Here is a 141,201-nt window from a genome sequence, read left to right as displayed (position 1 = left end):
ACAACACAATATCCAGTGACAGGAGAATTGAGAAATCAACCACAGCTCCCACAGCAACACGGATGAATCCTAAACTATAATGCGGAGGGAAGAAAACAAATTACAGGAGATCCATATTCCATCTAAAGCCATTTTTATAAAGCACCCCCCCCCACCAAAGTAAAACTAAACAATATTGTTTTGGCATTCATAAGTATATGATAGAACCATTTACAAAAGGCCGAGAAGTCATAAACCATGATTCTTGATACACTGACGGGGAGGGCAGGAGTTGGGTAGAGGTGGAACATGGGGAGATTCCACCAATGAACATCTATCACCGGCCCATGGGGTGCCAGATGCTATTCATGGTACTGGGGGCGATGCAGGCATGAGCAAAACAGACATGAATCCCAGGCCTCACGAGGCAGATTTCGTTCCTGTTCTTGCGCTGTGTGGTAGGTCACCAGTGTCCATTATATCATTATGCAATTATTTATGGATATTCTCTTGTATCAATCAAATATTATAGTTAAATGTTAAATAAGGAATAAATACAAAGTTAATTGACCTCTTCAAAACAAAAAGATCTGGGGCCAGCCCAGTGGCACATCAGTTAAGTTTGCATGTTCCTCTTCAGCAGCCCAGGGTTCACCGGTTCAGATCCCAGGTGCAGACCTACACAGAGCTTGTCAAGCTATGCTGTGGCAGGCATCTCACATATAAAGTAGAGGAAGATGGGCACGGATGTTATCTCAGGGCCAGTCTTCCTCAGCAAAAAAGAGGAGGACTGGCAGCAGATGTTAGCTCAGGGCTAATCTTCCTCAAAAAAAAAAATCTCACCCAAGTAAGTGAGCTCTGGATGCTGAGCTCCTCTTCCCAGCTCCTCTTATTGATATTCCATCACATTCATCCAGGAGAGCCCCAACTCCTGGACCTCCTGGACCCCTCCAATCTCCAATCTCCGCTGAATGCTCCACAAGGTCATTCTCTCACTCATCATCAGGCAAGGGTCAAATTTGGCTTGTAGTGCTAGATTGGTAGGTGTGGCAGGGTACCCAACCTGGGGAGAGTCAGAGCTAGTTGGGGAGATAAAATGCAATGAAGAGAAGTGCAGAGCCTAGGAAAGGTCATTCCCTTTGCCCAGGGCTCTTGCATTACATTAATAGCGGGAAAGGGTACAGAAGATGAGTTGTAGCAGGTCTACTCTTTCTCAAGCTCTTCATCTCCACTTGGGGGACTCAGTCTGCCATCCATCCACTCATCCATCCATCCATCTCTCTGTCCGTCTGTCTGTCCATCCATCCATCCACCCAACCATCCATCCATCCATCCATCCCTCCACCCATTCATCCAGCCACTCATCCATACATCTATCCATCTATCCTTACATCTATATGTCCATCCAACCAACCATCTACCTATCTATTGTAGGCAGAATAATGGCCCTCTAAGATGTCTCTATTCTAATCTCTAGAACCTGTGAATATGTTACTTACCATCGCAAACGGGAATTAAGGTTACAGATGGAATTAAGGTTGCTAATCAGCTCACTTTAAAATAGGGAGATTATCCTGGATTATCTGGGTAGACCCAATGTGATCACAAGGATCTTTAAGACTGGAAGAGGGAATCAAAAGAGAGAACATGATGGTAGCACTAGAAGGACTCATTCTGACATTGCTGGCTCTGAAGATAAAGGAATGCGACCACAAGACAAGGAAAGTAGGCAGCCTCTAGAAGCTGGCAAGGTGAGGAAGTGGTGTGTCCCCTAGAGCCTTCAGTAGGAACACAGCCTGGTCAATACCTTGATTTTAGTCTAGTGAGAACCATTTCAGATTTCTGACCTCCAGAACTGTAAGATAATAGACTTGTGTTGATTTAAGCCACTAAGTTTGTGGCAATTTGTTACAGCAGCCATAGGAAATTAACGCACCATCTAACCACCCAATCCATCGTGCAACCATCTAACCATCTACCCATCCATTTATCCATCTATCCATCCATCCAACCAATCATCCATTCATTTAACAAATATTCATTGAGTGTCTCCTTTGCATGAGCTGCCAAACTGTGAAAGAGAACAGTTGCCACCTTCCTGGAGCTCCCCATCCACTGGCCCCAGACCTCCCCTCCTCCCAGGGTTGCTCAGGTCACAGGGAGCCTCATTCTGGGACACCAGTGTGCCTGGGAAGTGCCTGTGTGTGCAAGGAGTGGGGGAGAAGAAGGAGTGTGAATTCTGCCAGGATGGGAGCAATCCAGGGCCCTCAGTTACTACCGTGGTGGAACACGAGGCATTTGGGAATGATTATGGGAGGACTCATGGCTTGATGACTCTTGGTAGCAGGAACAGGACAGGGAACAGTGCAAGACAATTGTGAGTCTACAGGGTTGTGTGCGTGTGTGTGTGTGTGTGTTATGACACTCTAACTCTCTGGGGAGCAGTTGGCAGGAGCCTGGAGGCCTCACATCCCTACAATAATCACCACACAGCAAATGAATGTGTTTAGCAGGAAATACCTGGGTAGCCGTGGCAATTAGTGTTGTGGAGCACAGGGTGGCTACACCAGTGATTGTCAGCAAGCCCAGCAAGTGGAAAGGAGTGAAGAGGAGGGGGCTTCAGCCACTCTGCCCCCCAGACTATGCTTCAGCTTCTGACCTCCAGCCACACTGAGTCTCAGGGTCCAGCAATCACAGTAAAGGAAGCTGGCTGAGGCTCCATTGCTGCTTCTGTAAAGTGGGATGATTGCACAGGTTCCCAGGAGGACTCTGCATGTGTATAAACACCCAGCCCAGCACCACACCGTCCGTGCTGTTGTCATCACAACTATACACAATCTTCTGCTCCCTTAGCACCCCCACCCTGCTACCTGTCTACCCTCCTCTCCCCAGATCCCCAGCCCACCTTTGGTTGGGTGACAGCCAGGAGACTTTCCAGTCAGCTGTGGCACGGTCAGCTTCATTCCTCCCTTCCTGATTCTGCTCACAGAGGTTCCTTCCAGGAATGCCCTTCCTCTCTCCCCTGCTGGTCCAAGTCCCCTTTGCTTTCAGAAAGTGCCCTCCTCCTCTCCTAGCTGTCACTGACCTCCCACTCCTGTCTGCTTCTCTGACCCCAAGTCACACACACACACATGCACACACACACACAACTGCTCCATGTCTCTCCCCACTCCACTCTACCCTGCTTCCCTCACTGCCACCACAACCAGCCTCTGTTAAACCACCAATCTGTGACGCCCCAGGCCTCACTGGAGTCTTTGCTGCATTCCTGGATGCGGTGCTGCCTCGGAGTTGCCATTTGGAAGCCCAGGGTCTGGAACTTCTGGCACATTTCAATGATGCTTGAGGATAGAAAGACAGAACATTAGAAATCAGGATTGCCTCTGCTTTTCTGGACTGTGGGCCCATTTCACAGATGGAGAGACAGAAGGATTTGAGAGCAGCTACTCACAGCTGACCTCCAGTGATGTATTTCGTCTCATCTTATTCCCCCAGTAACTTGCAAGGTAGGCTCTCTTCCTACCCCCATTTCATAGATGAGGAAACTGAGGGTCTGAGAGATGAAGCTCACATAGCTAATAGGGGGAGGAGTCGCTTAAACAACACCTAGCGACCCTCTACTTTACAAAAATAGCAACAGCAGGAACTTCTGGATGATTTCTGTCGACAGAGGAATACTTGGACATTCTGAGCCTCTCAGGCTGTCTGTCTTCAGGCCTTTCTGAGGGCCTCTCCATGGGCCTGTTCTAATCTCATAGCTGCCCTGTGAGGCAAGCCCCACTGAGTCCTATTCCGCTTTGCTGGAATCACTCAGGGTCAGGGTCTCTTTGGAATTCTGGTCTTACTACCTTCCTCTGCTTTCTTCTCAGGGATGGTTTGGGGGAAGGAGCTGGCTGGAGGCAGGGCGTGCAGAGGGCTACCCTGGGCTTAGGCTGGGGGGCAAGTTTGGCATGACTTTGGCAGCCATGGAAATGAGCTTCCAAATGCTGGGGTCCGGCCTCCCGGTGCAGTCATCTCCTTCCCACCTCTCTACTATCCTGCTACCATGGCTCTTCCCCTGGCCGGGCCAGGATCTCCACAGGCAGACCAGGGTGGCTGCCTCTCTGAGGCCCACTCCAGCCAGCCAGCTAGGTGACCTCAGCTCAGCCTCTTGACCTCTCTGAACTGGAGTGTCCCTCTGAGCAGTGGGCAACTTTGGGCCTCCAAATCCCACAGGGAAATGAGGGAAGAGACTTCAATCACAGCACAGAAACCAGGAAAGGAACTAGGTCAGGGAGGGGGCGGCCCAGGTACTTCCTGCAAGTTGGCTTAGTGCTACCAAGGACATTCATGAGAGGAGGACCCACAGCCCCAGATCAGACTTTCTCAGGCCTCCTGGGGCAGGGCCAGTCTACCTGTTTCCACTGACTGCCTGGTGCGTGGTAGGTGCTTGCTGAGAGCACCTGCCTCTCTGTCACTGTTTCAGCAGAGGAGGATCCACCTCCAGGCCCTCACATGTGCTATTCCCTCCGCCTGGAGCAGTGCACCCCCACCTGGCTCAGGCTAAAGGTCATCACCTCCGGGAGGCCTTCCAGACCATCCCAGCCAGGCCAGGCCTCTCTCTCTGCACCTCTCCCAAAACCATAGTCTGTACTCTGGTTGTGCTCTATCCAGGTCCATCTCCCCTTCTGAGTGGGGCGACTTAGGCCCCCAGCATCCCCTGGGCTGGGCCAGGGCCCATGGGAGAGTTCTCTGCTTCCTCTTCTCTACCATTCCTACTCCTGAACACGGCTTGGCATTTTTTTCCCTAGAGGAGCCAGGAAGGGGAAGTCAGCCACTTCATCACCCTCCACACCTCTTGGACTTCCTTTTCTGGGTCTCTGCCCCTCCCCCTAGCAGCCTACCCATCTTCTCTGAGGGCTACCAGTCATCCATCTCTTCTCTTCTGGAGCGACCCTCAGAAGGAGAGATAGTGGGTAGGAAGGGTCAGGGCTGGAAAAGGGGGGTTACAGGAGGATCCCTGAGAGATGCCTCCCCCACAGCTCTCTGTGTCCACAGCTTGTGATGGATGGAGGGTGGGGGATGGGGGAGATGGCGGTAGCTGGTCCTCGGTCCAAATCCAGGTCACTCCCGGCCTGCTCAGCAGCCGTTGGCAATTAGGGGCCAGCAGGACGTGGGCAGGCGGGTGGTAGGAGGCCTAATTGTCTGATTTTTCAGGTAATTAACGGGAGGCTGTCTGGCCCGTCCCCATGGGGCCCAGCATCCGCCACCCCATCCCCCGGGCAGCCCCAGCCACCTAATGAGGCCAATTACTGAGCAGTGCTGAGGCCCTCATTAGCCACTTGGAAAGGTCGTATGGGAATGGCACTGGGCATGGGGTTCTGCCAGCCATGGTGGAGGCTGGGCCACCTGCCCCCAGGGAGCAGGGTACAGGAGGTGCTGGCTGTAGGTCTCTGCTGCTGCCCACTGAGGGATAGCCTGCCCCACATCTGGGACCCCCTTCTTGCCTCTCCTCTCAGGACGGCAGCTTTAAGTCAAATCCTCCCCTTGCCACTTCCCAGCTATGTGCCCTTAAGTGTGTCACTCCCCCTGTTTGATCCTCTGTTTCCTGAATCAGAGATGAGGGACACCGACACCTGGTGGACAGTAGGTTCCCAGCACGTGAGCATTCACCCTGCCGGACAGTGCCAACTCCTTTACTTCACTCACGAGGAAAGAGAGGCCCAGAGAGGGGAGGGCCTGAGGTCACCAGTGTGTCCAGAGCCCACTGTGCAGGGCCTCTGGAGGCTGAAGGGAGCAGGGCTGGCCCCATGGGATTCACTCCAAGGGCCCCCAGCAGCTGGGTGAGGAGTGGTGAGGAGTCTTGGGAGCAGTGAGTAGAGGCGACCGGGTGGGGGAGGGATGGATCTAGGAGCAGCTGGACCTCCTGGGCACCTGAGCCGAGTGGCTGTGAAGAAGCGGGAAATCCCCAGAAAATGTGAGGTTTTGGAGATGGTGGTGGAGCTGGAGGGCCCTCCCCTTCCCTGGATGCTCCAGAACATGCAGGGAAAAGCCGGCTGGCACGTGCCAGTGCCCCAGCCTGCTCTCTGACGCAGGAATCCATCCTTTCTTGGTTGGTCCACACGGTTCTTGGCCCAGGAGAACACTCTACCTTCAGGTGTTGAGTTTTTTTGGCTTCTATGGCTCCTGATTTAAGAAATTTGTGACCTAATTCCATGCTGACAAATTCCATGCTGTTCCAGCTCCTGTAACCATCAGCTAATGCTGCCTTTGGTCCTACTGCCAGCCTGGAATCTAGGTCAAGGGTTCCAAACTATGTCCCTCAGGAGCCCTCAGGTGGGAGTGGAAGGGGAAGGCTACTGACCTTCCAACCCGAGCAGTGGGACTTGGGTTCTGATAATATATTAGTAGCTGCTCCTTTGTGAGCTCTTGCCATGTGCCAGATGTGAACAGGGCCCACCCCCTCCCCAACTATATTTCATCCTCATAAAACTCTGAGAGGAAGGTAGCATCACATCCCCATTTTATAGAAGAGGATGCTAACTTTTGGAAGCTGAGGCTGAGCAGGATGCCCCAAGTCTCACAGCTGGTGGGAGGGAGAGCAGGGACCGGACCCAGTTTCCATTCTGAGCCAGGAATAAAGTTTCCACAGCTATAAAGAAAACTAGGTGCCGGAGTTGGGAAGGAGTGTCACATTTATTTTATCATAATTTGTTTCCTCCAGGTCGGGGGTGTGTGGGCATGCCTGCCTCTCTGCCCCAGGGGAGCATGGTCCCAGACCCAGGTTCCCCAGGGCCCCTGCACCCCAGCACATGGCTCTGAGTGCATGGGGGTCCATCTGCCTGTCTATGTTTCCCTTCCCTCTGCTGTGGGCTCTGCTTCCCCCATGGTCCAAACCAATAAGATCCAGCCTAGAAATAGCATATGTTTCCAGCCTCTGCTCGTCCAAGTTATAAATCGCCTGGTGCGATGTGCTCCTTGTGTCAGCTTGCTTCAAAACTCAGGGTGGGGGTGGCTGAGTGAGTGTGAGGAGCTCACAGAGCCTCCTCCAGGCTGAGAAACTGAGAGCTGGGAGCCAGGGTGAGCCTAGGACAGAGGCTCAGGAAGGGAAGTAGGGATCTGTCCTTGCTAGGCCTGGGGCTGGCTTGGGGCTCCGCCTGTGGTGGGAGTCAGGGAGTGGCAGCCCAGATTCACCCTGGGCCTAAGGACTGAGACTTAAACTGGAGCTGAGGTCAAAGATCGGAGGGCTGGGATTCAATCTTGTCCAGTGGTCCAGACTTAGCTTGGAGTCAGGGGTCAGAGGGCAGGGGTCACTGCTCAGAACTTGATGAGGATGGAGAGCCAAACATGGTCTGGGGTCAAGGTCAGGACTCAGGCTGAGGTAGGTCAGAGGTCAGAGGTCAGAATCAGCCTGGTGCTGAAGGCCATAGCTGACTGAGGAGGAGGTCCCCAAAGACCCAGACGCCTTTCTATTTCCTGAAAATGACCTGGGGCAGGACCGGTGACAGAGGGATGCCTACAATAAGCAGGACTTAGGGAATGAAGATGACTATGAAAAGGACTGGGAGCAGATCTTATGTCCAAAGCTGCTAGAGCAGTGCCATGGGGCCTGGCCTCCAGCCCCAGCTTCCTAGTCTGGGGATAAGAGCCTCAGTTGCTCATCTCTGAAGCGTGAATGATCGTGGCACCCACCTGCATGTTGATCACGCTCCCTCAGTGTTGCCTGGAGACTGTGGGCCCTGGGGTGGGGGTAGATGAGCTAACACAGTGAGGATGAGTGGTTGAGGCCAGTGTGTGAGACGCTTGGTGTGGGCTCATGTTCCTTCCCAGCCTCTGTGGCGTGGGGGTCCTCTGGGGCAGAACTGCACCAAGGCTCTAGGTGCCCAGTCACCGCCCAGGGCCCCGTCACTTCCCAAGTTGCTGAAAGATGTCCCCACAGCCTGTGCAGGCCTCAGCTGTCCCACCTGGGCAGTGTGCAGGCAGCACTGACCTGGGCACCTTTTCCAGGCCTCCATTTTACCAGCTGGGTTTTCCTGTCTCTTCTCTGTTCTGGACCCAGCATGGATAGATATTTGGGGACAAGCCCACGCAGCAGCCAGTGGGGGAGCTGCGGGTGGAGTAGGCAAGCAGGAATGAGAGGCCAGCGGGCAGAGGAGAAGGGTGCCAGGGAGGAAGCCTTATCACAGGCCTCTCTGTTCTCATCTCCCACGGGGCCTGGTCACAGCCAGCCTCAGGCCATTCACCCACCACTGGGGCCCTGACCCAAAGTCTCCCCCTCCCTAGGGGACCACAGGGAGATTCAACTAAAGGGGGAACCAGGCGTGTGTGAGGGGATGGGGGCTGGAGGGAGCTGAGAGAACCCCTGGAGGACAGGAATGGTGGAGAGCAGCAGAGGACATGCAGACAACGAGAGGGCTGCCTGCCTGCCAGGATGCGAGGCCTCCTGGGTTTGGCTGTGGACGTCCTGGTCACCTCCTCCAGCTGAGCTATTAATACCCAGCTACAACCCACGCACCCTTGCTGGGAGGACGCCGAGTTCCTCGGGGGCTAAAAACGGTCTGAGAAGGGGGTGAGCCAGGCCTTCTCCCTCTCGTCTTGTTGGAGGAGCTGGGGCCAAAGGCCAGGCTGGCCTGGAAGGGGGCTGGAGCCAGGGTGGGGGTGCAGAGGGTGACTGAGCCCCGGGGGTGGCCTGAGGATTCCAGGTTGGAGAAGGAGGGCATTTGGCCAGTCCAATCCTCGCTGCTCAGAGACCTGAGGGGGTGCTTGCCGGTGGTCCCACCCAGAAGGGGACCACCACCAACCTCTTCTGGCTGCTTGCCCCCACCCAGGCCTTTTCCTTCCCCTCGGCCCTCAGCTTGGTCTGCCACAGGCTGAAGTGGGGCTGGAGGCTAGAGGCTGGGGGCTGCCGATCTCCCCCTGCCAAGAGGGGCCCAGGGGGAAGGGGGCTCCAGGAGGAAGTTTGGAGCCTCTGGTGGGAGCTGGGCTGCCTAAAGCATAGCCATTCATGTTTCAGCTTCATGCGTGAAATCTCGATTATTCACAGCATTCTCTGAGGAGGGAATTACCGGCAGCCCGAGTTTACAGATGAAAAAACTGAGGCTTGGTCATCTTCCCAGAGCCTGAGCTGGATAGACTCCGTGTGTCAAACACAAAACATCACCCTGTGTTGCCTCCTGTTCCATCTTTACAAAAGGAGGCTTCTTGGTTTGCTTTGGGGATCCGTGAAACAAGTGTTTCCACCAAAATGCCCCAGGCCCACAGGGGTGGCTGGACCAAGAATGAGGTACCTGCACAGGCATCCTTCTCCTGCGTTGGTGAAATCCCCTCCCAGGGATCAGCAGCCACCTCTTCCCCATTCCTGGAGCTCAAGGGCACATTCTGGGGGCCTGTGCTGATCTTCTGGGCTCAAGGCCACCCAAGGCCACCTGCTCCCTATTATGTCCCTCTCCCTTCCCATGACAGATGCTCCAAGATCCAGACGCAGACCCCAGAAGAGTACAGACTTGGCCAGAGAGAGTCTAGAGGAGAAAGCGGCTGAGAGGTGTCAGCCCCAGAGGCCCCCTGTGCCGGAAATCCCGACAGCTGTCTGGCTCACAGGTCCTGGGCACTGGGCCCTGACCCAGGGCAGGCGGCAGCCGTGTCAGGTGGCCAGAGGAGTCGGGGGTGGTGATGGCTGGAGCCAGGGGCAGTCCGTGTGTGGTTAGTAAGGCTGTCCACACCTCATGGCCTGCCAAGACAGAGCAGGGCCAAGGGAGGGGTCCTGCCCTGGCCTAAAGGGTCTGGGGGAAGAGGCAGGCCCTGTCCTGAGGGTCTGGGGAAGGAAGCACAGTCCTGTCCCAGGCTGAGAGAGACCTGGCCCTGCCTAAGAGAAATCTGAGGAAGGGGATAGACCTCTAGCCTTGGGGGCTGGTAGAGGGGGTATATTTCCTAATGGCTGGTGGGGAATGGGGTAGGAGGGTTGTCCCCGCCTGACAGCAGGGAAGGCTGCCCATCTGCTGGGCTCGTGGGGGAGCCCTGGACCTGCCTCCCCCATTCACTCAGCAGCCAGGCAGGTAGCTCTGTAGAACAAGACAGGAGCCCTCTGGCCTCAGGCTGACCATACAAACAGCCCCAGGGCTTCCCTTCCCACCCAGGAAAGATGATGGCCTAGTTCTGCCTCAATTCCTCAGCCCCTGGGGACGGTCCTTGCCTCTCTGCTGCTGGAGGGGGCAGGGGACAGGCCAGCCTCAGAGAGCTGGTTCCAGGGGAGCCTCTCCCAGGATGGGCCCCACCTGCTCACTCACCCCATGCACCCTTAGCTCTCCTAATGCCCATGTACTCACCCCCTGTGGGGCCACCTCCCCAGGCAGTCTTCCTAGATTGATAGGGATGAGGAGGCACCATGTTCCGAACTCCTACACCAGGCCTGGAGTGCCCATACCCTCCCTATCTCCTTGGAGTCCCCACCAGCAGAGCCTGACCTTATGAATGTTTTGGGCCTCCATCTCTCTTCTCCCATTTTCCTCTTAACACTCCCTCCCTCCTGGCTCTCTCCTAGACCCATGGCCCTCTGGTTCTCCGGTCAAACCAGCCTCTCCACCACACCAGGTCTGTGGTCCTCTCCCATCTCAGCTCCCCTGCTACTCAGTCTGGGGCTCCAGCTGCTCCCACTTCACTCAGCCCCCTGCCCTGTGTCTCTGTCTCTTCTCTTTGTCCTTTGGTCTCTGACTCAGACCTGACTCTGTCTCTCTGTTTTAGTCTCCATCTCTGCCCCTGTCTATTTCCATCTGGCTCTCTGTGATCCAGTCTCAGATATCTCAGCCTTTCTATCACTGTTACTCTGCGACCCTGTCCTGGTAGCTTCTTCTCTCCTCACCTGGCCAGGATGCCAGCTCAGACATCTGCTCCAATGTCCGCTCACTGGGCCCCATGAAGAGCTCAGACACTTGTGGTGTCAACTCTGGCCCAGTTCCAGGGGGATCTGCTGTGATTCTCAGAAGGCAAGTGTGGGAGAGACAGGCCGGAGGGCCATGTACTTGCCTATCCCTTGGAGGTCCTAATGGCCCTGGGCTGCCCTCTGCTCAGGCCACTGGCCATGGTCCCCACCCAGTCTCCCCACTCCCAGCACCACAGGCATCATATTTCTCCCCACCAGTTATGGCTGTGTGACCCTGGGCAAGTTTGGAGCTTCAGTTTCCTCTTCTGCAGAGTGTGGCCAATGGGGCCTGCTTCAGCAGGTGTCAGAGGATGAAATGGCAACGCACTTCGTAGGCTCTTGGCACCATGCCTATCACATAGCAGTGCTCAATAGAGTCCCCATTACTGTTACTGTAATTCCCCAGGGTCCCCAGAGCCATGATGGGTGGACGGGGGGATGGGCTAGGCCTCTGTTGTTTAAAGTGTCCCACGTCCACCCTGCATCCCACACTTGTCCCTTCCTCTGTCGGACAGAAGATATCCCCCAACACTTGCGACCTTCCTATCCTCAGAGTCTGTCTGAATTGCACACTGTGGTGCTCACCAAATTAATTACTGCTGGCTTGGGGATATCTTTTTTTAAGAAGACATTTTTCCAGGGGGAAAAACACGCAGGAGCTATAATTAGTTTGGAAGAGGAAAGAAGAGTGGAGCTTGTGAATCACCAGCCCCAGTGACAGACGGTTCGCGCCGCGTAGAGTTTTGGGAGAAGCTGCTGGGTGTGGGTGAGTTGGGGACAGAGTGCAGCCCCCAGGCAGGCTGGGGTCCTTGAACATGAGGCATGTTCAGGGACGAGGACTTTATCTGTCACCCTGAAGTCTTTATACCCTCCCCCCTAGACTCTGTCACCCATCAGCCTGTCAAGACGCCCAACTTCTTAGCCACCCTGCAGCTCCTGCCTGCCCTGACCGTCCCCGGGGCTTCTGCCCCCATCACCCCAAGGCCAATGCCAGGTCTGCTGACACATGCCTGGGCAGAGAGACTTGCAGCTTGGACGAGGAGGGAGAAACCGTAGAGGGTTTGAGTTACCAGAGATTTGGAGATCGTCTAGTCCAACTTCTCATTCATTCATTCACTTGTTCCTCAAATGCTGAAATACTGCTGTGGGCCTGGTCCACAGACAAGCAAACTAAGGCCCAGAGAAGTGCCATGCCTGGTCCAAGGCTGCACACCTGTGACTGGAGCAGCCTCTCTCCTTGACCTGTCATACCAATTATGCCAAGCCAGACCCTGGGCAGGGCTCTGGGCCACTGAGGTGACCGTGACCAGGCCCCACTCTCACTGAGCCCAAATCCCTATAGCGGAGAAGGTCAGGGGCTTGAAGTGGGAGGCACAGGGCTGTGGAGCCAGGAAGTGGCTCTTGATCCAGCCCAGTGGTCACAGAGGGCTTCACAGGGGAGGAGGCGAAAGACGTTCAAAGGCTGGAAACAGTACAATGGCCCATCATGCCAGGAGGGACCCTAAATGACTCTGTTGCTGGGCTCAGGGAGCAGCAGGAGTGGGGGCTTGCTGGGGAGTGTGGCTCCTGGGCCAGGTCATTACAGTACCCATTTCCCCAGTGTTTCTCCTACTCAGCTCAAAGGGCATGATCTGCTGGCTGTGGCACTGTTTGCCACATGGCCCTGGTCCTTGGGGATACTTTGCTGGTTCTTTCTGATGTCTGCGGCCCACTGACCCGAGGTAACCCCTGTCTGGGCAGGCAGGGGCCAAGGATGCTGGACCCCAGGTTTCTCCCTTCCTCCCTATCCCCTGGCTGAGGGTTGGCTAATGAATTTTCTATGGGCCTCAGCCCAGGTCTTAGGGGGTACACTGGAGCAGTGTGGTTTGTGCCTGGGAGCAGAGGCCCCATGTCCCAAGGGAGAAGACACTTCCTCCTCTGGGAAAGTATGGCATCATTTAGCACACAGAGAGCTCCCTCCTAACCCCAGACCAAATTAGCCCTCCAAATTACAGGCTGCATGTCTTCCAAACTGAGGACTGGGTGGGAGACCAGAGGCCCAGCTCTCTGTCCTGCTTCCTGCTCAAGGAGGGCTTGTTGGCACATCCCCAAATAACAAGACCATGTTAGGAAAAAATTGGGGGCACACACACCCTCTCGCCCCAGGGTGAAGGGATCCCCAGGTCCTAGGCCCCACACGAGCATCCAGGCTCAGGGCAAAGCTGTGCCCTCCGAGGGTTTGACAATGAACTTGGAACCAGGACATCTAGTTAAGGCAAGCCCAGAGTTCTGAGGGCATTTGGGGGGTCATTCATTCATTCAACAAACACTTGCTGGGCACATTCTCTTTGCCAGGCATTGTGCTGGATCATTAGTCATTGAGTAACAATGGAGGTGACAGACATGTGACCAGGCAGGTACAGGACTAATGAGCAGGCTTGTGGCAGAGGGTGTATAAGTGGCTGTGGGAACCCCTGATGAGGTCAGGGAGAGCTTCCTGGAGGAAGGGATATATAAGCTGAGTCCCAAAGGATGAGTGTGCCCTTAGCCGGGAGAAAGGAGGGGAAGATAGTTCTGGGAAGAAAGAACATCAAATGCAAAGGCCAGGAGCAGAGAGTGAGGGGTGGGCACCAAGAAGTGGGTGGAGGCACTGGTTTATTCAGATGCCTGGTGAAGGGGGCGGGGAGTGGCTGGGGAGGGTGGCTTCTCAGCTATGTTGGGGGAATTGGATTTCATCAGGAGCAGAAGGGAGGAGGAGGTCCATGAGCAAGGGAATGGAGGAGGATGGGGGGCGGGGGTGTGCAGAAACACAGCTGGACCCATAGCCCCAACCCGAGAGCTCTTGGTAAGTGACAAGGGGAGTAGGGGGCAGAAGAGGGGGTGCCTGGGACCTCTCACATTGACCTCCCTCAGACCCCTTCCAGATGACCTCAGGCCTTTGGAGAAATAATCCAGTTTACTGCAAGGAAAACATGGGAGCATGATTGTATTTCTTTGTGTCCTGAAATTAAGGTGGCTTCCTATGTTTTTGCTAATTGGTTTTGGACTTTTCATGTTTTTGTTGTAGAAGAAAATTATTATAGATGTTGAGAATAAATGCAATTATTGTGTGGTGCTGAGTGCAGACAATGAAAGGAAAACACCTCCCTGAGCTGGCTCACTCTTGTGTCACAGAAGAGGCAAGTGAGGTGGGGAGGGAGGGACAGCGCAACGAGGCCACACAGCTGGCACAGACGCAGCCATTGTCCCCCAGGAGCAGGAGGGAGTGGTTTTCAGGGCTCAATGGAGCAAAGGATGCTTGGTGGGGGATTCTTACAGTGGAGTAGAGGAGAGGACCTGGGAGTTCCTCCAGCTTCTGGTCTTGCTTGCATACCTCCTGGGATGGAGAGCTCACTGCTTCCTGACTGCCTGTGGTGAATTTGCCCAGCTGCAGCTGTTGAGTGGTTCTTCCTGAGTAGGAGGAGGGGCTGCTCCCCTCCACCTCCCACCAAGGTTCTCTGCATCCTAACGTCTATCCCACCCTTGACCTCTTTCTTCACCTCCTTTGCCTGAGGTGAGGCTGGGGCCAGGGTGGACTCTGTGGGCAGGGCCCTGTGCTTCTGCAGGCTTAGTGGCACAGGATCTGATCTGTCCTGAGTGGATGGTACCTGCAATTCTGGGCCTGATGCCAGGGAGGGTTTCCAGGCCAGAGCTTCCCAGCTGGGGGCCAGCGTGGGAGCGTGAGGAGAGGCACACGGTCTGCTTCCGGGATACCTGGCCTGTTGTCCAGCATGTCCTGCATGGCCGAGCCCAGCTCAGCTGGGGACATGAGCCAGTGGGTAAAGGCGGGGCCTGAAAGCCAGTTCCATGGGCACGGAGGAACAGATGGGTGTGGCACCAGCTTACTGTGCTCTCTCACTCAGCAGGCTTACATTTGCCCCTGCCATGTGTCTGGCCCTGTGATGGCCACTGGGTCCTCAGAAAGGAATTAGACACAGACCTGATCCCTGCCCTTGTGAGCCCACAGTCTGGATGGGCATGAGGGAGACAAGAGAGAACAATAAAAAATCTGCATCCCTGACTATACCAGCAAAATCAGCTCCAGACTTTTGGGAACAAAATCCTACATAATCCGCCTTCCACCCGGCAGCTAGAGAGGGGCCTCTCGGAGTCAACCTCTGGCCTCCAGCTCCTTCTGTTTGACCTGCCATGGCTCCCAATTGCTGGGCCCACAAGGCCCTGTGTCCTCTCTCGTCCCGCCCACCCTCCGGCCTCTCCGTGGAGCTTAACTCCCTCCACCACTCAAGTGCACTGAACACTCAGGTTTTCATGATCCCTCCGGCCATAGGGCGTTTTTGCCCAGGTTGTTCTCTCTGCCTGGAAAATGTCCTCTTCCTTTTCGCTTGCTAATTTCTATTCACTCTTCAGAGTCAGCTTCCCAGTCCTCTCCCTGGGCGGCTTTCCCGGCCTCCAGACTGTGACGGCCCCTGGTACCTGTGCCCGGAGCCCCTTACACTGCTCCTCAGAGCATTCGTGGAGCCTGTACTTAGTTCTTTAGCTGTGGGCTTATTCGGTTGACATCCGCCCCCACTATGGAGAGCAGAGAGTGGGCCGGGTTTCTCTTGGTCACTGCTGTATCCCATTGTCTCACTCCCAGAAGTGAGTGCTTAATCAATGTATGCTGAGTAAAGAGTAAATGAATGTAAAAACCACAGTGTCTCTTTTAATAGAAATTTAAGTTCAGGCACATTGGGCTGGTAAGATTGAAAATACACATTCAAACCCACATCCCAAAGGCGTTGCAAAGATGGTTACACTGGCTCCTAAGATGTAACCAGCTCCGAGCTTGCCGCAGTGTCACTGGCAGTGGCTGGTTCGGGGCAGCCTTGAAGTTAACAGCAACAGCAGTGACACTGGTTGTGTGTTGGCAGCCACTTCGGCACCAAATAAGTGCAGAATATTTTTTTCAATGAAACATATTTCGATGCAAGAACCTAGGGTATCAGAGATTCATGTGGAGCCAAGATTCATTCAACAACAGGTATTTCTTCAGCACCAACTACGTGCCAGGGGTTGGCTGAGCACTGAGGATTTGGCTGTGGACAGATAGACCTGCCTTTGCCTGTATCAGCGTCAGGCTGAAGCCGGGAGGAAAAGCAAGATCAATGGATCTGACCCTCGGCCCTTTGACCAAACGGGAGGGTAGCTGTTTCCTCCTGTGGGATGTGTGATCTCTGACCACAGCTGCTGTCTGCAAAGAGGCACAGACTCTCCCTGTCCTGTGGGGCCCTGAAAGGCCCAGGACAGCCTGGGGCTCTGGAGACTCGCGTCCTGCTGGGGCCTGGGGCAGGTCACCCTCACTCTCTGGGGCCAGTGTTCAAGCACCTGTTAGAGTTGTTAGACCTGGGATGGGCCAAAGGACCCCACAGACACAGGCTCACCACCTTCCCTGCTCATGCCTTTCCTTTCCACAGGATGCCACTCCACGGCCTGCACATGGGATCCAGCCCCTAACCAGCTTCTGCCCAGGGTCACATAAGTGCCATGCACATGTCACACTCAAAGCAGCCCCTCCCTGCTGCCAGGTCACAATTTAGTGTGTCCTGCTGTGTGCATGTTTCCAGGTTGGGGGTGTGCAGGAGATGGGGGCTCTGGGAGAACAAAGCCTTGCATTCCCCTCAGACTCCCCAAGACAGGGCCTTGTCTCCTTTTGTCTCAGACCGGAGTCCCCAACGGCCTTCACTAGGCAGATGACCAGCAATGAGACAGCCAGCCTCCCTGGGGCCAGAGCCCTGGTCCCCACCTGGCAAGACTCTTAGGTCCGTGGCCTGGCATCTTCAGCCACCATTGTGCTGACGTGCTGAGGCCCAAGTCCTCACCCAGCTGGGCCCCCGCCCAGGCAGTGAGGGTTCTGAAGGACACAGACAGCTCTTCCTCTGTCAGGACAGTGGGGCCATTTATCAGGGAGATAAGCAGTAGCCAGAGGGCAGAGCTGGCGGAAGGAGCTGTCTGGAGGAGATAACCTGGGGTCACTCAGAGGGCACAGAAGGCCTCTTGTCCCCCGCCTTGAGCCACCCAGGCCGTGTTTCAGACTCTGCTCAGACCCCCTGCCCCTACACCTGCTGACTTCAGACTTCTGGCTATCTTACCTCATGGAAACCCATGCTCTCTGAGAACAAGGAGCTTATACTTTGGTGGGGCATGGAGTGCATTTCCTCTTCATGTTCTGGGCCATGGCAGTGCCCTTGTGATTCTGCCACATCTATTTACAGATGGGGAAACTGAGGCCCAAGGTACTGGCTTTGGTCTGCTCTTGTCAGAGGGAGGGAGCACAGCATCCTGACCTGCCCTCAGCCCTCCTGCACGGGGAGGAGAGGAAGCCACACAGCACTGCAGCAATGGGCACTGGGCACTTACTATGTCTCAGGGGCCTGTGTGTGTGGCCTCCATCCTGTCCCCTCTTCCCTTTGGATCAGGCATTGCTTGTCTTCCTTTTCCAGATGGAGGCAATTCCCAGCGAGGTGAGGCCACCAGCCCAAGGCTGAACCACTGGGAAGTGGCTCAACTAGGGTTTGAACTCGGGGCTCTCAGTTGCGCCCAGAGCCTGAGCTGACCATTGACCAGCACTGTCTGCCCAGAGGGGCCTTGGGAGCCCAGCAGAGGCCAGAACAAACCTGGGGAGAGAACAGCTCTGGGATCCCTCTGCCCAGCTAAAGCTGACACCGCAAAACTGTCAGAATACCCTCAGGCTGCTCTGCTCGCCCCACCTCCCTATGATTGCACTCAATAGGGCTCAATAAACATTTATAAACAAATGAGCCAGTCAATAATGAGCCAACACATGAGCATAACTGATGATGTTTCACCTTTAGGAGCCCCTGGAGTTGGCCAGGCCCTTACTTGGGGCTGTACACACTGGTCTCATCTCCCTGGTTGGACACATCTGTCCACCACCTGCTGGGTCCTCATGGTGATCCCATCAGAAAAGATGGTGCCACTTTTGGGGGCCAAGAAGCCCAGGTCTTGGATTGCAGAGATGGGGAAGACGAGGAGGAAGGAGTGAGGAGACTGTCCTCCTGGACTGAGAGCCAGACTCATCAGTGCCCGTGCTGGAGACTTTTGCAGCCCTGCAGCCCTCACCGTCGGGGGCTGTAAGGGCTGCTGTGTTCAGCGTGTTGGAGGGACCAGGGGCTGGTCTTGGGGATGAACTCTGGCTCTCCTTTCTCTGCCCCAATGTCCAGGGCAGTGGATTTGACCCAGAACCATCCAGAGGCTTTTCTGGAAAGTATTTTTACATGAAGGTTAGAGGGGGAACCCTGGGGAGACTTGGAATTCATCTGGCAGGCATGCGGGGCCCTTCTGCCCAGGATCTCCTTCCAGGGCTCCGGGTGCTCTAGCCTAAGCCAGGCCATGCAGGGGGAGGGATCAGATTGTGCAGGGAAGTGTCCAGGGCCTGGGGAGGGAGCTGGTGACCATGACAGTCATGTAGAAAGGAGCCCACAGGGGCCGTGTCGGGAAAGGGAGGACAGAGAGGCAAGCCAGCCAGCCCTACCCTCCCAGTCCCCTGGGAGTCCCCCACACCCAGAGGGCCCTTCCTTAAATCTGGCTGGGGGCATCTGCTCAAGGCTGGATTCATCGGAACCTCAGATGTGGAAGATTTTTAATCCCACAACACTGATTAAGTCAAGTCATGTCAACCCAAGAGGAGATACAGACCACCAGTCCTCGGGAGATAAGCACCTGGCTGCCTCCTGAACCAACAGAGCCCAGCTCTGGGCAGGCTTCTCCAGAGAAATTACCCACCTCAGGAAGTGGCCCTGGTGGTTGTGGGGGAGGCAGTCAGTATTGTCAGCAGTGGGACCCCACATGGAGCTGGTCCATCCCCTCAGGGGACAGGCCAGGCATATAACAATAATATCGACAATAAAGCAAGCCAGGGAGTAGCACCACCGAGCTCTTTCTGTGCTCCAAACACGGCCGAGCTCGACCCAGCTGCTCTCCCGTTTCATTGAATTCTCATGACCCTGTGAGGTTTGCACAGTCAGTCATCCCTGTTTTACAGCTGAGGAGCCAAGGCCCAGAGGAGAGTCACAGAGCATCAAAAATCCTCCTGGCACATGTGCACGCACTCACAGAGGGGCCGAGAGGCTCTCCCACGGCAGGTCCCACTGCTCACAAGCACACTCCTTGCAAGTGCAACTGTGACAGCAGAATCCTTAATGGGGGCGTGGGAGTGACCTGAAATGCCCACCAGTTAGGTCCATGCGCAAGACCCCAGCGAGGCAGACATGGAAGCTGGCACAGAAAGTGGTCCACGTCTATTGTGGTGGGGAGGTAGTTGCAGCTGTACAGATGGATCCTATTTGTGTCACACATGTGTTATAGATATGAAACCCGGGTGGCTCTGGGGCAGATGGAATACCTTGTACACACATGCTGGAGGTCACCTAGACAGCCCAAGGACCGCAGCTCCCCCTGCTTCGGCACACCTGCACACACACTGGCCCGCTCACAGGGGACCTGCCAAATCTCTCTTGCACTCTCTCTCTCTGTCTACCTGGGCCTCTCTGCCCACCTGGCTGGGGATGAAGGGGCCAGAGGCGGGCTGGGCCCAGGTCCAGGGTGCAGAGTCGGGGCTGGGCCTCCAGAGCTAGCTCAGACAGTGGAGGGTGGGGAGCCATGGCTTTGCCTCTCCTCAGCAGTCCCACTCCTCCCTCTGTTCTGTTCTCCTTTCTCTGACTTGCTCCCACCTCCCTCTCACCTCTGAGAGGTTCTGAGGAGTCCAGACACCCAGGTGATGTGTCATATTGCCTCAGTCACATACAGTACCCTCCCTCCTGCCCCGGAGTCCCATGCTGCCTCTGGGCATCCGTCTGAAGTCAGGCTGACCTGCGGTGACTATAGCCTCACTCAAGACATGCTCCAAGCCTGGTTTGGGCTGAACTTGAGCTGGATGGAATAAAGGAGCTGCTGGTCTTGATGTCCCCATGCCCCTGCAGCAGCCCTGGGCCCAGTGGAGTTGTGGGAGGATAGAGGCTTCCAGAGCAGTGATAGTGCCCAGGGTGGTGCCAGAGAACAGAAGGGGTGTGACAATGGAGGGGTGAAATGGAGGATGGGGTGAAGCAGGGGCAGGGCTGCACCCTCACAGACAGGCCTCCTTGGGGCAGGTCATGGTCCTCTGTGCTTCCCCATCTCTGCCCCTAGCCCCATGACTGCTTGGCTGTTCCCTGTGGCCTCAGGACACAGAGGGGCAGGAAGCTAGGCAGCTTCTGGTGCAGACTTTCTGTGGTCTTGGGCCAGCCAGGGCATCGTGTCGGGCTCAGTTTCCCCATCTGTTAAATGGGGCAAAGTGGTGGCAGACTGAGGGGAAGGTGCAGGCCCTGGGGATGCCCCCCAGGAACCAGAGAGACAGCTACCAATGACTGCAGGTTCATCCGCTGCCAGGCCCTTCTCATGGCTGTCTCCAGCGCGCAGAGTCATCCCTCCACTTAAGGACTATTGCTCTCCTTGGCTGACAGACGTGGAAACTGACTTGCCCAAGGCCACACAGCTAGAGAATGCTGGTGCCAGGATTTGAACCAGTTGCCTCTCTCAGGCAACCTATCATCTGAGTGGAGCAAGGGCCTGACAGACACTGGCCCAGGATCGGGGCTGCCTAAACCCTGTGCTGACCAGAGGGGCCCCATGTGTCCAACCTGCATGTTCACTCAGCCCACCCTACTCTGAGCTGTTCTGTGAATCTCAGCTTGACGATGTGTGGAGAAATCAACCTCTCACGGAGCCTGCTGAGAACTGGCTAAGAGTCCAGTCACCTCACTGTCCCAGCATCAAGCCCCAAAGCTTGAGGCCCAATCCCCCAGGCATGTCCCTCTCTTTGCCTTTCACAGGCTGTGCTGCCCTCCTGCCTCTCTTCTCTAATTGAAGCTGGTTACCTCCTTCCAGGCTCTCCTCCTAGAAGCTCTCCGTGACTCCCTACTCTGCAGGAGGTCTAGACTTTGTTCTCACGCCCAGAATTCCACCACCTGGCATACAGGGGCCTCGCAGGTGCCTGGCATACAGGGGCCTCGCAGGTGCCTGGCGCCAGGCCTGGTACAGCTCCAGACTGCAGTTGGCTGAGGGACCAAAGAGGACATCACCCAGTGAGAAGAGCAGAAGGGCTAGAGGCAGGAGACCACTGTGGGCGTCCTCTGAGTCTTAACTCAGGACACTTGCCCGGCAGGGTTTGGGGAAGAAAAAGCAAGGCTGGCCCTTGGCCTGGAATCTCCAGGCTGGAATTGGTGCTTGTTCTGTGGCAGCTGCTGGGTTAATCACGGTGCCACCCAGGAGGAGGTCCCCAGTGTTGGCTCTTTCTCTGCTTGCTGGGGGGTGGGGCAAGGAGTCCATTCATGCTTCATGACTTCCATGGGAGCCTGGCCAGCTCTGCTGTGCAGGTTGGAGAGAAGTTGCTGTTCCTCCTGGGCTGAGACTCGGGGGTGAGGCAGGGGCTGCAATGGTGCCCCAGGGGCAGCCTGGGTCTGGAAAAGGCCCCATCCCTGACCTCCTGGGGTCTGCCTGCCTCCTCCTGTGCTCTGATAGTGTCTGTCTTGTGCCTGGCCAGGCTGAGCTGCACTAATAAGCAGTGAGGATCAGGGTCTCGACAGTAGGGGCAGGAGGCCTTAGGAGAAGCATCTGCTAAGAAAAGACCTGGGACCTCAGCTCTTGCCTGCACGACTTCCCTTCCTACTAGTTGGGAGGTTGTCAAGAACCAGCCCCACTCTGGGCTCTCAACAAGCTAGTCCAGCACCTGCCCCTGCTTGGTCTGTCTCCTTCCTGCTCCCATAACCTGGACAGGCCCCGTGCCCCTTACTCCCACCTCATTCCTGCCCCCAGCCTGTAATTGTAACTGGCTGTGCCCTCAAGACAGCACTGCCTCACATTCCCCACTGCCACCACTCCTTCCTGAAAACAGGGTGTGCCTCAGCCTCGCTGAGGCTCAGTTTCTTCATCTGTAAGATGGGGAGAATGACTCCTATTTCGTGAGATTTTTGTGAAGATGCAATGAGACCGTGCATACACAATCCCTGGGGCAGGAGTGTAGGGAGCAAGGCTGCATTCGGTGGGAGTGTTCGGATCACGCTGGGCCCTGCTCTGACATTCCCCGTTTTCCCGACGAGGAATCTGGGGCTTCTCAGGGTTAGCGATGTGCCCAAGGACACACAGAGCTGTGGGTGGCAGAACTAGGGCTCAAAGGAGAGTTGTCCTGCAAGCACAACTCCGTTACAATGACCTGCTCAGCCTGCACACAGAGAGCATCCATGGCCCTCAGCAGAGGGCAGCCTCTTTTGCACAAGGTTTTCTGCGCTGCATCTCAGGACGTCTGAGTGCACGGGACACCAAGCACGTCTGTGTGGCTCTGTGTAGCCCTCCAGAGTGGGTGAGCCCAGGTGGGTGAGCTGGGCTCTGCAGGAGCCCCTCTGCCCCCAGCACCTCTCTCTCAGGTGGGGTAGGAGCAGATGGCCGCAGCTGAATTTATTCCTCTTCTCTCCACGTGGGGATTCCTGAGGTTGGAGCAGATGCTGCGGCAGCACGTGCTGGGCTGAGAGGCACAACCGGCCTGGCCTGGAGCCGGGCGGGCACTGGGCAAGTAGACTCTGCAGCTCCACTTTGGAATTCCAGGCACATCCTGAGGCTGCAGCAGAGGCTGCAGGGGTGAAGCCAGGGCCTAGGCTGTGCAGCTAGGAGAGGCCAGAGCAGACACTTCCCCAGCACTTGCCACAGCACCATCAGGAGAGCAGCACTGGGGGTGCCTAACAGACCCCCGCTGGCCCACATACCCTCCCTGCTGTCACGCCTCTGAGGGCTCCCTCCCCACTGCCTGCAGGATCATAGCTCAGTTCCTTGGCTTGGTGCCTTAGCCTCCTCATATAAGCCTCCATTCTGTTGCCCAAAAGATGGGGAGAAGAAGCCCTTCCCATGAGGATGAAATAAGGTGATATGTGCCTAGAAGAGAACCTGGCACACAGGAGGGTGAATCCTGTTCCTTTGCTCCGTTGGCCTGTGAGCTCCTGGGAAGCAGTATTGTGTCTTAAACTTCCTGCTGCGGCCTATGGTGCTGATGAATTAATTACCAATCACTGTGTTGTGCTCCTTGCCCAGCAGCTTGTGTCTCTGTCTCTTGGACTCCCATGGAGCACACAGGCCAGAAGTTCCACTTGCTTCCTATTGGAAAAACAAAAGGGTTTGTGGGCAGCAGGTCCTTGAGACAGGGGAGGGACAAATGACCCCCTGAGGGCCTGTCCAGCCCTAAGCTCCCTAAGGCCGAGACAGGTAGGGGAAGAGGTGGGCCTCCCTGTGTCCAGGCAGCCCCAGTCTAATGCCATGTTGAGGCTGGGGAATGGCCAAAGAGGGGGAACATGAGGATGACCTCGTTACATGGTCCCAGTGGGGTGTACTGTCAAGGTACCCCTTAGCCCGTCCTGGAGAAGGACATCAGCTTCACATCTTCCCAGAGACTCTTGGAATTTAGCAGGGAGTAGAAAAACAAAACTATGGAGAGGAGAGCCAACCCCAGCCCCAGCCCTAATCAAGATCCACAGAGAGGGTAGAGCCTCCAATGACCTCGACTTAGGAGGACAACATGGCGTAGGACTCCCAGGGGTGAAATCTAAGCAGACTTCCTGGAGAAGGGGGCTCTGAGAGCCCCATGGTTGAGGAGAGAGAAGGCATGAGTCCTAGAGAGGAGAGAGGGAGGACAGGGAAGGGATATGGATGTGGGACACAGGTCTGAGCAGTGGCCTGGGCTCAGGGGGCAGAGTCCTTTGTGGGAGGATGGTGGGCATGACAAGAGCCTTGCTTCCTGTGGGAGGGGACAGCACCATTGGAGGAGGCTGAACACCAGCTTCTGGGACTGATGTGAGCCAGGGGCGGGTGGCTTTAGGGTCCTGCTTGACTGATGTGACCCAAGTCCTGCCTTTAGACATGGCAACTCTGACACCCCCTACCCTAAGCATGAGAGGGGCAGCTTCTGGAAAAACAGTTTTCTTCTCACAGCTTGCAGAGCTGCTGTGCCCCACCCACCTCTAGCCCCAGAGAGGGCCTGGTCTGCTGAGCCCCCACAAAGGCTTGTAGACCCCATCAGGTCCCCCAGCTGGAGGGCACTAGAGGGACCATCCTGAATAAAGGGAGGATTCTGTTCCATTGGTAGAGGTCATCTGCAGCACATTGGAAGTGAATCCTGGATTCAGACCACTGAAAGATTCTGTGATCAATTAGCCATGTCTGCCATGGGTGGAACATAGGACAGATGAGGTGTGACGGCTATATGATTGCAGCCCTTCATTGTACAGATAGGGAAACTGAGGTCCAAAGAGTAACTTTCTTAAGATCACAGAGCAAGTTAGAGACTAATGCTTCTCCTTTCCTTCAAGTGGTGATTTCCTTAGGGCAGATTCTCAGGACTGCTGGGTTAAAGGGTATGCGTGTTGTTAAGCCTTTTGACTCAAGTTGCCAAATGGCCTTGAGAAAGCATCTCCTGGTGCAGCGCCCTTGGTGGGTTGTGAGGCAGTTATGAGGGGGAGAAGCCCCGCCATCCCCACTCTGGAAGCTCCCTTAGACCCGCAGGCCTGGGATAGGCTGGGCTCCCCCGTGGTAGAGGGACTCACCTACACAGACACCAAGGCCCATGGCCTCACTGGGCCCTTCCCTGGAGGGGGACACAGCAGTGTGTAAGCCAGCCCTGCCCTCCTGGAGTCTCACGGGGGCCCCACAGGTAGACAAGCCCTCACAGGGTGGGCTGGGCAGTGGGCACAACAAAGGCACTCAGTCGGAGGCCGGGGAAGCTTCCCGGAAGAGGCAGTGCCAGCTCAAGTAGGAGGCAGCTGGCTGGGGACAGAAGGGAGAGTCAGCGTAGCCAGGCTGTGGGGCAGCCTTGTCCCTACACCTCTCTGGGGCTGGGCCTGACTCCAGGACGAAGCACGCCTGTCCATCCTCCTGCCCAGCCAAGGGCTGGGGTTTGGGCAGCCCCTCCCACACACCCCAAGTTGCTGAACTTCTCTGGGCCTCAGTTTCCACACTCATATAGTAAAATGGGTCAAGGTCCAGGCGAGGAGTGTGGGGAGCTTGTGTGAAGTCCAGCTTTGAGAAAAGGTTGCTGCTGGCCCCAGATACGTGGGAGGCAGAATTCTCCTGGGAAAGTGGGCATGACTGAGGCCCCAGGATCCCCCCAACTGAGAGGTCAGCCTCAGATAAGCACTCAGAGTCCTGCTGTCGAGGCGATGCTGAGACCACCTTCCTCAAGGACTGGACCGCTTCTCCTCTCTCTGCCCTCTGTCCCCTGAGACCTGTTCCCAGGGCAGAGTGGCCCAGCACCCTGCTCCTCCCCTCCCAGCCTCCTGCAGGGACACCAGACTGTGTCCCCCACCTTCAAGGCAGTGTTTCCACCCCCTCAGTCCTCTAGCTGGGACACACTCCACTGTGTGGCTGCTTGGACGTGCCTGAAGGTGCCTCCCAGGCCCTTCCCCAGTGAGGTGAGGCTCCTGGAATCCACCTCCAGCCCAGGGCCAGCAGGCACTGAGGGGTGTCTGGGAGCTCCTGCCCCCGGCCCCACAGCAGCCACACCCAATAACAGCTGCTCCTTTCCTCCCGAGGCCTGGTGGCTCAGACAAGTCACTCCCACACCTGATGAGACAGGTATCTTTATTATCCCCATTGAGTGAGGCTCAGAGAAGTGAAGGGTCACACAGCTGATACCTTCTGAAGGTGGGACTGCAAACCAGTCTGACTGCAAAGCCAGACTCTCAGCTGTGCCACCGAGCTCACCCACTGGGACACGGCCGTATAGGATACTCACTTGGCTCAGCTGTTTCCAGAGCTTCTGTTCACCAGAGATCTCTGATCCTGACCACAGCCCCAGAGGAGGGCATGGACTTACTGCATAGAGGTGGCAGCTGAGGCCCAGAGAGGACAGGGCTGGCCCTGGCTCACACAGCCTGGAGCTGCTTGCCAAGCCCAGGGCCCAGTGGGGTGCACACCTACACAGCGAAGGCTCTTAGGGTCTCGGGGCTGAGGGAAGGGGCCATGAGAGCGTCGTTGTGTCTTCCTCAGAGAGACCCTTCATGGAAGGACATGGGCTGAGGGCAGAGTGGGGTCCCCTTCAGAACCCTCAAGACAGATGGGGTGACCATTTGGGACCCGTTGGCTAATAGACAGACTCTAGTGTGTTTGGCCTAGCAGTATTCTACAAGAACTTGGAGTGTCTGAACTGGGAGCAGCCCTTCATGAGTCCAGCCAGGGTGCAGTTGGGGAGATCGAGGTCCAGAGAGGGCAAGGACCTAGCTGCAGACCCACAGCCCTTCAAGGGCAGAGCTGGAGCCAGAATCCAGAGCCTCAGCTCCTGGCCCTGCTGAGGAACACTTGGGCAGCTGCACCTCCCCCTCCGGCCCCAGTAGGCTCCTCTGCTTAGTACAAGCCCAGCTCAGCAGGTGCTGATTGCTGCTGGGGCCTGAGCCTGGGGCAGAGCCTGGAGACTGGGGGCTGTGTTGGAGTTGTGGCCCCACCTGGATCGGGAAGTTGCCTGAAGCCCCATCCCTCTGACCCCTACCTCACCCTGACGGCTGCTGCAGCAGATCATCCTGAAGACCCAGTGTCAGCAGGCCAGGCTCTCCCGAGGCATCTTGAGGCAGCCTCATCTTCTCTGTTCCCTGGAGGGACACAGTCGAGGAGCTGCCTTGGAATGGAAGGTCAAAACTGTGCTCAGGGCCCAGCTCTTGGCCTTCCGCAGCTGGAGTTATAGCAGGGGCTCAGCCCTTCTCCTAGGGTAATGGCTGGGTGAGGCCCAGGCACCAAACATTCTGAGACTGGTGGTCAGTAAGACTGGCAGCCAGGACAGAAGGGGCCCTCGGCCAGGTTTGGGTGGGAAAGCACCCACATCTACTCCAGACTGCCTGACGTTGGCCCAGGCTGAACCCAGCTCCCTCCAACCGGGCAGCGGCCCCACCCCCACCATGTGCTTCTGGGAGCCCTGATGACGGGGGTGCCGGGGCAGGCAGCTTCTGGGGAGGGATGGGCCGGCATTTCCTGCGGATGGGTGCCAGTCTCCAGTTCCCTGGAGTCTTAGTCAGAGGAAGTGATGCTGGGCAAATGTGCAAGGCATGTGCAGTGCCACAGGGCCTGGTGGGGCAGGGTGGGGAGGCGGGCAGCCGTAGGAACCAGGGAGCGGCCCTGGCCCTGCAGGTCCTCGCAGCCATGCACACCGGGTCTGCTCTCAGCAGCCAGGCTATTGCCCAGCACCCAGAGGCATCACTCCCAGACCAGGCCCTAGTGGTAAGCAGCCCAGAGACTTCGGCTCCCTCCTGACCCAGTTGCTGGGCCTCTGCTCTGCCACTCACCTGCTGTGGCTTAGACTGGTCACTTCACCTCCTGAGCCTCAGGGTTCTCATCTGTGAGTGGGAGAAACTGGAACCCACGTACCCCTTGCTTTCTCTTGCCCCAACATCAGGAGCTCACCCTCCCAGTTTAGCCCACTCTCAGGGTGCTGGGGATAGAGCTCACCAGGGCAGAGTCTATGCCCTCCTCTCACAGAGGGGGCAATCCAGGCCCAGAGTGGGGGCCCTCTAAAGAGATGACTGCTTGAATGGTTTAAGTCGTGCAGATTGCCCAGTGGTAGCCCCCAGCCCCTTGGCCTTGCTGAGCTATCTGCATCTCCACCCTCTTGTGAGACCCAGCAGATGGAGCCTCTCTGCCTCCACTGGGTGGTGAGTTGTCAACACCATGGCTGTCTGCAGGCCCCAGGCTGTGGGCATCTGCCACAAGACCACCACTCTGTCCCACAGTCCCTGCTTCTGAGGGTGTGCCTTGGGCCCTGATGTCTGGATTCTTAGGCTTCTCTCTGATCCAGCTCTGACCACAGTGGGTAGGAGGCACAGTTTTTGTCTTGGTCCCCAGACTGAGACGTCTTCCCCAAGAGGTCTTGGGATGCCCCCGCAAACCCTGGCCAAATGGAGAAAGGAGGAAGTGTGGGGGTTCAGGGCTCCAACCCTCAGCCCCTAACAAAAGGAGGCAGGAGGTGGGGCTGTGTGTGCAGAGTCTGCCCTGGGTAGAGTCCTGGCCTTCTTGAACTCTATACAGCCAGGTGTTCACAGACGACTGAGGCTAGCCCAAGGATGAGCAAAGGCGGCCTTGAGCTAGCTCATACTGGGAGCACGTGCTAGGCAGGGGCCTGGTGAGGACTTGGACTGAGAGGCCTCCTCTGCTTTCCCCACCGCATGGGCCAGGGGCCCCTCCCTTAGAGTATTGCCCTTCTCACGTCAGTGCTCTCACTGGGGCCAGCGCCAGCTGGGGGCAGGAGCATACCTGGAAAGCTTTACCCCCCAGAGTAGCAGACCAGGATGGAGACCCCTGGCAGGATCTTACCTAGCCTGCTTCCCGCAGATAGGAGACCCAGGCTCACTGAGGGGAAGGACCAGGGGCAGAGCCTGGTGTCCTCATAGCGGCTCTGACCCAGGTCTGACTGAGCCCAAGGGAAAGGTAAGGAGGGCAAGGAGGGTCTCCGGGAGGGACGTGGCTGGGCCAGATGGGGAGAAGGTGCGGGGCTCTGGCCAGGCTGGGCAGTCGGCCTCCCTGCCCTGGCCTGGGCTGGGTAGGGGCAGCAGGGCTCAGGCGGGCGGGCTGTTGATCCAGCCCAACAATGATGAAACAGCCCCTTTGTCCTGTGGCGCCAAAGTTGCTGTGACTGGAGGAGGCGTGACGTGAAAGGGTCATTGTTCCCACTTGGGCAGCCACTCAGGGAGCTGGAGGACCGACCCAGAGCAGGCTTCATGCCAAGGCTGAGCCCTGCCTGCTGCCTGCGGCAGTCAGAGTGTCTTGGGCTCTCGGCCTCCTACCCATGGCCAGCTTCCCCTGGAGCCGGCCTGAGCACAGGTACCCGCCCAGCCTGGTGTCTCCCGCTCTCCCCTGAGCTTTCCAGTCTGGAATCATGATGTCTCACACAGACCATGAGTGGGGTGCCCCCAGTGTTGGAGGCTGGGCTCTGCTCTTTAGCTACATGTGAACCATATGAGGCAGGATGTTTGGGGAGTAAAGAAGGTGCTTCATCCTGGGGCAAGGAAATATGCCAGTGATATTCACATCCCGAGGCTGTGGCTTCAGGGAACCCCTCCCGCCATCTTGCAGATGAGAAGAGAGAGGCCCAGAGAAGGGAATTGGGTGGCCCCAGGCCACAGAGCACTAGCTGGTCTGCTGACACCCAGGCTAGACCTCCTTCCCCTCAAGTCCCCATACCTGAGGACCTCCATTGTCTCTGGACGCCTGAAGACCCCTCCTTCCCAGCTCCCACCCCTCTCCTGCCCCTCCAATCCATTCTTCCCTGAGAAGCTGCCCCCTTAGATCTTTCCAAAACCCAAACCTGATCAGGTCCTTCCTCGCCTTCAAACTTGCCGCACCCTCCCAAACCCAGAGAAAGTTCCAGTTCTTGTGCAGGCATTCAAGGTCCTCACTGCACTGTAGCAGCCAGGGGTGAGAGGCCTTGTCTAGAGTCTGGAGGCCCCCTCCACCTGTGTGCGAGAATGCCGACCACAGCAAAAACTGTTTTATCATTCCAGGTCCAGCCTCCATTCCTCTGCTCCCACAGGTCCTGTCCCCTCTTCCTCCCCTGCCAGGTCCAACTGCCTCTGGGCCCTGGAGCTCAGCTGAAGAGCCAGGAGGCCAGGCAGAGGTGATCAGGAGTGGCTGGTCCAGGCTGAAGCTGGAGGCCCCTTCTCCCCACCCCAGGTGGCCTGGCTGGCTCCAGTACCCAGAACGACTCTCCTCGCGGGCACTCCACTGCCCCCCAGCAGCTGGCAGGAGGCGCAGCCTGACTCGGGCTAATTAAACCCTCCCCCAGCCCAGAGGAGGCTCTGGCTCCAGCTTAGACTTTTTTCCCTGGAGGGATGGAGCTAATTAACCGAGAGGGTTTAATTAATCAATTAGCGTGGCCTCCAGACCCCTCCACTTAGCTGTGGCAGTGGCAGATATTTATAAACAGGAGCTGCCAGACCCTTCTCTGGCTGGAAACAAAAGGGAAGGCGGCCGATCCCGGTGGGCACAGAGGCAGTGAGGATAGGGGCTGCAGAGGCAGGAGAGCCAGGCCGTCAGGCAGAGGTGCCCAGTCCCACCTCCTGGACACCACCAAAGGCCTGAACAGGCATAGAATCAGCAACACCTGGACATGTGAGGATACACAGTGGGACGTGTCCTCCGAGGACACACGTAACAACTCCATGAGCACAGGTCACACAGGCCTGACAGCCAGAGCTGGTCAAGTTCCCAGAGGTGCCCCAGACAGTGGCCAGAGGGCCGATGATGCCCAGCACCTGGCCAGAAAGACCTCCAGGAGATGGGGCTGCACAGGGGCCATGGGAGCCAGAAGAGGGACCAGAACCTCAGCTGGGTGAGGAGGTTAGGAAGCCTTCTTGGAGGAGAAGGCATTTGAGCTAAGCTCAGGGTAAGAGTAGATAGAGGTAGCCAACTGAAGGGGGTGCTGGGTGATGCAGCGTTTTCTAGGGAAGGAAATAGCATGTGCAAAGGTCTGGAGGCAGGAACAGTAGGAGGTTCTACACCACAAGCTGTCCCTTCTCTGGGAAGCCTCCCAGACCCCACTGCCTGTTGGAGCTGGGTATCCCTGAGGCTCTGCCCCTCCAGCCTGCTCCCTTCAGGACAGCCCAGACTCAGCACTCCCTCCCAAGCCGTTGCCAGCTCTCCTTCTCTACCTCCCCTGGCTGGTCCCAGGGAACCCACAGATGCATCCCAATCCCTTCAGAAAGGGGGCTGCAGACCCCTCCCTCGAGACGCTGCTTTCCTGGAGTTGGCATGGGTGGGAGCCTAGTTGGTGTTAGGACTGGGAGAGGTCAAAGGCCCAAGGCCACCCTCGACCTCTCAGGCCTGGGATAGTTAAGAGCAGTCACTCCTGAGTCAGCCAAACCTGCACCCAGACCCCAGCGTAGCCCCTTCCCAGCTTTGCCCATCGGGGCTAACGCAGCACATCCCTCTGAGGATTAAATGAGTTCATCAGGTAAAGCTAGCAGGACCCGCCGGTCCAGAGCAAGAGACATACAATTGTGTTATTATTATTACTCTTACTGCAATTAGAGTTGTCAGAGGGTCAGATATGTCAGCAGAACTCCCAGGCAAGGCAGCCTTGAGGGGCAGCTGGAGCCCCTGGCCCCAGGCAGGGGTTCCAGCTGAGGAACGATTCAGGCCCCGGTGCTTTGCTGGGCCCCTGCTGGGTGCCTGGCACTGCCGACACACAGCTTCTCTAAATCAGCTACAATAGCCGAACGCAAAAGACAAATGATCCTGCTTTCCTTTCGGAAACCAATTGGAAAAATGGAACACAGGTGTTTGCCCCGGAAATGCCACTTCTGGGCACGAGGCCCAGGGAAAGAGCCTGAAATGCTGAAAGCACTATACTCAAAGTCCCAGCCCAGAGGTACTGATGGGACAATAAAGAACTGAGATAACCTGAGAGCCTAGCGGCCAGGGAGGGGCAGTGGTGTCCAGCTTTCCTCTTTCCCAGGGGCAGGGGAAAGGGCTGCAGGGGCCTGGCTCCAGGGATGAGGAAAAGTGTGAGCCAGGCCTTTGCTTCTGCCGTTCCCCCACCAGGAGCACCATCCCAAGGCCCCATGTTAGGCTCTTGGGGGAGAGAAGAGAAGCAGCTCCAGGTGAGCCTAGGTTTCAGACGTGTGCGTCAGGGGCCGGAGGCAGGCTCACATGGGTGCGGTGTCAAGGATGGGCAGGACTGGGGAATTCAGGGAGTTGGTGAAGAGGGTCTTTGGGCAAGCAATGTAGGAAAGAGGTCAAGCAAAGAAACGGAATAAGAGGGAGTGGATTGAGATCAAGGCCCTTTCTGACAGCCCCAGGAAGAGACCTAGAATCCATCATCAAACCATCCCCAGACATAGGCTGGGAGCAGGGAGGGGTGGACCGTGAAGCTGTGACGAGGGACCAGGGCTCACCTGGGGACCCCCTTGCTTAGCAGCACTTTAAATTTCTATGGGCCTCAAGACCAGGGGACACTGTGGGGTAGCCCCCTGGGCAAGGAGGAGGAGCAGGTAGATGGAAGGACCAAGTGCTCTCAAGGGGCTACAGCAAACAGGTCTGCTGGGGCAGAGAGAGTCCTGGCCTGGTCCACTCCTCCCCAGCCAGGCACCCTGCCCAAGCCCCCCATCCCAGCCAAGGGCCCCCAGCCCTGGACTCCAGCCTTCTCCTCTCAGGCTGGGCACTGGCTCCTAGGCTATTCCTGATGCCAGGCTGTCGAGCCCCTGGGACAGAGATGAGGGCCTGGGCCATAATTTCTGAGTCCTAAATCTGAGGGCCCGGTCCCTCAGGGTCATTATTCTCATTTCTCGCCTGTAGAAACAGGGAACCTGAATAGAGGAGGAGGAACTGCATGGGGAGGAGGCTTGTCCAAGATCACACCAATCAGCAAATCAGCCACGGCCAGCCCTGGGACGTGCCCCTCTGCAGGGGGTGGTCACAGTTAAATTAACATCACCACAATTCACAATCCCAAGGCCCTGCTTTCTCCTCTTAGATCCACAGTTCTTATCCCCACTGTACAGATGAGGAAACCAAGGCTCCACAAGGGGCCGTCAGGGCTGTGTTGTCCTGGGAAACAGTCTCCAGTATGAGGGAGGATCTTGGCGACCCCTCTTCTCTCTGGGTGTTTGGCATGTGCACAGTGAGGGGTGGGGGCAGGTGAGTGGGGACTCAAACTCCAGCGACCAAGGTTCCACCACAAACCCACGCATGCCCAGGCTAAGACCCATCCTTCTACATGGCATGACAGCTGGCATTCAGGCCATGGACAGGGAGTCAGACAGGCTGGGACCCTCTGTTCACACCATGGATCCTGCTTCCCACGAGGATCAAGTCGTGCTGATCCTGCAGCAGTGTCCTTCTCATACCCCCTCCCTTGCCACAGTGGTCCAGCCCCCATCACCCACCCTGAATGACCGTGCCAGCCTCCCCACTGTCCCCTGTCCTGTACACTTGCCCCTCAGGCTATTTTCCACTTAGCAACCAGGGGATCTTTCTAGTGACAACCAGACCCTGTCAGCCCTGGAGAAGGGGCTGCAGCTTCTCCTTTGCCTGCAGCAGGGGTGGAAAGGCCCTGGGGCCAGAGGAGGAGGTGTGGATGTGGACAGGGCTAGAAAGAAATCCTACAGATGCACAGAAGCCACAAGGAGATGAAGATCCCCTGAGGTGCGCCACGGGGCAGCCCTGGGAAGGGGGCTGGCTGACTGAGCAATGGGGTTCCGGCAGGTCACCTGTCAGGACTCATCTGACCCAGCCAGAGACAAAGGGGCTGAGGCCTCATCTTACCTCTGGAGAGTTGCTAATGAGGTTCTTTAATGGCCAAGACTGGGAAGGGATGACCTCACCCAGGCCACGCCCTGATGAGAGGAGGCTGGAGTCAGAGGCAGGTGGCTGTTCATTGACTATGGGAGCTGCTTGGGCTTGTCTTGTCTGAGAAATGAGGGGGCCGTGTGTGTGCACACATGCATGTGTGCCTGCTCCTTCACAAGGCCAGAGGGCAAAGGCTCCCAGCCTGAAGTGGGAGGCAGGACCTGGGGAAAAGACTCAGGGCAGCAGGATAGGGAGGCTTCACTTCAACTCTGACTCACTCTACAATGCCCCATCTGAGCCTCACCGTCCCCATCTGCATGGGCTTGGGGGAACAGGACAATTCTGAACCCTCCCCAGGCTCTCAGGTCTGCTGGGTATCAGGAGTCAGATGGGACCTAGCCCAGGAGACCTCAGGAAGGAGACAAGAGGGCTGTGCCCAGGTGGGGCCCAGAACAAGAAGGGGAAATGTGTCAAAGATCAGGACCCAGACACCCCCCATGCAACCCAGGCTCCAGGGGCACCCACAGGTTAACATTTGAGCGTGCTCCCTCTAGAGACACCTGGCTCCTGGATCAGGTTCCCTGGCTTCTGTCAGGGTTTGGGTGTAGGTGCTGGTGTTTCTGGCCACGTCCATACTGACGCAGAGGGCAGGCCCAACACAGACGCAGCATCCAGGGGCAGACCTGCATGTGCCAGGCAGCGGCAGCAGCAGAAGAGGGGGCAGGTTCCAGCATGAGCTTGCTGCCCGCCCCCTCTCTGCCCCACTCACAAGGATGAGCATGTTCTGTAAACTCAGGGCGGGGTCCTGGGGAGCTTGCTCCTCTCCAGAGGGCTGCTGGCCCTCTCCCAGGCTCAGAGCAGGACCACCCCAGGGAAATGTTCATCTCTTGTGGTCTCCTTCAGACCCCCTGCAAGGTGACTGCTCCACAGTGTTACAAGTTCTTTCTCGTGTCCAGCATTAGTCACTCCTGCTCTTGTACCTGATTCATTAAGTTGAAGGCCCCATTATCCTGCCACCCAGCCTGACATCACTGAAGTTTCCCCAGGCATGTTCCCACTCCTGGGACAGCCCAGCCGGCACAGGAAATGGCTGCGGGATGAATGTGCCAGTGAGTGACTGAGTGACTGAGTGAGTGAGCAAGTGGCTCAGATCCTCCTCTCATGAGAACGCTAAGTGACTAAGAAGCAGATGAGGGGGTCCTGGGGCCTGGGCTGAGATGGAAACAGAAACAGGAACCTAAAGGGAGGCAGAGAAGGTCAGCAGGAAAGAGATGAGGGCACAGAGACAGAGCAGATACAGCTCCAGAAAGCCAGTGTCCAGGAGCTCAAGGGACACCAGCATCAAGGGCCTCAGCCAAAGATGACCTGAGACGGACAGGGCCCGTGTGAGGAGAGCATGGCAGAAACAGGGTAGAATAACAGGAGCTCAGAGTGGACCATGAGGGGGCGACCTAGGACCCAGAGTGGAGACAGCAGTCGAAAGTAAGCATGGCATAGCCCAAGGTCACAAAGCAAGGACCCAGGGCCCCAGTCACCCAGCGATGACCTGGCCCTCTACCCCTACCAGAGGGAAGCTGAAGGGAACCACAGCTAGGCACGGTGCCAAGGTGTGAATTTCTGCAGATGAGGACACTGAGGGTCAAGGAGGCCACCTGGCCTGACGTTGCACAGGAGGTAAAGCCCCCCAGTCCTTGGTTTGAGGAGCTGGCTCAGGAGGCAACTGCTACTCCCACCCCCCATCCTGTGCTTGGGCACACTGGCACTGCCAGGCACTTACTCGGCCTATCGAGGGCCCAGCCCCCAGCCCAGCACCCGCGGGCTTCCCCAGCCCTGGCCAAGGGCAGCAAGAGGGAACAAAGGCCCAGTCTCTGCCTGTTCAGGCCCCCACCCCCTTGCCCGCCCCTGGCACAGAAGGACCAGGGCCCTGAGGGAGCCCAAGAGCAAAGGCAGCACTGCCCCTTTGCCAACACTGCGAGAACCTTCCCCTCTCCAGGGCTGCTGACTGCACAGCAGTGTTCCCATTCTAAAGATGGGAAAGCTGAGTGAGAGGGCTGAGGAGGTGGGAGCCACACAGCTAGGATTTGGACCCAGGTCCCTCTGCTTGCAGAATTTGCTCTCTGCCCCTCATCATATGCATGAAAGTGTGACATGCTCTGGTCAAACATAACACAGGAGCAGAGAAGGGGCAGGGACATAGAAGGTAGAGCCTGGACAGCCCAAAGGGGAGAGGCCTGGGAAAGGAGATGAGTTGCCCTCATCCTGCCGGCCCTGCCCACCTATCCACCCGGGGCCAGTCCAGTGACGGTCACAGTGAAAGGGATAAAGTCAGGTGAGAGGCAGAGATGAGGAAACTGAGTCAGCACTCAGGCCTCCTAGTTCCTGACCGAGGTTTACTCCATCCAGCCAGATGCGAAGGAGCCATAAGCCCCTCTGAAGCTTCCATTCCCATCTGTAACAGGGGCCGTCACTCACTGGGTGCCTCAAAGCCTCAGGCCATGGCCACCATCCTTCTCTAGACCCCCTTCCTGCTTCCGGCTCCCACCCAGGACTTGGCCTTGACCCCAAAGAGGGGCCTGTGTGCAGGGCCAATACTCACCTGCTCCTGAGAAGGCGGCATGGCCGATTCCTCCCGCAGGCCCAGACCCAGACAGGGAAGTGAACATACTGTGCTCAGCATGCCCCCAAAGCACTGGGTATCTGGGTGTGCTTGGCCCCACTTTACAGAGATGGAAACTGAGGCCACCTAGCTCCTGGGGAGAAGAACGGGGCTGACCTATCTTTGACCAGGTTTCACATCCCACTGGTGCCCCAGGGACTGTGGGAGCAGGGAGGGTGATAAATGCACTCTCCCTGTCCCACCCACAAGAGGAGCAAGAGAAAGGTCCAGGAGCCCAGAGCCCTGGGGCAGTCTGGGCAAGGTCTAAGCAGGTAGCCTGGGGTGATTCTGGGTGAGCAGGGGCTCAGTTGTGTGGCCTTGGTCCATGAAACCTCCTCCAGGTCCCCATCTCCTGTCAACCAATCAGCAAAAGCCACAGAGAAAGCCCTGATGCCCCTGCCTGCCAGTGCCTGCAGGGCTGGGGAAATGCCCAGACTCCAGCTGCACCCAGAGGCCTGGCTGCTTCTCCCGGCTGTGGGCCCCTTTGACTGGTCAAAGCAAGTGCCCAGCAGGCCCTGGACCAGACCAGGCCACCACCTTACGCAGAGCAGGCGCTGCGATGGCAGCCACAATGCCTCTCCTTGCACACCCCTCCCCACCGGCCCCAGGCCCTTATTGGACACCACAACTCACTTTAAAGAAAAAATAATATTTATTTGCAATATAAACAAAGTCCCGCTGTTGGTTCGGGATATATATATGTATGTGTGTGTGTATATATATATATATATATGTAGGGTCACAAATTTTCCTTCATAAGATCATAAAGCAAAACTGGCCACCCTCTTGGCATACCCTCATTTACACAAATCTGATGCATCTTTCTGGGTTTTTCTTTTTAAAAGTAAAAAAGAGAAAGAACCATGTACAGCATGGAAGCTTTTTGTCAATTTCTCAACTGTGGCAAGATTTTAATCTGCTGCCTTAAAGAATCCCTGAAAACAACCCCTGTGAGGTAAGATGCAGTGGGGGCAGAGTTTCCGTGGCCTTGCTTGCATGCCGAGTGCTGGCTCGCTCAGGGACCCCTGCCCGACCACTCACCCCTCCCCGGCCCCCATGCAGTCCTGACACCTGGCAGAACTGAGGTTGGAGAAGGAACAAAACAGGAGGAGGATAACGGAATCCGTGGCTTTGTTCTGTGGATACTAGGGGTGGGGTGGGGTAGGAGTGGACAGAGTCTCACATCCCTTCACTTGCCCAGCCTTGCTGCCAACCCCCATCACCTCCCCGCTACCCCTGCCCTGGAACTGAAATGAATGCGAGTTTCCTGGTAGTAGATGGGCAAGATGAGCACAGGGCAGGCTTCCAGGGGACAGAGGGGCTGGGAGCGGCAGCTGAACCAAAGCAACAGCCAGGGTGAGGGACAGAAACCTGGGAGGCAGTGCTGGGCCTAAGCTTCCCCAGCCACTGGGCCTCCACTCTCAGTTACAGACAGAGAGAGAGAGAAAGAGACAGAAGTAGTGGGTACATACAGAAAAGGGCCCGGGGCCCAGGCCCTGTGAAGGGCCGAGCCCAGAGGGCTAATGCTACTGCCTGGCAGTCTCCCGTGGCCCCACTGGAGGGGCAGGTGGGACGGCAGAGAATGAAAAGGCCACCCGTCCAGCCCACCAACCACAACTTGCAGCAGTCATTGCCGGCAAATGCAGAGCTAAGTCGGGCTGTGCCAAGGTGGGAGATGTGGGCACAACTGGGGGTCCGACGCTGAAAGAGCTGCAAGCCACCCCTTCAAGAAGGGCCCGCTGCAGAAACGGAGGCTTCACACATGTGCAAAACGCATTTGGTCAAGATCAACACGGGGTTTGTCTTTTCCGTTAAAAAATAAAAACCAAAAAACCAATAATTGCTTTTTGAAATAGAAAGAAAAACAAAACGGAGAACACTTCTCTCTCGCAGGATCAAGAAAGGGATGAAATACTGGTTTATACAATCCACCGTTGCATGTAGCCTGAAAATAACACTTTTCATTAAAAAAAGAAAAATCAAGAAGAGCTTGAACACTCTCTGTGCTCCAAGGAGCTCGGATTTACCTGCCAAAAGTAAAAAGTAAACTCAGGTCCGTGGATGTGTCTTTAAAAAACAGCCAGACTGGCTGGGCCATCAACAGAAAGGAGTGCCCTAGGCCAAGGATGAGGCCCTGTTGGACTCCCAAAGCCATGTGTCTGAGAGCCAAGGGCCTCAGACTTCGAGTGGACTCTCCAGAAAGTTCTGCAGAGAGCGGGCTTGCTGTGGGCTCCGCCCTCCCCAGGATGGTGAGGGAAGTTTGGCCAGCCATCAGCCTGGGCCTCTGGGCACAGGCGATGTCCAGGTTCCTCAGGCCAGATGCAGCAGGCATGGGCCCTCCCACCTGGCCCTGTGGAGGATCAGGGAGGGGCTGGCACCCGGCCCGCCTGTGCCCCCGGCCTCACGTGGACTCCAGCGTGTTGAGTGGGAACAGGTTGTGGTTGGTGGGCGTGGAGAAGTAGAGCTGCTCGCTGGGCGTGTGGTTGTCGCATGGGCTGCTCAGCCCCAGCGTCCGCTCGAAGTCCAGCAGCTGACCCATAAAGTTGAAGTTGGGCGAGATGTTGGACTTTTTCCTCTTGACAAAGTCGTAGGCGTCATTGAGTGACAGGTTCATCTTCTGCATCAGGTAGGCCACAGTGACCGTCACTGAGCGGCTGATGCCTGCCAGGCAGTGCACCAGGACACCACACTTCTTGGAGCGGGCCTCGTCTGAAACACACAGGAATGGGTCAGGGAGGCCCTCCTCCAAGAAGCCACAGCAGGTGGGGCTGGAGCACAGATGGTGACTTGGTCCCTGGTTGGTGTTGCCTGACTCTTGAAGTCCTATGCAGGGAGGACAGCAACTTGGGGCAGAGGTCAAGAGCACGACTGTGGAGCGGGCTCTACCGCATGTTAACTCCAAGTCACTGGGATCCCTGCGCCTCAGTTTTCTCGTCTATACAATGGGCCCCATACTCACAGTGCTCTCATAAGGACCTGAGCCAAGTGAGGGCTCCACAAACATGAGCGACTGTGACAATTATAATCATTGCCAGTCCTACTGTGGCTACAACTGTGTGCTACGTCTGCGCCGAGTGTCACCTCATCCTCTCAGGTCTTCCGTACCACGGCTAGGAAGCGAATTTTATAAATGAGGAAACAAAGTGATGAGCCCAAGGCCACACAGGCTCCTCCTAACTCGTGGCACCTGCCAGTGTCAGCCCATGATGCGGGGGCAGAGGTGGGGGTTGCACTTGTTCTCATGGTGCAGTTCCCATAGGCACCCCCAAGAGCCTCCTGGAAAATAGGCCCGAGGGAGGCCCCTCCTCAAGGGAATAAGGGGCTCAGCTAGTCCCCAGGGCCTTAGCCCTGTTCCTGAATAGGCAGGGTCTGGGACCAGGGCCATGCCTGAGATTTCACAAGTGGAGTTTGCTTAAGTGGGGCCCACCCCACTTACTAGACTTCCCCCAAGAGGCCCATGTGTCAGTGCCATCTCCCACCACAGCCAACTAGGTTCTGCCAACCCTCCCCTCCACCCTTCACCCTCCCAGCTTCCCCCAGCTTCCCTCAGACTCCTCTGCCTAACACACAGGAGGAGCTCAATAAATACTGGTTGAGCCACTAAACAACTCAGTCTTGTAATCTCTCCTCTGCTGGACCCTAGGGCAGCTGCCTCAGTGCCATAGCTGTGCCAGGGACAGAGACTAACAAGAGGCAGCCCTGAGCCCTCAAGGTCCCCATCTCCCTGCTTCTGAGTCTACTGTGAGCCAGGCACACAGTCAGCACTCAATCAGCGCACTCCCACAAGATGACGCACAGGTTCATAAATTGTTCCTCATCTGGTGCTCATCGCCTCTGGCCTGGCAGGGCTTCCCTTCCCTGCCCCCACAGAGGGAACCCAGGGCTAAGCATGCAGTAGGTGTTTAATCCAGGGTTGGGGACTGACTAGGGGCAAGACTAGCAGGGAAAGAGACAGATGTTGTGGCTTCGTGTGGAGCCGTGTAGTCTGACCTTGAGATTTGAGGCAGGAGAAGGGGGTGGTGGAGAGGAGACTCCAGTGGTGACACACCAGGATATGGGGAACGTCTGGCCCCCAAACCCATTCATGGGTGATCCAAAGTGAACCCAATTCTGCTGGCTTTATTTTTAGCCCTCTCAGGGTGTGGCTGGCTGGTGGGGGGGCAGGAAGGGGAGCGTGTGGGGGGCCTGAAGCTTGATCCTGTCCCACTGAATCCTACGGGATGCCTGGGCCTCAATTCCTTCACTTGTCAAATGGGGAACAAGGTGCCCCCCAACCCCTGCATCCTTTTCCATCCCCCTCCCCAGATGTAGAGAGGACTTCAAGAAGGATAAAGGCCCCCACAAGCCAGGCTCAGCCCTGGGGAATCTGGGGTCCCCTCTCCTCTCTCCTTGAGGGACAGCAGGAATGCTGAAACAGCACCCCCAGCCCTCTCGGCCATGTCCTCCAGGGCAGAGCTGGGACACTCCGGACAGCCCCAGTGACAGCCCCTCCCCCAGGCCTCAGCTTCCTTCCTTCCTCCCAGCCAGGCACCTAGTTTTGGTTCCCAGTAAGCGGATGAGGCGGGGAAGCCTCCCACTTCCTGTTATTAAAGCGAGCCCAGCCCAGCTGACACTAAAACGCCCTCCACTGGACACGGCCGCCAGCGGGAGAGGATTGCCCAGGCCATCCCCTCCCTGCCACTAGAGGCTGGGCAGAAACACTGGGCCACCAGGCTCAGAGAATCCAGAGTTTACAATCACCCTGATCTTGTGTCCCTTCCCCACACCCTGGGTGAGAGCAGGGGCCAGGGAAGATGACCTGCAGTTTAACAGCCTCCAGCTGGCCAAGGAGGAACCAGGGTGGGGAGGTCAGAGATAAGGCTCAAGTCAGCTGAGGCTGGGGATGTAGGAGGCTCAGAGGGCTCCAAGCCAGGCAGCAGAACACAGTGCTCTGGGGGAGGCCTTCCTCTGCCTCCCCCAACATTCTCTGTACACCCCCTAGACTCCAAGCAAGCCCCACAGGCTGCCAGGGGCATCTGGGACACCACCAAGGCACTCTGGGTAACCCCATTCCAATAGGTGCCTGTTGGGGGTAGGCCTTTGGCTCTATGGCTATCCTTCAGCTCCCTCAGGTACACAGTAGAGCCCAAAGAGGCACCGTGACGGCCCCAGCCTGGAGAGACACATGTGCTGAGGTGTGATGCAGACAGCAAGACCTGCAGGGGCTCTGTGAGCTGTGACGTTTCAGCTTGCTAAGCCTGAAACAGCGGGGCCAGAAAAACACAAACCAGACAGTAGAGTCCACAAGGTACTGACAGCTGCAGGGAGCCCAGGACTCAGGGGACTGCTCAGGCCCTGAGGGCCTCAGTGATTCACAGCAGGCCCAGGTACACCCATGGGCACACGCTGGCACATGCAGGGCACACACAGGTCTCAACAGGCCCAGAGATACTCAGTCAGGCGCGGGCAACACCCAGAGTTCTGTACACACCTTGATGCGCCTGCTCACCCACCCTGCCCAGAGCACAGCAACACCTACCAATGAAGCTGATGGCCTCAGGGAAGAACTGGGAGAGGTTCTGGCTCCAGTGGTCAGAGATGGGGATCTGCTTGTAGGTGAACTCGCCACCGTGCTCGAAGGCATTGGGCAGGTTGGGCGTGACGTTGAGGATATACTTGATGCCGTACTTGCCGAGCACGTCCAGGTTGGTGGAGTCCTTGGCGCAGCCGAGGTAGAGGTAGGGCAGGATCTGGACGGGGAAGGCCGGTTGGCTGGATGGCACAGGGCTGCCGTCCGACTCGGTGGCACTGCTGGGCAACTCTCGGTCTGACTCACCGTCCGAGCAGTCAGAGCTGATGCGCAGGCCCCCCAGGCCTAGCACTGAGGTGGGTGGCGAGCCACTTGGGGAGGACGAGCTGTCCACATTGGTCTCGCAGTGCTCCGAGTACTCTGTCTGGAACTTGTTGAAACCACCTGTAGCCAGGGTGAGACAGGGCCTGGGTGAGAGACTGCTGATGCCACCAGCCCAAACAGTCTGCACAAGACCAACCATGGCCAGGGCTCCCCATGTAAAGCGCCATAACACCAACGGCTAACATGGGCTGTGCCAAGCATGTTACACATGTACTGTCTTCTGTTTTCTCCATATCTATTCTACGACCCTCTTCACAGATGAGGAAACTGAGGCCCCAGGACGTGAAGGAACATGCCTGAGCTCCATATCCTCACCCTTAGGCTTCAGGGCCCCAGCCATACTACCAGTTTTAGGGGTACTTGAGGACAAGCCCCAGCTTATTCCTCTTCCACAGCTCCCATGCACACCTGGGCACCCAAGGGTGCTCAATAACTGCTAAGCGATAAAGGAAAGCAGACAACCCCATCATAGGCCAGCACCGGTGGGTTTGCAAACCCCTCTTATAGATAAGGCCTCATAGATAGAGGCCAGAGCTGCACCTGGGTCAGTTTGAGGCCGAGGGGCCTGGGCCTCCTGACTGGGAGTCCAGTGCTTGGCCACCACCCCCAACCACAGTCAGGGTAGTGTGAAAGTATTGGCTGGCCCCTTCTGCCAACAGAGACAGGTTCATAAAAAGGGTCCCAACTCCACCTCTCCAGAACTCCCCTTAGAACACAAGACCCCCCAGCCTTGGACCCAAAGGCGGGGAGGACCGCTGGGGGCTTTACGGAGACAAGAAATGGGGAGCGCCTTGCAACTAGGCATGAGCCCTGCACCCGAGGGTGCCGCAGGCCTCCCCTCCCCCCCCCCCCCCCCCCCCCCCCCCCCCCCCCGCGGGGGGCCCTTTTTGAATTTTAATTGGGAACCCCCGCCGCCCCCCCCTGGGCCCCCCCCCCCCCCCCCCCAACCGGCGCTGCCTCCCTCTTCTACAAGCTCTGGGGAGGCAGGATTTGAGGGACCGGGAAAACCAGGGCTGGGGCAAGGGACACTGCCTACAGCCCCGCCCCAAGCGCCTCCCAGAGGCCGTGATCCCCAAGTGGTGAGACCCAAACTAGGATGCCCGGAGTCCCCCAACCCAAACGGTCCCTCTGCCCTGGGAGCCGGGATGATGCTGTGAAAGGCTCCTGTCCTGACCCTGGCCTTCCAGGGACACACATTCCAGGCTGGAGGAGCTAGACTTGAGTGCCCTGTTGCCTTCGGGGTGCCAGGTGGGGTCCCTCACTCCTTTAAGGGGCTCAGCTGGAACTTGGGCGCTGCCATGGCTCCAGCAACAGGGAAAAAGGAAAGCCTAGGCGGGGAAAAGTTTGCTCAGCCCACTCGAATCGTCCCAATAAAGGGGTGCAGAGGGGGCCCCCGCGCTAGCCTAAAGCCGCATCGCGGGGACCGGGCTCCCGGGAGGGGCAGACGCGGGCCGGGGGGCGACGTGGCGCCGGGCCGGGCAGGCTCAGCGCGTGCAGAGAAAGCAGCCTCCGGCAGAGGCGTCAGCGAATCGCGGGAGAGGCTCAATCCCAGCCAGGGGTCTCGGTACTGCCCTCACCTTGGAGGTAGTAGGCCTGGCAGCCGTCGTCGCGCAGCTTTTGCAGAAGCAGACCAAGCACCGAGGCGGGAGCGCCAGGCTCTGGCTGCCACTCGGCCGTGGCCTCGTCGTAGAGCAGCACGGTGGCCGCCTTGCAGCGCGTGGCGAAGCGCTCCTTGTCGGCGTGGTTGGGGATGATGGAGCGGATGGGCAGGTTGCCCTTGCGCAGGCGGCGCAGCATGAGACCCGGGATGGCCAGGTTGATGGCCGTCTCGATATGCGACGACTCGAACAGCTCGTGCGGCCGGCAGTCGAGCAGCAGCAGGGACGCGCCGCCGCGCGCCTCCAGCTCCTCCTGCAGCCACTCGGCGCTCTTGCAGGGCATGGCCCCCGCACCCGTCGCCGCGCCCGCCCCAGTGCCGGCGCCAGACCCGGACCCTGCACCGGGCTCCGACCCCGCCCCGGTGCCCCCAGCCGCCGACGCCCCCGAGGCCGACATGTGCGCCCGCGCTGGGGGGCCGCGGAGCTGGTTTTTCATGGGGAGCGCGGGCGGCCCGGGGCCGGGGCCGGGCAGCTCTGCCCTGGGACGGCGCCCCGGCCGCGCGGGCCACAGCCGCGTCTCCGGGCGCCCGCCTCCCGCCGAGCTGCGCGCCCGCCGCCCCGGCCTCCCGGCCTCCCGGCCTCCGTCCCGCCCGGCCCTCCGCGCGCGCCGCGGCCTGACAGCCCCAATTAAACGGCGGCTCCGGCGGCCGCGCGCCGAGGCGTCCTCCGGGGGGCGGGGCCGCGGGGCCGGCACCCGGGCTTAAAGGCGCCGCGCCTCCGCCACCCCTCCCCACGGGGTACGCGGACGCGCTCGCGGACCCGTGCGCCTGGAGATCTGCGCCCCGGCCTTCTCCCCGCCTCAGCGGCGCCGCCGTCTCGCCTTGCCCGGAACTGGCTATGACCCGCCTAGGGGACCCGGCCAAGACGCCCTCCGGAGTCCTTTATGCCTGTGCTCCCAGCTCATCTGTGCCCCACCGTGAAGGGCTCCCCTGGGGACGTCCTGTTCCTAGCATCTTCTCTCTACATTCACAGAAGCAGAGTTTCTCCAGGGACGGGGCGGAGGGAGGGGCGGTCACGCTGGCCCAACCTCCCCTCCTCCTGTCTGTCAACCCCATTCATTCATTCTCTCAGCTAGTTCATTCAACAAATGGAAATTGAACGCCTACTACGTGCCAGACACCGTGCTTAGGCAGTAACCGCTTTAGGCGACTGCCTAGTCCCTATGATGGCCACAGGCTCTGGGACCTGGGGTTGAGTCTCATCCCAGTAGGCCTGGTTGGGAATAAGCACTTAAGAGCCTGGAGAAGTAGGACGGCCCAGGGCGGTGCCACTCTCCGCGGGCAGGGGTGGACAGATCCTAGAAAGGACTAGCCCTGGGAAGAGAGAGCGAGCCCCTTAAGAAAGCTTTACAAGCAGGGTGGTGACAGGCGCCGAGTGAAGTGCCACGTGACTTCTCCAAGGGGCGGGTGGGAGGGGGTAAGCGCTCCTTTATAAGCGGCTCTTCTTCTCCTACCTCCTTCCCAATGCACCAACAAAACCTTGCGGTAGGCGGGAGTGAGCCGCGCAAATGGCCAATCGCGACCGAAGGAGACAGTGATGGGGAGGCGGGGCCCGCAGCCGGCTCCACCCAGCGCGGGAAGTGGGCGGGGCCTCCGCGAGCGCTCTGTGTCAGCTCGCTGGCGGGCGGGGCGGAGGAGGTGAATGAATTCGCAGGTAGCGTTGGAACAAAGCGGCTCGGCGCGAGCGGCGCGCGTGCGCAGGGCCTGCCGCGCTTTCCCTACGGAACCAGGCCTGTCTGCCCCGGAGTGGGAGCTCGCGGCTGGGCCCTACCGTCCGCCTGGTCCATTTCCTGTCGGGCGGAGTGCCCCCGCCTCCTTGGGGCTCGCCCGCCCCGCCTCTGCCCGAGGCTGGTCGGCTGTGAGCCACCTTGCCTTTACCCCCAGCTGGAGAGAGTGGGGTGAGAGGAAGGAGGCGGTGGTGTTCGAGACTACCCGGAGGATTTGAGCTTGCCGCTGACGGGAAGGCACCAAGAGGGGAGACCGTGGAGCAGTCCCGCTCCCCCCAGTCTTCCATGCGAAGGGTCTACCCCTGTAGGAGCAAGGGTCGCTCCCACAGTCACACTTCCAGAAGGGCCACAGCATTGCAGCCAGAGATGGTTTTATCCCTCAGGATTCAATCCCCCGAGAAGTGATAGGAGAATCACATCTCTGGCCTCCCCCAGGGCTGTCTTTGGGTTGCTCGGAGAGCCTCCTTCCCTGGGGTCCTAGGACCTATGGAAAGAGCTTCCAGGGCCTAGACCCAGATTCTGCCCTATCACTTGCTGTCGTGTTTTGTAACTGGAGTGTGGTTCTCACCTCTCTGGGCCTCAGTTTTCCCGCTGTGGGAGTGTGCTGCTCTCGATAGTGCCTAGCCAGCCCATCACAAATCTGTCCAGCTGGGAGGGTGTTTCTCTGGGGTCAGACCCCTGGCTGGCAGTCCAGGAGCTGGTTGTCAGGGATGGAAGCAGCACTCAAAAAAGAGACGGGAGCAGACCCACAGGGGAGGGGACCTGCTGGCCACTGACTCATGTATCAGGCGGCTTAGCTTCAGCAACAGCAGTGCCTCATGAGGAATTGGCTGCTGCTCTCACTAGGAGTACAGCTGAAGTGGGAAACTCCACTGTGCCCCACAGTCCCGTCCCCCATGCATGAGGAAAGAGCCTTCCTAGAGAGAGGAAAGGAGGCCCTGCCACCCCTCAAATTAGTTCACGATGTCCCCCTTGTCTCTCTCAATCTGCACTCCTCTGGGGGGACACACACCCTGGGGGAGAGACTGGTGAGGATGTGTGGAATTGGGAAAAAAACCCTGGGTGGTGGAGGGCATCCTCCAGCAGGGATGTAAAGAAAGGCAGGGTTTGGATGAGTTCAGAAGGGAGAGCTCATGGGGAAGGGTGACAGTGGAAGCAAAGGGGTGGAGGAGAATTAGCCTGGCCATGTGAGGTGGCAGCCGGGCCCTGGGCCTCCATCACCATGGTTGGATGAGAGGCCCAAAGCCTTGGTTTCTGAGTGGAAGCCCTGCCTCCAGTCTTGAACAGTTAGATACAATGCATAACATGGATCATAGCAGGGCTGCCCTTGCGGGGCGGGGTGGGGGGACAACACAGAACCCTCTGACTTATAAGGCTAGAGCACAGCAGGAACTTGCCAGTGGTCAGACAGCCAGAGGTCAGAGCGGCCCCTGCCCAGGACCGCAATTGCCCAGTAACTGTGAGCCTCCCTGATGGTGCTGGGAGAGGGAACCTGGTGCCCTGGGCGAGGCCTTGGGATCAAAGACATTCCTCTTCAGGAATGTGGCCTTTCCTGCCCTTCAGGGTTCAGACCCTCCTTCACCTGCAGCCCCAAGGAGGGGTGCCCCCCCCCCCTCACCAGGGTCTCCTGAGGGGCAGAGTGGGGGCCGCCAGAACAGATCTGGGTCCCTGGGGGTGAGCTGGTCTCAGGAAGGGAACTGCAGGTGGGGTATGCTTGAGCTCTCTGAGGGTTATGCCCTCCCACACACCTCCAGGCCTTTGCACATGCTATCCCCTCAGCCTGGACTGTTTTTGTCCTTACCCTTTGCCTGCCTTTTAGAAGATCCCAGCTCAGGTGTCACCCTCAGGGAGGCCTCCTCTGATCCTCCAGGCTAGAGTAGCTCCCTGCTCTGTGCTCCCAGGACCCTTGTCCCTCATCTTTGCTCGAGAATCTATCACAGTCACTGTTCAACACCCCCTACCAGACTGTCTCCATTCGGATGCCCAATGGCATGTCTACCTCCCCTCAAACCCGTTCCTCCTCCTGTGTCTGTCTCATCCCTGTTCACCCAGGTGCCAGGCCCAAACCCAAGAGGCATGTTTGGAGCTGCCTTCCCTCTCCGCACATATCACGCCCCAGAACCACAGAGTGAAGGGGGTTTTCTAGCAGGGCAAGGCTTGGCCATGATAGAGGGACATTTGATACGAACTGAGCAGATATGAACTGGTGTGCACACCCATATACACATCCACATAGTTGGTGACTCAGGAACTGGGTCACCAAGAATACTTTAAGCATCTTGGAAGCAGACTTCCTTTTCCCACTGGTGCCCATGGATTTCTTAGAGATGGGCCACCGTGTTTCGAATGACATGTGCCAGCGAGGGAAGAGGGGAAGAAGGTCAGTTCCTTGCTCTCCTATCCTAAGGAGGCTAGCACAGATTTAGGGTGAGCTCCTGCTTGCTTCCAGGAGGGCAGCTTTCTAACATGGGTCTACTTCACATCCCTCTATGAGAGCTGAGCAGGGGCCAGGAACCCCAACTCATGATGCTTGCTACTGGTGACAAGCCAGCCTCTCCCCAGTGCAGCTCCACCAGGCTGCAGGAGGTGTGCCATCAGAGCCCTGCCTGAGACCCAGAATGGGGGTCACTCTGCTTGCCCCTGAACCTTGGGACAGCTTCCTTCTCATCCCTTGGTGAGGTGCCTGCCTGGTTGCAGTCGGAACAGATAAAGTCTAAGTGAGGCCGGGGGTGGACTGTGAAAGGCCTGGTACCTCTCCAACCCTACACATACACACACATAAGGACACACAAACACACATAGACTTACCTATATATCCACATATGCTCACAGGCACATATGTGTGTGTGCAGAAATACATAAATAAGACCTATGCATGGGTGCAAAAATACCTAATACATGTGTGCACACACACCCACGGTTATATGCACACACATATACAGACTGTGTATGTCTGGGCACTTGCCACTCTTGTTGAAGAGTGCCCACAGACAGGTACCCCAGAGGGGTTGTTACAGGCTGTTGGAATCCATGCTTCCCTCCCCCAGCCCTCCAGTCCCCTGAGCTCACCCTACTCTATTGGCTGTTGCTAGGATCTCCATGGTGACAAGTTCTGGATGGGAGGAAGCCCACCACTGCCTTCTTCCCAGCTGGGGGCTGCCAGGGCCTGGGTGATGGCAGTACCCCATGGGGAAGTTGTTACCTGGAACAGCTCTGGTGCTGGGGAGCCACATGCCTGTTGTTCATCCTCCACTTGTCCTGCCCAGGTGTGTGGGGCAGAGAGGGTAGGAGGACAGGACCCTGGGGAGCAGGTGGGAAAGAGGGTCACGCCCAGGAAAATCAAGAACAAGACCTGGCAGGATGGAAGCCAGGGCCTGGGAGATCTGGGAACTCCCCGAAGCTGCCTGGCAAGGCAAAGGGGAAGGAGTGAACGGAGCCAGGCTGTTGTGGAAGCCCCTGCCGTTTGTGCTCAAATATTTTCTGCGCACCTGCTCTGAGCCAGGGAGTGTGCAGGGCAGCGAAGTAGGACTTCTAAGGTGGATGGGAGGAGACTAACATAATTCCTTCCTCTCCCAGCTCTCTCCCTAGCGGTGACAGAGCAGACCCTGGCCAACCTCCCCTTGTGGATTCCCCATGGCCACTTGCTTGAGATTGTGCCTCTCCCAGCCACAAACCCAGCCAACTGGGGCCAGCCTGAGGATGGAAAATAGAGGACAAATGTTCATCACTCTCCATGCTTTGTCCCTGGCAGATATTACTAGTCAATCATAGCACTTTCTCTTGCTGAGCCGTTCCCTGGCCTCAAAAGCCTTCCAAGCAGTCACGACCAGTTGATTGATTGTGGTAGACAAGGGACATAAAACCTATTTGCTAAGGCCCCAATTCATAGCCAGACCAGCTATGGCCTCTCTGTCCCCACCCTCCTCACTTCACCTGACCTCCTCCTGCTCCCTACTGTGTGCCCCAGACACAGTGCCCCTGCCTCCACATGCTTCCTCATTCCATCCTCTGAATCCATCTCTAGCTTCTGAGGGGCCACCATGGCCTCAGGAAGCCTGCCCTCCTGACCTCAACAGAATCTGCTCCTTTTCCTAATCCTCCCCTATGGGGCCCAGTGTTTTTCACCGTCTACCCAGTTAGGGGCAGTTCAGCCTCCAGGAGTCTGGAGTGGAGCAGGTCGGGATCTCACCCCTGTGACTTCACCTATGTAAGCCCCCCTTTCATCATTGGAATCCCCCACAAGGTCACCTAGAGTCCTGGGGCCCGGTCAGGCCTTCCTCATGTCCCCACCTGCCCTCCATTCCAAGCTCCCCTCGGCAAATGGGGTTCCCCTAAGAGGAGGGGGTTTGCGGGGCTTGTTGGCCTCGGCAAGTGAGCACTTCAAGCTCTGCTCAGGGCTGACTTGGGATTGGTATCAAGCAGCCCTGGCATCTGTCCCGGCATGAAGGCCACACCCTGAGTTACTCTCATCCCATTGCGGCTTTCACCTTCTTGGCCCTGCATTCACCCCAGATTCCCCAGTGAGGGGAGCAGAGCAGGGCTTGTCTGTCCATTCTACAGATGGGAAAGCTGAGGCTAGGAAGGGAAGTGTCTTGCCCAAGGGCCTGGCTCCAGCCCCAGCCAGTTACTCACCCAGTGGTCCTAGGTGAGTCATGGTGGCCAGGTGATGGGAAGGAAACATATAAACACGAGCAGTGGGAAGGGCACTCCAGGAGCTGGGCAGATGTGCCTGCATGGGGCTCCCAGCTCTGAACTCCCCCACACAGGCACCTATGGGCTTACTGGGCAGGTGAAACCCTGACTGTCTCAAATTGTGTTCCCATCTGGCCCTATGTCTCGGCTTGGCATCAGCCTTGGGAGGGCTGTCAACCCACATGACAGATGGGGAAACTGAGGCCCATGGTTAGAAATCAAGCTGTGGCAGGGGACTGTGCCTCAGACTAAGAACCCAGAGCTCCTTCCCCCCAGCCTGGGGTTCCCAACTGGCTCTTACTATGGTTCCAGGCTCCTGCAGGAAGAGACCCAAGCATAGGCCACAGGAAGCCCCTTGCACTAGCAGCTCTTTCCTATCTCTGGGGTGGCAGGAGGCCAACGCTGGCAGAGTAGGGGACAGACTGGGGGCACGGGCAGTCACTCACCCCATAAGGAGAAGGGGCTGTATCCTTCCTGCATGTAGTATGTGTGCTATCAAATGCTCTCTCCACTTCCATGGCATACATGGCTGATCCTGCCCAGGACCCAGCTTCAGAACCTCTGCCCTCCACTGTCTCTACACAGTCCAGACCTCTGACTTCTCCCCTAGACCATCTCACTAGGCTTCCAGCCCCTGCTCCATCCCCACAGTCTATTTCCCACACAGCAGCCAGAGAAATCTTTTGAGAATGGAATCATACCCGGCCCTCCCCTGCTCTGAAGCCTCCCATTGTTGCAGAGAACTCCACTGGGTGGCCACGTGGCCCTTGGTGATCCGGCCCTGCCCCTCCCCCCCACCTCCTCAAGTCCCTCAGGGTCCAGGATTCTCTGGGTCCCTTCTCCTCTCTCTCACTCGCCTAGCCCAGGCCCCACATCCTCCTGCCTGTTCTTTCTTCAGGGCCTTTGCTCTCATTGGCCCCTCTGCTGGAAACTTCCTCCCCAGCTCTTTCCTTTGACTAGTTTCTTATCCTTCTCCCCAAACCCACTTGTCCTCCAGAGCCAGAGAGGGCACCTGGGAAGTGGCTGAGCCAGAACTGGAACCCTAGCCTCCTTTTAGACTCTGTGTTGTCAGCCATGAGCACATGGTCCTGGGATTTAAAATGCTTTTGGCTTTCCCTTGCCACACTGGAGGATTCCAGAAGCCTCTCACTTCCATTCCCCACTTGGGCCTTAGCCCGTCCTGCATGACCTGCCCAGAGTCACTCAGTGAGATTCCCTGGAGCCAGGAGGCTCCTGGTCATGAAGGGATGGATCCCTGCTCTCACCGGCCTCGTCCATGGCCTCAGGCTATAGGCCTCAATTTCCCTCTTTCAGAGAGGGTGCTCCCTCTCCCAGCCAGGTGCAGCTCATCCTTCCTCTGCAGATTGAGCCAAAACACTCACTTCTAGGGGACTCTGGGGTCCCAAGCCTGGGTTCCAGTCCTGCAACCCACCAGCGGTGAGCGTGGAGGAGGGGCTGGGCTGGTGAGGGAGCCCCATCTGCTGACACTGAGATCATCCCTAGAGAGCCAGGAGAAGCAGCTCACCAGCCCTGGGAAACCAGGCAGGCTGGGTCTGATTTCCCTGGGGCTCAGAGGAAGGCAGAGGAGAGAGGGAAAGGATTCAGGGAAGACTAGCTGGGCCAGTTCCTTGCCCCAAGGCCAGTGAAGGCCAGAGCCCTTTCCTCTTGCATCCCCCTCCCCAGAATCTTTGCCCTGGGCTGATCCCCCTCCCTCTTACAACACTCCAGGGCTTGTGGGCAGCACCTCATGAGTCCACCTGGGGCTCTGAGGGATAGAAACCAGGGATTTGGGGGAGCAGGGGTCCTTCTGATCCTTCTGAGGCCACCTCTGCCAGGAAGGGCCTGGAGCCCTGATGGTTTGAGCAGGGGTAGGAGGCAGGAAGGCATCTCTGGCAGGCATTCCCAGACAGAGCAAAGGCAAAGAGCTGTGATAGAGTCAGGTGTGGTGCCCTGGTGCTGTCTTTGCCAAACCAGCCTATGGTTTTTTGATTAGGAGAGCCAGCAGTGGCAGGCTCCTGACAGTAAAGCTAGCCCAAGCTTTGAAGCTGAGAGGGTGGAGGAAGCTGGGAATTCCCAGGGCACCTGGCAGGCGGATGTGCCAGGGGCCTGGGCTGGGTCTGCTTCAGGTGGGCCAAGGGGCGGGGCCGGTAGGTCTCTCTGTAGCTGCCAGGCTTAATTGTATCATTAGCATCTGCCTGCTGCCAGCCTGGGCCTGTCTGGTCCCCTCCCTGTCAGCCCACACAGCCCTGTTTTTCAGGAATCCCTCCTATGAGGCATTGATGGTGACAGTGACAGTGACCATGATGAGGCTGGGGAAATGGCCTGGGAGCCAGCTGGCCTGGTCCAGGCGTGAGGTTGCTGGGTTGAGGCCTCACCACCCAGTCACATCCGAGATTTCACACCCAGCGCCATCCCACATCCCAGCTGCCTGCCTGGGACTGGATGTACAGTGTTCCCACATAGGTAGGCACTGGTGGCAGGACCAGGAAACACTCTGGGGGACTCCCTTTCCTGGCCTGGCCCCACCCAGCCCAACTCCTGCCACAAGGGCACATGCCCCAAGACCTGGGAGCCTCCCTCCCTCCAAAGACTAGGGTCCACTGGGAGAGAGAAGGGGTCCAATGAACTCTGACTCTCAGGGCTCCTAGGGGGCCCTAGGCAGGGACAGGGTAGACCAGGGGCCAGCTCTGCCTGAAGCCCCTGCCCACAGCCATGGCTTATGCAGTCTCCCATCAGAAGACAGGATTGCCTTGACCCTCACCTTCAGATGGGACAACCTTCTGGCCTGAGCTCTAGGGGCAGCTCAGAGACTAGGGTTGGTAGGAGTGAGGTACTGAGAGGGCGCTTTGGCTGGGACTAGAGCTGGAACCCTCCACAGAAACCTCCCCACAACCACCAAGCCTGGCCCAAAGAACTCAGGCTGGGGAGTAGCTAGGTTCCGCAGGCCATGGGCATTATTGGGACATGGAGCCCCCAGGCAGGAGGGAGCTGGAGCCTGCAAAGCTGAGGAGCTGCTGTGGACTGGGTGGCCCCTGGATATGCCCCAGCCTCTCCATCTATGAAGCGGGGCAATACCTTCTGCCTACCCTAACTCCCAGGGGTGTGGGGCAGCCAGGCAGGTTCTCCATTGGATCTGTCAGAGGGAGGGGCCTCTTTAGCCAAAGGGGCTGAGCACAGACTCCAACTACCCCTGCACTGCAGGAGCAAGAGTGGGCTTGGCATGGCACCTGGAGTAGACAAGGTCAAGTGCTGACCACCTGCTAGGCCCTGCTCTGGACATGGCGGGACAGCCCTATGTGGCCCTCAGACAACCAAGGTGTGAATGTGCCACGTGTGCTGGGACAGGGCATGGGTGAGAGGGGGGCAGGGGATTGGGGAGGCTGACCAAGAGACTTGGTTCTAATCCTGACTTCACCGCCAGCCTCCCCTCTCTGGGCCTCAGTTCCCTCCTCTATAAAATGGGGGTGCAGTTTACTGTGCAGGACTGCTATGAGGCAGGGGGAAACACATCGTGTGAAGGGCCCAGACCAGGGCTGAGCACAAGTCCCCCTGCTCAGGCCCCTTGTTCCTAGAGAGTGGGGAGAGGGCCCTGGGAGGAAGCAATGACCCCCTGTGGGAAGGCCTCCTGCGGGGAGGAATGGGAACGGGGCCTGTAAGCAGCTGTGCCAGCGTGTATGGACAGAATGGGTTCTAAGCAGAGAGGCTGGACCCAACAGGGAGGGAAACAGGGACAGAGCAACTCTTCTGAACCTCAAGCTGGTGGCTGCCCCGTCCTGAGCCTGATGTGGTGGTGGGGGTGGTAGCATGGGCATTCCCAACACCTGAAGCGTGCCTGTGCAGATCCCATCGCATGGGCCAAGGCCCTGCCCACCAGCCTCATGCCTCTGACTCTGTGCCCACGCCTGCCCACCCACCTCCTGCCCTCCCATAAGGAAGGGTAGGGAGGGCATCAGAGTCACCAGGGCCCTGGCACAGCTCAAGCATGGTCCTACCTCCAAGTCTTGGCCACATCAGCACCCTGCTGCCTTCTGCTTACCCTTCCTTAGCTGTCACCCACATTCGATTCCCACCCTTTGCTCAGACCCAGAAGACAACACCCTTATCCTGACCCTCAGGGAGCCTTTCCCACCAGGGGACTTTGGCCCATGCCTCCTGCCTCCTCAGGGCTCTTCTTGCAGCATTGTCCACAGAACACCAGGTCTGCCAGGTATACCTCAATAAAAAGCCATGTGGTCAATGTCTGGGAAACACTGTGAACTCTGTGACCCCAGCTGTATAGCACAGAAGTGTGTCAAAGGCTCTGACAAGCCCTGCAGGGATGTAGCTGGCTTTGTTTTGTTCATCTGGCATTCCCCAAACTCTGGTGACCACAGCATCAGTTTTTTGCATAACCTCCACTGCTAGTCCCTGGGACTGTGCCCTCAGCATGTCCTTCAGGGGAGAAAGTGGGCTTATGTTGCTCAGTGGCTGTTCATACCACATTTTCTTCCTTGGGCTTCCCTTTTCATTTTCAAATGGAGAGCTGAGGGTCATCAAGGTAGTCCCTCATAATCCCACACCCTTCCTCTGGCCCACTCTAGGGGCCCTGAGGTCTGCTTTCCACAAGCTGGTCGGGCTGCCCCAGTGGGATCAGAAGCTATCCTGGCCTGGCTCCTGGGGAGGCTAGGATGATTAAATGGGCACTGGAGAGCAGGCTGGAGAGAAATGAGATGAGCTGGACGCCTGGCCATGCTTCCCCTGACCAGCATCAGCCCGTTCTTGGCCATGACCAGCTCCTATGGTCTCTAGCTCAAGGCTGCACAGGGCCAGACAGTGGCCAGATGGGGAGGCCACTGCATCTCAGATTGGAGGCTGCGGACAAGGCCCCCTCCCCAAGCCCAGGCCAGAGTTGGGTTACGAGCCCTGAGGGTCTCCTAACGAGTTCCACATGCGAGTGGATGCCTCCAAGAGGAAATGGGAAGAGGCTGCGGAGGGGGAGAGGGGCCTGAGATGGGATTGGAAACATGTGTTTTGGAGGCAGAAGGGAGGGGAGGAGGGGCAGAGGAGAGGAAGAGTATGCCCAAAAGTCCTGGTGCTCACCCCCACCAGGTTGGCTGCCAGTCTCCCAGGTCCCTGCAAAAGGCCCCCAGGCCAGCGATCTGCTGGGAGAGTGGTGGGGGAGACCGCTTAGAGGGCCCACTCCTCTCCTGCAGGTGGGAAAAGCCCCCAAGGAAAAAAATCCCTGGTACTGCTTGTCTGGGGCTCTGAGCCATTAGGGGCAGGATAGAACCAGGTGAGTGGGAGGGTCCGTGGGGCAGGAGGAAGCTCCTCCACAGCCAGCTAGCCGGCCAGCAGCAAGATGCTCATTCAGATCCAGCCTGGCTTACCCTACCCAACCAGAGAGCCCTGGGGGCAGCGAGGCCACTGACCGGTCAGACCTGACCACCACCTTCATCCCTCTCAGCTAGCAGGTAGGCAGGGAGGCCTCGCATGGGGTTGCTGCTCCACCCTCCCTCCCTGTCCAGTGGGGCCATGCATAGGCACCCAGGTTGACCTGGTGGTTGGAAGCCTCATTAGGAAAAGGCTGTGCAGGAGCCATGTTGGCATGTGGGTGGGGGTGTCCAGTGAGAGAGACCTGGGGTGGGTAGGGAGCGGAGTCTGAGGGCCTCACAGGGTACAATGGATCCCCCTCCCAGTACCACTGGTTGGGCCCCAGGTTTCCAGCCAGCTGACTGTGGCTGAGCCTGGAGTGGGCCTTCTAGCCAGCTGGCTGGGCTGTAAGACTCTGAGGGTGGGGGCCCAGCCCTTCAGCCCCCATCTCCAGCCACCTCCCCAGGCCATGGATTGGAGCCCAGCAGGGAAACAGCCTGCTCTTAGAATTTTGTGTGAATTGTCTCAGCAAGTCTTTCCAGCAGCCCTATGAGGCCACTCCTGCTCTTACCCCATGTTATGGATGAGGAGGCTGAGGCACAGAGAGGCAAAGTCAGAGCATTCCTGCCAGTAAGAATAGCGGGTGCAAAGGCCCTGGGACTCGAATGTGCCTGATGTGCCAAGGAACAGTGAGGAGGCTGGAGGGGCAAAGAGGGAGAGTGGATGGTAGGAGATGGGGGTGTGGGTTGGGTGGGATTGAGCAGGGCCTCTTGGCTGTGGTGAGCACTGTGGCCTGTACTTGGAGGAGGCTGGGAAACCACTAGAAGGGGTTGAGCAGGGATGGCATAAACTATGTCACAAGTTTCCTTTTTATTATTTTTTAATCTTATAGCTTAGTGGACTCTGGCTGCTATGTTGAGAACAATGGGGTAGGCCAAGGGCAGAAGCAGGAGACTGGGCGGGAAATGAGTGGGCGACATCTCAGCAGGTCCTGGTCCTTGAGGGGCTGGTTCTGAGATGGGCTGAGTGGTGGGTGGTCCTGAGCTTCTGGGAGACTTGGAAGGGCCCTCACCAGACCTGCCCCAGCCTGAGGCTCCCATCTCTCACCAGGGGCCTCCAGAGCTGAGGCTCCCCCAAACCAGAGGCACTCATCCCCAACAGGAGACTTCAGGACACCTCTCAAAGGGCGTGGGCACCCTTGTGAGGCCTCACAAATGGCCCCTTTTCCCAAGCACACCCCAACTGCCAGGGGAGCTAGACCCAACCCCAAGGTCAGGGCTTTATAGTTCCAGCCAAGAAGTCCACAGCAGCAGCCCAGACAAGGGCGGCCCAGGTCTCTGCAACAGAAAGCACCTTCTGTTGCCAGTTAGCAGGCACGTGGGAGCCGCTGCCTCAAGGATCTGGACAGACTAATTACATTGCTTCTCTTGCTCCAAGTTTCAGAGGCTTCTGAGGAGCCAACCCAGGAGCAGTTGTCATGAAGATCCTGGGAGCTAAGCTGGGGGTGCGGGATGTGCTGGCCCTGGGGAGCATGTCCAGTGCTCTCATCTCAACCTTGGGCATGAGGGCATGTCTTTGGGGTGGCTCTGGCTGGGGTCAGAGTTTGAGGGGCTCAGTGCAGACGTGGGGTGCAGCACCATAGGAGCTTTGGAGGGGGTGGATGGTTCTAGAGACCTGCCAGGTCAAGGCATGGCCCTGGGCTGAGCCTAGTCAGGGGAGGGCAGGGTGCAGGGCAGAGGTCTGGAAGGAGAGGCCAGTTGAGCAGAACATCTGCTGGGCACATGTGCCCTCAGCCAGGCCTCAGACCAGGGGATCATGGACTGGAAAGATGTGGGCCCGAGGTGTTCAGGGATGTTCAGGGCTCCGAAGTCAGTCTTGATTCCACGGCTGAGTCCAGGTGCCCAGCTAGGAAAGGATGGAGATGGACAGGGGCTGATGTGACTGTGTGACACTGCTGGCATGGCCCCAGCTCCTGCAGGCCAGGCCTCTGCCCACTCTGCCCACAAAAGATGCTGAAGTCCCACTTTCAGGAACACACACTTGTGCCTAAAAGAGGAGCTTAGGGCCGAGAAAGGGAAGCTGTAGGAGAACGTGGCTTCCTTTCCTGCCCAGGTTCCTCGTCCCAGCACTCGCATTTTCATGAGCGGTAGGAGAGAGTGGGTGGCGGCCAGGGTTCCTGCCACAAGAAGCACTCCCAGGCAGACAGGGCTTGAGGTGGTCTCCCCTAAAGTGAAAGCACTCCCTGGCCTTGCTCTATAAATAGGTTCTTGGGAGAGTGTTTCCACATGGCATCTCCCAGCCAAAGGAGGGGCTGGCATGGAAAGCTTCCTAATGGCTTTGCCCCAGGCTCTCTGGCCTCGCTCCAGCCTCATCTTGAGCATGGCTGTGAGGGCCCTGCATCCTGGGCCCTCATGGGTCGAGAGGCAGGGTGAAGCCTCAGAGAGACTTCCCCTGAGTGGCCGAGTGAGTGAGTCCAGGGTGCCAGAGCAGCTCAGCTGTGGTGGGCTGGAGCCCACCAGGCAATAGGACAAGGCCCTGTGCCAGGGTGGAGATGCTCACAGGAAGTAGAACGATGCCCCAGGGTGCCAGGCAGCCACCAGCCTGCCACTGCTGCCTTGGCAAAGTGGGTCCCTCCTCAGCAGCCTCAGGGCAGGGTGGGGTAGAACAAGGGTGCTTGGCAAGAAACACCAGTGGATTTGTGTCCCCCTTTAATGGCCACACACCAATTAAGGCTGGAGCCATCAGGGGCCCATCTTGAGTAAATCGTTTAGATGGGGCTAATGAGAGGGAGCAGGGACAACAGGGCCAGTGTGACTCACCACGCTCTCGCTTGCTCAGCGGGCTGGGCTTCCAGGATTCCAGGCAATCACAAACACCCACCCCCAAGCCTGTGCTGGCCCTAGTGGCTGCCTCCATGATAGCAGAAGAGGTGGCCTTGGAGTGGCCACTCCAAGCAGAGAGGTGGCCACTTGCCACCCCAAGTGGCGAAGAGCTGCCTGAGCCCCTCTGCCTGCCAGCCCAACACCTTCCTCACTGGGATGCCCATGGCAGGGGCCACAGGATCAAGAGAACTTAATTAACTCTGGCCACTTAGAATTTCAGAGCCAGGGCACCCTGAACCATCAGCCTCATTGACACATGGGCCAAGTTGCAGGAAGGGGCCAGAACAGCCAGAAGTCTCCCCCCAGGCTGGTGGAGGGTAACCTCAACAGCCACACATTGACTGCACTCTCCCCCTGTGCCAGTCACTGCTCTGAGCGCCTTGTGTACCCAGTGAGACAGGCACTCTGCCATAAACGGAGTCTCTACAAGGTTAGGGAACTTGTTCAAGGTCATGGAGCTAGCAGGGGGCAGAGCCGGGATTTGGACTCTGGCAGTGGGTCAGGGGCCCCTGACTCCATTGCTCTGCCCTCTTGGCAGCCCGCTACCATGGAGAAATCATGAAGCTGTGGCAAGTGGATCATGGGACAGAGGGAAAAGGATGGTGCTGGGTGGGAGGATGGCAGAGAGTTTTCAGGACAGGCTGGCTTGTGCCACCTGAGTCTCTGGAGGGACACAGGCCTGAAGGGACCCATCAGCTGCTTCTGGGGAGTGGTGACTCGGAGTGAAGGGCAGCAGGCTCACCATGATGTCAAGGTTAGACTCAGCTGCTGCTGCTTTCTGGCTTGGTCGTCCAGCCTACTTGAACTGCCTTCCTTGGTGTCTCTGGCAGGAAGTGTAGGTTCATCCCTGGAACCCCAAGAATCTGGCAAAGGGTAGGTGGGGGACTGCAATTTAAGAATCACTTGTTCTTTTATTTCACATTAGGAAAATTAGCGCATGAAGGGGGCAGGGTTGGGAATTGCCACTGAGATGCACTTCCTAACAAAAACCCCAAACCTAACCTATCTTCCTAGCCAAAAAAAAAAGAGATGGCTGCAATTTGGTTTTCTGGGAGCTCAGTTACCAAAACCCAAAATTAGGAGAGATGATGGCTGAGCTGAGGCACCTGCATTTCTGGAGGTCTGCTTTTGAGCTTGGCGGCATGAGCAGGGGACTGGTAAGAGCCCCCACCACAGGGGAGCCATCGGGGACAGCTGGCAGGGAGAGACACCACAAGATAGGCCCTGTCACATGGCCCCCAACCTCACCAAGCCACCTCAAGCCCACTCAGACCCCACACTCCTCCCTTGCTCCTAAGGGCCCCAGAGCCAGTCCTGCCTGCCACCAGCCCAGTGTTGCCCAGCTCAGGGTCCTACAGCACCTTCAGCGGGGGAGTTGTTGGAACTGAGGCTAGACAGTCACCAGAATGGTCAGAGTGCCCTAGAGTCCCCTGTCCCTTCTCCCAGGAGCAACCTGCGCCCCTGGATTCTCACTCGGAGAATCAGAGAGGTCTCAGGTGAGAACCTGAGCACCCCCCCAGCACTGCCCTCCGCATGGTGATACACACTGACCCCCAGGCTTGCAGGAGGCGGGGCTCTCTGTTGTTTTAAAACAAGTGCAGCTCTCCAATAACCATCCTTCCCCCAAATTCCAGGTTTGGCTGGTGGCTCTGTCAAGGCAGGTGAGTGTGCAGGAAACCCCCCAGGAGGGTGGCCTGGGGCAGGGGGTCCGTTGAGTACCTGCTGTGCCAGGCTCCTGCAGCATCTACCTCATAACCACCTGGAGGGGTGGTTATCACTACTTAACACAAGAACCTGAGGCTCAGAGAGGGTCACCATGCTAAGGTCACACAGCTGGCCAAAGGCAGAGTTGGAGGCCTGACCCTGGACTGCAGCTCTCTCTCCCCTCAGCTGGAGGAGGCAGCTTCCCTATTCTTGTTGTTTATCAGGACTCAACATAGTCTGTGTCCTTGTCAGGCCAAGCTCTTAGGCATTCAGGCTTTGCTCCTACCTGGAAGCCACAGAAGCTGGGAACCTCATTAGCTGCATGGTATTGACAGCTCCCAAGGTCTAACACTGTCCCCCTAGACCCCACGGCAGGGCAGGGGTGTTGGGGATAAATACCTCCCCGGCTGGCTGAGCCCCAAGAAGCCAAATGCTGAAGGCAACAACACCAACCAGACATATGGAAAACACTCTTTCCCCGACGGATGCAGAAGGAGACTATGGAAACCCTCATGAGCAAATGGAAATGCAAGTGCCTGAGGCCTCTAGGTTCCGACTGAAGAAGCCAGCTGGGGCTAGCCAGAGGGAGGTGGGTGGTAGGCAGGGGCTCTGGCTGTCCCTGCTCCTCCAACATCCTGAATGGTGGCAAACAAGTGTCCTGGGCTTCAGAGGTGATCCTGGCAGGGCCCTCCCAAGTTGCCACTTTCATTCTCACTTTGTGGGCCCTGGGATGGGGGACCAATTAGCTCTCACTCAGGACAAGCCATTTCTACGACAAGCTCAATAAAGTTCATTTTAATTTTCAGATTCTTTTGCCCTCGTGTATGCAGGAGGAGGAAGGCACCAGGCCTGAGTGAACATGTGTGGAGCTGAAATCAAGGCCACTGCAAAGCCACCCCCTGTCCAGAGTGCCTGTTCCTGGCTAAGCCTGACTCAGATGGGCCCATGTTGGGCCTTTTGTCAGATTTAGAGATTACTCTTGGCTTATCCATGCAACGAGCAGACCATTCTAAGTTGTGGCAGGTGGGAAAAGCCAGTCATATGGCAGAAAGGTGAACAAACCCCAGCAAGGAGTGAAAAGCAAGGTGGCTTGGGGTTGCCCTCTCCGGAGGAGGAGCTCTGATCTTGAGGCTCCTTAGGACTCTTAGGCAGCAAAGATTTTCAAGCGGCTCCTTCATATGAAACTAAACATGGTCCATTCTGCAGGGGTGGCCCTGCCTACCAGGGCCTCCCCTGCCAGGTGGAGAGGGGCAGACAGCAGGGCGGAGGGAAAAGTATGCAGCTCCTGGGGCTTGGGATGGATGTGGTTCCCACAGAGTGGAATCCCCTTTATTTATTTACCCAAGTCCCACAGTACAAACACGTGGCCTGCCACCCCCCAAATTGACTGAGCTCTTGATTCTTGCTCCCCTGATCATGGTGTCGTTCTCTGCATGATTAGCTGCTGGTTCTCCAGACACTGCTTCAGCTTGTCTTCCGTCAGCGTCAACCGCTGTTCCAGGATGGAGACCGTCTGGAAAATAAATGGTAGTCAGGCTCAGAGGATGGAGGGCCCTCTGGGCTGCCCTGGGGATCCCCTCAGTCAGTCCTGCTCAGCTGCCTCAGCCCGCTGTCCAAATGTCAGCTCTTCCCACTCAGGGGTCCTGCCTGGCCTCTTGGCTCTGGTGGCTGTTGGGACAGCTCTCACCTTCATGTCCACTTCTGGCTCTGGATGGTTGTTCTCTGATGTTCGTGGGCCGGGGGAGGACACAGTGACAGAAAGTAGGTGGCAGGTCCCATAGCCCTTGGCCATTCCCCAAGACAATCAAGGATCAGGAATCCCCAGTAGAAGCACTTCCTCACTGGGGCCCGGCTCTGTCCATAAACTGGAGACCATCAACCATCTCCATTCCAGAGGGGAGAAAACTCAATAAAGTCCATTTTAATTTTCAGATTCCTTTGCCTTCATGTATGACAGAGGAGGAAGCCACCAGGCGCTAGTCAATATATGTGGAGCAGTGACCCACAATGAAGGCATCCCACCTGGGTTGTGTCCATGCCTCGGGCCCTTCACTTCTACACTGGAGGGGCTTCCTAGGCTGGGAGGTGAGTCCCCTGAGCCCAGGAGGGCCTCTGCCTGTTCAAGTCCAGTGAGGACTATTTCCAGAGTCTGCCATCTGGGGGTCAGGCCCTAACTCCCTGTCTTGGAGCCCACTTCCTCCTCTGCAATGGGAAGGATAACGCCAAGTTCATGGCAGTCCTGGAGACTGCAAGGTGACTCAGCATGGTGCCCAGCACTTGTTAGCTTGACCCATGTTGACCACTGTGACAATGTTTGTCATCGTGTTGGCTTCCGGAGGCTGAGCCCTTGCTCCCTGGCCTCTCCCACACACCCAGCATGATGGCTGGCCTGTGGACCTGGCTGTCTGTCTGGCCTGCCAAATGCCCCCCGCCGCTGGGGTTGCAGATGCTCAAGGCCAGTCTTACAGACGTGCCTACCAGACAAGGCTGCGAAAACCTGTCCACCTCCTCTGACTTTGGACAGAGTATTGGCAGAGGGGCAGTGGTGTCTAGGAGCCTATGTGGAGGGGCTGGCCTACTGGCCTTAAGTACTGCCCGCCATGGGCCTGCCCCACTGGTCACACGTCCACTCCAGCACTTGCTCAGCCTGACCCACGCTGGCCATTACGGCTGGGCTCATCATTCAATCCCCTTATTGAGGGTTGCTGAGCGCCTATGCATGGCAGGCCCACAGTGGGCACTGGGCGAGTCCGCTGTGCACGAGGCAGTTTTGGTTCCTGTGCTGTGCAGTCTACAGGCATCAGACAGGGGTCAGATTAAGAAACAAAACTTTCTATTAACTTTACCCATTTGTCAGTGGGCTTTCCCAAGAGGTTTTGCCACCTTCCCTGAGGCTCCATGGAGGCTCTGGACCTTGGTGCAATGGAAAGGAAACTTTCCTTTCGTACATTTAATAAAACATTGAAACATTTTGAGAGGGAGATCCCCCTCTAAGGCTACTATAAATTCTCGCAGCATCCAGCATGGATATCAGCTGCTCATGGAGGCTGCTCCGCCTGGTGGCTGGCCCCTTCTAAATGAGCTGGCCGGGCCTGTGAAGGCTCTGAATCCCCTGGTACAGGACAGAGCGTGAAAAGTTGCTGCCTGTGGAATATGAACTGTACCCTGAGAGGCAGAGCTGAGCAGAAAGAGACAGTCACCTTGCCCCTGTGCTGGCCAGCCAGCCGTGGAGGGGTCTGCATCTTGTAAAAGTGGTGGCGGAAACAGCCCCCGGCTGGCCCAGAGCAGCATTCCTGGAAGTTTCCACTGGCTGCTGTGAAACTCACACTGAGCCAAGTGCCAAAATCATTCTTCATCCAGACTTTTTCCGATGGCCCCGGACTCCAGGCCACGGTGGGGGAGCCAGCCTGCTTTTCCTCTTCTGCTTTTTTTTTTTTTTAACTTTTCACAGGGACCGAATTTCCAAATGTGGAGGCAGGAGGCAGTGGGTACTGGGCCAATGTCAACACCAGGAGAGCCACGCATTTCACGAGGCCTCCTCTTAGTTCCACGGGGGGCCCGTACTTGAGCTCGGGAAAAATCTGGCCCTTAAGTTCGTCAATATTAAATTTCTTTGAACAGAAAAGCATCACCTATTTCACATCCAGCCCCCTGATGGAGGGTGCCGGGCCGCCTGTGGGCCTTTCCTTTGGGAGCTTTGAGGGGGTACTTCACAGCATGTTATAGACAAACAGGCTTAAAAAAAATTCACCACCCCTCAAGCCTGCAGCTCGTCTCCCTGCCGCTCTCTGGCTTCTCCCCTTTCCCACTCGAGCTTCTGGAAGAGTCACGTCATCTCTGTGTTTGGTTCGACTTCCCCTACCCCCTCTGCCTCCAGCCTACTCTGCCAAGATGCTGGGTGTAGCCACCATCCAGGGATAAGTCCACCAGGCTCTTCCCAGTCACATGTGATCCCACCCAAACCCACTCTGAGCCGCAAGGATGGGCCAGGGAGAGGAGGATGCTTTTGGATTGTTGTATGTTAGAAAGCTATCTGGCATTCTCTCCTTCACATATTTTTCTTAAACCTACTCCAAGAAAGCATGGGACCTCACTCCCATGGAAAACAGTTATCCCTCATGACAAAGTGCAACGTAGATCTCTAATTTTGCTCGTGTGTCTCTCTGCCCCCAGGGAAAGGGTTTCCTCAGTGATGGAAGGGCTCCCGTCTGTGCATCCAAGCAGCAGAGGTCAGACATGCTCAGGGCTGGCAGTATAGCAGGAGGGCAGCACCACGGCACCAACATGCCTCCCCCGCTGCTGGGGCCTCCAGGGGGAGGGAACAGCATCAGGAACAGCATGTGGGCTGTGGGGGGCATCTCTAGCAAGGACTGGTTCTGGGCCTTATCATGTGGCTTTGTTTACAGTGTGACCTTTACCTGCCGGTTGGTAGTAACCTCCGCACAGCAAGTGTCAGGCGCACAGCAGCCTCACTAAGTATGTGCTGCCTCAGCGTCCAGAGAGCAGAGGCCGCGGCCTTCTCTCCCGCTGCCCAGGGCCACGCCAAGTCAGCTGCTCTCTGCTCGCCCAACCTCGTGCTCTGGGGATTCTCCTCATCCTCTGCAGGCCGAAGACAAGGCCATCCCTACCCTAGAGCGAGGAGGAGCAGCGTGTAGGCAAACACCTCCACGGTCGTTCTGAGGCCACACTCCCAACCCAACGGTCTTGCCTTTCTTTTATTCCAGGGCAAACAAGAACTGACCTTCCAAGCAGCCCCATTACGCACAGGCCTCTCACCTTACTCTTTCCAGAGGAACGGGGACCAGAAGTCTGGCCCCAGCCACTCAGAAAGTCCCCAAGGAGGTGCATGCCGGGTCTGGTGGCAGGTGCCAATGAGGGAAATGGCTCTGCCCGACATGGTGTCCGTGGACCTCTGACTTTTAAGCAGGGTGAAGGGAAACTGGAGAAAGGGCTTGAGTCCAGGGTGCTGGCTGCTGGGCAGACCTGTCTGGGCAAGGTGGCCAGGAAAGATGGCCCATCTCCCGGGACTCCTTCATTCTGGGGTCCAAACTCTTCCACAGAGAGGCCTCTCCTGTCTGCTGACCTTGGAGAAACCAGACAGCTCACGCCCTCTCCTTGACCCTTTTGCCATCAGGCAGCTTACTCCCAAGTCCCCTCTGTAACTAGAGTGTGGAGCCCAGACTCGAGGGGACCAGTGGCAGGACTGGGGGGTCATCCTGATGATCCTTGACACACACTGCTCCAGGGCTGCTCTTGGCAGCCGACGTTCCCGGAGCACTCACAATGTGCCAAGCACACTTCAACAAACCTTCAGGGTAGGAGCCTTTATCACGCCCATTTTTCACATGAGGAAACTGTGGCACAGTGATATTAAGCAACTTGCCTCAAGTCACACAGTTTATAAATGATAAACCTGGGCCATAAGCCCCAGCGGCCTGGCTTCATAATGTGAGCTTGGGCATTGGGAACTGTGTACCTTCGCTTTGTCCCCATTGAGCACATAGAAGGAGAAGCCTGGCCTTACTCCCTTCTGCCGACTTGCTCCAACCACACCTGAGGGCTACTGGCCATTTGACCCCAGGAGACTTGCTTGTCCCCCCACCCTATCCCCAAACTCAAGCAGATGGGGAGGAACTCATGGATCTCTGTTCTCACCCAGGGGCAGCCGCCTTCTGTCCTGTTTAGGCCACCTGGCCTGGTGGCTCCAGACTAAAAGAGCAGAAGCAGTGGAAAGGGACATCCCTCAGGGTCAGCCAGCAGCCCCCTCACACCATCAGGCCACTCTCAGAGGCAGTTCCCAGGCTCAGATGCCCCAGCCCCAGAAAGCAGAGTCTCTTACCTGGCTAAACAACGACATACTGACAAGAACCTTTAAGTAGATATGCAGTGAGAAACTACCCTAACGCCTTCACTTGAGACGCCTTTCCACTGGGGCACTTGTGTCACTACGGCATAAGTGGTCAGCCCCCTAACACACCATGGAACTCATTCAGGTCGCTGCTGGGCGCCCTGCCCTCACCAGACTGGGCTCAACTTGAACCAAGGCACCTCCTTTCCTGAATCAGAGTGACAGGAATCAGAATTCGGACCCCACTCTGGACACTGTCTGCATCCCAGGGTCATAGCCTTCACCTGCGAGCTGTGGGGGAGCCTCATGGGGCAAGGTCATAGGGGATCCAGAAGTTTCATCTTCAAAGTCGCATCTGTCAGAGGGTCACTTGGGAGCTTGTTTCTGAACTACCTTCTCCTGCTGTTACCAGCAATCTCCAGGAAGCCATAGCCCTCTTCATGGAAAATTGTTCCCTCAGAAACACTGCTGTTCACTCCTGTTGAGGATGTTCTGTTGTTTCTCTGGACCAAGGGTTGGCACACTCGGCCTGCTTCCTACTTTTATAAATAAGGTCTTCTTGCCATGCCCATTTGTTTACGTACTGTCTATGGCTGCTTTCTGGCTACAACGGCAGGTCAAGTAGTTGTGACAGACACGCTACGGCCCACAAAGCCTAGAATATTTCCCATTAAGAAAAGGTTTGCTGGGACTGGCCCTGTGGCCAAGTAGTTAAGTTCACATGCTCCGCTTCTGCAGCCCGGGGTTCACTAGTTTGGATCCTGGGTGCGGGCCTAGCACTGCTCATCAAGCCATGGAGTGGCAGCATCCCACATAGAGGAACATTCTAGAATGACCTATGATTAAGATATGCAACTATGTACTGGGGCTTGGGGAGAAAAAAAAAAAAAAGGAAGATTGGCAACAGATGTTAGCTCAGGACCAATCTCCTCACAAAAAAAAAAAAAAGGTTTGCTGATCCTTGCCCTTGACTCTCTTTTCACTCACTCAAATCCTCACTGAGCCCCTCCCTGTGCTGGTCCATGACAATGGCGCAAGAGACCCAGCTGGACCCGTGCGGTGCACAACGGTTTGAAGAGGCAAGTACTAAGCAGTAGCACGGAGGAGCCGGGTGTACTGGGAAGAAGGGAGGGGTTTGGCCTGGTCAGGGCCAAGGGAATGGCCCTAGGAAGTGAGGAGTAAGCAAAGGTCGAGGAGGAGTTCACCAGGCAAGAGGGACAGGGAGGGCACTGGGCCAAAGGATCAGTGTGCACGAGGGCCCTGAGGTGGCAGGGAATGTAATGAGCAGGAGGGATGGCTCAAAGGAGGCTCGTGTGCAGGAGTGAGGAGAGGGCCTCAGAGGAGGCAGAGGGGCTGGGCCGTGCTAGGTAGCCCCATGTTTAGCCTCAGAGCAGCAGGAAGGTGCTGGTGGTCCTAGGCTGAGGTGGGTGAGCCAGATGGGGGACAAGAGAGGAGGAGATGCTCCCTGAAGCCAAGAACACAGGACAAGCCTGAGGACAGGCCCCGTGCGAGAGGCAGAGGATGGGCTCCAGACAGGACAGGTTGAGTGCGAGGCCCCTCTGAGAGGACTGAGGGTCAGGCAAGCATGAGGCGGCTGGGGAAGCCTGGGTGAGCAGCAGGGTTATCCTGCATTTCTGAGAGCATCCCCACTGCTGGGGGCGGGGAGCAGGAGGAGGAGGGAAGAAGAGGAGGAGGACAGGGCAGTGAATCCACAGTCCTGATTGCTGAAGAGAACCCAGCAAACGTGAGCTGAGGGCCCAGGCCAGGGCACAGGTCCATGTCAGTGATGTCCCTGGAACCCACTGGAAGGCAGCCTGGCCCCCTCAGGGGGCAACATGAGGGACTGCCCAACGCAAGGAGGGTGCTGGAAGCATTGGCCTCCAGAGCATGGGAGGGGCCAGCTCAGGCCAGGAAGTGGGGTTTCCAGCATGACTCCACTGCCTGGGCTCTCCAAGGAAAATCTTCCCAGGAGAGGAAGAACAAGGGCATCTGGCTCAAATCCTAATTTTCCTGTTTAATGGAGAGAATACATTGTGATCTGTCTCCTACGGGGGCAGCATTAGTAGGGCAGTGACTTCTCTCGCTCACAGTTCAAGATGTGTAAGACATTTTATGTAACACCCTGAAGGACCTTCTGAGTGTGGTATAAAATTAACCGATGTTAAAGTGATAGGCTTTTATTTTTAGTTTCCTAAGAATTGTAGTGATGCTCAAAGAACTTGCACCAAAATGCCAGTGCCCAGCGACATATCTGGCACCCAGGGCCCCCAACTCCAAGTGGGAGAGAACACAACATGGGGGCCATTTTGTCAGATGCCCCCATTCCGTACCTCACAGCCTCAGATGTCTTTTCTCTATGGGCATCAAATTATCAGGTGTCTGCCAAAGGTCAGCTACGGGCCCCGAGGGGCCCCCAGACCTGGAACAGTTGAGCCCACCTCCCACATTGTTGCCCAAACCACTAATGGCCCAAACTGCCCAGTCTGGGCGCCCTGCGTGGGACAGAGTCTGGGTATGGCCTCCGAGGTGGCCGAGGGGAGAGCCTTCACTCCTGACCATGTGAAGGGGACTCAGGCCTCTGTGGTGCTGCGAGAGGCCAAGCACGTGTGCAGGGTCTCTGCCTGGCTCACAGCCGTGAGGGCCTGGGCGGCATGGGCTGGGGGCTCTTCAGCAGGCATCACATGGAGGAGGTGAGGGTCCGTGCTCCCTGAGAGAAGAACTCCTCACACCCTCGAAAGTGGTGGAACAAAGCAGAACAGGGGCATCTACGACTGGCCTTGCCTCTGTGCCCCGCATGCCTCGTGAGCCACTGTGCAGTCCCTACTTGCCCACACTCTCCCCCTCCCGTTATGCTGTGGCACTCTCCCTGGGCTTTGTGCGCCTTTCCTTGTCACTCCTTTCTCCTTTGGCCACCTACTTCCCAGCCCCTCCCTCCCCTTCTTTCACCGCCCCCCTCCTCACCTCTTTTTCTCCTGGCCTGGTTTTCTCTTTTTTTTAATTTAACTTATTTTTGCTGAAGAAGATCGGCCCTGAGCTAACAACTGTACCTATCCTTCTTCTATTTTGTATGTGGCTTGCTGCCATAGCATGGCTGCTGCCGAGTGATGTAGGTCTGTGCTCGGGAGCTGAACCTGGGCCACCAAAGCGGAGCATGCCAAACTTAACCACTAGGCCACAGGGCCGGCCCTGCTGGTTTCCTCTTGAGGTAGGCTTGTCTTGCATTTTTTCTCAGCTCTTTCCCCCCACTTTTCATTTCTGCTTCCTCATTAGGCCTCTTTTTCATCCCATTTTCACTTTGTATTTGGAGAGAAAGCAACAAGAAAAGAAGCAGGATTTGTTGGTCTGGCCCACAGGGGCTGAACTCCAAGTGGAGTCCAGTCCCCTGACATGGCTCACCTCCTCTGGGGAGGATGCCTGGGCTGTCAGACCCGGGAAGGAGAGCTCCAACTCTGACAGGGGGGTCCAGGAGGCCTCTGTGAGGAGACAACACAAGAAGGGCCGAAGGAAGTACGTTCCAACCACAAGGTACAGCAGATGCAAAGGCCCTGAGGCAGACAACATGGCACATACTTGGAACTGTCGGAGGCCAGTGTGGTTGGTTTGGAGTGGTTGAGCAGGGAAGAGAGTGTGGTGGTCACAAGGAAGGTAGAGGAGGGATTTCAGGGCCCTTAGCCAAAAAGGGAGAGGGACAGGGAAGCATCTGCTCTCTGGCACTGCGTCACCAGACTCACAGGTCTGAGCAGATACAGACAGGGAGGACGGTGCTCCTGAATGCCTATAGCCAGTTTTTAGAGTGCTGGCTCCAGAGTGAGCTCTAGGAGAAGCTTGGCCTAGGAACTGACCATGGCTGTCTGGTGCCACAACAGGCAATGAAACAGAAGGGAGTGAACCGACACTTCAGAACACAGACCAAGGGAGCACCCTCTGAGCCAGGTCCCTTCCAGTAGCTGTTCCTCCTCCCAGAGCCACAGCTGCTGCCACCTTTGCTGAAGGCCTCTTGCATAGACCCCACATGCAAATGTAGTGGGAAAACGGGAGCCTCATCTTCTACAAAGCCCCAAGGGGCCACAGTATACCCACGGGCCCTCCTGACAATATCATCCACTCCCATACATTTGTCAGGTGCCCGCCACACGCAACAAACAAGAGACTCTGGCTCTTAGGGCTTCCAGGCACTGATGCGGCTGCAGTACCAGTCCTGTCTGGGCTGGCTTTTGGCAAAGCTGCTCCACCATGACTGACAGTGAATAACATTTGGGAGGAAGAGAAAGAGAACAAGGGTGATCAGCCAGCCAGCCATTCTATCTGCATTTCTCAGATATTTGGCTAGGTCCTTAAGAAATGCTTCCACATGTGCAGGCCTCACTCTAGGCTCCCCCCTGCACTCCTCAATCCCATCTAGCTCTGGGGCAGCCCTTCTTCCCAGTAGCCCCTGCTCTCACCTTAGTCAGGGCACTCTTCCATGTCCACCTCTTGCTCTAAGCAGAGCCCTAGGTGGTACACAGGTCCCCTCTAAGGTGAGTGGTATTGGTTTCTATGGTCAAAATTCCCTCCTAGGCTTCCTTGGAACAGGGAAGACAGGTAGCATGGAGGTGGACAGGGTGGCTGGGCCAGAAGATGGAGGCAGAGAGCTGACATCCAGCCACACACCCCTCAAGCACTCTGCCTTGGCTTGGAGCAGTGGTGGAGGGAAGTAAAACTGCCCTAGGATGGCCGTCTAGCAGGAATCCAGGAGACTGGGGCATTGGTGTCTGACTGGGCAAGATGGGAGGGGGGCAGGAGGGCTGAAACGATGTGAGGGTGCCATACTAGCAGGAGCCTGCGAGGGCTACAGCGTGGGGAGAAACTCAGGCAGAGGGAAATGAAGTATGTGCGGCAGAGGCAGCACCCCCCGGGGTGAAGGCCAGGAGAGGGCAGTGGGCATGGGGAGCACAGCAGGGCACTAGAGCTGGCTGGGGTGTGGGGGTACACAGCGCAGGAAGAGCTGATGGACCCGCGCTGTCCAACACCCCTCTGGATGCTGCGTTTGGCTGGGTGGGGCAGTCACGTCAGGGCTCTGCCTGAGGAATGTCCTCCCCAGACTGAGGCAGGCCACCCCTGCCCCAGGACGCCCAACATACAGTCAGGGCTGTAGGCCCAGGCCCTTCCCTCTCAGTGACTGCTCCTCTCAGTCCCCATCCTTTAGCCTTGGCTTCCTCGTGTCTTCTGGGTCACCCTTCACCCCTCTGCCCTCCACACTGCTGTGGCTCTGTCCCTGCTTTTCCCATCCAAGAGCTTATGGACAAAGGCCAGACCCCTTGGTGTGGCATTCATGTGGCACTCAAGGCCTGTGTTCTCTGTTACTGCTGCTCTCCCTGCCTGAATCCCACCTACCTGAAACCCCACTGTAGCCCTGTTACCCCAGGGAGTCCTCTTCATTCCCGGCCCAGTACTCAGGTGCCTGCTCTCCTCTGCCAGCGTGTCATGGCTGTAGCCTGGGTGTGGGCCCTTGGAAAATGCTGTCACAGTGACTCCTGGTCCTCACCTTTGTCTCTGTGGTAAGACTGCAGGCTCCACAGCTGTATTGCCTGGGTTCAAATCTGGGTTCAAATCTGAACTTGACCACTAACATGCTGAGTGGCCTTGGGCAAGTAATCTGTCTCAGGGCTTCAGATTCCTCATCTGTACAATGCATCTCTCATAGAGCCATTGTAATACTATATTAATAGCTAACATTTGTGTGGCACTTGCTCTGGGCACGGGGTACACTGTGGGCAACATGGTTCCCCCAGCTCACAGGGGCCATGGTTGAGCTCTGGGCTATTGGAGGGGAGGGGGCACAGATGGAGCTTGAAGGGGCCCCGAAGAAGGTGGTCTGTGGTCAGGCCTGGTAGGGTCTCAGTCATCAGGGCACGTGGTGGTCTGGCTGCTTCTTAAAATTCTCCTGTGACGGAAAGTTCCTTTTAATCATTTCCAGACTTACTGTTGATTGGGACTCCTCCAGGCGGTCTCCCCAGAGGGGCTGGGATGCCCCAGTCCCCTCCCCCCAGCATAGGAACCAGATTACTGGGAGTAGAGGGTCCCAGGTGCCCTGGATCTGTGAAAGCACAGCCACTCAGCCAGATCACTCAGGGCACTCATTCCAGGCCTCAGGAAACGTCCTGGGGTATGGAGCCCCTGTCTTGACTATGCCACACAGAATGTCTAACTTTCCTTTGGTTTCATTGCAAAGATGGAAAAATGTGGAATTAATCTCCCCTGTAGCATGGTTTTGACTTCACTTAGATTCTAAAGATCTAAAACAGATGCAATAAAAGGGGAATCTCTCTGCTGTGGGGTCTTGTGAGCTATCAAGACAAAGTGGGCCGCTGGGCCAGCGCCTGCCCAGCTCTGCCTTGTCTCCTGCCAGCTCCAGCTCTGTCTCTTGGTGTCTGTGTGTCTGAGCACACAAGTGTGTGTACATGCAGAGCCCTGACTGACTGATGGTGCTCTGGCCAACCCAGTGCCACATGTCAGGGTTAATAATGGGGGCCAAAGGGGCCAGCTCAGCTCCCTGGGGAAGGGGCTGCTGCCCAGCCCTTCCGACCACCCCAGGCTCTGCCTCTCAGTGCCAGCCTCTGTCCAGAGCCCAGTGTTCTGTGGCACAGGGGACTTCAAGTTAGTGGTGCAAACACTGGCCCTGGAGTGGCCTATTGACGTCCATCAATCTGAATGCCAGCATCACAAGGATAGAGGTTTTTGTCTACTCTCGCTCACTACTGTCTTCTCCCTCCCAGGCCCAGCTCTTGGCAAATAGGAGAACACCGAGTGCTGGATGGACAAATGCCAGGCTGTGAGTGCCATGAGGATGCAGAGAATTCAGGTCTGGCACAGGCCAGCCCAGGTGCCCAGGGCCTAGGGGCAGCCCTACTCTGCAGATGGTTGCCCTATTCACCTGGCTGGTGGGGAACTCTCCCCCGAGCTAGGGCCTCAGACCTGGCAGACTTGAGGGGACGGCGGGGGAGAGAGAGGAGGGCGGGTAGGCTGCAGGGGCCCCGCCAGCTGGCCTTGGGAGGGAGGAGGCTTCCTGGCCTCAGCAGGAAGCAGAGGTGCACAGAGTCGGGGGAAGGCCAGGAAGCAGCCGGTTCCCCTTCTTCCCACCTCAGGCTTGATTTGATGAGGACTGAAAGCTTTGAGGCCTGAATTTCAGAGGCGAAGGAACAGAGATTCCCTCTCATGCAGATGTCTGACATGCTAACTTGCCCAGGATCACGCTCAGCTGATGTACAAAAAAAAGAGTTTCTAAAGAAATTCCTCCCGGGGCTGGCCTGGTGGTGCAGTGGTTAAGTTCACACGTTCCGCTTCTCGGCAGCCGGGGGTTCGCCGGTTCGGATCCCGGGTGCAGACATGGCACCGCTTGGCACGCCATGCTGTAGTAGGTGTCCCACATATAAAGTAGAGGAAGATGGGCATGGATGTTAGCTCAGGGCTAATCTTCCTCATAAAAAAAAAAAAAAAGAAAGAAAGAAATTCCTCCCAATCTCTCTGGGCTCAGCAACTGTCTTTTTCACCACCCCCTTCACCCCACAGTTTGCCGCTAATAACACAAAATGAGCTTTTGCCCCTTGAGCCCACAGGTCCGTGTTGCTGTCTCCCATTATCTCAGGGATATAGGATTTCTCTGATGTTTCTGCACCCCTAGCCCCACCCCTACTGAGGATTAGCTCTGTTCAGGAAGTACATGAAATACTATTTTATATCAGTAGATTAAGGAATTTTGGCTAATTTACCTTCCTCGTGGCTTTATAGTAACTCCTTTTAAATAAACACAGGCTTTTCCTTATTACTGCTTACCCCCAAAGGAGAAGCTATAAAAAGTGGGTCCACTCACCACCATCCACAAAACTGGATGCTCCTGGGATCTGTGGGGTACTACCCACACCAGGAGAGGAGACCTGAGCTGTACGCCCCACCAACAGTGGCCTGGGTGCAAGCTCATCTCTTCTCCAGCCATGGGCAGGCCACCAGGGAAGCCAAGTGTCTGACGGGATGGGCCCCAAGGTGCAGGATGCCAGTCACTGTGAGGCCAGAGGCTCTGCTATACTCTGACTCCAAGCTGAGTGCAAACAGGGCTGAGCACCAGTCGTGAACCTTGGCCTTGGCACCTTCTGCATCCCATGTCTTCAGAGGCTGACTTTTCCAACAATCTATGTAAAGTAGTAAATTTATCAAAGCCTGATAAAACACAATCATCCCAAGTCAGAGAGACTGCTTGGTAGCTTGTTGGAGGCCTGGAAAACCTCAGTATAGTTTAGCAAGTTGGGCTGTGGCCCCTGCCCCAAAGGACCACTCCTCCATATGCCATGCCCCACTGAGTTCAAGGCTTCTGTCTGCTTTTTCTCCTCCACTTAGCCATGGCCACTGTGGGTACAGTGAGGGTCTGTACCAACAGTTCAGGCCTAGATAGGGCCCTCTACAGAGTGGGCGGAGGGCAGTGGCAGGCCTGACTGTAGCCTTCCCCGACCCTGCTCTAGCGGCGCTTCATTCAGGAGAGCGCCAAATGACCACAGGGTCAAGGGTGGCTTGGTTAATCTCAGAGCCATGCAGGCTCATTTGGGGTTGCTTGTCACAACCAGAATACTCATAGGCTCCTTCTTGTGGCGTGTGCTTGACCCTTCCTTGGAGGGCCCTTGGGTCCCCAGGGAAGCAAGAATAAATCACGTGGAGTCCCCTTCTTCCCTCCTCTCAGAGTAATCCCAGAGTCAGTCTGGACGAGCTGTCCCTGCATGGGCCTTGCTCTCCCACTCCAGCCCCTGCTCCCCCTCCCCCAGCTCCAGCCTGCTCGGGGCCTCACAGGAGAAATCTCAGATGACCAGGAACATTCCCAGGCCCTAGAGGTAACCACAGCCATCCTGAGCCCAGCCGGTGGGCGGGGGCCTTCAATCTGAAGCTTCTTTGGGGGAGGGGTGCTTTCTGACACAACCGCACATGGGACAGAAGATGGAGCTGCCACGCAGCCCCCTCTGCAGTGACAAACACAAGCTCGCCCCATCTTCAAGTGCTGCCAGCAGCACTGGCCCTGACTCGGTACTGGGGAAAATGCGGTTTCTCCTGTGCCTATGTATTTGCAAAGCCAAGGAGCCTGTGGGTAAACTGCCAAGAAGAGCAATGGGGCTGGGGGTGGGCCAGAGCCCAGCCTCTCTGCCACTGGCTAGAGTCAGACCCCAAATGTGTCTCTGACACAGACCAGAGAGAGTCTTGAGTCCCTCATCCCCAGGAAGCAGTGTCTGAACAGGAAAAACAAGTCTCTTGTCTCTAAAGTCCAAGTGGTGGGAGCTCCAACTGTCCTGAATTCGCCTTTGGCCCAAGGGCAGCCTTTAAATGTCCATAAAGAGGAGGATGGCTAAACGCACTCTGGACAATGTAGGCCAAGTAGTTAGGTGTGCTGATGTGGAGAGAAACCAGAGCTACCCCTGCGGCACCGCCTCTGTGTGCGACGATATCAGGAGGGCTGTGCACACCCTATAGACAGGGATCACCGGGTGGGATGGGAGTGACTTTCACTCTGTACCTGCCCAACAAATTTGGTCTGGGCCCACCTGGGAAGACCAGCCCCCAGAGAAAATGGTGTAGCTGCTTTAAAATCTGCAGTCTGTTTCCGTAAGCAACAACTGTCTGCCCAGGAAAAAGGAACACTGAGAGCCCCTGAGAGTGGTCAGGCAGCTCAGCCCATGCCACGGCGGGCCCAGGTTCCCACCTTCCCCACCAGCAAGGAACCAGACCTGAGCAGCCAATCCAACAGGGAACTGCTGGGACCATGGAGGGGAGGGTCGAGGTGTCTCAAAGCAAACGGGCCTTCTACCCAACTCCCAAAAGCAAACAGGCAAAAGTCCTCAGCCTTGTTGAGTTAGGACAGCAGAGTTACAACAACCTGGACATTTAACAAAGCTAAATGCCAGCAACTCAAACCAGCAGGGATGGGGGGCCCCCGCCTGCTTCCCACCACGTGCATGTTCCAGTCCCGGAGGCCAGCAGCCCCCAGTGAGTCACAGGAACTTGAACGTGACATCATAGCATTGCTGTGGCCAGCCTGAATCAGCACGGGTGCCATAAAAAAACACACTTGGAACAGGAATTTCATGGCTTGGTATTTTTAAAAAGCAGCAAGACGTGAAACTGGAGTCAAAAATAACTTTGCTGTGGGCTTCTGAGGCAAAACCACCAAGCCGCTTGTGGGGCCTGCGCCCCTCACTGTAGCCTCCCCAGCTCCTGGGTATTGTCCACATCTCTGCATCCCACCTCCTCACACGTGAGAAAGACCCAGGGCCTTTGCAACTTCCAGACACCAGGCAAATGTCTGTCACTCAGGAGCCTGCGAAGGAAGCGAAGGGAGCCATGCAGGAGGTGAGCTCATGCAGCAAAGCTAGCTGTGGAAAACAGCCTCTCCCTGTTCACTGGTTAGTTTTCCAGCATCTGTGAAAGCGACTCCAAATCACTCAGTGGCACCCTCACAAAAACACGAGGGGAAAAGTCTGGGCCTCTGTCTGGATACCCACTGAAGGCCCATCACCAAGCAAGCAGACCCAACAGCCACAGGGTCCACCCTGGAGTCCTGCCTCTAGGTGTGGCCACAAGGGGAGGGTCCTGGCCATGGGCGGATATGAGAAGTGACTCATGGAAAGAAGGCCCTAAGGGAAGTCTCGGCCCCACCTGAGACACTGACCTTTGCTGCCCACTCCATGGGACAGATAGACGGGCAGTGTTTAAAGTCTCCCCTCTATAGAGAAAGAAACCAAGACTGACCCAGGTCCACAGGGACAGAAAGAGGCAAAGCTGCGCCAGAGCAGCTGGGGCCTCTGATTTCTGGTCTGTACTTCTCTCTAGACCTTGCGGGCCTCTGGGGTTGGGCCAACTTTATCAGGAAGACAAGACTTGGGGCAGGCCCAGCAAGTCAGTGACCCAGGGCAGCCACAGGACAGGTGTGTCCTCTCTCCGGAGCAGGAGGGGGCCCAGGACAGGCTTAACAGATGAAGAGGGGGGTACACACAGTACACAGCACTCATACCCATGACTTCAGCCCTCGTAGCTCCTGAGAATTCCCATGAGGGGTTCTGAGGAGCAAAGAGTCTCCCAAAGAAAAACCTAAATTCCTTTGTTAGGAAATATATTTCCCTCAAAAACCATTACAATAACTCGATTCAGGGATGGCTGTCATAAGAAGTATACATCTTCAAAGAGCTTCAATCTAGGCCCCTGAAGCCTGGGTCCAGGTTTGAGGCTCCCATCTAATGGGCCCTAGGACCCATCCCTGATTTTCAATAGCACCCAGTGCACCCCAACGCCCCTGTCACCTCCTGGACCCTCTTCCTTCCTGTAGCTGGGCAAAGACTTCTTCTTTCTCTCCCTCTCATCCTACTGCCTAGCCAGACCACTAGTCTCACTGGCAGCTCAAAAGCATTCCTGGGACTCAAGCCCAGCAGTTAGAGGCCTGTGGAATGTCCACTCCTGCCACTCCTATGTCACCTGGCCACCCTGGTGCTGTCCCCACTGCCCTGTGGAGAACACAACTTCACATTGTGCTTCACAAAGCAGCCAGCACAAGTCTAGACTATCCAGTCAACCAAGAGCTTCACAACAGTGCTCAGAGGACACGAGCTGGCTGGACTCTCCCCACCTTACAAGACAGGAAACTGAGGCTCTGGGGAGCGACATCACCCACCCAACATCACCCAGGTGATGAATGGTGCAGTTGGCCCTCAAATCTAGGAGGGCAGGTGTGCCCAGGCTGACAGTCAGGTGGCCCACTGGGCTGAGAAGAGGAGCCCTGAAACCCAAGGTCACTGAACTATGAAGTGGGAAAGCCAGGATTTGCACTCAGAAAAGCTCTGAGTCACGTCTCTCCAAGGGCTCGCTCAGCTGCCTGACCTCTGGGCCTTTGCTTTGCACAGAGGTGCCACTGAGGAGGACTGAGACTGAGTCCCTGGCCTTCTGACCAGTGCCAAATGGGCCACAAACATCGAGAGAGGAGCACTCGATCACTGGGCCTCACCCAGTCTGTTGAGCAGGAAGGCAGGCTCTGAGGACTGGGAGTCTCTGCAATGGGGTGCCCTCCTCATGTCACTCAGGGGTTGGAGGCTCTGTGACTCACTCAGTAAACACCCCCAGCCACTGCCCACTGCAGCCCCCATGGTTCTTCCCTGGAAGGATGTCCTGCAGGACACAGCCCCAAAGGCAGTTTCTTTCTCGGAGGCCACTTTGAAGCAGACTTCCTTGGGGAGGAAGGGGCAATGAGGGGGGTGGGATGGAGGAGAACAGCATGATTCAGATGGACAACTTTGAAGGAGCAGTCAGTGTTGGGGTGGCAGAGACACTCCTACCCCTCCAGAGCACAGAGGCACATTGGGATGGTGAGGAGCGCCTCCCCGAAGTGGCAGCATCGGAGGCCAATATCCACAGACCAAGGAGGCTCAGAGCCGGGCTGAGCTATTCACACAGGGAGAAGGATGGCAGTGGTCGCTCGGCTCTAGGCCTCAAGGGAACCTCCAGAAAGGGGGCTGCCCTCAGCTAGGCCGGTCCCAAGAGGAGGGGGCAGGGAACCTCCAAGCCCAGTGAGGACAGCTCTGGCTGTATGGAATACCTCAGCTAGAGCCCCAACTCCAGGAGAGGAGGCGGGCCTGGAAACAACCAGTGACCAAAATGGAGGGGAGCACGCGGATTGGGGCAAATGCACCTCCTACTGTTTTGAAAATGGATTGCACTTTAAGGCCTCAACTGGGGGCTTCATCTGTGGTTTCCTCAGGACACGTCAAGTCCATCAGGAACATGCCGCACTTTGTAGCATTCAGGAACATACGCTGCTTGGCAAAGCACTTTGGTTGATGGGCTTGGCATCTGGTCGGGGGTGGAGCACCGTATGGATTTGCAAAGGGGCTGAACGGTGTGAGGTAGGACAAGGGTGCCACAGAGACATCCAAACCCCCGGCCACAGGCCAAGGCCACAAGAGAGCCTCACTTATTCTCTGTGATACCGGTTCCTTACAATGTTACTATCATCCTCCTAACTGCCAATACAGGACAAAACCTCCCATGTACGCCCCTAAAACTCAGTGATGGGAAGTGTTCTTAGTGTTATACTCCTCTGGATGCAAGGAAACTATTTTTAATCATCTGCTCAGACTTAATTTCCAATTTTATCCTATAAAGTTCTAATTGATTCCACCTCCCCTGATCTCTCACTTGATGTGGCTGTGAAGAACAGGAGGCAGGCTTGGCAGTTTCTGACGGGTTTGAGGTAGGGGATTTTTCTTTTAAGTCTTTGCATGTTGCTCATCTCTCTCTCTTACCACATGCCGCCTTCTCAAGGGTTAACAGGCTTGCAGAAATGTCTGTATGATGTGCCTGTAAGGAGTCCCACCATCCCCCAGCCAACCATGCCTGACCTTTCCCTTCAAACATCCATCCTTCAGTGCATCCAAGGTGTGCAGTACCAGCTGGGACGCTGTGACACGATGTGAAGGAGCTTTCCTTACTTAGCCTCAGATCCAGAGGTAGAGAAAGGATGCCATGCCACTTCAGCTCCATTTCCATCACACACTCAAGGGTCCTTTGCGTCCCTACCACACCCTCACTCTACCCCGGAGCTGGCACAGGAGTAGGGGCCGGAGGGTCTGCACCCAGAGCCAAGGAGGGAAGGGATCCGAGGATCTTTAAATCCTGCCTTGGCCCTGCTACCAACACCACCTATATGCCCCATGCCAGCCACATTGGGCTTCGCTCATTGCCTGGATGTGCCCATGGCCCTTCAGACCTGCAAGTAGGCTGCTCCCTCTGCCAGGACCACTCTCCCACTCCAGGATGAGATGCCCCAATGGGCAGGGCTGCAGTGCTGGCTGACACTTCTTGTCAGGGCATTTTGCTCTTACTCAAACTGCTGCACTGCAAGTCTGTGTTATGAGCTGCCGGATGAAAGCACACTCCAGAGGGCGTGGCCCACATCTGTCTCGTTGATGAGGGTCAGTGCCACAGCTAACATTTACTGAGCAGCTACCGAGGGCCAGGCATAGGCCAAACACTTCCCACAGATTCATCTCCTTTAATCCTTACCACAAACATGGGAAGCAGAGCCCAGGACCACTGCACATCACAGATAAACACACCAGGGCATGGAGAGCTGAAGGGATTTCTCCAAAGTCACTCAGAGGATAAGGAGCAGTGCCAGCTTTAGGCCAGAGCCTGGGCTCTTGGATGCCTTGACTCACGGCTTGCAGCTCCCCAGCATGTCCTTGGAGTGCCCACCCAGTGAAAAGTGGAATGAACGAACAGACAGTGTTTCTCTTGAAGCTCTGTTGTGGCCCAGGCCAGCCCTGGGTGGGCACATCGTGGCAGGATCCAGTGTTGGTGATTCTGGGGTCCAGTGGCTTGACCAGCTCTCAGATGGCTCTGTCAGCAGGACCCCAGGGCAGGCAACGCTATTTCATTAATTTGGGCTGGAAACTAGGTCCATTAAAATTATGTTTTTTAAAAATCCAGTACCTGCTGGCCAACTTCAAATAGTCCAAATGCCAGGCCAAGTGCAGACAATGGGGTGAACTAATGTCACGACCTACCTGGGTGAGGACATCCAGCTGGCCCACAATGTGCTCCAGTGTGCTGGTCAGTGTCTGGGGCATGCTGATGGGCTCCTGGGGCTGGCTCTGCACTGACTCCTGACTCCTGCCTCTGCCTGGTGGGATGGGGAAATCCACTTCTGGCTAGTCAAAGACAATGAAAGGAAAGAGAGTCCCTTAGTCTTGAGTCAGTACCTGAGGAAACACTGAGAGAGAAATAGCCCCTCCAAAGGATTAAGTGGAAAACCACCAGCAAACTTAAGGAAATGAGTTCCAAATGTTGGTGAGACATGAAGTGTGGCGGGGCCACACACTTCCACATCCGGGCCTGCACACCCCCTTCCAGGCCTTCCTTTCCAAGCAGAGACCATGACTGGGGAGCAGAATCAGAGTACTTGGCAGTCCAGCTGAGGGGGCCTGGGAGGGATGTGCAGATGGATCAGTGAGTGCCCTCAGCTGGCTCTTGGGGGCCCTCAGGGAGGCCTGGCCAGCTTCCAACTCTTCATATGGCCTGCATCCCCCCGTAGGCCTCTCAGAGTCCAGAGACCCTGAAGCCTGGCCTAACACTGAAGTCACTCCTCCTTCTGGTTAGCTCAATGCCGGTTCCCCACCCCTAGGATGCGGATAGCCCAGAACTGGTGGGTGGATGTTCCAACCCTGCCCTGGCACAGATCCGCTGGGAAAAGAGGGATTCTACGTGAACGTCCTGGCCAGATGGGCAGCGGGAGGCAGACTCCACAGGACAGGGGTCCCAGGCTACTTCAAACAAGACTCCAGGAATGTGACGGGCTACATGTTTCTGCCTAAGATCTTCAGTCCCCAAATGCAGAAACCATCCTCTCCCCGACCACCACCACCACCGAGGGCAAGCGATTTCCTAACGGGACTCGTTCTAGTCCAACATATGTCCCCCAAGTCAGGGACTGCTCTGTTCAAAGATGAAAGTTTCTCCTGACCTAGAAGGCGCGGTGCACATGTTCAGTAGGGCAGGATTCCCAGAGCTATCCGGTTCCCAAGGACACAGTCGGCAGACACCCTGGTTTTGGTCTTAGAACCTACAATTCCTCTATGGATTTGTTCTGTGTGGGAATGACGCGCTTGGTGAGGCTCACGCTCTCAGCCAGCCCCAAAATCCCAGTAACCTATCAATGCAGCCACACTTGGGGCTCAGGGTTTTCAACCACGACCTCACTAATGGACACTCCAGTGTTACCATGTCACTCCCCAGCTCTGCCAGTCCTCCAGGGCTCTCCATTGCCTTTGGGAGAAAATTTAAGCCCTTTGACAAGGCACTCTGCTCCAGCCTGCCACCTTCTGCAGCTCCCCTCCTGCCTCGGCACCTTTGTACCCAGCTCCCACAGTCCTCTCTGTTGGGAAAGCCCTCATCCACTCTTACTTCCCCCTGCTCAGAGCATCCTGTCCTCCACTCACTTTGCAACCCTGCACCCCCCATCAGAAGCTCCTCTGTGCTCCTGCACACCTGGGCCTGGTGTGCCTGGGCCTGCCCCATCCCTGCCCTGTTCCTCTGGTTACTGCATCTCTAGGGCCAAGGCACATGAGTGGAATGAATCGATGCCAGCCTGCCCACAGGGCCCAAGCCCACCAGTGTGTCTGTGTGCCTCTCCCTGTCTCCCGCCTGCACTCACCACTCCTCTCTCCTCTAAACCCAGGACATCTCTGGGCTCAAAGCTTGCCAACTACCCATGCACCACAGAGCCAAGGCTACTCCACCCAGCACCCCTCCACCCCCCAGTTCCACAGCCAGTGGAGTATACATGCTATGATGGGGCTCATCTAGGATGCCTGCACACCTGCCCAGCACCTGGCCCTGACAACACTAGGCTACCTGCACACCTGCCATCAGCAGCTGGCATGTATCTCCTCTGAGTCTGCCCATCTCCTGGACGAATCCACAGCAGCCTATCTCTGGGAAGATGCTCTGCCCTGAACATGCTCACATGACTGGGCATCAGAGTCCTTGAAAATAATCAACCCAAGAGAAGATTCCCAATCAGCAAACGATGGAAATTCAGCACATGGACCCTATCTGCATATTTTCCTTTATTAGGAAAGTATTCTAATCTCATAGATAACAAACTCTCAAGTGTACATCGATTTGAACTTGGGAAAAATGCAGGACCTGGGTGGTTAAAGAAAAACTGGAATATGAGACACAAGCCAGAGGGGTATTCTTGAAAAGAGGAACAGTCATTTCCATGTGCCCATCGTGGGCATGTCTGCTGTGGTGCTGTGGCCATTTTGTAAGACCTTGGCCCACCAGGGCTAGGGCAATTCCAGTCCTCTAGGCATCAATGCACTTCAGATCCCAATGCACAGCCAGAAGTCCACCCCAAAAGGAAATGTTTCAGAAGCCTCACCTTCACCAGCCAGCCTTCACCTCACAGCAGCAGCCCCCAGACACAGCAGAGTCAGTAAGGAAGAGCAATGACTCAGGCAGGCCTTGGTCAACATCTGAGCTCCACCACTGGCCAGTTAGGTGTCCCTGGGCAAGAGGTTTAACCTCTCTGGGCCTCCATTTCCACCTCTGTAAAATGGGGGTGATGAGTGGGCCTGCCCTTCAAAGGGCTGGGCTGTGAGAAGCACTTATCTGAAATCACCAGCAGGCTTTCTTGAGAAGCAACCGTAGTCCTGTACCCACTACTTCCAAAGGACCCCCCTTTCAGACATGCACACTCTTCCTGTGCACAGAGTCCCTATGGCTCCCTCGGGAAAGGCCACCAGAGGGAGGGTGGGAGCTGGGAAGCCCTCTGTCCTAACAGCCAGCATCCTCAAGGAGTGGCCAGACGGGTGCTGCCTGCTGCTTGGGAAGGAGGGAATGGAAATTCTGAGTGTTTCTGCAGAGCAGCCCAGAAACCAACAGTGCCGAGCTGAGCCTCTGGAAGCACAGTGACGATGGGGAGTGTGTGTATGTGTGTGTACCACTCACTTTAGCAACAGGAACTCTCCGTTTGAGCCAAAGGCAAGCCAGCTCCAAGGGAGTACTGAGGACAGCAATCACATGCCCAAGCCAGGGAGGCAGCCTTTGGGAGAAAGCGCTACAGCAGGAAACACCATGTTTTCCCATCTACTCCAAGCTTTCATGGGTTGTGTCCACTTTACAACAAAGGAAACTGAGACTCAGATACGAAGTAACTGCCAGCCTCAAGCCTCACTCACAAGTCTAGGGTCCTACCTGCCCTGGGCCATTCCTCTGGGCACGCCATCTGGTCCCCATCTTACCTTCACTAAGACACAGCCCTTCTCAGCTTCCTTGTCCACTCTCATCAGCAGACATTATAGCACTCAACAAACTGCCAGCCCAGCATAGAAAGAGGGCAATTGCTGCTTACCTCCTACCTACTGTGTGCCAATGTTTTATATATGTCACTTCATCTAATCCTTACAATGTCCCTTCACAGCAGCCATTATTAACCTTATTTTTCAGATGGAGAAGCAGGCTCCGGGAGGTTAAATAACTTGCTCTAAGTCACCCAGGAAATGACAGAGCTGGGATCTGAACCCAAGTACAGACAGTGCCGACACCAGGTAGCTCTGACAGGTGACATGGCCTGCAGTTTTGCTTCGACGTGCCCAGCTTCTCTCTTACATCCCCATGAAGGCCCCCAGCTCCTGAGTCTAACATTTTTTGTGTCATTCCCTCACCCCACCTGTCCTGGAATGCCTGCCCGGCACAGAGCTGAAAACAGAGCAGGCCTTCCAAAAACACTAGACACCTCAAAGAGCCAAGCCCACCACAGTGACATTCCTGTGTAATGAAACCTTCCCAAGGCAAAGGGTCAACAGCTCCGCCCTCCACAGCATCGCAGCTGCTCACCTGCACTCTAGCACCCTGAAGATGTAGCATTTCCCCGAGAGCCTGGCAAGTAAGCAATAAAGCAGAGCTAAGAAGATGACAGGCAAGAGTGGGAAGAGACACAGGCACTGGGGCTGGGAGTGACCACAGTGGCAGAATAACGAGAGCAGCGTTGAAGGGGTAAATCGTATCAGTGCTTTGTCTGGTGAGCATCAAAGGGAACTAGGGGCCTGCCTGGTGGTCCTAGCCGGTATATCCTGAGTGAAACCACAGTATCATTAACCCACACATCCACACCTACAGAGCTGCACCAAGTCTACAATTTTCACTTTTGCCAAATATAAACACCTTAACATCAAAAGAAAAACAAAGGTGAAACTCACACTAGATGAATCTATTTAACTTTGTGGAAATCTCACTTGGGGTCTATAGGTGTTCCCTCTCACCCCACCATGGTGTGGGGTCCTGGCTCACAATAGGGTTGACCTTCTGCTTGCCTCAGTTTCTGTTGCTGCCAGCCTGTCATATGCCACCAAGAGCTCAGCACTTCACACACAGTAGGAATTGCATAAATATCTGTGGATCTCAGCCACTCAAACACATGGGTAACTAACCCATAAATTTTCATTAAAAAACCAAACAAAACAGCTTGCAGGTCTTCCTTGTGACAAGAAATCAACCCATCTGGGGTTAACTTCTTGACTGGTCTCTGGATCAACTACGGTCTCACTTTTCCAAGATGCAGGTATGGATAAGGAGCTTCCACCAAGGAATATAAAGTTGGAGAAAGCGTTAATCCCATCCTAACAAGAAAAAGACTGACAATCTAAAAGAATCATAACTTTTCTTAAATCAGATAGCTGAGGTCACAGAGCAAACAACGAGCCTGAAATCTAAGGAAAGACAGACTTTTACAAGGAAAAGAGGAAGTGAGCATCAGCTCACCTCTGGCAAAGCACAGGAAAAAGGGACACTGCGTGCCATACAAGTGGGTAAGAAGAACTGAGTTATGAGTTTCAAAAATTTCTAGAGACTGAGTGTGAACAGGGTGAGAGTGGAGAACCTCTGGGAGCCACAGATACAAGGGCAGTTTGCACCCACTCACAGGTTCTTCTCTATAGACCTCTACTGGGCGTCCACGAGAAAGAGGGGGGACAGGGCAGTAGAGAGCAGAAAACCATCGTTGAGGGTACAGACCTGGAGGAGGGGAGTGGACATGGAAAAGGCATGAAGTCCTGCCAGGACCCTAGTCCATTACAGAACAAAATCCTTAAGCTACTAGCGGAAGAGCAAAGAAAGATAAAAACCCCTCTGCCCTTGGAGAAGAGGCAGGAAACCATCCTGAGCCAAGATCACTGAGGGCTCCTATGGCTGAGGGAGAGGCAGGACTTTGGCTGAGAATGCCCTACTTCTGAGATCCAGGACATAGGGCCTGACTAAGACTGAAGCTGGGCCAGGACAACAGAGAATCCCCCCAACAAAGCTAGCAAGCACCACGTAACAAGCAACAGCAGCCTATCACTGGAGGAGGGGCCGGAGCATGGAAACAGACACCCTCTAAGGAGGAGACCCCCAGGAAGGCAGAAAGCTGGGGGTGGAGCAGGAACATTGAGAAAAACCCTCCAACACCCAGACCTCACTCTATGTGCAGGGTGGGTGTTGCCCAACTAAGCTCAACTCCTGATAAGACAGACTATTTACCTTAGTTTCTCCTAAACATGCTGTCTGGCATTCAACCAAAAATTATGAGACACACAAAAAGGCAAGGGGAAAAAGCCCCACTGTCAAGAGACCAAGCAATCACCAGAATCAGATTCAGATGACTTAGATGTTGGCACTATCAGACAGCGGATTTAAAATAACTATGATTAATGTTAAAGGTTCTACTGGAAAATGTGGATGACACACATGAACAGGTGGGAAATTTCAGCAGAGAGGTAGAAATTGTAAGAGTCAATGGAAATGCTAGAAATAAGAAACCCAGTAACAGATATGAAGAATGGCTTTGATGGACTATTAGAAGGGTCAACTCAGCTGAGGAAAATAAAGCAATGACTTCAAAGATAGATCAGTTCCTCAAACTGAAACACAAAAGGGAAAAAAACAGAATAGAGCATCCATAAGCTGTGGGACAATGTAAAATTGTCTAACACGTGTGACCGGAATCCCAGAAGGAGAAGACACAGAGAAGAGACAAATCTGCTGGTAATGAATTCTCTCACTTCTGTTTGTCTGAAAAATAGTCTTTATTTCTCCATCTCCAAAAGACATTTTTGCTGAGTGTAGAATTCTACGTTGATAGTTTTTTTCTTTGACTACTTTAGAGATTATTTCCATGTCTTCTGGCTTGTGTAGTTTCACATGAGAATAATTCTGTAATTCTTACCTTAGATCCCCTGTATATAATGTGTCTCCTTTCTCTGTCTACCTTCAAGATTTTCTCTTAATCTTTGGTTTTTGGAAGCTTGAATATAATTTGTGTGGGGTTTTATTTTGTTTTTGTTTTTTCATCAGTCTGCTTGTCATTTGCCTGAGCTTCTTGGATCTGTGGTTTGATGCTTTTCATTACTTTTCAAAAACTCTTGGCCATTATCTTTTCCATAGCACCAAAAAAACACGTTTTCAGTTTCCTAGGGCTGCTCTCAAAAAATTGTCACACTTGGTGGCTTAAAACAACAGAAATTTATTTTCTCAGAGTTCTGGAGACCAGAAGTCTGAAGTGAAGGTGTCAACAGGCCACACTCCCTCTGGAGACAATAAGAGAGAATACTTTCTTGCCTCTTCTAGCTTCTGGTGTCTCCAGGATTCCTTGGCTTATGGCTGCATAACTCCACTCTCTGCTTTACATGGCCTTCTCCTCTTCTCTCTGTGTGTCTCTCCTCTATGTGTCTCTCATAAGGACACTTGTCATTGGATTTAGTGTCAACTCAATAATCCAGGATAATCTCATCTGGAGATCCTTAACCTAATTATATCAGCAAAGACCCTTTTCCCAGGTAAGGTCACATTCACAGGTTCTTGGGGTTAGGACATGGATGTGTCTTTTGGGGGGCCACCATTCAACCCACTACAAAATGCTTAGATATAAATCTAACAACATATCTAAAAAATCTGTATGCTAAAAACTGCAATACACTGATGAGAAAAATAAAAGAAGATCAATATCAATAAAGAGCTATATCATGTGCACGTACTGAAGATTCAACATTGTTAAAGATGTCAATTCTTTCCAAAGTCATGTATAGGAATCAAAAAGCTGAATCTAAAATTTATGTGGAAAGGCAAAGGAACTAGAAAAGTCAAAACAATTTTGAAAAAAAGAAAAAAATTAGAGGACTCACATTACCTGATTTGAAGACTTAGTCGCAAGCTCTACCAATCGAGACAGAGTGGTATTTGTGAAAGGACAGATGCATACATTAGCAGAACAAATGGAGTCCAGAAGTAGAACCACAGATATCTGGTCAATTAATTTATTTTTATTTATTTACTTATTTATATGAAGAAGACTACCCTGAGCTAACATCTGTTGCAAATCCTCCTGTGGTTTTTTTTTTTTTTTTGCTTGAGGAAGATTAGCCCTGAGCTCACATCTGCGCCAATCTTCCTCTACTTTGTATGTGGGATGCCTCCACAGCGTGGCTGATGAGTGGAGTGGGTCTGCACTGGGGATCCAAACCTGTGACCCAGGCCACTGAAGTGGAGCGTGAAGAACTTTAACCACTCGGCCACAGGGCCGGCTCCTGGTCAATTAATTTTTAACAAAGGTACGTAAACAACTTAGTAAAGAAAAGATAGCGTTTTCAACAATTGCTGGAATAATTGGATACCCATACGCAAAAAAAAGAATTTTGGTACATATCTTGCACCATATGCAAAAAGTAACTCAAAATGAATCACAGACCTAAATGTAAAACCTAAAACTATAAGATTGGCATAAATTTTTCTTCTAAAACAGGAGAAAATCTTTGTGACCTTGGGTTAGATAAATATTTCTTAGATATGACACCCAAAGCATGATCCATAAAAGAAGTTGATATCATGAACTTCATCAAAATTCAAAATTTTAAAAGACACTGTTAAGAAAATGAATACACAAACTACAGACTGGGAGAAAATACTTGTGTAGTGTAAGCGCTGACAGTTGTTTTTTTCTTCTTTTTTGTAATGCAAGTGCCTGACTTGAGCTTTGATTGCTGAAGCATTCATTTCAAAGAGGCATCCACTTCAAGAGGGCTATCTCGAATAAACACACTGCCAGCCACATGACTAGATAAAGAGCCAGGCCCTCTCCCCCCACTGAGGCTCCTTTGTTTTAGAGATCTTGGTTGATGCCGATTAACTGATCATTTTGGCCACTTGTTTTTTTTCCCTCTTCCTGCACTTTAAATTCCTGCTTTTCTGTTTTAAATTCACCAGTAAAGAATGAGCCTGCAAAACTCTAGGCCCCCACCCTTGATCCCAATAAAAGCTGAACCCCAGGCCCATGTACTCCCCACCTCTCTCTCTCCCCACAAACTCGCTGCATGGCCCCAGGTGTGCTGTGTAATTTCCAGGTCCTGTGAGTAATAAACCTTTATTTTTTCAAAATTTCCTGATGGTTATTGCAGAATGGTGTCTTGCAATCATAATAAGAACCGCAGGGCCGGTCCAATAACAACAATGGTTATTGATAGGCTGAGACCAGCACAAAACAATTTGCAAGTCACATATCTGGCAAAGGACTTGTATCCAGAATACACAAGAACTTTCAAAACTCAATGAGAAGACAAACAACCTAACAACAACAAAATATAGGCAAAAGATTTGAACAGACACTTCACCAAAGAACATATAAAGATGGCAAACAAACACACAAAAAGATGCTCTACATCATTAGCCGTTAGAAAAATCCCAGTTAAAATTACAGAGAGATACCACTATACACCTATTTGAGTAGCCTAAAGTTAAAAAGACTGACCATTCCAAGGACTGACAAAGAGGTGGAGAAACTCAAACTCTCATACACTACTGGAGAGAATGTAAGATGGGTACAACCACTTTGGAAAACACTTTGACAATTACTTAAAAGGTTAAACATATACCTATTATATGTCCCAGCCCTTCCACTCCTACATATTTACCCAAGAAAAATGGAAATATATATTCATAGAAAGATATGTACATAAAAGTTAACAGCAGCCTTATTTGTAATAGCCAAAAATTGAAAATAACCCAAATGTTCACCAATAGGCAGAGAAACAAATTGCGGTATATCCATTCAATGGAGTACTACTCAGCAATAAAAAGGAATGAACATGAACTATTGATACGTGTAACAACATGGGTGAATCTCAAAGTAACTAGGTTGAGTGAAAGAAAACAGACTACTCTGACTCTGCACTCAAGGTGAAAATCACCACCTCTCTACCGGACATGACCAATGGGCACAACCTAATGCTGAAAACCCCAGGTAAGACCCATGAGGTCCACCATTGGTCTGGGGACTACAGTTTCCAAATGCAGAAAGCCAGAGTTACATTTCAGCACAGTTCAATTCCCAAAGCCTCAATCTCCCTGGTTGTCTGCAGATGTCCCAGGTAGGGCTTCCTAAGCAGCAGCAGCCCACCCTGTGGAACATCAGGCCTCATTTGCTTAGGGGTCCATACACAGCTTGACAGTCACGAGCGAGTGAACTCGGCACACACCATGCCAGCAGCCAGGAATGGCTGGAATTTTACCATAAAGATGTTGTGAGCTGACTTGACAGAATGCCCCCTTCTAGTGGGTGGGGTGGTCAATTATTAACACCTGTTCAAGGTGGAAATTTCTCCTTTTCTTTTAATCTCTAATACTGGACCTTGTCTCCTGCCCAGCTACTCTGGAAGCCAAAATTCTGTAATACAAAAGCATCCAGGAACTGCTCCATGGCTTAAGATTGGGCCACAGAGGGGAGAGGAAGGTGACCTGACTCCAAGGTCTGGGCTGTCTCACTGGTACCCTCCTTGTATAGAGCCAGGCGGGCAGCCCGTCTGGCCACTGCCCACTTAAAACGCCAAAGCATGTCACTGTGCTTCCAAAGCAGAGCTGAGTACAAAACTGGAAGAAATGAACAGACACACACACAGAGACACACACAGCATGATTAAATCTTTTCAATTTAATCTTTCATTGAACTGTTCACTGCATAGTCTGCCAAGTGAGGAGGCAGAGATTCAAGGACACAGACGTTTCTTAGTCTTTACCTCAGGCCTTTTCTTTGACAATTTGCCCTCATGGAAAGTTAACAGGCGTCCACGTGTGCCTGACTCCCTGTTTGCTAAATCTGGCCCTGGCGAGGAGAGCAGGGACCAGGACAGAGCTCACTTGGGCTCCCCCTCATCTCCAGCTTCTCAAGTGGAAAGAGGCACGGCTGTTTTCTCAAATCAAAGCTCAGAAGAAACCTGGTACTATATTCCCTACACATATTTGTGGACTAGATATACTACAGCCTTGTTTGCCCTATAATTTAGGGTTCCGGCCTGGAGTCAACAAGAGAGGAAACTTCTGGTTCTAAACATAGCCCTGAACCCAAGAGGAATTCTGGTTTCTTAAAATCACCTAATTGTTCGGCAATCTTGCCAATGTTCTTCCAAGCCAGCCTGAGCATGAAGATGGGGTTTGGTTACTGCTGTTGGCGTTTATCTAGAGGATGAGTATGCAGGGTGCCTTTGGCGTTCCCTACACCAGGCTGCCAAGGAGGGTGGGGTGCTGATCATCTATGTGCACAGAGTGCATGAACCAAGAGGCTCAGGGTCACAGGCCTGGGGTGGCAGAGCAGCCTCTGAACTGAATCAGACACTCCATGATGACGGATCAGTTAGGTTTCAGAGCCACCCCTTGATCCCAGGCCCCCACCAATGAGAAGCAGACAGGGTGCCCCTTGAACCAAGAATTATGAACGGGTCGAAGGATGGGTCTAAACTGGAGGATGAGGGATCCATGTGCCCGACCTGTCCCTGAATTCCATGCCTTCTCACATAGACCCTGTGCCGTCCAGACCCCAGGACCACAGGCAGCTTGGCCCATTTTCTCATCTCACAGTCTTCTCCTCAGAGAGTAGTCCCTTTGAGGCAGGGACCATAGGGGTTTCTATCATTCTATTACACTTGTGTCGGCCACTGGCCTGCCAGGCATGTGGGAGATGCTAAATGCACAAACCAAGGAACCCCCAGCTCCTCATGCGGGCCCAAAGTAAGCCTGAGGCCCCACACCTATGTCAGCCACTCCTGGGCTCAACCCCTAGCAATCTCCCACTGACTCCCCAGCCAGGCTCTCCAAGGGTTTCTAAGTATTTCCCCAAACATAAGATGGCTGATTTATAAAGTCAAATTTTTCAAAGGAGTGAAAAGAGTGCCTTGGTAAGCAGGAAATGGAAAGTCATTCTAATGTCCAAATCTGCCCCCAGGAGAAAGAAGTGGAGCTGGAAGGTCTGTCTTACTGAAATGACATACCCACGTGAGGGAAGCTATGAGGAGAAAGGAATGAGGATGAAATGGGGAGAGGAAGGCTAAGCAACGCAAACTGGTGGAGGCGTGAGAAAGCAAAGGGACTACTATGCAGTGAGAACTTTCCTTAGCGCAGAAGAGACCCTGGCCCTCCTCCCTGGAGGGGTTCTGAGGGACCAGGAAAACAACCCAGGCCTTTAGGGGGTGAAGCCCTCTGGGTCATCACACACTGGTAGGCAGCAAGGCAGAGCTGGGGGGGTCAGGGAAATGGACAAGAAGGAACAAGGCAGGACAGGGTGGTGGAGTCCTCCACACAGCCCACAGAAGCCTCAGGAGGAGCAGGCCAGTGCTCATGCTGGAGAGCGTCTGCAGAGGGTCTGCCCTGGAGTTCCCGGAGCAGACGCACCTCTAGAGCATTCTCAGAAACAATACTGACAAACAGACAAAACTGCCCTGCAGTCCCCATGCTGGTGATCAACACCCTTATAAGAGAACTCTCTCCAAATACGACTTGCTTCCTTTGGGGCTGGCTCTTGCTCAGTTCACTTCCACAAACGTTACCAAGGGACCCCTCCAGGCTGATCGCTGAGCACCCTAGGGTTAACGACCCTCTACCTTGAGGCAGAAACACCTACCCTGCACACACCTGAGCGCCAGGCACCCTGGGAGGGGAGATCAAGGCTTCTGATAAAGCTCGTGTTGACTGTAGTTTTTTTTTCTAATTAAACTGCTTTGAACTAATTTTAGACTTAGAAAAAAGTTGCAAAAAATAGTACAAAGAATTTCCTTATATCACTCCCCTGGGCTCCCCCAGTGTTAACATCTTACATAACCATTAGTACCATGATCAGACCAGGAAATTAACATCGGGACAATTTCATCAACTAAACTAAGGACCCCATTTGAGCTTCATAAATTTTTCTAGTAATGTCCTTGGATCCTGATGTTCTAGAATCTTATCCAGGATCTCATGCTGCACTTAGTTATTTCTCCTTAGTCTCCTGCAATCTGTGTCAGTCCCTCAGTTTTCCCTGTCTTTCAGGACCCTGACACTTTTGAAGAGCACCGATCAGTTATGTTGTCAAATGTCCTTCAATTTGGGTCTGTCTGATGTTTTCTCATGATTGGATTGAGGTTATGCATTGTTGACAAAAACATCAAGAAAGCCATGTGCATGATATCACAGAGCTCATGCAGACAGGAGGACTTACTATCAGGGGCGTTTGACCTTGATCAATGCTGATGTTGACCTCTCTGCCATGTTTCTCCAATGCAAAGTTACACCTTTCCCTATGTAGTTAATCTTGGGGGACTGCGGCTTTTTAAAAGGGAATGTGTTTCTGTCATTACAAGCTCTGTGTGTCAGCCTAGCTTGCTGATGGCTGCAGCTGCCCCACAGATGAGAGGCATCTAATGAAGATGAGCGGCAGAGCCGACATCTCTGGAAGACGCCGAAGCTCTCGGTGACAAAGAGGAACAGTAGCGGTTTATTTATAGATCCACTTGAAGACAGCTCATTGTAACTACTGGAGTTGAATTTTTAAAACCTCGGGAACAAAGGCTGGCTATTTTAAACTCTCCTTGCACTTAGTTCAATGGAGAGTGTTAGAGGCACCAACCACACCCGGGCATCACTCCCAAGCTCAGCAATTCATATTTTGTGCAGCATCTCAGGACATGAACAAAGCCTGCCAAGACAGATAACCAAGACTGGTTCTGCCTACCCGCACAGAGGCAGCAGGGCTCAAGTGGGCCAGAGCCCTCAGCCCCATGCTGCCCAGGGAAGAGTCCAGGGAGGTTGCACCCCACGGGGTCTCACAGCCTCCGTTTCCTGGAAAACAAAGTTGCATACAGCTTCTGTGAACCAAGGTTACATCACCTCTCACCCTCCCTCCTCCAGCAGGCTACAAAGACGGACAGCGCCCCCCAGCGGATGCCTGCCCCGCGACAGCTGGCGGTAGCTGGCCCACCTGCGCTGACACAGCTTCAGGCTGGAACAAGGATGTCCTGGCCCTTACACAACTATCCCTGAGGACAGTGGGAGGGGGGAACCCCAAAGCTCCTCCTGCCCCCAGCCTGACTGCAGCTGGCTCTAAGCCAAGCCTGCTCAATCTCTCCATGTACCAGAACCATGGTGGGGAGGGGAGATGTGGGTTTTCTCAAAGCCTCCCACGGCCTTATTTGAACAAAAAGCACAAAACAACATTCTTGACACAATGAGGAAAAATGTGAATATGGACTAGGCATTTGATATTAAGGAATTATTAATTTTGTGGGATGTGATAAGAGCACTGCAGTTATATAACCAAGAAAAGTCTTTATTTAGGGTAAAATAATGTATCTGGGATTAAACAAAAATACTCCAACTTTTCTAAAAAAAAATGTCAGGGTAGATAAACAAAATAAGATTGGCAAAATGCTGAAGCTAGGTGAAGGGTACATGGAGTTCATTCTATTACCTCTCAACTTTTTGTGCTAGCTTGAAAATTACCACAATACAAAGGTGTTTTGTTTTAATTAAGAAAAAAAAAGCTCCCAGGTGACTAGAATGAGCTGTGGAACTGAGACCAGGCAAGTGGGACCCCAGAAGGAAGATGACGCACAGGATCGCCCTCACTCTGGTGTCCTGACATTTTCAAGCATAGAAGGCAGATTCATCTGAATCCATGAATGTTCAGACCAGCCTTTGGCATTGCCACAGAGAAAGCCCCCGATGGCACCAAGAGCATGCAGTGAACCCTGCAGCAATGTCCGGACCTCCAAAGAAACTAATTTTAAGATAATCTCCATGGAAACCATCTATTCTGATTTTTTCCATGGTAACCAATGAGAACATAAACACAAGCATATCCAACACCCTTACACCACATGGGCAATGCTGCCATCCAATCTGGAAAATATAAGCTGCAAAGGGCTTTTTTTCCATTGAAATAGAAAAGAACTGAAACTTCTAGTCCAGACATGCAGATTCTACCACCCTCCATGGCCTAGTCACTGTTTATACCACCTCATGCCACCTGCTCTCAAACTGACAAATCAGCCCAGAAAGTGGTTTCCTTCATTTATCCTGGGACCATCAAAAATGCCAAAACGAAAGAGCCAGAGCCTGCCTCTAGCCTCACACACTCAACCCGTGCTGCCCACAGACTGGCATGTGTCCACTGAACGTTGATTTCCTGAGCATTCTGTGTTCCAGACATGCTGAGCGCCACAGGGAGGCCAAGGCCCCAGCCCTCCAGGGAGACAAGTTAGGCCTGCAAATAACTGAGTATAGGAGAGAGGGCTGCTCCAGCAGGGACAGTGCTTGGGGTAGGTAGAGCAAGAATTCACAACCTGCTAGTGTGCCAGGGAAGGCTGCATGGAGGAGGTGCCCTCTGGAAAGAGACAAAAAGGATGAGTGTAGCTCTGCCAGGAAACAGGATGCACCCCAAAGAATCATGTCAGACTTGAGTAACTGGGTCTATTTCCACTTGTGACTCATTTCTTTCATTTTCAGGTTTCTGAGTTTGAAAAAATAGCATGGAACCAAAAGGAAGAAAGACCCTCAGATGCCAATGGCCTCCGTTCCTGCCCAGCCTCTGCTTTGCACCACATACATGGGCTCTGTTGGCTCTCCTGTGGAGAGGGGACTTGTCAGCCTGGCCTGACAGAGCTGTAGCTGCTTGTCATCACTGTTAGCAAAATGGCAGTGTCACAGCAGTGGCCCCTGAAACAAAAGGCACTCTGAAGCATGCAGCCCACCCCTGCCCGAGCCATGTGTGCCTTGTAGTAAAGCATCGCAATGTCAGGACCCCACTGCCCACTATTCTGTGATTTGGGCTCATTTTCCCAAGTGCAGCTATGGACTCTCCACTGAACTTGAACTTACACTTTGACCACAAGGGGAAAGGAAAACCCAAAATAGTTCTAAGACCCTTGAAAGAGATAACAGAGCTCTCAAAGGTGTGTGTGTGCCCAGGTTTATGCACTGGGTGTGTCCCTATGCATGTAGAACTGGACATAATGGCCTCCAGGCTTCATGTGGATCCCAGAGTCAGGGTCTTTCATCTTCGTGACACTGTGAATGTCTTAATACACCTTGCCCTGGATTTCTGAGACTACACCTCCTGTTGGTTTAAGTCATTAAATAGACCTCCTTCCTTCTTAAGAGTTATGCCACTCCACTCCGGATAGGGACCTACCCGCTTGTGGAATGGATGGGAGTTTTCCAGTGGCAAGAAACTACCATCAGCCCCTCAAAGGGGCAGCTCAGAGAAGGAAGTTCAGCTTCTGTCCCATCCCACAGCCCCATCCTCTTGCTGCCACTGCTGTCATTGCTGTTTCGGGGCTTGTTCCTGCTCTTGCTACCTGGAGACACTTCCCCAAAAGGCTTTGCAAAGAAGACCTTCACTTGAGGGTTTAAATGTTGAGCCGTAAGTACCCAGGCCATCTCAAGCTCAGTTGTCAAGAGACTCACCTGCCAGCTTCCTAAAGGCCCAGCAGGCTCAGGAGGATGGGAGCTGACCTAGGCACCCACATGTGTGGGGCAAGAGGTGGGAGGCAGGGACCCTGAGGACAAGGCAGGAGGCTGGTGGCCTGGAGAATGTGAAGAACAGGTGACTGGACTAATGCAGCAACAATAACACACAGGACAGGAGCCAAGACAGGATGACAGGCCAGCGGAGGACAGCGCTGGGTCCCATCCTCCCTCTAATTGATGCCCTTAGCTGGTAATAAAACCACACATCTGTATTCCTGGTTGTAAACAGAGCCCACTGGGTGCCTTTGGGTTTAAAGAGCTCACTGGGCAGCAGTGGGATCTCTTTTAACACTGCACTGAGATTAGAACCAAGGCCACACCCCTTTTCGTCCCCTGGAAAGAGGCAGACTATACAATTCTCCAGATTGTGCTGAAAGGGACACCAGTTCTCCAAAGCTGGAGACCCCAGGAGCTATAGAAACTTCCCAAGATGAACAGAGACTCTCTCCTTCCCCTCACCTCCCTGCCCAAAATGCCATGGTCATAATGAGCTAGACTGTTTTCCAATAGACCAGTGACTGGGGCCCTGGACCAGCAGCATCAGCATCACCTAGAAATGTGAGAAATGCTAACTCCTTACTGACTCAGACACTGCGGATGGGGCAAGCTGTGTCTTAACAAGCCCTCAGTGTGATTCTGATGCACACTAAAGTTTGAGAACCACTGCAAGAGGCTTACTGCGCTAAGTGCCAAATGTTAAAAGGCCTGTCTCCTCACTACACTGCCTGGAAGCCCAGTTAACTCCTCCTGATTTCTGCAAACATCATCCTTATTCCTGTCAAAAGCAACTCCTCCCTTCTGGTAAACACAGAACTTATTTTACATGTGTCTGGTAGTAGCCCCACCCTCCTCCCAGTAGTCAATTGTGGCCTCCAGAAGGAAAAGGAGAGAGGCTCCTGCCTGCTTCCTAGTAGCTGACACACGGGTCAGACCCTGAGGGAAGGGCCCGGCTCCCCATCCTGATCCCTGGGCCTGGGGGTCCACTCTGCCAGGAGAATCAGTCTTTGGAGCTCCTAGACTTTGTACAGACACCTTACCCACCAGCCACTGTCCAAGGATGCTGTTTCAAGCAGGAAACTTTCTTTAAAAATTGTAGTTTGGTAATAAATGTTGAATCTTCTTTATTTCTAGTCTCTTCTGTTTTTCACTGAAACTAAGAAACCCAGAGCACTTTCCATGACTTCCATTCAGGTAAAAGGCGGGGAAAATGCAACCTGAGTGTGAAGTGAGGCATCTTGTCTGTGGGCCTCTGCCACCCAGAGTAGCAAAGGCTGCTGCGGCCACCCTGCCCCAGCCCCCACAGGACAGTCTTTTGCAGAGTGAGCCGTAAAACGGAAAATGCCCAAAGGATGTAATGGGGCTGATGGGGAGAAATCAGGGGACAGAGAATCAAGATGACCTGCCTGAGGTGACAGAAGAGATGTGCCACATCAGGCCAGGCCCCAGCTTCGTCTTGGACCAGCACACAGGGACAACAGAGCTCTTACTGCCAAACAAGTTCTTAAAGGGGCTCCCAGGACCAGAAGTTTCCAGTATCATCCACCTCTCTAGCAGGTCTGCCTGAGAATTCTTTCTAGGATAGCCATCCTTGGAAGATTACCATCCCTATCCCAGGAAGGTACCTGGCCAGCCAGGTCTCCTATGGCTCCCCTGTACTATATCCAGCCCCAGCCACCCCAGCTGATCTGGAGATGATGCCCCACAGAACAGGAACCTAGAGGTCTCGGTGGGGGGAATAACAGGGATGAGCACCGGGGAGGTAAATTTCAAGCGATGAGTATGCAGACACCAGAGGCCCTAAGGCAGTGCTGCCAGGGGTCTACACACGTGCGCACACACAAAGGGGACAAACAGTCGTGTTTCTGAGTCACCAGAGTCTGTCCCGTGCTGGGCTTGGGTATCTGTCCCAAAGACTGAGGAGGCTGGATTCTTATTTCCCACTGAGAAATGAGGAGAATCCTTCTTGCTCTTTTCCAGTCAAGGTCTCTCAGTTTTGCTAACACAAGGGCCGAGACCTGCACCTCAATCCCAGGGGCACGGGCTTGATTGGGGCCTGGGCCACTCACCAGCAGATGACCTCTGGGCCCAGGTTTCTCCTCTGTGCAGCATAGGGGGGCAGGAATGAACTATCCCACAGGAGCCACACAGAGATGTGCCAGCTGGTAAGTCTCAGGAAATGTGAAAACATAATTCCTACTTTTCCCAAGTCAGCCTACAAAGCCCAGGTCCTGCCAGGCCCTACAACAGCCAAACCAGGTGGGAAGGTACCCCTTGGGAGACAGTCTGCTTTCCCATGTTTCCCATCAGGCTCTCATTCACATGGATGAAGGAGTCTGTGGACAAGGCCGGCTATTCAGCCAGAGGGTGCGAGCAGAGCGACAGGCCCCCATTACAGAAGCCCAGAGCCCAAGGGCAGGAGCAGCCGCTGTGCTGGGAGTCTGGGCCTCATGAAACTAACACTTTTCCAAGATGAGTAAGTGCCTGGGCATCTTCTGACTCATCTGCAGCCAAGAGCCCCCTCTAACCACCTTGGAAAATTTGGAGCCAGAATTGGGGTCAAGTGGAGAAAGGAAAGGCTCCTCTCTCAGACACATAAATCTGGGGTTTACTCCTCTCTAAACAGTATAATGCCCCATCTGCCAAGCGTCCCCTCAAACCTACACTTCTCTTCACTACAGAAAGCAAACACCAGCTAGAAATTTGTATTCTCAGTAAGAGACTCAAGTCTTTCATGTTCCCAAGCAAGAAAGCAAATCTATGAGGCAGGTGGAAATGGGCCCCAGCCCTGACCTCAATCTTATGACTCCTCAGGCTAGGTGCCTGGGCAAGAACGCAGACCTTGAGCAACCACCACCTGGGACCCTCAGATCCTCAGTGTGGGGCAAGATCCAGTGCCAAGACTCTCTGGGCCAGGAATCGGGGCCCAAGAACCTTTAAGTCAAGGCCATGCCTGTGCAGCGCCCCAAAACAGAAATGTGGGAGCTGCAGCGAGGGCACAAGAGGTAGCTAGGGCTCCACCCTCAGAACCAGAAGGACTAGGAAGAAGAAACAGGCCATCCTCAGGGAAGCCTGAGGCCTCAGGTAAGAGACCCTCAGCTAACCCCGCCTGCTTTTCCTGGGGACAGTTCTAGTATTGAGGCTCTGGGAGGCCTAGGCACCTTGCCCTGAGGAGTCACGGAGACAGAGAAGAAAAAGAGGCCTGTTTCCACCACCTCATGGATTTGCTTTCGTCTAGGAGCAAAGAGGACTTGGGTCTCTCATCAAGAGGCACAACAGATGCCTGTAAGGGTCTACAACCCTCACTGGACCTCCCAAAGACAGCCTGCAGAGTAGAGTCAACATCGAAAATTACCCCAGGCAGAATGGCCCCGCTCTTGCCTGCTGTCCCTCACCCCAGCAGGTTTTGAATACCCAATCACCCTGACTGGGCAGGAGGCTCATCTAGCTCTCAGTCGGACAGAGGAAAGAAAAGGAACACTTTAAAAATAGCTAAAGCTTGGTGAGCACTTGCTATATGCCAGGCACGGTTCCAAGTGCCTGCTTGGCATGTACCACTTCGTGAAATCTCACGAAGGAGGACCTGGCATCTCCCCATTTGAGGTGAGCGTAGACAAGCCTCAGCCCTGGAACTCAAGGTTACTCTCTGAACTGGAGGGCAGCCAGCCCTGAGAACTCAGGAAGTGGTTTTTCTGTTTTACTGAATTACCTAGAATTCTGCATTCTTCCCCTCCCACTCCGCCCAGCACAACCTTCCTTCCCAATTGCATAATGGGCTCTCAGATGTTTGGAGGGAGGGCAAGAATAAATCAGAATAAATGCATCTTTGCTATTAAAAGAAGTTTTAAACTGCTTCTGTGGTTGAGGCAGAAGTCAGTCCTATGGCGGCTGGGACTTTGAGGGCAGGTGTCAAATCCAAGGTTGGCCAAGACACAGTGGTCCTCGTGCCTCGGGGTCAGGCCCCAAAGCACAGACAGCAGGAGGGAGTGAGAATCTGTAAGGATGAGTGCAGAGTGGGCGAGGTGACTAGCGCTGCAGCAGAGAACAGAGCTAAATGCTAGATCCTTGAAAGCACCAGCACAAGCACCTCTGCAGACGGCTCCTGGGGGCCCCCACAAGCCCCTCTGGGAGGCACTCATCTGCTGGAAATCTCCAACCTTCCCCAGCCTTGCAGCGCGTCACGGGGCAGAATGTGGAGCTGCCCTCCACTCAGCCCAGCGCATGGGCTGGAGTCCCTACTCCAGAGCCTTCTAAGCAGAGAAAGCTCCCTAGCACAGCCCTAAAATCCCTCCTCATCACAACTCGGCCAAGAATAGAGGGAAAATGGAGCCCATTATTCTCATTCTGAAGGGCTGGGAAATGGCTTTTGCTTTTCAACATGAAATGTGCCTATAAATAAACTGTGAATTTCAACCAGGGGTTGAAAATAGCTCCGGCAGTGAACAGAGCTTTGTTCAGAGTGGGCTCAAGGACAGCCTTCATTGAGAGAGCAAGAGTTGACTGCCAAAGTCAGAGCAGGGGTCCTGGGCAGCGGGTTTTCCAGGGCAGAGGGTTTTCCAGGGCAGAGGGGCTATCATGGGCTCACATGACTGCCCTTGCCACGGTCTGTCCCTCTGGCTTTAAACTGCCACACTCCAACAGGCCATGGTCAGGAATTTAAGACCCAGCACCTGGCCCGAAGGGCTTCCTAAAATCCTCAAATGCCCAGGTGTGACTCATGTGGCTTTAGGGCCCGAGGCCCAGTGTGTAGACAGAGCTGGAGGGGGAGGGATCATCACATTTGAGGGCTCTGGAGCACGGCAGTGCTGCTCATGGGCTCTTTGAGAAGCCAAGCCACCAGGGCCAGCCACCAAACCACTCACCAGGTACTATCTCAGAGCCAGGAAAGCAGGCAGGCAGGAGGAGTAGGAACACACTCCAATTGTAAGTGAAGAAAACCAAGTTGCTAAAGGTCTTTTTTGTTGTTGTTTACCAGCACCTCTGGAAGATTCCAAAGTTTGACAAGCCAAACATTTCTACAAAATGCGCTTGTGTTACAATGGACTACTACTCAGCCATAAAAAAAGACAAAATTGGCCCATTCACAGCAACGTGGATGGACCTCGAGGGTATTATGTTAAGCGAAATAAGCCAGTCAGAGAAAGACGAACTCTATATGACTCCACTCTTAGGTGGAAGTTAGTATATTGATAAGGAGATCTGATCGGTGGTTACCAGGGAAAAGGGGGCTGGGGGGAGGGCACAAAGGGGGAAGTGGTGTACCCACAACATGACTAACAAAAATGTACAACTGAAATCTCACAAGGTTGTAATCTATCATAACATTAATTAAAAAAAAAAAATGCGCTTGTGTTAGATACTCAGGCTGAGAGACCTGGGCCACAGCTGCTGTGGGGAGCCCGGCCTTAGCATCACCCCCAAGCTCCTCTGCCCCTAATACAGCCCTGCCTACTTGCTCACACTCCTCCCGCTGCTACATCAGCCTCCTTTCTGGGCTCACTCTTGAGGCAGGAGTGACTGTAGTGCTTCTCAACTGGGGGCAATTCTGCCCCCCAGGAGACATTTGGCAATGCCTGAAGACATTTTTGGTTGTCACCTCTAGGGCTTGGGGGATGCTACTGGCAGCCAGGGAGTAGAGGCCGGGGATGCTCCGTAACATCCTACAATGCAGAGGACCGCCCCATAACAAGGATTTATCTCAGTTCCAAAGGATCAACAGTACTAAGATTGAGAACCCCTGGGTTACTGGAAGGATGGTATAGAGACAAGAACTGGCAGGGCAGGGGCTCATCGGACTCACCAGCTTCTGGCACGTGGCTGCAGAGCTCCCGGGCTCCCTGAGGAGCTGACATACCCTGGCCAGCCACAGAATCAGTCACCAGGTACTATCTCAGCACCAGGGAAGCCCTTGGGCAGGGAGGGCGAGACCACATTCACCAGCTTCCCTTCCCACCTCAGGGGAAAATCTAACCACTGAGCAGTGTTATACCAACTCACCTCAGTTTAGGAAGATGAAAAAATTCTGGGTATGATGGTGGTGATAGCTGCACAATGATGTGAATATACTTAATGCCACTCAACTGTACACTTAAAAATGGGTAAAATGGTAAATTTTATGTTATGTATATAAAATAAAACTAACAAAAAATACCACTAGCTTTCCTCGTGGCCTGGGAGTCCTGAAATGAGAGACGCTCCTAGAAGCGTACACCACATGGAGGGCATGTCGGGTGGGTGTGTGTCTGGAAGAGGGCCTATACACCAACTCAGACTCTCAAAGGGGCTTGTGACAGATAAGGAAAAAGCCCTAAACAAAGACTGATTTTAGGATTAGCAAGTCAAGTCACTTCATGAATTAGCAGAGCTCACCTACATCACACGAGGTCCTCAGAGCCTGCTTCTGGGGGTATTCAGGGCCCATTGTGGAAACAGAGGCTTAGGAAGAGTGGGTGCTTCGCCTGGGACCACACAGCCAGGGTTCAGACCCCAGAGCCCACACCTCTCCCCTATTTGAGCCCCACGTGGTGATGCCCACTGGGCAGAGCTGTGACAACAGCTCCACCGTGGGCCTGAAGGTAATATGGGAACAAAGGGTTTTCCTGAGCACTGTTGAGCTGTTCACCCACCTATACCCTATCCTGCCATGTCCTGCTGGCTTCCCTACCCACAAGCCCTCATGCTAGATTATGAGGCCCCAAGCTCAGAAAGCAGGGTGTCCCACACCCCATATCTGAGCAGGACTGAAGAGACAAGAGGTAGCCTGTCCAAGTTAATTTCCTAATAACCACAAGGAGCATGGGATTCTCCCCTTGCTGATGATTAGTAACCATTCCCAAGAGACAGGTAGCAGCGCCCTCCCCTGGGTTGGGGAAGAGCTGCCAGGCAGCCCTCTGCAGTTTCCACTTGCAGCTTCTAGCTTGGTTGGCCTAGCTCAGAGGGGCCAGAATAGTGGGCCCGGGGCAGGTGTCTCATCTGTGAATGTGAGCAGTGACTTTACCCACTCATTTGATGAGGGAAGGAATAAACAGGGCAGCACATCCAAAGATCTTGGCTGGGCCTGGCTCACCATCAATGCCCAACAGATGGGGAGCTGTAGGGGAGAGGGCATGGACCCCAGAGGATCCCAACCTTGCAGTTTGGAAAATGCCTTTTTTTTTTTGGAGGAAGATTAGCCCTGAGCTAACATCTGATGCCAATCCTCCTCTTTTTGCTGAGGAAGACTGGCCCTGAGCTAACATCTGTGCCCATCTTCCTCTACTTTATATGTGGGACGCCTGCCACAGCATGGTTTGACAAGTTGTGCATAGGTCTGCACCCAGGATCTGAACTGGCGAACCCTGGGCTGCTGAAGCGGAACATGCAAACTTAACCGCTGCGCCACCGGGCCAGCCCCTGGAAAATGCCCTTCTAGGTGGAAGATAAAATGGGAGCAAGCAGACCACCGTGCAACCCAGTCATGCCCCAACAAACCCAAAAGCTGAGAACCAGCCACTCATTAGCAAATGCGGAGGGAGAAAACCTCTCAGCCAAGAGCAACTCTTAGAAGAAAAGCTTTAAATCTCGACCTCGCTCATTCCTAGAGGTAGCCCCAACACACAGGACAGGACGTGTGTGTGTGTGTGTGTGTGTGTGTGTGTGTGTGTCCCTCTGCTGGAGCCAAAGAAAGCCCTGAGATAGACTCAGAGGCTTCCTGGTTCTATTCTGGGCCAACCTTGACTCACTGGGGCCCTTGGGCAAGCCGCTTCCTGTTGTTCAGGCCAGTTTCCGTGTGGGGAGAGGCCATGCTGCCTCTAAGGTCCAGGAGGGAGAGATTTAAACAGCCTGCAGCCACCAGAGTTTAAAACCCTTGGGGCTCCACATCCTTGGATATAATCTGTATTTCAGCCAAAGCTGAATGTGACCTCATTCAAAGAGACCATATCAGTTATCAATTTCTTTCCACAAATATTTATCAAAAAGTATTGTTAACTATTTTAATTCAGGAACACTGAATGCCCCTTTACCAACAAAGGTACTAAAAATGGTTTGTGGCCAAGGAACTTCCTTTCCATGGTTAAAAAAAAAAGGAAGTGAGAGCAACAGGGCTGGGGCCTTTCCCATCTGTCCCAGCTGTGGCTTCAGGCCCCACACCCTCGAGGAACCCTACATGGGGTCCTATGGCCTGGGGCTTGGCATGGGACAGGTCCTTCCTTTCCTCAGGCCCCAACCAACCAGCAGCACACGCCATGGAAACACCCCCACACCAAATGGTGCAAGACCTAGGCACCCAGCGGTCTACTCTACCAGCCTCTTCACATCTTGTTTGGTCATTCTTCATTTGAAACAAAGCACCACAAATGCCAAAGTATTATTTGGCAAATGACAAGATCTTACTAGGGTACCTTCCCCATGACTGGCCCAAGCCTCCAGCCCCTGATGGTCTCCGAGTCCAATGTTATTCACCATGACACAGTCCACCAGAGTTACAGGGCTCTGACGTGCCTGCCGAGCCACTTACCAGATTCCCAGAGGAGCTGGCTAGCATAGTTGGGGGCCTCTGCACTTTTATGATTTCTCCATAATCGACAACATCAAAGTTACTCTTCCAAACCATCACCTGCCAAGATCAAGAAGCACACAGAATCAGGGGAGAAAAACCCCTTGCCAGTCCTTCTTCATGGAGAAAATGCGCCCGGAAGCCACCCCCAAAGGTCTGGGCCAGTGGTGGGATAGCAGTCCCCTCCTGATACCCCAGTTCAACTCTGGGACCTGCTCCACCTCCCAAAGAGCAGGGTTTTTGGACAGGCCTCAAGATGACCTGGACGTACCATCAGGATGAAGAATCACTGTGTGCCACCACCAGCCCTTTGCACTTGCTGGTCCCTCTGTCTGGGCTGTCCCAGGCCCAAGCTCGGTGTAGCTGTTTCCTCAGACTGAAGAGTCCCCTTCTATACCACCTTCTCAGAGAGGGCTTCCCTGGCCTCCTATGTACTTTTATCAGAGTCTTCTATTTCTTTCCTTCATAGCATCAGAGTCAGTAGTTTTTTAAATCTCTTTGTCCTTTTTCCTAGTTTATCATATCTGTTTCCCCACTGAAACAGAAGCTCCTGAGGGTGGCAGCCTGGCCTGTTACACTGTGACAAGTGGTTAAGATACAGACACCAGGTCAGACCACTGGGGTTAAGATCCTGGCTCCACCCCTCAGAGTATGGCTCTAGGCAAGTACACAATCTCTCTGCGGCTCAGGTTCCTTCTCTGTGAAAAGGGCTCTGGTAAGGCTCACAGGAGCCAGCTCTGCACAGACACTGACATTGTCTCCTGTCCCACTCAGATCTTCATGTCCTAGGCTCCTCCTAAAGGCTGAAGGAGTGGCCCTGCTGGGGAGCGAGAGCGCTCCCTGCTGGAGGGTGTCAACCTGTGGGGCTGTGCTCTTCCAGGGCCACTTCCAGGAGGGGAGGAATTGTGGAGCATGGCTAGTGGTCAACTGAGACCACAGAAAAACCACCATATCCACCTTAGACAAAAATTCAGCATGCCCTGGACGCTTTCCCCGTCAGGACACAGCCACGAGCCTGGTTCTTTGGGAGGCTCCTTGTCACTCCCAGAGTAGCACCACTAATGACTGCCCCCAACTGGTGGCACCTACGGCTCATTAGTCCTCTTTACAAACAGAACACTGACCCACTTACACCCTTGTTTGTAGGGTCTTTGTGTAACTACAAGTCTAACTGCTGAATAAATTCCTAGGAGTGGCATGGCTATCATGAATGTGAAGAGATGATGTCAAATGTCACTCCAAAAAGGCTGTCAGAGAAGACTTTCTTAAGGGCAGCCAGGGAGGCAGGCCTGATGGCATAGCAGTTAACTTTGTACGCTCCACTTCGGTGGCCCAGGGTTCACCAGTTCCTATCCTGGGCATGGACCTACACACCGCTTATTAAGCCACGCTGTGGCAGACGTCCTGCATATAAAGTAGATGGAAGATGGGCACAGAAGTTAGCTCAGGGCCAATCTTCCTCAGCGAAAAGAGGAGGACTAGCATCAGATGTTCACTCAGGGTTAATCTTCCTCAAAAAAAAAAAGAAAGAAAAAAATCTTAAAAAAAAAAAGGAGGCAGCTAGGGAGCTGACAGCAGTGGCTGCCTAAGGAGAGGCTAGAGTGGGCAGAAGCCCTACTTTCTACAGGTTGCCTCTCATACTGTGAGAATTTCTTTTACTGTGACTTTATTTACAATGTGAATTTCCTGTAGTAGTTTCCCTAGTCTTCTAAGCAATGAGCCAGGCCTCCATGCCGAGGGACGGCTCAGGCGTCCCCTTGGCTGTGCTCCTTCCTTGGCCGGTTAGCACAGGAACTGGCGCTGGTGTGGGAAGATGCCAGCCGCCTCCTCCCCAGACTGTGCTAAAAGAGACTCTAACCACCCTCTGCTTTACTGACAGAGACTCAACCAAAATCGCTCCATTTGGCTGGGGCTGGGGCTGCCTGAGAGGCCAATAGGGCTTTCCTGGGCTGAGCAGTCAGAGCTGTGAGGCTGGCATCAAGAGTCTGAACATTCTGGACAACACTCCAGGTCAACAGCAGCTCAGAGCAGCCACCCTTTCCTCTCTGCCTGAGGGGAGTGCAGCTCTCTGGACAAGCAGTACTGCATGGGGAACCTGGAGAAAGATTTCCGACGGGTGGACTCTTCAATGCCCCTGAAGCTCCAGGTGCCAGGCTCTGGGGCAGAGCCCGGGGGCAAGGTGCCCACCAGGAGACAGGTCATCGGTGCTTAGCAGACTAGGCAGGGTGCGCCAGGCTAACAGGCGGAAAGCCTCAGCACAAATGGTGACAAGGTGGGACAGGACCTCCTCACTCAAGTCCTCTCCCTGAAGCCATGGAATTTGAAAATGACACTTCAAAGAGCATAACAAAGCAGGTCAGGGAGCAAAGGGTGACAAATGTCAAAGCGGAGGCTCTGGGGAAGCCACTAGCTCTGCATCTGCTGAGACGCAGTGTCCCTGTCTACAGAACGAAGTGATGAGAGGGCTGGCCCACAGGGTTGCCATGAGGATTAAAGGAGTTATGAAGCTCTTGCCACGTTGCCCACATTACCAGGCCACAGCAAGGATCCAATAATTGCTACCTAATTACTCATTTATAATCAGGAAAGAGAAGTTACTAAAAAGCTTTGTTTTAACTTTTTCACGGCAATGACTGTACAGACTCCTTCCAATCCATGCTGGTTTGAGCAGTGGGGGTTTTGAGATGCTGCCACAGGGTCAGCTCCTGCAGGAGACTGCGCTAGGGAGGCAAGGGTCTGAGTGCCTCACCCCAAGATCCAGCCTTCAAGGTCGCTGAAAGCCACCAAGGAAGCTGGTGAAACCCAGCCCACCCCTAAGATGCCCTGGCCCCCTCTTCTGTTCTGATCAGTATCAGCGGAGATTCCTCAGACCATGCTTTACTTACTTGTTCATCAGAACCTCCAGAAGCAAAATACTCCCCTGTTCTTGAAAAGGCAACAGTGGTGGCTGGACCCTACGGGAGCAAACAGAAAAGAAGAAACACCAAAGGTCACTCCAGACTCTAAACACACAGGAAGAAAACCAGAAGCTCCTGAATGAGAGCGGCAGCCGGAGGGCAAAGGGCTGGGGGCCTCATTCAGCCCATGCTCCTCCTCAGCCTTTGGCCAAGGAACCTGTGGTACCCAGGTATGAGCACCACTGCTGAGACCTCTGTTCCCAAACACCACTCACAGGTCAAAGGCCAGGCCACATGGGGCCACAGGTGGGCAGAGAGGAATGAACAGGACAGTACCTGCTGGCAGCCCTGCTGGGCTGGCATCACTGTCTCCACTTCCCAAGGAGGAGCCAGAGGTCAGAGAGGTGCACTGACTTATCCCAGCAACGGGGTCAAAACTTGGTCCTCCTGACCCAAGCCATCTCCTCCCCTATATCACCCTGCAATGGACCAGAGAAGTATGGAGCCTCAAGGAGGAGCCAATGAGCAGAGGAAGGGCACAGTCAGGGAGCCCAGGCGACACAAGAGGCCAGAACCAGGGCAAGAAGGAGGCTGGGGAGGGGGTTATGGAAGGTGCCTGGGCAGAGAAGCAACAGGATGTGTCTCTCTAATGTGCATGTCACTTTCTTTATGTTTGGACCTTAGGAGGAGATGTGCCCACTCTGGCTTCCCAGGTGCTGAAGGTCTGCACGACTGTCCAAAGGGTGATGCCAGGCCTGTGCCAGCCGGCACACTGAGGGCCAGTGAGCATGTCCAGGCCTGGGGCAGGGGGGGCATGATCTCCTAGTAGAGGGAGGGCTCTTCCCCCACATGCCTGAAATCCACTGCAGAAAGATGCACAGAGCAAGAATCTGTTCAGCACAACATCACAAACCATCTCTTCTTCTGAGCCAAACCTTTAGTGTGGCAGTATTTGACACTTCCCAAGCAAAATCAGATAAAAGAGGCTCTCTACTATATGACAATAGTGTGGCCACTGTCACAAAGGCCACCTCAGTTCCTCCAGACCAACACAAGGAGCAGCAAAAACCCCAACTGCCCATACGAGGTATCTCCGGGGCTGATCTAAGCGGCAGAACCACGGACAAGAAGAACACTGGGAAGCACCTTCCACTAGATGCCAGAAAAGACCAGACAAGTTGTGGGCTGGAAAAGGGACCCGTGGTCGTGGAGCAAGGCCAGCTTCTTCCCGCCCAGAAGAGATAGGCAGGTTGAGAGCTGCCCCCTGGGCCTAAGCACCCTGGAGGGAGGGAACATGTCTGTCCATGCTTCTGGAATCTATCCACAGTTCCTCCTCTCTGAGGTGCCCATACTAGGGGTGATGAAGAAGAAAGTAAGTACAAGGCCAGCTAACGCTGAGCACTCAGGCTGGCTGGGAGCACTTCGCCTGCACTGACCCACTTAGTCCTCACAGAGTAGTTTGTACATTTACCTTTCCTAAGGGTAACATGTCCAAGGGGGAGAACACAGCCTGAGAGACCAGAGACAAAGCCTCCAGTCTGTGCCCCTCAATGCCTTCTCTCGCAGGTGGGGCCCCAAGAGGATGGGAATCACAGGGAGTCCTGCACAGCCATCCAACAGGACAAAGGAGATCCATTCTTACTGACGGGGAACAATGCCCAATTACATCAGTGAGTATGAAATCCCAGGTGCAAGGCACTATGGGCTGCGTGCGCAGTGCCTGAGTGTAGGACCAGGGCAGGTGGGGTGTCACTCAGATCTCTTCCAGGCAGATAGTCACCAAGGGTTAACAAGGTTTATAGGACTTATGATGGCGGGGGTGGGGGTGGGGTGCAATTTCAGGTACTTTTACTTGATTCTTGGAAATTTTTATAATTTCCCATATTTTGAATTTTTTAACAATGAGTATATGGCATTGCTACATTACTATATAAACAAAACAAAACTATGTTCATTTTGAGGAAAAACAAAGAGGGAAGAGAGAAAAGGGAAGAAAACCAGTACATGGTGTGTCAAAAAAGCCGGGCTCTTTGCCTGCCCAGATCTGGCTCGTTGAGGAATGGCAGGTTTCCAAGAAGTCACAGCAACTAAGGAACCAAACAAATATTTGTGGGTCAGTCTCCTTTCCTGTTGTCACTCAACCACCAGATGCTAAGCTGGGGACAAGATGCTGGAGGCCAAGCAGCCCATGGCTCAGCAGGGGGATCAGAGCCAGACAGTAGGTACTGGGAGCCCTCCTGACAAAAATTGCAAGAGCTTTCCCCAGAGTCCAAGTCCCAGCAAACTCCAGGGATGGCGGGAACAACAAGTACGGTGGGAGGGGAATCTCAAGGGGGTGAGGCCCACAGTCCTCCTAACAGTGCCCGTGTACCAACAGCACTGCTTGGCTCCCGCACCAGGTACCTCAGTCTTCTTGGAAAGGGTGGCCTGCCACAAAGGCTCCTGCCCTTCTATCCAGGGTCCATGCAAGCAGCCCAGGGCACTCAGAGCACAGCCCAAGAATGGCTGGCCCGGGCTCCACTACGGGCCAAAGCCACCATGGACTGGAACCCAGATGGGCTCTCCACTGCTGCCAATCATCGTCCCTAATCCCTCGGTCAGCCTTTGGGGCCCCAGACAACCCAGCCCCACTTCCACCCTCAGGAGTGCTCCAGCCCCACTAGACTGCTCACACTCCTCAAACACTGAGAATGAGAAGGTCTTCTCCTCCTCCATGTTCTTTCTGTAGCCTCCTGCACTGAGCTCTTCATCCAGTTATTTACAATCTTTCTTGGTTTTAAAGAAATTCATTTAAGGCTACAAATTTGCCTCTGATTACCACCTTAGATAGATCCGAAAAGTTTCCAATATGTAATATTTTCACCGTCATTCACTTGGAAACAGCTAGTTTCCACTGTGATTCTCTTCAGCCCAGCAGTTATTAAGGAGTACATTCTAAAGTTTCCCCACCCTGAGGCCTTGCAGGGAGTCTCTATCGCTGACAGTGATCAGCTGTGATGCATGTTCTTTGAGACTGTTCTGCCTTCGCTCTGGGTTACTCCTTTTACTTAATTAGTCACTCAATCCATTTGTTCACTGGCTCAGGGCAGGGATGTTGCCAAATTGTTTCTTCCCACAGGCAATGCCTAGGGCCTCTGCAGTGACTCCCGAGTGTGACTCTGAGCAATAGCTCTTGTCTGGGCCTTCAGTGGTGTGGAGTCCGACCTGCCCTTGGTCAATGGAGATGCCCACCCACCTGAGGCCCTTGTTCAATCTGCCTCCAGGCCAGATCCACTGGCAGGGATGTCCCATGGGCTCAACCAGGTCCTTCCTCCCTCTCTGGATCTGCTCAGAATCTTTTGTGAGATGATCCTGCCTGATCATCAAGAGCACTGGACACAGCCTAGCCTCCCACCCGACTCTCCCTCCTGACCCAGCCACACTTGGCCCTTGAGCTGGGCCGGACCTACACCCAGTCATTTCACCACACGCCGCCTCTCCCCTGCCAACTTCTAGACCCAAGGGACCCATAGTCCCTGGTTTCTTTACTTTCAAAGCGCAAAGCATCAATGAAGAAAGTGAAAAAAAAAAAAAAAAAGGCACAACAAAGGAGCCCATGGTGTTTAGATCCCACAGCTCCTGGTGACTCACTCTGCAGCCCCCTGCAGCCTGTCCAACCTCCCTACTCTCCTCACTGCCTCCCCACCTGACTCACTGAGGAGCCTGAACACCTAAACTTTGACCCCTGTGCCCACGACAGCTATGCTGGCAAAGTCCAGCCAGGTACCCCCAACCACCACCACCTCACAAGGGTTTTGAAATGTTTTTTGTGATGGCCAGTGGACAAAAAGGATTGTCACACCATATGCCCCAAGACAGAAGTAAAAGAAGAGTTGCCATCAAACAGAGACACAGAGGCCACAGAGGCCCGAGAGACCTCTGGTGTGGGTGGCGGTCTTGGACCACCAGCTCATGTAGGGTGACTGCAACCTAGCCTTCCGTGCTGCTTCCTCCACAAACCCCAGCAAGAAGACACCCGCCCTCGCCCACCAGCATCTGCCATAGGCTGGCTCTTGTGTTCGAGTGGTGGTCCCATGGACAAGGAGCAGCATCTGGGGAGGAACTGCTGCTCATGAACACCATACTCTCTCTTGACCTCGGCCGAGGACACCCGCTCCCAGTCTTCAACCCTGGGCTGCTGGCAGGAGACAGAGGGCCAGGCTGACTTCTTGGTTACTTAGGGTGGAATAAATAAGCTGGCCTCCCTCTTGATGTCCCCTCACTTCTCCCAGAAGGTGCCCAACCATCCAAGCCAGGTATGAGCCTCCCAACCATGGAAGTAATTCTCCAAAATGAAATGACTACACAAGAGTTGCAGAGTGCTGGAAGACAGAGAGGAGAGGTACATTCGGAGAGCTTCCTTCCACCTGGAGCAGCACGAGGGGCAGCTTGTGCCCCAGGCCACTCTGTCACACTGCTGCCTCTTCTCAAGAGTGAGTCCCCCTTGTTGCCACTTCCCAGCCTAGGCTCTGGAATGGTACAAGCTCCCAGTAACATTGGGGGATCCTATACTCTGAGTCCGTGATTTCACAACAACCAAGCCTCTGAGCAAAGCCCCTCACCCAGCCCTGTTTCAGGGCTCTGGGCCCTTGGCCATGGCTGCTTACTGGCACCACGGGCTGGTTGGGGCATATGAAACCATGAGCCCATCAGTCCCCATGCAATTCAGTCACTCCACAGCGACACGAACACCAACTGCACAGCCACAAACACCAGATTTAACTCCCCACCCACGTCCCGCCCACCATCTTCTCCCAAATAGCTCTGGGGACTTAAACCAAATGAGCATGGCTCAAGATTATGTTTCAGAAAATACAGAAAAATAAATCTGTATTTCTAGCACATTGCCCCCACAGTTGCCACACAGAGCTACGAGGGCCTCACTCGGGGTACAAGGCTTCAAGTAATAGCTGTAGTTGGTGGGAAAGCCCTTCCCTCTCCTGCCAGTTTTCCCTGCCACAAAGGGACGGGCAAGAGGGGACGAGGAGGCTCCTGTGCAGCCCTGACACTGCTAAGTCTCTACTGGATCCAGCAAGAAGCAGGGACTCCCCTTCCTCCTGCTTAACTGTCGTGGCCATGGCAGATCCCACAGCAAGACTTTCCAGAACCTCAGAGGGCACTGGCATCCCCGCCAGCCTAGTGCCATCAGATACCCGGCCTGTCCTCTGGGAGTCAGGCCTGGAAAACATGACTCAATGGATGGGACTAATAAAGGGCACGGCAAAGAGACATGCAGACCAAGGCGCCGGCAGGGCAAACCCACGCAGGGCAGCTGGTGGAGACAAGTGCATTTAGGTCAGGGGAGCCACCACAGCCCACCCGTCAGGGGATGGCTTTCAGGAGTTTTGTGACAAAAGAGAAGCCAAAGCAAGGGGATGTTCTGGAGGAGATGAGAACCACCCTAAACAAAATGACAAGCCAGATAAACCCTGGAGAGACTCCGTGGGTGAGTGAGAGGAGGGGAAACAGCAATATCCACCCCAGAGGGGGAGGGACTGACAGCTAAGGCCCTGTGCCCATCAATGGGGGCCAAGTCATCAGACACCCCCACCACTGACTCATTTTCCTAACAAACACTGCCTGCCCACCCATGGTGCCAGGACCATGCCCATAACAGAAACTTAAATGGCCTTTTAAAGAGCTCTCACCTACTATAGCATGGGATCACTTTCTGAGAGCGGAAGTGGAATGAACTGACATCTGTGAGGACCTACTCTGTCTGGTGCTGGGCAATGCAGACACATCCTCTCCTATTACGAGGCAGACAGGGGAGTCATTGCAGATGAGAAAAGGCTCAGCAAAGTCAAGGTCTTGCCCAATGTCACAGAGTAAGAGGCAAGGCTGGAATGGTCTGACCCCAATGCCCAAGCCATTTCCTCCCACCAGCAGCCTCTCAAAGCTCAGGCTTTTTCAGCTGAACAAGGTGGAAGAGTGCCCATCGTTTTGCCAAACTAGAAACAGGTGGGTACAAGCTGTTTGTTCCTAGAAATATTAGGGGTGCTTCCTTAGAAAGCTGGGCATCAACACCCACCAGACAAGGCTGTGTGAACCCTTCCCAACCAAATGCATCCTGGCACTTGACCTCACTCAAAGAAGCTGGCAAAGGTGACTGGTGCAGGTTCTTTACCAGCACAAGCCCTGAGAGAGAAACTGTCCATGTCCCCAGGGTTGAAAAGGTGGAGGAAGGAAGGCAATGTGCCATATCCAGGTTGGCAGCACCTCGCTTCTCTGTCTACTTGCCACCCAGGGTGGGCAAATTCAGCTGGAGGTAGGGGGGTAAAGAGGGTACCCTACCTCTCAGCCCCAACAGACCCCAGCCTGTCCCAACCCCCACATCCTGGCAAAGGTGTCAGTGTCTGCTCGGGTTGCATTTGGAAACCTGCCGCCACTGCTGCCTTATCATCACTGAGGCTCTGTGCAGCTGGAGCAGCAGGGCTGTTTAAGGGCTAGAGTCCATGCAAGTTGGAGCCAGGAAAGGGCCTGCCTCGCTCTCTGGCCCGCCAGCCAAGTCACTCAATGACACTCACCCCGTGGAAGCCTCTGAAGAGCCACACGGGCCCCAGCTGCAGCTGATGAGCTGTTCCTGCAGTACAGCATGGGCAGCGTCGAGCTCCCATGGGGCAGGAGCCTCTCTCAGTCCCCAGCCACACTCCCTGAATGACCCCTTGTAGCTCAGAGTTCCAAAGCTAGGACTTTAGGAGAGAAGCCAAATCCTTCAGGCTCACCATAAACTTGTAACTGACATCTACCCCAGTCCCACAAAATGAGCCGGCCTCACATGGGCTAATGGGAAGTGTGCCAATTATGCACCAGAGAACCACCAAATGGCCAGCATGGTCAGACTCCTGGGCTGATGAGCTGCCCTCAATGCCATCACGTGGGTCCCACCCAGGAGACCCAGGCTGCAGTGGGTGACCCTGATCTTAGCTCGGCAGTCAGCAAGTACCTCCATCCTGGTACCCCTGTGACATTACGAGTCCACAGAGGCCCGAGAGACCTCTGGTGTGGGTGGCGGTCTTGGACCACCAGCTCATGTAGGGTGACTGCAACCTAGCCTTCCGTGCTGCTTCCTCCACAAACCCCAGCAAGAAGACACCCGCCCTCGCCCACCAGCATCTGCCATAGGCTGGCTCTTGTGTTCGAGTGGCATATCAGGAGACTTCTGGCCTCAAGCTAGACAAGAGAGCACCAGCCCAATGGCACTGCCTCACCTGACCCTCCCTCCCTATTTCCCCAGAGGGGCTCACTCAGGCCCTGCCCTCACACAGGACATGGGGACACTTCGCTGGCACACACACAGCCCCCACTCCTGGTCAAGGTTTGTCTCACCCCAGCATCAGCTCCCTGTGGCTGGCTTCTCTCAGCTGGCCTCTGACCCCCAGCCTGCACTGTCCCTTCTCACAGGTGTGAAACTGGAAGCACAAGGGAGTTCCTGCTCTATTTGGCAGAAAAACTCAATAGCCCTCCCTCTCACGGCTCTCTCAGGGCTATGCCTGGGGACTGTCACAGGAGGTCCTCCAAATCCAAACCAAAGTTTCATGGGGTTCCATCCTGGTGAAATGGGGTCATATGCAGCAAGGCCAGGACACAAGCAGCCACAAGGCTTGCGGGCCTCCTACACAGACCAGTGACCTAAAAACAAGCGTGCAATCACAACTCAACTTCTAAAGGGCGTAGATGAGTGTGGTGGAGACTGCGGAGACGTGGATACTTGTCCCAGCTCTGCCATCCTAAGCTGCCTGAGGTCCCTACAAGTCCAGACCACTCTCTGGGCCTCAGTTTCCCCACCTGGACTCAAAAGTGCTTTCATATCTGCCATCCTCACCTGTGGGACAGAATCCCTGGGCATATGGGACCCACTCAGAAGCCCTAGGGCCTTCAGGAAGTGGCTGGTGGCAGCTGCGCTTTACAAGGCACTCAGCCACCTCCCAGGACAGAATGTGGAAGCTCAAGTCACCCAGGAGCCCAGGTGCACATCTTCCTGGAAGGACGGGACAGGGAATGGACTTAACGAGTGGGAAGCCTAAGAGGACTGCTTCAGCCCACTCCTCAGCAGCCTTGTGATGCAGCCCCCCTACCAGGCCCTCTCCCTGGGAATCAGTGCAGGTAATACATGTCCCAAAGGCGTCAACCAGGGTGTCAAAGAACTTCCTGGAGCTGAGCCACTCTGACCTGATAGCATCTCACAAACCCTCACAAGTCAGGAACGTCCTCGAAGCACACTGGCTCCCAGGTGACAACACAGGCCCAGCCTCCATGGATTTCTCCCCTTGGGGCTGAGCAAAGCAGCCCCCACTCCTGGCCACAGATCTCCACATATACTAGGTATACAGTCTAGCTGGTGGGCTGTTTTTAAACAACTGCCCAAATTAAGGCTGCTCAGCCACATTATCCTCCCTTAGGAAAGTACCATTAGCTGACTTTGAATTGCCCCAAACCCAGGGGCAGAGCCAGGCCCAACAAGGAGCCACAGCAAACCCTGGCAGACCATGGGGCCTGGAGGGCAAGGAGGGCTTTGCTTAGGGCAAACAGGCTCTCCTTGGGCAGCCCTGCCCCACACGTACTACGTACTTTGCACTTGCACGCCCACATCAGCCCTGAGACCAGACTCTTCAATCATCCACGTCATTAGGAAGCAGCCCAAAAGTCTTCTCAAGGAAGCGGGTCTGGTCTGCCCATGTGGCCAGCTGCAGAACCTGGCAGCAAGCTGCCATCACCATCGGGGGAGCACAGTGGTCTCACCACGGATATTGAGGAAGAGATGGTGGGCAGGAGAGAATCAGCTCTCTAGGAAGAGGAGGGGCTAAAGCAAGTGCAGGGATGGAGCAGAGTCAGGGCAATCCTGGCTAGCTCCTTCCACCCCGATTCGGTCTGCAGAACCCTGAGCAAGCCAGGCCCCGGGGCTCCCAGCCCGTGGCAGCCCACCATGGGGCTGGTGTCATGGGAAGAGCTAATGGCACACCAATCCTAAGTTTCTGTATTTGATATGGACTTTGAGAGGTTGGGAACAGAAACAAATTTGAGCCTCACACTCCGATTCCCACTTTCATCTGAGCTGCACCCTGGGGAGAAACCAACCTACCTTCACCCAACCCTCCTTCACCCAACCCTCCAAGTACCACATAAGACTCAGTCTGCCTCTCCTAGTTTCCTAACTCATCTCATGCCATCTCAGCTCTGTGGACCTCCCCAGGGAGGCCCCTGCTTCCCAGGCCATGACATCCATTTTGTACCCCTGATGCCCAGCTCAATGAGCTGGGGAGCAGATGACAAACAAACAAACAGATGGCAAAATGAACAGAGCTCACTTCTCCTTCTTCTCCTTTCCTCTGGACACTGTAAGCTTGGTGCCCTGAAGAAGAAATGATTCCATGGAGCCAATTCCCATTCTCTATACCCTCAAACTGCCAGCTGTCCCTCAGCCTGGTTCCCAAACATGTCTAGGTTCAACAGCAGACAAGCAAACATGCAGTTCCACTTGGCCTGTTTCACTTCTCCAGGAGAACAACATCAACAGGGATCCTTTCTGTGCTTGAAGCTGCACCCACACATGGGGATGGCATTTCAGATACCACATTCAAGGATTCTCAGCCTAAGAAGTGAATTGGGTGTTTAAAGAACCCTCAGAAAAAAAGAAAAAGCCCTGGGTGATCACTCAGTATACATCTGTTTGCATGGTGTTTCTATGTACTGCCTTTTCTTTCTTTTTATGGGAAGCAGGAGAGGCAGTGGCATTCACATGGTTTTTAAATGCTCTCCTGGTTGTAAGATCCAAAACTGGTTACACATTAATCTAAATAATTGACTTGCCAAAGAGCTAACAAAGGTGGCTCCCCAACAAGCTTACAACAGGAGCAGCTGTCACCCCAGCCCAGTGCCGTACATTACATCTAGATGTGCCGGCTCTGGGCAACAGGCCTGCTGTCCTCACATGAGATGTGTCTCTGACAGAGAGGACAAGGGGTCACCACGAGCTGAGGGCAGCAAGTGGCCTGCAGGTCCCAAGAAAGCAGAAGAAAGGGCCCATGCCCTCAAGCCATGGCTAACGGCCCCACGTGCCCCGACTCAGATGACAGTGGGATCCAGAGAGCTCTGGGCTAGACACCTCCCACCTGGCTTCTGATCTAAGATATATGAGCACCCCAAGGCCTCCTTCAGCCCTGAGGGCCCTTCCCTACTCTACATCCTGCCTGCATCCTGCTCACAGGTGGAGAAGGGGATGAACTGTAAAGCTCTGGTCTCTGCCGCCCCTGCCCGACTTGGGTGTGGCAACTATGTCCCAAGAGGAGACATTCTGATGACCACTCTGCTCAGCAGGAAACAGCTCAACCATGACTTCCTGGTGGGAGGTGAGAGGCCCACACCCAGCCAGCTGCTAGAGAATGCCCAAGTAGCCCACCTCACCACAGCCCCCAGACAGGGGCCCGTGCCTGGCCACTGCCCACCCAGGGAGTCCAGAGCACCAGATGCGTTGGTGAAAGCCACTCAGAGAGAAGGCCTCTGCTCACTTGATTCAATTCCAGGAATTCCCAAACAAACACGCAGCAAGATTTCTCTCCTTTGCACCTGCCTCTGTGAGACACCTGTTGTTTCTGTCTCCAAAGGGCTTTAAAGTCTGCAGAACCCAAGGAGACCCCAGTAGCAACTCAGGGCATGGGTTCTTGGGCTCTACTCAACTGCTGGACCAAGGAACGCCTGAGGTCATCAGGGGACAGATTCCATTCAGCCACTTAGAGGAAGCCTGCTAACCGCGTTTAGATGCCTACCCACCCACCCCTCACTCAATTTAACTCCTCTACTCCCTTCTCAGCTGTAGTGCCAGGCCCAGCACTTCTGCCAGAGGTCACAGGTCTTGTGGGTGGCAAACCTGTTTTTGCATCTCACTCCATTGCCTAGGCTATGAGGGCACCACAGAAACCACTCCCCCGTGGGCTCCAAGGGAAGGGCCACCTCAGATGAACCCAGCCTTGCACAGGCCTCAAGGCCGTGCCTCCCACCCACTCCATGCCAGGCCGATGCCCTCACCTGATGCCCGTGGAGCGTGTAGAGCAGCCGGCCCTCCATGAGGTCCAGGATCTTCAGAGTCGAGTCGCTGGAGGCTGTGACCAGGTAGTTTCCCGACGGGTGGAAGGAGAGGGCATTCACTGCCGCGCTGTGCACTGAGGGAAGGATATCAGTCAGGCGCTGGCTGGGAGGCCCAGGGAGCACAGCTGAAGCCTGAAGATGAGCAATTGGGGCCAACCGAGGCTTGGCACAGGGCTGCCTGGGGTGGCTATCACTCAGAGGGGCTAAGAGGAACCCCTCAAGGATTTCCCAGGAGAGCAGCATGATCAATGGACAGGAGACTCATCCAGAGCTGAGGGCTAGTGGCAGGAGACAGAGGGCAGGCAGGAGCCATATGGCAAGGTGAGAGGGATCAAGCAATTCCTCCACCTCTCCCACCACACTGAGCAGTCAAGCTGGAGCAGAGCAGAGGGCTCAAATGTAATGCTCAATCTGTCTTACATACTGCTACGTTAGGAAAACCAAGTGGAAAATCAAACCCTTGAAATGCCAATACGATGCCCCAACTCTACAGGAGAAGGGGTGTGTGAGGGCAGGCGAGCAGACAGCTAAGACACACTCTCAGGAGCCAGTTGGGCCTGGGTTCCGATCCCAGCCTCCCTACTAGCCCACCTGGTGACCTTGAGCAAGCACCCTGACACACTGAGCCTGTTTATCCTGCTGCATCACAGCACCCACGTGTTAGGGGCACTTGTGGGGATGCTACCAGGTTAAGCCTATGAGGCCTCTGTACAGAGTGAGCCCTCAGATGTCCCTCTCTGCTGCCCCTCGTGGCCCATGCAACTCCAGGTCCTGCCATTTTACACACTCAACAGCTCAACCCCATGCATGACTCTTTTCCCCACTGCCCCAGCCCAAGCCCCACCATCCATCTTGGTGTCTGTCACTCCTCAAGATCCAGCCACCTGTTGGCTCCCCAGCAGTGGGAACTTTCCACCCTTGTTCCCTGTGGGCCCAGGAGTCTCTTGCCCACCTCCTCCCCTGGCCTTGAAGCTCACTGTTCAGAGTCACCTCCTCAGGAAAGCCTCCCCAGACCTGCCCATCAGGGCCACCCCCTTGATTTGTCCTCCTGAAGCGCCATGAGTCTCTGGTCAGTGCACTCTTCACAGCAGGGGCTTTATATTTTGGTGCAGCTATTTGATTCATGGCTGGGTCTCCCATGAGACCATGTGCTCCATCAGGCAAGGGCCGTGCTAGGTCCTTGGCTCCCTACTCAGAGCCTGACACTGAGCGGGACTCAGAAAGTAGCTGGTAAGTAAGTGGGTGAGTTGGACCCAGGCAGGCCACATGGGGATGGCAATGTGTGGACCAGCTACATCACAGCTTCTTAGAGTAGCTGCCAAGGAGGATCTTGGTGCCTTCGTACTCATCATACAGGCCTGGTGAGGGAAACCAGTGGGGCTAAGACAACCATGATCCTCCCAAGTCAGAATTCCCACAGACCTAAAGGCAAATTCTAAAAACAACCCCTCAGCCCAGCCCTGTGAAGCTGCAGGAACCGTTCCTGGACCAGTAAACACATTCACTACAAAATGGTCCTCAGTAGAGCCTATGGGGGTGCACGAAGCCCCTAGGACACCAGCCCAGCTGATGTGTTGACGTGGCTGGGGAGTGTGGATACATGTTCCCAAGCACACTTAGGGGAGACAGCCAGGGCTTTATGTAACACGATGCTTATGTCTGAACACTGTCTAAGCACCAAGAACCCCAAGAGATGGCCTGGAGAGAGGCTCACGAGGTCTGCACAGCCAGCTCCTAGAGGCACAGTACGGAGCCCCTACAGCCCGACACTCCCCACACTCGAGGCCATGGGGGAGGGGGACCAGCTCTCTCAGTGTTTACCAAAATTGGGGGCACAGAGAGCAGAGGAATAAAGCCATAGCCAACTCCAGCAGGAATTGAACAGGTGCCAGCCACAAGGAGTAGTAGAAAGAACATTAGTAATGCACAGAGTGTGACCATCACTACCCGCATGTGCAGACCCAGAGCAGGGCTGTGGACAGAAGCTCCAGATAGAAAGCAGAGGTTATCTCTGGGGAGGACAGGAATAGGGGGGTTCTAATTTACTCTGTGTACTTACAGAAATTTTTAGCCATCAGAATACGGTCACTATGATTACACAACTGAGTGAAATAAAAAGTGAATCCTTCCCTCCCCCCAGAAGAGTATGTCATGTTCAGGGAGGCAGGAGATCAGGTCTAGCTCGGCACAGTCCTGCAGGCACTTCAGGTTGTGTCTGTAGGTTGAGAGCCAGTGCCCTGCGCTCCGGAGGGGCCGGCTATGCTCATCTGCATACTGGTTCATGCTGGCAGATAAGTGGGGTCAGAGGGGGGCAGAAGCACTGTGAGAGTGCCCCAGGGGAGTCCTGCCCACCCTTGACCCCACAGGCCCACAGGACAGCCCTGGGAGGCAGCCCTCCTGCATCTACCTCAGCACTCCCCAGTCTCCCCTTGGGCCTCTTGATATGCTGCTCCTGGCACATCTGCCTCCCTGAGCTCTGGAGAAGGGCGCATCATTCTTGTTCCTGCAGCCCTTGGCAGCCTGCTCTGGGATAACCACCACCCCCACCCCACCTGAGATGAAGCTCACAAGACGAGCAGCTGGAGCAGGGAGGGTGAGCTCAGGGCTTCCCCAGCACCGTGAGAGTGGCAAGTCAGGGTGTGGATACCACACCAGCGCTTCCCACATGGTCAAGCCCACCCACGGGAGAGAATCTCCCCTAGAAGAAAGGCACCAGAAGCCCTGCTCCACTATAAATGGCAGGAATATCAAAGGGCTCCTGGCTGGGGTGGAAACATCTAGAACCATTTACTAGAAGAGGGCTCAGCCTGGCATTCCAGGATTTGGGGGATGTATCAGACACCTACTCACCCTTCCCCACTCACTCTCCTGCCTTGCTCACCAGTCCCGCCAGCCTGTGGCAGCCTCTCTGGCTCTCTAGAGGTGGCGGAGCCATACCAGGGGGGCCTCATCATAAGAATCACCCCTGCATGACAGTCTCCCACAGAGGTTCAGCTGCCCCACAAGGTGGGGAGCCTCCAGTCACAAAGCCCTGAGCAGTGATGTCCACAAGTAATCCACTTTTCATCTGGCCCAAAGCTGCAGGCCCTCTTCTTGGCTCCATGGCAGACATCAGTGATAATTGATGGCAGAGTGCCATTTGGGCACAACTGTGAGTTCCTAGCTATTATCCCCCCAACCCCACCTCTAACCCAAAGAAGGGACTCCAACTCAGGATCACAGATAAACCAATGTCAAGATTCTACAGGTCACCAAAAGCCCAGGGAGGGTGGGACTGAGGCTGCTGCAGACCCTGCCCCCAACCATCAGGAACTGGCCGCAGCTTGTGGGCAGCAGGTGGCCTAAGGAGAGACCTGGGTACCGACAATCCACTCTGCCCCACAGCTCTGCATGTTGAGGCCCTCAGCAAACCTGGCTCACTGCGGAGCCCAGAGAAAGCCAAGGTGCCCAAGTAGGAGATACCTTTCTGGAGCAGGCCATGCCAGGGCCAAGCCCCACCCCCAACACCCCACCACAAAGAGCTTGGCTCACTTCACTGAGGGTGGCTTCTCATGATGCACAACCAGCATTACCAGAGACGTGGTAGCTTTGGGTCTACAAAGGACTATGGATTTGCACAATGAAGGTGCTCTAATACCAGCAGCAAAGCACACTCTAAACACTCCTGTTTGCGAAGGTCACATAAATGCCCACTTAAGGATGGCAGGAAAGAGCCAGTGAGTTGGCCAGATCAGGTGGGACAGTGCACTGTCTCCTACTCAACCCTTTCAGTTTCAAAATGCCAAGCAAAGGATGCAGACCTGCCCTTCTGGCTGCACAGCTGTTTTAAAACCCTCCATGAACACAGCTGGGGTAAGGCAGAGGTCCAGGGGTGTGCTAAGGACCAGGGACAGAGAACCTGGGACTCTGAGCTCTAACTGGAGTTTCTGGAGAGGGCCAAGCCAAGCCCTCTCAGGTGCCTCAGGCAAGTAAAGGGCTAGAATCAACACAGTATGAGGAACCCAGTGTGGAATGGTGGACAGAACACCAGACTCGGAGGCCCTGAGCTGGAGACTCAGATTCACAGCTTCGCAGCTGCCTGACCGTGGGCAAGCCTCAAGCTCCCCAGCCCTGAAATAGGGAGTAGCCTGCCCTGCTGACCACCCAGGCCTGTCACTAGATAAAGGACCTGCACGTGCCTATAAACCGCAAAGCGTATTATGGGTTCCAGGACGGGGGCTGCTGCTCAGATGTCTGAACAGCCTTCTGTGGGCTCACAGCATATGGAGCCTGACCCGCCTCCGTGGGGACTGGCACTCCCAGGGCTCCAGCAGCCCCACCAACTCTGTGCTGAATTGGGAAATCAGAACTGCTCCTGCAGTGATAGGCCAGAGCCAAGAAACTCCTTGCCTGAGACAAATGGCACCAGCTGCCTGCTGTAGCCCAAAGTGACTCCAGCAACCCACCACAGGACAGGAAGTGCCCTCCATGGAGCAGAGCCCTGGGGCGGCTGGCTACAGGCAGGCTGGGTTCACTGGCCACACGCTGCAGTATCATAAACCAAATTCTCTCAAAAGAGCCCAACAGCCACATGCGTCCAAAGCCCACTCAGGAGTGGCTGGTGCTCATCTAGAGTCACCGGGGAGACAATGGACATCACTGTGTCCTTAAAAACTTTCCCCTGATTTCCTAGGGATGAAGGACAGAAAACAGCTCAGGAGTCTGCTGCCAGAGGGCTCGGGGTCCTTCCTAGAGATTCAGCTTCCAAACAGATCCCCCTGCACCTCTGGGGGTGAGGAAGCAGCTGCCACTAAGGGGCCACAGCGAGCCTCTCAGGTGGAAGGTTCAGCCACAGAGCTCGCTAGGGGACCCGCTAGACCCGAGTAGACATGGCCAGGTCCCTCTAGCAGCAAAGAGAGTGAGGGGTGTGTCCTCCCCAACCAATGATCAACCCGGTTCTCTCTGAGCTCCAGAGGGTCGGCCTAGAGGTGATGAGATAAGTTTGCTGCCCTGTGAATACCCACCGTGTGCCATGCACTGGGCAGGGAGCTCAGAGGGAACCCAGGTGTTTATGGGGTACTCCAAGCTCCCCGAAACCTCTGATCTATATTAAGGGTGGCTTAGGAATAAGACACTGCAGGCTCATTGAGTGGCTCTGTCACAACAGGAAAAGACAGCAGCAAAAACAGACTGAAATCTCTCTGTGGAGCCTGCCAGCCTCATGCACCCCAGGTCCCCTCAGGACTCAGCCCCGATGCCATCTGAGTCCACCCATCACCTCCCCAACCCTGCCAGTCATTGACCTGCCACCCCCACACACTGCCAAACCTGCTCCCTCAAGAACCCCAGGGACCTCTTCCCAGCACCCTGCACTCTCCCTGACTGCTCTGCATTACTCCACCTCCTGACCACCCTCCTCACAAGACCCCAGTTTCCTTCATTCCCTGGCTCTGCCGTCTTCAGCCCTCCCATGCTCCCACCCCTCACTCTGGCTGCTTTATGGATCTTTTTTTTTTATGGCCCCTCAGTCACAGGGACCCAGGATGTGGCCTCAGCCATTCTCATGTCCCAGATCCCTGGGCCCAGCTGGCCCCTCCACCCTTCTGCATTAGCTTCTGTCTCTCAGTCTCCAAAACCTATCCCCCGGGCCTGACCTCTGCCCCACTCTAATGCCCAGCCCTCACTCAGACATTGGGCACAGACAGCCCACCTACCAGTTACGCAGGCACACAAGCTTCCTACCCAAGTGGGCTCTCAGCACTGCTGTCCTCTCAGATGCCCCTCATCCCATCACTCTTCGAGTGACAGCACTTCTAGCCAGGCTGCATCTATGAGATCCTGAACCAGAGCATGACATTCAAGGCCCTCCCCAATGGGTACCTGCTACTGCACACCACAACCACCAAGCCCAGGATCCCTATTCCTCAGAGGTGGGCCTGGACTCTCCCAGGGTCACCCAGAGATCCTCTCCTCCAGTGTCAAGACTTACGTGGTACAAACCACGTCACCAGCACTGTATTACACCACTCACGTGGATTCTCCCATCAGATCCTCATAAACTTCCTAAGGAGGGCACTGTTACCATTCCCTTCACAGACAGGAAATAGCCTTTACTCCTAACCACTGCACTGACTCGTCACCTTCCCTTCCCATCTCTCCCTGTCCAAGACCTCCCTCCTGACCCCACCCTCCCACAGGCCCCCAGTCAAGTGGGCTGATGTGCCCAATCTCCAACTCAGTCCTGGCCCAGAGCAGAAGAAAGGCCTCTAAGTCTGAAGGAAGGGAGGGAAAGGCGTGGTCTCCAATAGAGGGCAGACCCCACTGCTGTTCTGTTCTGGAAGTCTCTGTCTGAAACAGACAGCATCAATGACAAAACCCCAGGGCTCCCTGTTGAGGAAAGAACCAGCTTTGTGGCTGCTCCCTGCCACCTGGTGGTGGTGTAGGGTACTGCAGGTCTTGACTACCTGAGCTGGCCAGACCCAGAGACCAGATTCCTGACTCCAGGACAGAGACTCAGCCTCATCAGCACCATTGTCATTGTCAATAATACTGTACCTGGCTCCTGTTTTGTGCCAGGCACTCTCTAAGTTCTTGACATGGATCAACTCCTTACCCTCCCAACACCACTGTGAAACAGGCCATATCATTGTCCCGTGGGGCCCAGAGGAGTAAAGTGACCTGCCCAATGTCACACAGCTATGAATGCCGAAGCTGGCTGCAGAGCCCACCCTCCATCATGTGCTTTTCAAGACCAGGATCCCTCTTCTTGGAAGGTCAGTCACCCCGGTTAGCCCAAGAAAGTGTTGTCCTCAAAAGTCTAAGAATCGGCTAGGCAAGGCTTATGGGAGGTATAAGGGGGAGAGCTCCGAACCCCAAGCCCCACGCCTTTGTCCAGATATGTCCTTCCCATTTTCAGGTGTGACTTTTGGAAGTGAGCCCACAGACTTTAAACTTAGTCCCAAGTCAATGACCACTGTTCTTCAAACAACTCCAGCTCTGTCCCTCCCCGGTCTCAGCCCTGAGCCCACAGCCCTGCCCGCCTGTTTTGCCTCCTGCACAACTCCCAGTTCCTCTCGTGGCCCCTCACCAGCTCCCTTCCTGGGCTCCATCCCCACAACTGTGGTGACTCACAGCTCTGCCCAGTCACACCTGCTCTCAGGCCAGCTCCATACCCCAAAACCTTCAGCTATCTCCTCCTAACCCGAGTCTGCCCCACCTTCACCTCCCACCTGGAGCCTGAAACCAGCCCATGTCAACTGCCCACTGTCCTGCCTTTCAAAGACTACAATTAAATCAGGGGACACAGCCCTGGGGCTGGCCCTTAAGCCTGGCCCCTAGCTAAATTGACCCTCACGGCTTATGGCTCCTCATCGGAGGAGGCCATCATGGAAAGACTAGGATTCCCCAGGGCTCATGCAGCCAAGGTCCCACCAACACTGACCTCTTTTGACAGAAACGCCCCCTTCACCACAAGGCCAAGGATTGTCACCTTGGCCCTGAAGGGCAGAGCTTCCATTATAGGGGGAGGCGAGTGGCATGAGAAGCCACTGAGAAGTGCCCCTTGAGAGAAGCCCTGGCCAGAGTCCCATCAAGGGCTCCCCATTTAGACCTGCAGTGTGCATGAGACTCTGCCATCCCACAAGTGGGCACCAAAATGCTTGGTAGTTGTCACGTAGCACCGTACTCCATCTCCTGGCTAAGGTTCCAAGCCAGGACAGCCATGCCACAGACTACCTGCCCCTGGAGATTTCAACAGAGCCGAGACTCCTTCCCACCGGCCAGTGCTATCATCAGGCCCAATTAAGCACCGCAGCAACGAGCCAGATGCCTGGCAACACACAGTCCCACCGTTGCTGCTCATGGACACTCACACTGATAATGCTGCAAGAGTCGGTGAGTCCGCACATCCCACACCTTCACCGTGTTGTCCATGCTGGCGGCGGCAATGCATGTGCCACTGGGGTGGAAGTCCACATAAGTGACAAAGCTGGAAAGACAGGGGCCACCACGTGCTATAGGAGGTCTGCCCTGACTCAGAACAGACCCAAAACCATCCAGCACTTTCCCATCCCTGTAAATCTGTTCATGCTGTTCCCTCAGACCAGAATACCTCCCTTCTGACCCGTTTCTTTACCAGGTGGCTGAGGGAGAGCAAGAAGGAGAGAGTGGGAACAGTGGCTAGCAGTGACATGAAGTGGACTTACCAGGGAGCAAGTCCCAGCATCAACTTCTAAATACAAGTGGAGAAAGTGGTCTTCAGACCAAAGGTCAGCAGCAGCTGGGGGTTCTCAGAGTTAGAGCTTGTGCCCTCACCAGAGCTGGAGGCAGGGAAGGCCCTGCTAGCTGAGGTCCACACACGAAGAGCCAGCAGGGCCCCAGAGCCACTGGCTCACCTATCTCCAGGAGACAGGCCAAGGGCCCTCAATAAACCCATACGTGACAGCCAGGCTGGTATCATGGCCAGCTCTCAAGAGGAGCCCTTACCTGGGGCTCCCTGCTGATGGGGAAGGGCCAGGGTTCATTTAGGAACCCAGAACAGGTGAGTCCCTGCACAAATGCAGGCTCCTCCCTCTCTCGATGATGTGGCACAATACAACGGCCGCCACCCACTACAAGAACCTGACGAGCCTTTCATTTATAAAGCCACCACCACAGATAACATACTAACATGCTTTTTTTTTTTCCTTTAAAGCTTCAGTGCAAGGTTGTGTATCCTAGTTGTTAGTTTTTAGTCCTTTATGTGAGCCATCACCACTGTATGACAACTAACAGACAGGTGGTGTGGTTCCACAACCAGGAAATGAACCTGGGCCACAGAGGTGAGACCACTGAATCTTAATCACTAGACCCCCAGGGCTGGTTCCATGCTAACATGCTTTTGGGGGGTCTGGGTTCAACTGTTTTCAGACAGACATGTCAATTCTGAGAACTAGAAAGTGAAGGGAAAAGAGAGGCCCCAAGAATTACACGCCTTGAGATTAGGTGCTCCCATTATTTGTGGGGATGGGGATGAGGCTGAACATTCCACTCAAACAAGAAAAGACATGAAGGCAGGGAGCACCAGAGACGAGGCTGCTGGCGCCCACAGAAGGCTACTGGGGCCTTCTCATGCTCAGGTCTGTGCTTTTCTTGAGCACCTGTAGGTGGAGGACAGGCTCTGGGGACTCACCTGCCATGCTCACAGTATGAGTGGACACACTCCCGGCTGGTCTTGTCCCACAGCTTGACAGTCTTGTCATCACTGGCAGACACGATGAGCCGCCCATCGGGGGAGAACCTGAACCAGGCAGGGCACGAGTCACACCATCGTCATGGGTACTGCACACGGTCCTCCACAGCCACCCTTCCTGCTTTTCCCTCTACCCGACCCCAGGAACCAGCCGGGGCTATATGCCATGCTCTGACCCTGAGTGATCCTGGGCCAGGGCTTCCCCTCTGTGAGATGGGTAAGAATAGTGCCCACCTCGTGGTCAGCAGGCAGTAGCGCCATGCACAGGAGGCCCCTGGCACTGCACATGGTGTATGGCAATGTGAGTGCTGACTGCTGGTGCTGTTAGCATTAAGGCAGCCCAAAGCCCACCATCAACATCATTATCCTGTTCCCAGGTCCCCTGAGTCTACATGTGACTCTGAGAATGGGTCAGCAAAACATCGCCTGCCAACAAAAAGATGTGGAGGTCCTGGGGACCCACCATCAAAGGCCCACTGTGAGCTCAACACTTGTCTGCTGGCCTGGTCCCTCCTGTTCTCAGGAGTCTGATGGTGAGGCCTCTCAGCGCAATCAAGGGCTTCCAAGGACAAAGGAATGAATGCTCTGGGGAACAAGTAACTTGAATGGGGTCCCCAGCAGAACATGGTAACAGTCCCCAACCTCTGACTCCGTGGTTTCCAAGTGTCCCCAGACACCCTCAAACCTCTTCCTCTGGAGCATTGAGATTTGACACAAGAAATTTATGTTGAAAGGAACAGAATAAGCTGGAAGTAGGCACATCTGTGTCTGCAATTCTTGGACCCTGAAAGGTGCTCTGGGTCTCTTGGCTCCCATCCCCACAGCATTCCCCCCTACACCAAAGAGAGGGCCAGTCTCCAGACCGACCCCCCTCAGAAGCTCAGGCCCCCATAAGGCAGCTCTGGAGAAAAATCAACCTCTAAGAAGCAGAACACCCCAGAGGAAAGTAGGCGAGCCTTAGCACCAGAGACTCGGGTTCAAATCCCAGCTCTGCCACTTTACCTGCCATGTGCCCTGGGGCAAGATACTGCACTGTTCTGAACCTCAGCTTCCTCATCTATAAAATGGGAGTGATATCACCTAGCTTGCAGGACTACTACGAGGAATACAAGAAAATGTATAGTGGTAGGACTGACATCACCTTACTGTTAGTGTTGCTATTGCTAATAAGTTGCCCCTGCTGACTTGCCTTGGGCTGCGACAGCACAGACATCAGGGAGTCATCGTGGCTGGCAATGAACTAACTGACTTGTCTCACGTCAGCTCAGTGAAGGTTCTCAACAACTTATAAGATAGAAACTATCACTGTTCCTATTTCCCAGACAAGGAAGCTGAGGCTCAGGAAGACTCAAGAGTGGCAAAGTAACTTGCCCAAGGTCAAGATGCTGGCACCTGGCAGCCCCTCTATGCCTCTCAACCTCCAGGTCCCTCCAAGGATCTCCAGGCAGGATGATACTCACTTGGCACAGCGGACCCAGTTGATGTGCTGGCTCAGGGAGAAGAGGAATTTCTGGCGATGAGTCGACCACACCTTGACTGTTTTGTCATCAGAGGCTGTCACGAGGGACTGGCCATCGCTACAGAAGTGGACACTCCTCACTGTGGCCGTATGTGCACGAAACACAGTTGACTCACCTTTGCTGTGGGGACAGGCATCCAGAGTCAGGACACTCATAACAGTGACACAAGGGCACACTGCAGCTCTCCCCATCCCTCAGAGGCCCCTCTCAAAGTCAATCCAGGCCTGAGTGCCTCAGTCCCCAATAAGAAAGGCCAGAGCCTCCCCTCGAGAGCAGAGCACTGCCTCCTCTCTCCCTACCTACGTGCAAGCACCAGCAGGTGGAATCCCTTCCAGGATGGCCGGGGTCAGCCCAGAATCCCTCTCCCCACCTCAAGGGAAGGCCCCAACTGAAGCCCCAGCTTCTGATGGCACCTCCTTGGAAGAGGGGTAGATGTCCCACTGTGACCAGTCCAGAGCCAGGATGGGGGTCTGGGTGGGGACAACTCTGGCATCAGGGTCCCAGACTCACACAAGCCCCTCAAAGTCTATAACTCACACATTGGGTACCCAGATGCGGACAGTCTTGTCACGGGAGCCGGAGGCAAGCAGGTGTCCCGAAGGGGAGAAGTTCACACAGGTGACAGCATCCTTGTGGCCCACAAAGCGGTAGGCACGTGACTGGGGCTTCATGTGCCAGACCATGAGGCATGAGTCCATGGAGCCACTGGCTGAGGAGAGAGGAGATGCTACGACCCTCAGCTCTAGTGGGCCTTGAACCTCCACCAGGACATTGGGGAACGGCAGGCAAATGCAGCCTGACAGCCTAGCTCCACTGGCCCCCTGGGGAGAGGCCATACTTCCGGTGGCTGTAGACCAGGAGTTTGGAGAGCTACAGCTTGTCAGCTCTCCAAGCAGCAGGTCTGCACAGGAACCAGACCAAGAGATGCCCTTCACATACCAGCCCTGGGCTGCAACCCAAGGGGCCTCTGGGAAAACTTGTCACCCATGGGGTCCTATATCTCTCCGTAGGAGGACACTAAAGAGCACGTCCTCCCGAAACTGCGGAGCCAGCCCAACCCAATGGGCCTTTTACCACTGAGAGGGCTCAACTCAATCAGAAGCCTATAAGAGGTCCCAAAACTGGACCAAAAATGACTTCAGTTTCTTTCTTTTTTTTTTTTAAGATTGGCTCCTGAGCTAACATCTGTTGCCAATCTTCTTTTTTTTTTCTTCTCCTCCCCAAAACCCCCCAGTACATAGTTGTATATTCTAGTTGTAGGTGCTTCTGGTTGTGCTATGTGGGACACCGCCTTAGCATGGCCTGATGAGCAGTGCCATGTATGTGCCCAGGATCTGAATGAGGGAAACCCTGGGCCACCAAAGCAGAGAGCACAAACTTAACCACTCCGCCATGCAGCAGACCCCCAGTTTCCTCTTAATCTACAGTGGGCACAAGGCCAGCAGCCTCTGGCAAGGGACCTTGACCACAGGATGAAAGGGGAGTCTCATCCATAGAAACAAGGAAACCATAGCCATGACAGCTGTGTACAAACCCCTAAGTGGCCAAGAAGCAGGGGTTCTCAGCTGCAGCACAAGGGCAGAGGGCAGAGGGGAGTACCCAGCTCTGCTCCACATCCTTCTCACTGCTAGGCGTCTTCAACAAGAAGCTGTGCCCACATTACTGTGGACAACAGAACTGATGAAGACCCAAGGAAAAAGAGCCATTGTTTAGGGCCCATTCCTCAGGCTAGACTCAAGAGGTGGCTGAGGAGCAGTGGGAAAAGCCCAGAACCCGGTCCCACCCTCAAAGGCTATGTGACCTTGGCAAGGCCCTCAACCTCTCTGAGTCTCACACTCTGCATGTAGAATGGAGCTCATGAAGCCCAGTGCACAGAGAACTGGCCAGCTGAAGCAAGATGCAGGTCTAGACAGAGCATCTGGGTCCTCACTGTGCCCTGCTCCCCCCACACCACACCTCCCATGGGGAAACCTGACCTACTCAGCTCATAACTTAGTGCCTAGGACAGGACACCTCCTCTTACCCAGCTGCTTCGTGTTGAAACTGAAGTCCACACAGGTAACTGCATCTCGGTGGCCCTTAAAATGCCTCTCCAATGAGGGGTCCTCCTGGGGGAGAGCCAAGGTCAAATGTGTGAAGCCTGGATGAGGCAGGGGCTTCCCCGGGGCCAAGACTCTTCCTATAACAGCCAGGAGGGTTTAAAAATGCTCAAGGCATGATCTTGCATATAGAAAATCCTAAGGAATTGACTCAAAAATTATTAGAATAGATGAGTTCAGTAAGGTTGCAGAATACAAAATCAATATACAAAAATTGACTGTATTTCTGTATACCAGCAATGAACAATCTGAAAAAAGACAAATCCGTTTATGATACATAAAAAATAAACACTTAGGAAGAGTTTAATAAAAGAAGTGCAAGACTTACACAGTAAAAACCACAGAACATCACTGAAAGAAATTTTAAAAGACCTAGATAAATGGAAAGACATCCATGTTCATAGTTTGGAAAACAGTACTTTGTTAAGATGCAATATTCCCCAAATTAATCTACAGATTCAACATAGTCCCTATCAAAATCTCAGGGGCCTTTTTTTTTTTTTTACAGAAATTGGCAAGTTAATCCCAAAATTCATATGAAAATGTGAGAGAGCTAGAATAAACCAAACTATCTTTTTAAAAAAATGAAAAAAACAGCCACTGTAGAAAATAGTTCAGCAGTTCCTCACAAAGTTAAACACAGAGTTATCAAATGACCCAGCAATTTTAGGTAAATACCCAAGAGAATTGAAAGGATGTTCACACAAAAACTTGCACACAAGTGTTCATAGCAGCATTATTCATATTAGCCAAAAAGTGGACAAGCTGAAATGTCCATTAACAGATAAATGAAAGGTGGTATATCTATACAATGGAATATTATTCAGCAATAGAAGGGAATGGAGCACTGACACATGCTACAACATAGATGAACCTTGAAAACATTATGCTCAGTGAAAGCCAGACACAAAAGGCCATGTTTTGTCTGATTCCATTTATATGAAATGTCCAGAATAGGCAAAGCTATAGAAACAGAAAATAGATTACTGGTTGCCGGGGGCTGGGGGGAGATGAGGAAATGGGGAGGAAGGGGAGTGACCACTCAATGGGTATGGGTTTCTCTTTGAGAGTGACAAAAATGTTCTGGAATTAGTGATGATGATTGCACAACACTGCCAATGTACTCAAAACCACTGAATTTTGCACTTTAAAATGGTGAATTTTAGAATATGTGAATAATATCCCAATAGTTATTTTCTTTAAGGACTCAAGGAGAGAAAATGGGGGCTTTTCAGCACCCCTAATCTCAGGAATCAGATCCTGTACCCTCAATCCCACTGCAGACTGGCCAGTGAACTCAAAAGTCAGCCTGGACAGGCCCCTGGGTGGCATCACCACCATCCCCACTCCACCCAACATCAGAGAAGCGGCAGTTCAGGACACTGCTTAGGAAGACATGGAGATAATATTCCAGAGACTCTCTCCACCCAAAAGCAGCTAGTGTCTTAGCACTTGAAGGGTTATATCTTAGCCCATGCAAACATCTCTCCCTACCCCAAACATCAGAAACCTCAAAGAAGCACTTTGGGTGCACCAGAGAGCCCAGCAAAGCCTACTCTTGGGAAAAAAGATGTGCTTGGAGCAGGGCAAGGCCACTGCCACCCCACAGAGCTGTAACAAGAACAAAGGCCCCCATGGCCCTGTGCCCAGCTCCGCTCCCAACACATCTGCCTAAGGCCCCCTTTCAACAAGAGAAAAAGTGGCAGCTGAGGGAGGGCCCCAACAGAGCAGAAACTACTTGAGCCTCTTGGACAAACAAGGGAAGTTAGTCCCATCTCTAGGTTCAGTGGACAGAAGCAAGTTCAGGTCCATCTCTGACCAGAGGGCCCTGAAATCTCCCAACATCCTCTCCCCCAATCCCACAGGATCTGTCCTTCCTGGTCTCCCCCAAAGGTGGCTTACGAGGGGGACTGGGAACCTTTTGGGAAGGGCATTAGATCAGGGGTCAAAAGGTCTCGATCCTAGTCTGGGCCCTCTGCTCAAACCCCTAGACGGCTAAGCGGGCCGTTAACCTAGCCAGAAGGCCAGGCAGGTTCGAAACAACTTCTCCAAAAGAGGGGCTTTGGAGTGCTTCTCTCGCCGGTCGGAGCAGGGTGTACCTTCAACAAGGTGTACCTTCAACAAGCCCCCATTCAGCCACCCACTGTTCAGGATGGCCAGACTGAGGCCAGAGAAGCCCGGCGCTGGCCACACCTGCAAGTCACATCTCCAGTTGGGCCGTACTAGTGTCTTCCCCGCTAGGATGCAAATCCTGGGGGCAGGGACTGGTTTGTTCTTCCCCGTTTGTTCGTCCCCGTAACCCGCACAGGGCCTGGCATACAGGAGGCGCTCACTAGCTCCCCGTTCCAGCGACACCTGCACAGACGGTAAACTGAGGCCGCAGAGGACCGGCTCGGAACCCGGCGCCCCACCCGCCCCCTCGCAGCCATCGCCCCGGCCAGGCGCCCATTGTCCCCGAGGGGAAACTAAGGCCCGGACGACCACCGCCAGCAGGAACTTACCGGGCAAGGCGCGGCCATGGCGGCGCCGCAGGCGCCGGAGGAACCCGAGGAGGGAGCGGCTGCCGTTGCGGCCCGTTCAGTTTCCGCGCCCCCAACCGCCGCCAATAGCAACGCGGGTCGCGTCGCCGCGCCCCGCCCACTGCCATTAAAGGAGACGCGGCGCCTCTGCTTTTTGCCCCCAGACCAGAAGCAGAGCTGTAGGGCCGGCTCCACGGTCTCCGCGCCCACCTCCGCCAGGCTCGGCAGCCTGCGGACGGCGCCACCAAAGGCCTTTGTCCACTGTCACTCATTCCCATTGAGAAATGAAAAAGCCCAGGATGAGGGGGGTCGCCCCACCGGCCCGTAGCCTGGGTAAGGAGATGGCGAGCACAGCCTTCTGGGAAATGCAGTTCCAAGACGGCCGCCACCTTGTGTTAGGAGGAAGGTGAAACTACATTTCCCAAGATGCCCTGAGGGCGAGGCCGGGATTAACCACCCAAAGGGAAGGCGTGAAGGATCCCGGAAATGGAGGACTCATGTGTCATTTGATATGTTTCCTCTTAAAGCGCCCGCGAGGCCAGGTTTTCGCTCAGTACCCTCTTAAGAGCCCATTATTCGCTCCTTGGGAATTCTTTAAATGATTCGCTCCTCCGAACGCGCTTAAAACGAGCGTCGATTTAAAAGAACACTCACTCAGTGATCATCCGCGTCACTCAGAATCACCTGCGGAGTGGAGAAACGTAGGTTCCATTCTCAGTTCTTGCCCTGCTTCCCTGTGTGACCTTAGGGGAAAAATACCTGTGCTCTGTGGGCGTCAGTTTCCCTATTTGTAATATGAGGGAGTGTGATGAAGCCTGAGAAGCCGTTACAAATTACATGTTTAAAAGAGAAGGAAACAATCCAGGGGCCTGGCCACCAGAGGCCGTCACCTTTTGCTGTCAGAAGGCCCAGGCTGTGCCTAGACCCTTCTACGCTGCCTCACTCCTGGCGTCTTCCCAACCTGGAACTGACCCGCACCGGATGTTTTGCAAGATTCAGGAACCTTCCAGCACCTCCCCTATGCGGGCCAGTTTGGCCAGAATCCAACACTGATTAGGCTCTGGCCAGGTTCTGACGTTTCTCACTATGTCCTGAGACTTAAGATGGTGTATACTGGGACCTGCAAACCAGAGCCCAGTTCAGTAAACTCAGAAACTGGCACATGTGGGTACCTGGCATGTGGAGTGGGTCTCTCCTTTGGACTTGGAAAGTCAGGGGCCAGACACGAGAAGCAGAGATACACTTAATCCCATCTTCACTGTGATTTCGCCTAGAATTTGTTCCTTCACATTAGAAATGTTCAGGTTCATTTAGCTTAGACACTGAAATTCTCCTTAAAACGACTAGTATCACTCACACACACCCCAAAATTGATCAACACTGTTCAAAGGATGGTTTTCAAGCCTTCCCACCAACATTTGCATCTTAATGAGCTGTTCTCTTGCCTGCTGGCTGAACACTTAAGGTGAAAAAGTTAAGAAAAAAAATTAAATACAGAAAAATCTATCTGTTAAACTTAGGGTTCTTTTATTGCTGTTGTTGAGTGGTGTTTTTTGCTTTTGTCTTGTTGTTGTGTTTGGTCAGTTTTAGCTATGGAATAGCCCTGGTCTACAGGAGTGTTACTGAACCAGGTTCGTTTTTGCCTGCCGCCCAGAAAGCCAAATACTGAGATGACAAGATTGCAGCAGAGAGAGAGTTTACTCACAAGGCAGCCATGTGAGGAAGCGAGAGCATGAGTCTCAGATTTGCCTCCCTGAAAACAGGGACTCAGGGATATTTATGGGATGGGGGCAAGGTGGTCTGAAATGTGGAGGTAGGTGACTGGAGGTGAGGAGAGGTGAGGTCATTGATGATATGCGCAAGAATAGTCAGACTTCATGCCTCTTCATAGGACCCCTGTTCACAAAATGGTGGCATTAGCATGATCTGAGAGTGGAGTTTTTAGCCTCTTGACGTCAAAAGGTCACCTATCAAACATCTGCACAGGCCCAGTTGATGAGTTGGTGGTCTCAACCAGCCTGAAGTGGACAAGGAGTTCTAATTCCTGAAAAACAGCTCACACACACATTACCATGGTGACCCAGGCTCCAGGGAGATGTTATCTATAGGAGCCTAGTGGGAATCAGATAGCATATTGCCTAAGCAGCACAGTTATCGATGGGTAGGTTAAACCGCTAAAAGCTATAATCAGTAATTGCAAAAAGGAAACAAAACTAGTTCCTAGCTACTTAATCATCAATGGGTAACTCTGCCTGTTTCAAGAGCTCATAATCTACTAAACTGAATTTAGAGAAACCCTCTATAAAATGGTTTTCAAATGTCAGCTTTGCTTAAAGTGAGAGGCACTGGAAGATCTTACTCATCCCTAGTCTTTCCAGATCCTACTGTCTTCTATCCTTACCCATCAGGGAGGAGGAGCTGGGGATACCCCACACCCTCTTGCTCATTTATTCTCCAAAAAATGCAGAAAGGTTGACTCTGCCAACGCTACATAGACAACTCAGGATCCCCCTCTGGCACAACCTGCATAAATCAAGATTGGTGCCTCTACTTTCTGACGGAGCAGCCCCTAACCCAAGCCACCTCCATCAGATTAGACTCCATTTCTGAGTAGGACCTCCATATTGGTGGGGGGACCCTCAATGTTGGAGGAGTCTCAATGTTGGGGGGACCTCTACGTTGAGGGGGCTAGAAGAGAGCTTCTTTTTCAAGCACCTCTGTGGCAGGGCTGTCTCTTGTCCTCATACAAAGCCCACAGGTAGGCCCTCTGCAAGAGCCTCTCACCCTGTCATCACTTCCAGGCCCCCTGCCCAAGGGCCAAGGACACCCCAGGGTGGGGCAGAGAAAGGAGGAGGAAAGGCAAGGATCTCACCCACATAGCCCAGCGCAACCTGTGCCTGGAAAGCCGCATCAAAGCCATCAGTCAGCCCTGCAACTGCTGGTGGCCTGGGTCTAAAACTCTGAGCAGGGCAGCTCAGGGCTTGTCCTAGGGGCCGGCAGATCCAGGGGTGAGTGCAGGCCCTGCCATCTCCAAGCTGGGTGATCTAGCAGGAGTCACGCCACCTCTCCCAGCCTCCATATCATCAACTGTAAAATAATCATAACATACCTGCCACAAGGGGAGAGGGAGGATTCCATGAGCTATTAATTCATGTCAGAGCTTGATGTTGAGCTGCCACTTAATACAATAAGAACACTTGTGACTTCTTACCACGACCTCAGTCTCGTCATGTGCCTCCTCTGCTCCAGTGATCTAGCTACCACCTCTCTGCCTCTGCTCCCACCTCTCTCCCCTGGCTCTCTCTGTTCCAACCACATTGGCCTTCTTGCTGTTCCTTGAACAGGAGTGTGCCAGGCACGCTCCTATTTCAGGACTTCTGCACTGGCTATTGTCCCTGTGTCCACCTGGCTCAACCCATCACTTCCATCAGGATTTTTTCAAACGTCACCTCCGTGTAGCCTTCATTGACCACCCTACTTAAAATGCCAACCCATCCTCCCCTTTCCCTGCTTTATTTCCCTCCAGGAATATGACCAACTGACACCCTGAGAACATGAGCTCTGGGGAACAGACGTGACTGCACTCCTGCACCCAGCACAGAGTCTGGACAGAGTGTGTGCCCAATACGTAAATGAATCATGACAGCTTCCTCATAGACTGTAATGGGGTCTGTGACAAGCAGGACTTGTTCTCAGCTGGAGAGAATGGGGAGGGGTTAGGGTAATTGGGAAAAGCTTCTCTGAGGGAGCAAGGATATCTGACCTTGGCAGCACAAGTTGGGCATAGGTAGACAGGAGAGAAAAGGAAGGACAGTTCCGGTGCAGGCAACAGCCTAGGCAAAGGTCTTGTAACAGGACTGAACATGGAATGTCTGGGGAGCGGGGACAAAGCAGATGGGCTCAGGAGTAAGACCAGATTGTAAGGCCACAAATGTGGACAAGACTCATGGGGATTGGTCTCAAAGGGTTAGGGGGCCACATGTCCCCTCCTGGGGGCTGAGGTAAGCCAAAAGAGACCCCTCCTAGATGGGGCTATGGTACCAGGACTGCCTGTTGTGGGAGTGACCCCTGCAGGGTGACCCTCCCCAGGAAGTCCCCTTGCAATTCTGAGCCTCAGTGGTACCCACTGTGGAACTGGCATGCCCCTGCAGGTCAGCCTTGTCTAAAGGCAGGTCACACCTCAAAGCAGGGAGAGGTTCGATGGGACCACAGGCCTTCAGTCTCACCTAGCCCTGCTCTTCCATTCAACAGTGGCCACTCTTGTAAGAAACCCACACTGGTGGAGACACTGGGGTGTCCCTTCGGGTAAGTGTCCAGTTTGAGCCTGTACTTCCATGTTGCAAACAGTAGGTGGCATGACTAGAGCTGCCATGGCAATACCTGGGACAGTGATGTCAATGGACTCAGGGATCCCTGGAACCAGTTCCCAGGAGGTGTAAAGACACAGAGCTGGTAGTAGCCACACTCCACAACGTCCACTCAGATCAGATGGGGAAGCTTCTATGTGCTGAGTCCTACTCACGTGCCATGAGCATGACCCATGCCCTCCCTCCCATAGCCCCAAGCAACCCATGAGAGATGCTGGGCCTCCATTTCACATTGTCCAGGGAGAGGGGAAGGGACCAGCGCAACCCAGCTGTGATAAGAGAGCAAATCCCACACAGCTGCGGGCCCCTCGCCCCCTGGCTCTGCCCATGTGGGCTGGAGGCGGGGTGCAGACGTGCACCAAAGGTCTGAACTCAAAGCTGATAACATTCCCTGGTAGATAATGCAGGCAGAGCTTCAGAGCAGCGGTTCTCAGCCCTGGCTGCCTTGCAGAACCTCTGCAGATGGGATCAGGCACCCGTGTTTCTTAAAGGATCCCCAGGTGAGTCCATTGGGCAGCCAAGGCTGAGAACCACTGCTCTAGATCCATGTGACCAAGGGAACTTTCTGTGATGATGGAAATGTTCTGTATCTACACTGTCCAATATGATATGGTCGCATGTGACTATCAAACATTTGAAATGTGGCTACTGTGCCTAAGCAACTGAATTTTAAATTTTATTTAATTTTAATTTACATGTAAACAGCCGTAAGTGACTAGTGGCTACTATATTGGACAGCCCCATCCTAGACTATGGACTGGCTCTGTGGCCTTGTGCAAGTCACTGAGCCTCTTCAGTCTCATAGTGAGGCCATGGGGAGCATAATGTCCAGTCCACAGTAGCCATGGCTACTTTGTCCCTACATCCCACTGCCCAGCTGAGGGGGGTTTGGAGACACCAGCCCAACCCCAGGGACCTGGGGCAAGATAGAAGGATGCAGACCACAGCTCCCTGGGCCCCACAGCAGGACTTTGCTGACTGCCCCCAGAGTGTTTGGGGTGGGAAGATAGGGTTAGGTGCCCAAGAGGCCAGAGGATAATCAGTTTTCCCTCCTCCAAGGAACCTTGAATTGTGGTGCAGTGAACCGGCGTGAAATAGTGCTAGCAAAAAAAATAACTGACAACTTTCATTTACTGCAGAGTCACTCTACACAAAATGCCATGGGAAGTCTTAGCCACAACCCCAGGAGCAGTGCAGTATTATGCCCATTTTACTGATGGAGAAACTGAGGCACAGAGTTAGTAAGTGGGGAGCCAGGATTAGAACCCAAGTCTGGGGCTGGCCCCACGGCCTAGTGGTTAAGTTCGGCACACTCCGCTTTGGCAGCCTGGATTCTTGGGTTCAGATCCCAGGCACAGACCTACACCACTCATCAGCCATGCTGTGGTGGTAACCTACATATAAAATAGAGGAAAATTGGCACAGATATTAGCTCAGGGCCAATCTTCCTCAGCAAAAAAAAAAAAGAAAGAAAGAAAGAAGATGAAGAACCCAAGTCTGTCTGTCTGCACAGCCTGAATCCTTAATCCTAACACACGAAAGAAGAATAACTAAGAACCTTAAATAGTTCAGGCCCCAGTAGAACTTAAGAGAGCCTCAAGACTTTCACCCCCAACAGCAGAGATAGAGGCCAAAACTGTCCCAAAGTGGCCAACTCCATACTAGAAAGTCCTTTGTTGTCTCGAGTTTTATCTTAAACTGTCAAGTAAGTTTAGCATCTACTCCGCTTTTTAGTATCAAATTAATGTTTTAATGATGGACCAGTTAACTCCAAGTCACGCTGGTATTCTGGAAGATGCCCCAGTTTATCCTGTGGTTTCATGTCCCCACTCCGCCATCCATCAGTTTGAGAAGCAGGGCCACAGAAGGGTCACTCTGCTGGTCATCAAATGGGGCGAGCCTGCCAAGGCCACCCCACAGGACGTCTAAGGCACAAGGTTTCCAGAATCCAGGGTGCAGCTGGTTAAATGCTAATTCCCAGGCCAGTCATAGAGTCTGACTCCATGGGTCTGGGTGAGGCTGAGAGCCCACATTTGTAATAAGCTCCCTGGTGATCCAGATGTGGTGGTCCTGGGACCTCACCAAAAATCCCTGGGCAAAGAGGGCCTGGACAGCCCCACCCTCCCTTCAAGGATGATGCCAGCTATGATGCCCTGGCTAGGACTCAAAACCAAACAAGTCCCAGCTCTGACCCCAACTTGCTCTGTGATCCCAACTCAGGCCTCATTTTCCCTGTCAGTACAACAAGAACATCCGTAGATAACCTCTAGGGCACTTCTAATCTCAATGGGTGGATATGGTCAGGCGGACTTCCTGGAGGAAGTGGCTGAAGGCAAGCCTAGTCAGGCCTCTTTTGTCTCCCCTTCCTCATAATGCCACACTGGCCTCCCACGTGCCAAGCTCAGACCCTCCTGGGGGCCTTTGCACTGGCTGTTCCCTCTGTCTGACCTGCTCGTCTCCCAGATCATCACTCTGCTCACTCACAGTCTTTCAGGCCTCAGCCTGAACATCACCTCCTCAGAGACACCTCTTCTAGCCCCACCCCAGGCATCTCCACCCTCTTACGCCTCCCTCCTACTCACTGCTTATGTTGCTGTTGCCTTCTCACCATCTCCCTCTGGACTGCGAATTCCTTGAGAGCAGTGACCACACGCTGCTGGTCACAGGGAAAGGTCACCCGAACTTATCTGACAATTCAATCCCTGGAATCACTGGGCCTGAGTAACACCAGGAAATCCCTCCCAAGGTCCGCAGTGATGCTAAGACTCAAGGAGGAACTTTCTATGGAATTGGGAGCAGGCAATTCAATTCCACAAGCATCTACGGAATGCCAGCTGTGTGCCCCACCCTGCTCTGGGATCGTCAGTCATTATGCACAGTATAGCAGCCCCTGTGCCCGGCTCAGTTGGGGAAGCAGTGATAAACACTAGAGCCTGTGCTCCAGGGGAGCCAGAGAGAAAGGGCCACCAAGCA

At 54.6% G+C, this 141,201-nt stretch overlaps 2 protein-coding genes across 3 annotated transcripts; both read right to left on the bottom strand.

Moving 5' to 3' along the window:
- Nucleotides 1-36,479: 36,479 nt before the first annotated feature.
- Nucleotides 36,480-44,707, bottom strand: DUSP7 (dual specificity phosphatase 7). The gene is made up of 3 exons (XM_046681720.1): nt 43,317-44,707; nt 41,365-41,799; nt 36,480-38,555 (listed from the first exon to the last, which is right to left on the bottom strand). Exons 1-3 carry the CDS (start codon nt 43,831-43,833, stop codon nt 38,248-38,250), a joined length of 1,260 nt encoding a protein of 419 aa, XP_046537676.1. The 5' UTR covers nt 43,834-44,707; the 3' UTR covers nt 36,480-38,247.
- Nucleotides 44,708-61,048: 16,341 nt separating this feature from the next.
- POC1A (POC1 centriolar protein A) lies at nt 61,049-134,081 on the bottom strand. 2 transcript variants are annotated; one of them, XM_046659171.1, is made up of 11 exons: nt 133,844-134,077; nt 131,267-131,351; nt 129,781-129,952; nt 129,184-129,363; nt 127,664-127,771; nt 126,366-126,481; nt 118,456-118,589; nt 107,380-107,448; nt 104,456-104,554; nt 80,163-80,306; nt 61,049-61,263 (listed from the first exon to the last, which is right to left on the bottom strand). In XM_046659171.1, exons 1-11 carry the CDS (start codon nt 133,859-133,861, stop codon nt 61,165-61,167), a joined length of 1,224 nt encoding a protein of 407 aa, XP_046515127.1. In that variant the 5' UTR covers nt 133,862-134,077; the 3' UTR covers nt 61,049-61,164. The 2 variants fall into 2 exon arrangements, with proteins under 2 accessions (XP_046515127.1, XP_046515220.1); XM_046659264.1 differs by lacking the exon at nt 80,163-80,306 and having other exon boundaries at nt 133,844-134,081.
- Nucleotides 134,082-141,201: the final 7,120 nt, after the last annotated feature.

Source organism: Equus quagga, chromosome 1 (genome assembly GCF_021613505.1).
Source record: "Equus quagga isolate Etosha38 chromosome 1, UCLA_HA_Equagga_1.0, whole genome shotgun sequence".
NCBI lineage: Eukaryota > Metazoa > Chordata > Mammalia > Perissodactyla > Equidae > Equus > Equus quagga.
The sequence above is the reverse complement of the archived record's forward strand: the minus strand, read 5'-3'. Positions and strand labels throughout refer to the sequence as shown.

Coding starts and splice junctions, on each gene's coding strand:
- DUSP7 (XM_046681720.1), bottom strand. CDS start 43,833: ATGAAAAACCAGCTCCGCGGCCCCCCAGCGCGGGCGCACATGTCGGCC. Junction 41,800..43,316: donor CCAGGCCTACTACCTCCAAG/GTGAGGGCAGTA, acceptor CCCTGGCTACAG/GTGGTTTCAACAAGTTCCAG. Junction 38,556..41,364: donor TGAGGCCATCAGCTTCATTG/GTAGGTGTTGCT, acceptor TGTGTGTTTCAG/ACGAGGCCCGCTCCAAGAAG.
- POC1A (XM_046659171.1), bottom strand. Junction 129,364..129,780: donor CGCATCTGGGTACCCAATGT/GTGAGTTATAGA, acceptor CTGTCCCCACAG/CAAAGGTGAGTCAACTGTGT. Junction 118,590..126,365: donor ACTCTTGCAGCATTATCAGT/GTGAGTGTCCAT, acceptor TCCTTCCCTCAG/TGCACAGCGCGGCAGTGAAT.